The sequence below is a fragment of the Helianthus annuus genome, chromosome 9 (genome assembly GCF_002127325.2).
Source record: "Helianthus annuus cultivar XRQ/B chromosome 9, HanXRQr2.0-SUNRISE, whole genome shotgun sequence".
In the NCBI taxonomy this organism is placed as follows: Eukaryota; Viridiplantae; Streptophyta; class Magnoliopsida; order Asterales; family Asteraceae; genus Helianthus; species Helianthus annuus.
In genome coordinates this window covers 184,774,015-184,917,403 of record NC_035441.2, presented here as the reverse complement: position 1 = coordinate 184,917,403, position 143,389 = coordinate 184,774,015, and the positions used below count along the sequence as shown (strand labels likewise).

Sequence of the window (143,389 nt, the reverse complement as noted above, 5' to 3'; positions counted from 1 at the left end):
ACGAGAGAGGCTATACGCAAAATTCTCTAAATGTGCATTTTGGTTGCGAGAGGTACAATTTCTTGGCCATATTATAAGTGCCGACGGAGTACTGGTGGATCCGTCAAAGATAGAGGCTGTGTCAAAATGGAATCCCCCGAAGAACCCTTCAGAAATTAGAAGTTTCTTGGGGCTTGCGGGATATTACATGAGATTCATTCAAGATTTCTCCAAGATTGCGTCACCACTAACAAAGCTAACATGAAAGAAAGAGAGGTTCATTTGGGGTGTTGACCAAGAGAAAGCATTTCAAACGCTAAAAGAAAGGTTAACTCAAGCTCCGGTATTGACATTGCCGGACGGAGTCGAAGACATGGAGGTTTATTCGGATGCTTCACTATCGGGACTCGGTTGCGTGTTGATGCAACGGGGCAAGGTAATAGCCTATGCCTCGAGGCAATTGAAGATACACGAGAAGAAATATCCCACACACGATCTCGAGTTGGCGGCGGTAGTGTTTGCATTAAAAATATGGAGGCACTACTTGTATGGAGTAAAGTGCACCATATTCACCGACCACAAGAGTTTGAAATACTTCTTCGATTAGAAGGAGTTAAATATGCGACAAAGGAGATGGCTGGAAACAGTGAAAGACTACGATTGCGAAATACGTTATCACCCAGGGAAGGCTAATGCGGTGGCAGATGCTTTGAGCAGAAAAACGGATTATGTCCCGATACGAGTAAGATCGATGCAACTCGTGGTAACCTCGGGTATACTTGAACGTATTCGAGGGGCACAATTAGAAGCAGTAAAAGAAGAGAATTGGAAGAAAGAAAGAATAATTGGTCAGTTGAAAGATTTGTCGGATGGGAATCACGGGTTAAAGACTAGATCCGGAAGGATATGGGTCCCACATACCTGTGGAGTGAAGGCACTTCTACTTAATGAAGCTCATAAATCCCGTTATTCAATTCATCCGGGTGCGACCAAGATGTACAATGATTTGAAACAAAACTATTGGTGGCCCGGAATGAAGAGAGATGTGGCGAAGTACGTGGAAAAATGCTTGACATGTTTACAAGTCAAGGCGGAGCATCAGAAACCATACGGCAAATTCCAACCGTTAGAAATTCCGGTTTGGAAATGGGAACATATCACAATGGACCTACTAACCAAGTTGCCTAGAACGAGTCGTGGCTTCGATGCCATATGGGTAGTGGTAGATAGATTGACGAAAAGTGCTCACTTCATTCCAATACGTGAGACTTATACGTCAGAAAAGATGTCAGAGGTTTACACGAATGAAATAATAGCACGTCATGGGGTGCCGGTGTCTATCGTGTCTGACAGGGATACCCGGTTTACTTCAAATTTCTAGAGAGATTTCCAAGAGCAAATGGGGACCAAATTGTTCATTAGCACTGCGTACCATCCTCAAACGGATGGACAAAGTGAAAGAACGATACAAACATTGGGGGACATGCTACGGGCGTGTATAATCGACTTTGGAGGTAGTTGGGATGTTCACCTACCGTTAGTTGAGTTCTCGTATAACAACAGTTACCAATCTAGTATTAAGATGGCACCATACGAAATGCTTTACGGAAGGAAGTGTCGAACCCCGGTATGTTGGGGTGAAGTGGGTCCACGAGAACTCGCCCACCAAGATATAGTACGAGCCACGAATGAAAAGATCGATAAAGTTCGGGCGCACTTGAAAGCGGCTCAAGACAGGCAAAAGGCGTATGCCGATAAAAGGAAAAGGCCGATTGAATTCCAAGTTGATGACATGGTCATGCTAAAAGTCTCCCCATGGAAAGGTGTTATTAGATTCAGAAAAAGGGGGAAGCTAAGCCCGAGGTTTATTGGACCATTTAAAATTATTGAAAAGATCGGCAAAGTAGCTTACCGTCTCGAGCTACCGGCAGAACTAAGTGGAATCCATAGCACGTTTCACGTGTCACAATTAAGAAAGTGCCTAGCAGATGAAACAGCTTATATTCATTTCGATGATATTGAAGTAGATAATAGCCTGAATTATGCGGTGAGACCGGTGGAGATTTTAGATCGGAAAGTCAAATACTTAAGAAATAGACAAATCGATCAAGTCAAAATCAGATGGGAGCATAGAAAAGGCTCGGACACTACGTGGGAGTCCGAGGAAGAAATGCGCCGACTCTACCCTTCATTATTTGGTACGTATTTTGGTTTCGGGGACGAAACCCCTTTTAAGAGGGGTGGACTTGTAACACCCCGAAAATATAAAACAGTATATCATAATTATGAAGCATAAATAAATGGGGGTTTACTAACTAGTAATTCTAACCTAGTTAGTTAACTAGTCTAAAAATAGCTTAAAAGGTGATTAAAAGTTACCTAACTATATGTGGAACAAAATGGAGGGGGCCCTAGTTGTTAAAACCTCAAACTTAATTAGAAATAAACCAAACACTCCAAAATTGAAGTGTTGGTCGACCAGAAAGGAGCAGGGGGCGACATCCCCATTCCAAAAACCCTAACTTCACAAAACAATCAAATTGAAGGCCTAAATCTGGTCCAAACGAAAATCCGAGCATAGAATCATGACCCTCATCACAAGAGGATCTCAAGGTATGTAAAATTTAAGAATTTCTCTCAACTCAAAATTTTCATGAATTGGAAAAATTCTGAAATTAGGGATGCATGTGCATGTTATGATGATTGAGGAACAACTATAGTGTCTAAGGACAAACCCTAGATTGATAGAAGTTGAAATCATAAGAAATTTTGGGTGAATCCATAATCACCTTGGTAGGTGGTTAGTGGGTCATGTGTATTTGGATGAACACTAGAAAGTAGATTGTTAACCTAGTGTAATTTAGCAATCTGGAAGTGATTTCAGCAATTAGAAGCTAATATACATATAAATTGGTTGAATTATATGAAAATAGGATTTAATGATAAACTAGAGATGTGAAGTTTAATCATGTAAAAATCTGCCTATGAAGTGTTTGTTGAAATGCCTCTATGAAGGCTTAAAAACTGAAATTTCGAGTTTAAACGCATAATCATGATGTTCAGTGTATTATGCGAATTATGATTTGAAGAGAGTTCTAAACATATCTTGAATTGAACTCTATAGGACAAGATACCGGAACGTCGCGTGGACAAGCCGGTGGTGACTCACGGTTGAAGGGCGTGCGCTAAGGTATGTAACTTGACCCGTTACATTAAGTAAATTTGAATCATCATAATTTGCTTAGTTGAATTTTGGGAATAAAGGTTGCTATGAATTTTAGGCGATGGTATCGCTATATTGAATAATTGGTCAAAACTTGGCTAGAACTCGTTGGTAGTCGTCAAAAGGAAGAAATTCCGTAGATGAGCCAAACGGGTCGGATAAACAAGTAAGGCATGGTTAATGCTCCGGATTGAGATAGATTGATTTGTTGATATTGGATATTATATAACATATTAGAATTTCGAGATTTAACGTATTGGTATCCTAGAAAACTAAAATCCGAGAGTTTGGGTTTTTGGTGTAATAACCAAACCAAACAAAAACATAATTTCCAGGTGTTACCATAATTTACGGTGGTACCGTAAATTACGGTAGAGGTCAGAGTTTTATGGTGGTTCACTACTGTTTTACGGTGGCCCCAAAAATTTCCAGGACTCACCGTAACTTACGGTGACACCGTAAGTTACGGTGGAACCAGAAAACAAATCTTTTATTTTTTTTTATATTATTTGATGTTGGATCTCATGATTATGTGTTGTTCAAAAATGTCAAAACTAATATTTTAATGGTCTTGATTCTAGGTGTTTAGATGGATCGTACGGATGGTGGTCAAGCGATGTAGAAGAACCGAACACGATTTGTTGAAGCTTCCGCTATGTTTTGAACTTATTAAATAGTTGTTCTTGGGTTGTAAACTAATTCTTAAACGACTTAGTATGATCTACCTTAGTCATTAGTTGACTAAGGCGTATAATACTTCCGAAACTTATGTTAATTTATCATCTTTTGGTATAAATTAGTAATTAATTCTAATATAAATTTAAGGGTGTTACACATATGCATAACCATTTTTTCTTTGAAAACCCCCCAAAGCACACCCCGCGTTGCGACGGGGCATAAAACAGTGTCAAATAGTACTAATGTCATACAACCGTCATCGACCACCAACACTGACTTGACCTAGGATATTCGTGTTGCGAGAAACTTGTCAAACATGGAAAAATAAAGGTAAAAACGTTGAACCACACATGCAAGTTGCGTCGCATTAACTCGAAAAATTTAGAACTATACGTAAAACAAAAATTTGCGAAAGATGAAAAGTATAAGTGACAGAAGTTGTGAAGTTAAATTGCAAATAATGAAAAGTTTTGGGTTAAAGTTAAAAAAACAAATTATAAAAGTTAAAACATTTGGGTTAAAAGTGAAAATCAGTTTTTTTTTTTAAAAAATGCCCAAAGCACAATGTACAACTCATAATGCACATATAACTTGCTAATTTATATATGAAACTAGGATTCAGACCCGCCGCAATTGCGGCGGGGATTCTTTAGTTATAACTAAGTCGATCTAGGACCCGCACGTTATGTTAAACCTGTCAAACGAGGAAGAAATAGACGATGTAAAAACGTTCAACCACAGACGCACGTTGCGTCGTGTTAACTCGCAAAATTTAGAACGAAACGTAAAAACGTTAAACCAAAGACGCAGTCGATCTAGGACCCGCACGTTATCTTAAACCTATCAAATGGGGAAAAAATAGACGATGTAAAAACGTTTGCCCACACAGGCACGTTGCGTCGTGTTAAGTCGCAAAATTTAGAACGAAACGTAAAAACGTTAAACCAAAGACGCCCGTTGCGATGTATTAAGTCACAAAATTTAGAACCAAGCATAAAGCAAAAACTTTGCGAAAATGAAAACTATAAAGAACCAAAGTTGAAAGTAAAAAAAATTATGAGGATAGATTCCAAAAGATAAAAAGTTTTGGTTTAAAAGTAAAAGAAACAAATAGTTTTGGGTTAAAAGTAATTTGTGAAATACTTTTAGGTGAAAAGTAAAGAAAATATTTTTTTTGGAAAACCCCCAAAGCCAAGGTTACGACAACTATATGCATAACCATTTTTCTTTGGAAAACCCCCAAAGCACACCCTGTGTTGCAGCGGGGCGTAAAACGGTGTCAAATAGTACTAATGTCACACAACCGTTATCGACCACCAACGCTGACTCGACCTAGGATCTGCGTGTTGCGGCAAACCTGTCAAACATGAAAAAATATAGTTAAAAAAGTTGAACCACTCTCGTACGTTGCGTCGTATTAACTTGAAAAATTTAGAACTATACGTAAACCGAAAATTTGCCAAAAATGAAAAGTATAAGTGACAAAAGTTGTGAAGTTAAATTGCAAATAATGAAGAGTTTTAGGTTAAAGTTCAAAAACAAATTATGTAGGGTTAAAATTGGAAAAGGTAAAAATCTTTGGGTTAACAGTAATGAAAAGTTTTGGGTTAAAGTTAAAAAAACAAATTATGTAAGGTTAAAATTGCAAAAGATTTAAACCTTTGAATTAAAAATAAAAAATCAAGTTTTTTTTTGAAAAAACCACAAAGCATAATGTACAAGTTTTAATGCATATTTTTGCTGCTTATTTAGAGTAATAAAATAATACATATTAAAAGAAACAAGAAAAAGTTTTAATGCATATTTTTGCTGCTTATTTAGACATACACCACTACATGACATTCAATTATTGGATGTTTGAAAATAATATTCATTAATTTTTAATTCCTTTTCATTAATTTGTTAGTAAGTAGCAAATGCAACCACATTTGAAATACATATTAGATGTTTGAAAATAATTCATTAATTTTTAATTCCTTTTCATGAAAATGGAGTTTCGATTTTAGAATTTAGAAAATAATATTTTTCATCATATTATAACTTTGAATTATGATTTAAGAGACAGATAAATCAATACATTGGTTTCTTAATAGTTAAATCATGGTTCTTATACAAAATTCACATACCATACACGTATATAAGTTGAGCTTTTCGATATATGTATTACATAACTAGAATTAAGAGTAAATTGCGGTTTTGGTCTCTGTGGTTTATAGCCCATTGCAATATTTTACAAAATTCAAATGTCTTGCAATTTACATACCAATGTTTCTATTTTATTGCAATTTCACTCTACTAGACTAAATCCATCCACCTTTAGTTAAATCCTAGTCACATGATAAGTATATGATGGATAAATACGTAATTAGCCATCAAAATTGAAGGGAGCCAGGTCTTTTTAATCTTCATCTCCACATTTTTAATTGAAGAAAAAAAAAACATTCGTCTGAATTCCATAAGTATTTACCTATTACATGCCTCTCAAGTAACTTGGATTTAACTAAAGGTGGATGGAGTTAGTCTGGTAGAGTGAAATTGCAATAAAATAAAAACCTTGATATGTAAATTGCAAAACATTTGGATCCTATAAAATATTGCAATGGGCTATAAACTAGAGGACCAAAACCGCAATTTACTCTAAAATTAAATATAAAAGGTTAATTGAAGTACCATGAAAATCTCAAACAAGATTACATTACACTAATATTAAAAGGAAAATTAAAAGTTATTCTTTTTTCTAACAAGTTTAGAGATTTGTGGTTATACCCATATACACAAAAATAAGGGGAAAAGCACCCAAAAACCATTTTAACCTAACACAATATCATAAAGAAAGTCTATCCATGATTCTTTGGTATTAGGTGTGTGAATTTCTTTGCTATTGGGTTTAGTCTATACGGATTCAAATTAGTTTCAGGTTGAACTAGTAAATCCGTACCCAGTAGGTTGACCTGTTTAATCCATTTGTATTACATTTTTTATTTTAAAATGTACTTTATAAATTAAACCGGTTGGGTATTTTATGCCACAAGTATAAGTTGAAAGAGATATTGACATAGATTTTTATAATTATAATGTAATTGCTTTATATACATTTGCGTTTTTGTTGTAGAAATTAAATTTAAAAATATCATTATGCAAAAACCAATCAGATTAAATATATCATCTTCAAATCAATCCATGAATTAGGGGTGTGCACGCTTCGGTTCGGTTCGGTTTTTGGGTAAAATCAAAACCGAAACCGAAATGTCGGTTTTTGAGTTTTAAAAACCGTTCGGTTTCGGTTTTTTTCGGTTTCGGTTTTTCGGTTTTTACGTCGGTTCGGTTCGGTTTTTCGGTTATTTCGGTTTTTGGAACAAAATTATGTAAGATTTAAAAAATAAAAAGTATAATTTATCTTATAACAATCTTTTTATATGTTTATATTTAAGTTATTGTAGTTAACCTCTTTAATTAATATTGTTTACATAAACCTAACCTTTTAATCTATTCCAAAGTTTTTATTAAATTTAATTTTTATATTAAAGTTTTTTATATCTTATAGGTAATAATAAATCATTTCAGTTATAATGTTTTTTTTAATAAACACTTAACATTCAAAAATAAAATTAACATTTTCTACTAGCATTGGGTTAAACACTTAAACAATTTAAACTTAAACATAAAAATATATGGATTGTAACTTATCGGTTCGGTTCGGTTTTTTTCGGTTATTCAAAAAGTTTATCCGAAAACCGAACCGAAATTTTCGGTTATTAAAAATCCGAAAACCGAACCGTCGGTTTTTGTTTCGGTTCGGTTTTTTCGGTTCGGTTATTTCGGTTATTCGGTTACGGTTCGGTTATTTCGGTTTTCTTGCTCACCCCTACCATGAATATTCATGTCATGTTCAGTTTATGAGTTTGACAAATTATATGTTTAGCACCGCTACATGGCAAATGTCTTCGGATGTACTAATAATCAATACCTACACTTTTGTTTTCTTTTACTCATTTTAAAAAAATATTTTGTCAAGTCCCCTTTATAAAAAGAATACCATGAAGAAAATGTTTAGACTTATAAAATACATTGCTAGTCATTTGACTAGGTGCGACTTATGTTAACCACTGAAAATGAATACGATATGCGTTCAGATGACATGATTATATCTTTTGAGAATCACATAATCATGTAAATTGTGTGACACCGCCTTTTTATCATATTTCAATCTAGCCTCACAATTATCAAACAAACATATAAAAGAGTACGGTTATCCAAATTCAATGAACTTGTCTTTTTAAAAAACATGCGATATTTAGAGCATCTATTTCGCTAAGAAGTGAACTTAGATGTGGAGGGATGTGGCACGAGAGGGGATGGACGCCCCATTGGAGGGGTCATCCGCTTTGCATGGAAAGAAGTTCGTTTGGAATTCCGAATGGGTGGGGGACGAAGATAGTGGGACCCACACTCACACATGAAATATTAAAGAAAGAATGAATAAAAACATTATGTTTCAATTGATGCGACACATTTCCAGAAATTTAGAAAGGGATGCATTGAAAATGCTATTAGAAGATATCTGTAATTTGAACAAGTTTATGTTACATCAACCATACTAATAATGGTTCACTCATTCATTTGATATATAAGCTTGAAACTCCCAATTGTATTTTTAAAGATTTGATATATATAGAAATAGAAGGATAGAACTTATTTTAATTTCAGTTATATAAAAAAACCGAATCAAAATAGTCATTACATGAATTCGATATTTCATTTCATATAAGACTAGGGTATGGGTTCGGGGAAGCCTATGTGGCACCTTCCTCAAGGGGAACACCACTTCACAAATACATTTCGAGACAATCTTGGATGGATCTCGGTTCTCTCTGAGCTCACTTTTTGAAATTTGAGGATGTTGATCGGTTACAGAGGAAAGCGTACACCACCCCCTTGATGTGCAAGATGATAAAGTGAAGGTAAGATGATAATGTGGATATTAGGAAGGGTTACACCACACTCTATTGTCAAGACCATCAATAATAATAATAAAAAAGAATGACCATAATCTAATAAATTCCATCATCATGTGATAATCTTAGGGTGGGCGGGGCACCCACCGAAAACCCACGCGGGGACCCCGGTACCGATTAGGGGAGGTGGCGCCAACATATCGGTGAGGTAGAGAGAGGGAGTGAAATCGGTGGGGCTTCACCGAAGAGAGGGGGAGGAGAGAGGAGGAGTGGACCAATCAAAACTTTTTTTTTTTTTTTTTTTTTTAATAAAAACCAAGTCACCTAAGAGGGGAGTGCCGCCATCAATTTAGGGTGTTAGGGGAGTTTAAGAGGGGAGTTGACGTGGCACACGAGGATTGGTTGGGCGTAAGAGAGGGGACTCACCTCTTAGGTGAGCACCCCTTACACCCTTAGATCAATACAATATAATAATATTAAATGAGTCTGTCCCCTGTATCCCGACATAATGAATTTCGCCAATAGCTCATTCACAGGATTCGTTAAACGTTAAAAAAAAACAATAAAAAAATTGACACGGAATTGTTGGAGATTCGATTCCATCTTCAACCACACTGTTTTTTCTTGACTACAAATTTGTTCTTTTTTCACTTACTTTTTGTTAGGTGAGAACGAAGATAAACTCCCTTTTTTATGTTTACTGTTTACATTCATTCCACCAAGTGTTTCGTCTTATTGTCATTGCTTTTTGTTTTTTATTTCAACTTTTCATTAATTCTTCTCATCCATCTTCCAAAGCAGACTTCTTACCCATTAAGGATCTGTCTTTTAATTATTATATGAAAGTTAGGGATTTTGATTGAAAAAGTCATACCCTTTTCTCTCTTATATATATAGAGTAACATATACATAAAATAGGCACCGGAAGAAATGGGTTCGTATGGAAAGTTAGCAAGAAGGGCTGTGGATACCGTACCACCGGTCATGGTTCAGGTCAATTTCAATTTCAACTTCTTTTTTAGCCCTAAATTTGGTCACAATCGCAACTTGGGGTTCTTGATTGTGGGTGTTTTGATCCAAGATTGTGTTTTTTGATATGGGTTTGCTGTATTTTCTTGTTTTGTGTGTGCAAGATTGTGTTTTTTGATCTGGGTTTGCTGTATTTTCTTGTTTTGTGTGTGCAAGATTGTGTTTTTTGATCTGGGTTTGATGTATTTTCTTGTTTTGTATGTCCAAGATTGTGTTTTTTGATCTGGGTTTGATGTATTTTCTTGTTTTGTGTGTGCAAGATTGTGTTTTTTGATCTGGGTTTGCTGTATTTTCTTGTTTTGTGTGTGCAAGATTGTGTTTTTTGATCTGGGTTTGATGTATTTTCTTGTTTTGTATGTGCAAGATTGTGTTTTTTGATCTGGGTTTGATGTATTTTCTTGTTTTGTGTGTGCAAGATTGTGTTTTTTAGTGTTATAGGGATGTGTGTGATCATTTTAGTAAAAGTGAAAGTGATGTTTTTATGTTTTATGTTTTGCAGATACAAGAATTGCTTCGAGGTGTCAAGGGTGCTGTGTCTCTAGCTCAGGTTGCCATTTTCTCCTTTGTTTCTACTTAATTTTATGAAAATTTAAATTTAATTGCTCAAGAAACTTTTTAGGTTTAAGTCTAATTTTCAAAATTTACAAAGATCATTGATATATATATTTTTTTAAAAGGCAGATCATTTAAATATTTGGGCTGCTAGTTTTAGAATATGAACACTTCTCCCAAGAATTCTTGAATAAAAGTTTCAAAAAGATCATTATATTGAATAAAAGAAGTCGAAAATCGACGTCAAAATTAGAGCTTTTTTGGCTCAAATTAAAATTTTTTGTTGCCAGGATTGTTGTTTTCACACTTGAACTTAAGGAAAAGTTCTGCATTTTTGCAATTAGTTTTCCTGAAAATACAGGTTTATTTTCCCCTTTGTATTGAAATTATTGATGTTTGATTTCAAAAACTTTTTAGTTTTTCCAAAATTCATAAAATTCAATGACATAATTGAGCTCCTAGTTTTTTAGAACATTTTTAATTTGCCAAATGGATTCCATATTGGTGTAACAATCATGGACCCATCTACCAAGAATTCTTGAAGAATTAAATAAGTTTTTTAATAAAAAAAAAACTTGAATTGAAAAAGACTGCTAATTTTTCCATAAGAAAAGACAGATTCATCTGACTGTGGCATATGGTTTTTTTGTAAATACAGGGTGTTGTGTACTGGCAACCACCCCGGCCCGCTTTAGAGAAGGTGCAAAAACTTGTATGGGAGCCTTCAGTTAGTCGTTACGGTGCAGATGAAGGTCTTCCTGAGCTTAGGGAGGCATTGACTAAAAAGGTCAAATTTCAAATTATATGAAATACAATAATATGTTCTTTATATTTATTATTTTTATTATTGCAGTTGCGTGAAGAAAATAATATATGCAAATCTTCAGTGATGGTTACTGCTGGCGCGAATCAGGTATTTAAGGTTGATTTAATGTTAGTTAAATGCTTTCAAGGCGTTTCACAAAGTTTGTTTATACCGTTGTTGTAGGCGTTTGTGAATATTGTTCTCACTCTGTGTGATGCTGGGGATTCGGTTGTAATGTTCGCACCGTACTACTTCAATGCGTACATGTCGTTCCAGATGACAGGTGTCACTAACATTCTTGTGGGTCCCGGTGATCCAGATACGCTTCATCCGGATACAGGTTGAAGCTTTGTTAAACTGTTTTCCTGCACTTTCGATTTGTTAAAAACTTTGCAATTTTCATTTTGCAATAGTTTATTAGATTGGTGCATCACTTTATTAATTCCCGATTTCATGAAACTTTAGATTGGCTAGAAAAAACTTTGCGGGAAACCAAGCCAACACCAAAACTTGTTACGGTCGTTAATCCTGGAAACCCGTCTGGAACTTACATCCCGGAACCCCTTCTGAAGGTAATCTCTCTCGCTGTATATTTACACACACATACACATACAGGGAAAAAGTATATCGTACATTACGGCTTAACGTACTTCACGTACAACAACGTGCGTGATTAATGTTTTCAATATGCGTGATTATTGTGTTTCAACATGCGTGATTTTGGATTTTTGAGTTATAACGTGCGTGATTTTAAAATGAACGTGCGTAATTACCTGTCGTACGTGATGTACGTTAAGCCGTAATGTACGTTAACCTTCCTCCACATACAGGATTAGGTTCAAGAGTGAACACTAGTGTAGCTTGCGAACTGAGTGAACTAATCCTGGCCATACACGTGTGTAGATCAATGGCCAGGATTTGATGTTGAAATACACTAGTGTATTTTACGATTTGATGATGAGATCCTGGCCATACACGTGTGTAGATCAATGGCCAGGATTTGTTCACTCAGTTCGCAAATACACTAGTGTTCACTCTAGAACCCCACCCTACACATACATACATATGTACGTACATACAATGTATGAGGGTCCGGTATAAGGTGATTTTCAGGAAAAAATATATTATGCATCGTTTTTGGTGCTTTAAAAAGTGGTGCATCACTTGTCTACATTGTTGTGCCACTTTTATAACACCATGCGTAGTGGGGCGTTTTTTTTTTTAAATTGCCCATTCACGCCCAATAACGCCCCTTCCCCACTACACCTGGGCGTTATCTTGCAAAAAATGCTCCTTGGCGTGGTTTGAAAAACGCCGAGTGGGGAAAAGGTTGGCCAATCACATTAGAGATTCCATTTGCTTGGCCAATAAGATTTTTAGGTGTTCTTTTTTAATTTTATTTTACTACAAAACATATTGCCCAATAATGCCCCATCCCCACTACACCCATTTTAGAAAACGCCCAATAATGCCCCATTGCTGACGGGGCTGCCACATGGCGCAAAACGCCCAAGGGTGGGGGCATTATTCACCCTTACCACTACGCATGGTCTAACATTGTTGCATTGACCATTTTATAAAACTGATGCATTGATACGACAATTTCGGACGGATTTGCATCCGTTGTTTTGACACTTTTCATTTTTATTATATCCTACATACACATATTGTGTGTGCAACAACGATTCTAATAAAGTTTTTACACTGTTGTTTATGTTTTGCTAGAAAATATCAGATATCTGCAAAAAAGCTGGATGCTGGCTTGTTGTAGATAACACATATGAGTAAGTTACTTCATTTAAAAATTATTTATTTATATAATGATTCAATTTTCTTGAATAAAATCATCTAGGTTAAAAGTTCAAGCACCAATGTAGACAGACATAAGTGTAGTTTAGGCAGGCGTGTGAGCTTGCTGTTAAAAAACACGATTTAGGAGGTTATAAACACTTTTGAGTTATGAAAGTTTTTTTTATTGGAATTTAATAATATTATAATATAATAAATAGGTATTTTATGTATGACGGTTTGAAGCATTCTTGTATTGAGGGAAATCACATTGTCAACCTTTTCTCCTTCTCTAAAGCTTATGGAATGATGGGTTGGCGAGTTGGATATGTAAGTATCGCTTTATTCTTACTTAATACATGCTTATCAACCACATTCATTCTCTTTTGCTTGTGGGGTAGTAGTGGACAAACGGGTGGGTTTGGGTAACGGGCCAAAATGGTTTGCGTCAAATTGAGTGATTTTGTACCTTTTAGGTTTATATCTGAACATTTCTTGTCCAAAGATTTTTACCTTTTCATAAAACAATTAATGTTCTAAATAGAGTGAATTTCAAGGATTGTCCTATATCTTTATACCCATTTTCAGGCGTTGTCCTTTATGTTCAAAATTGACGAGTTTTGTCCTTTAGGCCTAAGCCAGTTAGTTTTTTTCAGTTAAATTTGGTCATGTGCTTTGCACATGAGGGCATTTTGTCAATTCAAAGGTAAGTTCAACGGCAGATTTACAGCTCAAAGCTTCTGCAACCTTTGAATTGACAAAAATGCCCTCATGTGCAAAGCACGTGACCAAATTTAACTGAAAAAACTAGCTGGGTTAGGCCTAAAGGACAAAACGTGTATGATATGAAAACATAAAGGACAAAACTCGTCAATTTTGAACATAAAGGACAACGCCTGAAAATGGGTATAAAGATAAAGGACAATCCTTGAAAATGTGTTTATAGTGTCAGTATCAAACACATCTTTGTCAACAGTTTTCAGTGACAATTTATACCAATTTGTAATTTCAGATAGCATTTCCTACAGAAGTTGAGGGTTTTGCTGCACAATTACTTAAAGTCCAAGACAACATACCGATATGTGCGTCAATAATCTCACAAAAACTAGCCCTTCACTCGATGGAAGTGGGGTCAAAATGGGTCACGGATCAGGTCAAAGATCTGGTCAAGAACCGCCAACTTCTCGTTGATGCATTATCACCGTTAGGTGAGGGTGCGGTCAAGGGCGGAGAAGGGGCCATTTACTTGTGGGCCAAGTTACCCGAGAGGTTTACTGACGACTTTGAAGTGGTTCGTTGGCTCGCTAACAAGCATGGCGTGGTTATAATCCCGGGAAGCTCTTCTGGCTGCCCGGGTCATGTTAGGATCTCGTTTGGTGGTCTGGTGGAGAGTGAATGTCGGGTTGCGTCTGAGAGGTTGAAGAAAGGGTTGGAAGAGTTGGTCAAAGACGGGATGGTTTGACTTTGATATCTAGTGATGTTCAAAATGTTGTGGTTGGATACTGAAACTTAAAATTTGCAAAAAGGTTGAATTTTTACAATAATTGAAAACTTTTTGATGATATTAAAGGTCTCTTTATTTTTCCCTTTTTTCGGGTTTCTTAGATGCTTATTGATATCTTGAAGATCAACTTGTACATTTTGACTTTTGAAGTCAACCAGGATAGTTCTAAACTTCAGTTCAATTGGTTTCATGGAAATTTTTGCGTCGGGTCATGACGCCTACACGAGTTTGTATAACAGTGATAAACTTCTTGTTAATGTTGTATTTAACTGTTAATGACTTCAAATTAGGTCATAAAAAAATTATTATGATTTGAAGATGTAATAATCAAAATTTATTCAACTCTGAAATGGATGAAGCAAGTATCTGGGCCCTCAATACCTGGTCGGGTTAGGCCCGGTTCTGTCTAGATAATAAAGCCCGGTTTGAGCCCAGCAGTCTTAACTTGTCAGTCTTTTAAGGCCTGGTCTGTCTTTCCTTATTAGATTAGAGGTTGACTACACATGAACTTCACATAATATATAATAGGGTTATTAGATTTTATCACCCCAACTATTGACTATTGGTCGCTGACACCCCCAACTATTACTTTGACACTCATCACCCCAAACATAACACTTAGTGTGTTCTATCACCACATCGTTAACTGGTCACTAACTTTTTATCCTGTTACTACACTTTTTGGGGTGTCATAGGGATCTTCGGAAGGTTTTAGGGATCTTAGGACACCCCTAAAAGTGTAGTAACAGGATAAAAAGTTAGTGACCAGTTGGTGACAGAACACACTAAGTGTTAAGTTGGGGGTGGTGGACGTCAAAGTGATAGTTGAGGGTGGCAACAGCCAATGACCAATAGTTAAGGGTGATAAAATCTAATAACCCTATATAATAAGTTAAAAACACATACTGTAATTGTATGTATCAAATTAAAATCTTACGAGAGACACTATAATCCTCTCTCATGTAGTTTGTTTAAGCCAACCCATGTAGACATACGACTATACGAGGCCTATTAGTTGTTGCGAACACTTTATGTCTTTATTACTATTGTAGACGACTTTATAACGTCAAATAGATTGGACTAGGGGGCTGACTTTGTCCACCTTCTACAAAAAGGCATCGCCAACTATAGCCATGGCAGAGCTTGTAAGAGTGTGTAAGGGAATGCTCAATACGAGGTAGTAATCACCACTACAAAAAGTGATAGGTGGGGAAATTTAAAACTCATCGCCACTTCAAATGGAGATGAGTTAAAATCTCTTACATTCTCTTACAAGCTCTCACGTGATTACAATTTTTAAAACTCGTGACCATTAATAGTGGCGATGACCCCCTTTGTAAAAGGCAGACAAAGCCAAACCGCTAGTGATGGAGAGTGCATTTTCATGCTCCATCATGCACAAAATTCTCTATTTACACATACAACCCGTTATAAGTTGAACTGAGCCGTGGCCCACAAACACTCCTATGGACATTTTCATCTACAATTGTGATTGGCTATTCACTACTTGCAGCTAACTTAAATAATCTACCACAACGATTCCCAACTGATCGCCACAATACCAAGTTTTCCACATCTTCCTTGTTTATTAGTTACTTCCAAGTAATAGGTAGTTTTCTAAGTCGTGGGTTTAGTTATTTTAGTAATAGCTATAAATATGATTCGTATGCTTTTGTTTAGATTATGAATGAAAAATATGAGTTAATCTTAATTCTCTTTAAATATTCTTCTAGTTTCCTTTGGCCAACTATATATTAACCGTCGGAACCACATCAGTTTACATATGACGCTACAAAAAAAACATAAAAAGAAACATGAATCTTTTTTCTTGTCTCATACCAAAAAAGACAAAACAGTGGATCCAAAACAAACCAACCGAGAATTCAAAACTTATTTTCTTGAACTTTGACAAAAGCAATGCATGACGTTTAATAAGTTCTGATTAACCTATGAACCAGCTGCGCATTAGTCTCATATTTTTATATAATTTAAGCATAACGAATCCAAGAAGCTGTGTGTTACATGAAACAAGCCAAACGGGTAAGTTAGATTCTGGATTTTTTCTCATGTCTTTAGCATTGATATCGAAACAAATCGGTCACGAGATCACTTTAAATTAGAGGGTAATGTAGCACAGTTTCAAACCAGAAACCTAAAAAAGATTGAAACCAAAATGGGTTCAGAAGCAGCATTTCAGCTTCCAGTAGTTGATTTCTCAGAACTAAACACACAATATCCAGATAATATTATCTGGGAATCTGCAAAAACCAAAGCCTTAGAAGCACTTCAAGAATACGGTTGCTTTGAAGCGACTTTTGATGAAATCTCACCCACCCTTCAAAACACTGTATTTGATGAGCTTGGTCATCTTTTTGATCTCCCATTAGAGACCAAGCAAAAGAACACTTCTGATCGTGAGTTTCATGGGTATATTGGTCAAATCCCGTTCATGCCACTCTATGAAAGCATGGGAATTGATGCACCTTACGTCCCAGAAAAAGTTGATAAGTTCACCAACCTCATGTGGCCTCAAGGAAACCCTAAGTTTTCGTACGTGCATGAATTCAAGTTTCGCTTATTGCTATTTTCGTCTTACAGGTGTAAGCGGGCCGAGTTGTTTGTGAGCTACTCGAGATCAACTCACTGATAACTTGAATCGAGCCGAGTTTACACGAGATCATGAGCCAGAGCTCGAGCTTTTATTAAGACTTATTTAATAACGAGCTTGAGCGAGCTCTTTATTTAAGTTTTATTTTTTTAGCTTTCTTTTTTTCATTCATACTTGCCAAGTTACATCAAATATGCCTGTATAATAATTAATATATATAAAGTTAAAGATAAAATGATTCTATAATATATAGTATATTGGATAGTTCAAATGAGAAGAAATTTTTTGTAAGAAGAAAAAAGAAGAAATTTTAACCAATAAGAATGCTTTATTTTACTTCATTTAATATAAGTATTTAATGTTACTATAAGGGTACATTGGTAAATCTACATAGGTCATTAATTTCTAGTCTTCCTTTTTAATAGCTAACTACATTAAATTTTTTATAACTTAACATCAAAATATATATTTTTTCAAAAAAATAAAATAAAATAATTTAAAGTGTATAATAAATCACGAGTTGTGTAGGATAAATTAAGAGTTGTGTAGGATAAATTTCAACGTGTAGGATGAATTTCGAAATATGTAAGATAACTTTTGATGTGTGTAGGAAAAAAAAAGTTAGTGTGGAGGATACTAGTCTTTATGACTAATTAATTAGTTAAAAATGACAATAAATGTGATAAGTGAAAAAACTATTTAATGTTTTACAAAATTACCCTTTGTTCTTTTTCTTCTCAATTAAATTTTCTTCTCCATTAAATTTTCTTCTCAAATGAACCTTCCCCATATAGTATATTATGTATATAGAAAGTATAGTTATAAATATATATATATGAAAATAATTATGAAAATATATTAATAAAGAATAAACTACTCGAGATTGGCTCATAGAAAACTCGAATCGAGTCGAATACAAATGATACTGAGCCAGACCTTAAACTTTTATTGAGGCTTGATTAATAAATGAGGTCAAGTTTTAGCTTGTGTCTGGAAAAGCTTTTTATTTAATTATATAGTTGTAATTTAATATATATTATGTATATGTTTATATAATATATAATGATTGATAAATATAAATTTTAGATGATATAATTCAACAACATATATTATATATAGAAATTACTTATATATATATTTAGAAATAATTATGAAAATATATGAATTAAATAATTCAATAATTAATAAATAATAAACAAGCCTAGCATGAGCCGAGCTCGCGATTGAAAAAACTAGTCACAAGCTGAGCTTGATTTTTAAAAATAGAGCTTTAAATGATCTGAGCACTTTTAGTTTATATGAGCTGAGGCTTGGCTCGTTTACACTTCTATCTAATATGCATGAGGTTTATTATCGAAATGCAAGAACAAAAACAAAAACAAAAACAAAAACATACATAAATTATTTAATTTTTTTAGCTATGGTTAATATCTGTCTAATGTTTTGTTTCTAACATACATTATTTTTTATTTTTAAATGTTTAATGTGTAGGCAAAGTAAACGAAAATTGTTTTTTTTTTCCCGAGAGAAATAATTATAAATTGTATTTCAAAATTATTTTCTAAAATTTTTTAAGATTTATTTTGCTTTAAATGTTCTTGCAAAAAGTGATGTTTCAAATCCCCTTATCTGATAAATGATAATTATACAAGGCATATATATATGATCAACTTTTAGGTCCTTAAAAGTGTTTCAAACTTGCCTATATATGCAGAAATAGCATCCAAACATACTCGAAGAAGTTGTGGGAATTGGATGGAATGGTGAAGAAGATGGTGTTTGAAGGGTTGAATTTGAGGAAATATCTGGAAGAACACCTGGAAGCAACGAATTATCACCTGAAAGTTATGAAATATCGAGTTGCAGAAGCAAGTGAGTCGACTATGGGATTAGATTCTCATGCTGATACAAGCATACTCACCATTTTACACCAAAATGGAGTTCAAGGCTTAGACATTCGAACTAAAGATGGAGACTGGATTACGGTAACTGTTTCACCAAATTCTTTTGTGGTCATGGTCGGTGAAAGCTTCAATGTAAGTTTCTTTTAATCCATTGAATATAAATATGATATGAGTGAGTGTTGAACATTATATATGATTCTTCTGTGAATGCATGCAGGTTTTGTCAAATGGGAGATTGCATGCACCATTTCATAGGGTGGTGATGAATGCGAACAAGACTAGGCTTTCGGTTGGTTTATTTTCAATGCCGAAAATCGGGACGATTGTGAAACCACCAAAAGAGATGGTGGATGAAGAACATCCGTTGCTATTTAAGCCTTTTGATTATGGGGAGTTCATGGACTACTTCTGTATGGCTGGTGTCAAGAAGGACACTTATGGCCTCAAGACTTATTGTGGTTTATCACTCTGAAAAATACCAAACCTTGAGGCGGAACAAGATTAAATAAATGATCAACTGCCATGATCATAATGCTTTTATTAATACATGTTAGTATGTGTATACATATATATGTTGAAATCAATAACAGAACCTCTTAATATTTGTCATTAAAGCGCATACGCATGTGTGTAATGTGTAATATATGTGTATATATGTACGGGCTTTTTATATTTATATATAAAGTGATTTGTTGTTAAAAAAAATGGGTATATATGTATGTGTGTGCAGGGGCGGACCTACCTCTTTGGTAGGGGTAACCCCCGCTACCCCTTGCAGTGGCGGAGCTTGACCAAAAGTTTCGAGGGGGCGTAAAGTGATGGGACCAAATTTTTTTTCCTATTGTTATGTTTCGGGCCGGGTCGGCTATCGATTCGGGCCAGGTCAAATAATAATAGGTCCATATAAAACTAAAAAAATTCATTCATTCAAAGGACCCGTTCTTACACGTAAAAACTTGCGATTAAGTTTATTGTGTGGTGGGAAATCTAGGGTTAAACAAATAAGAGTTAAAATATATTTACAAAACTATCAATCACTTATATACAAAGTGGTAACAATTTTACTTTAATTTATATATTGTATAAATATTTAGAATATACAAAGTGGTAACAAACTTTACTTTAATTTATTTATTGTATATATATTTAGGAAATATAATTGGGGGAGGCGATCCTATACAATTTTTAAAATTTCCGGACGAAAAATCGGAACCTATACACTTCTAACCGAAACATTGGGGTGGGCGGGTGCACCCCCGGGCACCAATTAACCTCCGCCCCTGACCCCTTGGTCGGAAAAAAATTGGAAAAATTAGTGTAAATTTTGGAAAAATTTGACGTTTTTTCGATTTCGTTACGGCTTATTTATAACACGTTACCCCTTGGTCGGAATCCTAGATCCGCCACTGTGTGTATGGTTGTATGTGTGTATGTATATGAGCCTTTTACATATATAATTCCTTCAATTAAAAAAACAAATATGATTCTTATACGTTTACATTTACGCAACTACTCTCATGTGTCACATCTTTATAATTTAACCGGTTATAAATAAACATTTATACAAAGAAAGACTTCAAAGGGTGTTTTACATTAAGTTTTGTTGGTGCACTTGTGTCTGTACTTTGTCTATATTCGGTCTGTATGTAACGATGTCCTGATTTGTGTTGTAAGTTGACCAAGTCAACCATCCTCCGGTTTGACTTGGACAACAGTTTGTACATTGAAAGATGTTCTGATCGAAGGATAGCTTCTCGAAGGATTCTGTTGATCCTTCGAGGTACATGAAAGATATGGTTCGACTGATTAGACCTCGAAGGATGATCCTTCGAGGTCAATGCTGATGATTCGAACAACTTATCCTCGATAGATGATCCTTCAGACCATCTATCGGATCCTTCGATCTGGCATCATGGGCTGGGTATATATATACCCATGCAGTGTATGTGTGAGTCAGTTCTGCCTTTTGCACATCCGAGAGATAGAGAGCTTTGAGAGCATTCTGTCCGGAACTCACACACACACTTTGAGAGTTTATAGAACATTTCTGTAAACATTGAGCTTGTAACCGAACCCTCATTGCATTAATACAAGTTGTGTTAATCGGTGAACTTGTGTGTTTGTTTCTCTACTTGCTACTAACTCGGTTTGCTTGCTAGCTTGGATTCCGCACTCGCTAGTGAGTTAGTATAACAAGGTTTGAGGTTCGTCATCCACCGGAAAGGGACCTACAAGTGGTATCAGAGCTTGGCTCTTTACCTTGTTTAAAACCGGGTTTTTACAAGTTTTGGTGTGTTGAAACACTTGGTTTTTGCACCTGTTTTTACTTAGTTTCTTGCATTTTCTTTGAGTAAAAACGTGTCTAAACTAACCGGGAGTGTTTAAAGTGGGGTTGGGTAACTTAAAAACTTGTTTTTGAGTAACTTGGTGATTTCCGGCATACTCCGGTAACTATTCCGGTCACCGGACTGTGTGGATAAGATTGTCTACATTTGGTAAACTTTCAGGTCATTTCAAAGTTGGTAGAAATCTGTGTCAGACCTTACCTCCTTTTGCCGAAAGTTGACTTACCAACCTGTCATCTTTTCACCAACCCATCACTTTGTGTCAGTGTGTCAGAACCTCTCGAAAGATATCTTTCGACATCGAAAGACCATCTTTCGATCAAGGAAGGCTCGAAAGATTACCATCCTTCGACCCATCCTTCGAAGTCTGAAACATATCCTTCGAGAAAGGAATCTTTTCGAAAGACAAGCGTCCGAAAGATAAGGATCTTTCGTATTGGTGAATCTTTCGAGATCTGTTGTTCGAAAGATAAGGATTTAACACGAAAGATAAGGATCTTTCAAAAGGGAATCTTTCGTGTTCTTGAATCTTTCGAAATCATTGTTCGAGATTCAACAGTGATCTTTCGAGCACTGTTGATCCTTCGAACAAGATTTGATCTTTCGAAGTGTGGTCTGTTTATTGCTAACAAGTTTCTGTTTTCTTTTAAGATCTTTCGAACTAGGGTCCTTCGACTGTGTGTGATCTTTCGGGTGCTCATCATCTTTCGTGACTTGGACATAGAATTTATTTTTCTTGTCAAAGATGAATCCGAGTTGGTGGGGAAATCCGGCTCCAGACAGTGGAAAATACATGAATACCAGTCAATCTCCATCATGGGCCGAATCTCCGGTATCTACATCCTCACAAACAAATGCCACTCCAGCTGGTCAATGGGCGTTTGTTTCAAATCAAACTCCTAGTATTCAAAGTCTTCTACTAAGCGAAAGTGAAACCGGAAGTTTGAACAGGCCTCCAAAGTTGATGCATCTTAATGAATATCCGGGATGGGTTGATCGTTTCCATACATACATTCTTGGTCAAAATACAGAGTTGTGGTTGCGGTTCACTACGGAATTCGATCAATCTATCGAGGTTGCTGCTTCTTCGACAGCTACATTTGCCGATCTTCCTGATGATCAAAAGAAGACGTATGACTTAGAAAAGAAAGCATACGCTATTCTCACTCAAGCACTGAGCAAGGATATTTATCATCAGTTCGTCAGTTTCAAGACTACGAAGAAGCTGTGGGATGCATTGAAGACAAGAGGAGTAGGTAATGAAGCCACACGTCAACTACGACGAGATCTACTGAAGAAAGAATTCGATGGCTTCACATGTATGGATAAGGAGTCCTTGGGAGATATGACAAGCCGTTTCTATCACCTACTTACTGAGCTGACCAACTTTGAAGTCACAACGACTCCAACAGAGGTGGTAAAGAAGTTTGCCGATGCATTGCCTCCTCAATGGAATAACTTCCTGGAAATCTTGAAGTACAACGGAACGTTGAAAACTACAAATATCAACGATTTCGTGCAGCTTCTGGAGAACAAGGATCAGGAAGAAACGTTGAAGGCAAAGAGAGTTGCAGTGCCACAGAATCCAGAGATGTATTATGGCACCTCCACTTCTTCATCTGCAAAAGCCGGTTCACATGCTCCACTTCAAACGGCGTTTGTCACAAGCACGGATATGTATGGCAATCCAGTGCAAGTTCCTGTAAAGCCGCCTCCAACCACAGATCTGTATGGAAATCCAATACAACCACCTCCTCCTCCTCCTGTTCAACAACCACAATATGCGTGTTATGGAGGAACATCATCTGCAGGTCAACAATCAAAGTCTAGTACCGTTCAGCTCGACACGTCAAGCTTCTCTAAAATCAGTGTAGAAGTAGCTAAGGAACACATGGAGCTGCTTAACACTGTAGTGAGCGCGTACTGTGGGTTAATAGAAGGTCAGATTGGCAACATTAATCTGACACAAGAAGACTACAGGCAGATTGATAAAGAGGAGATGGACTTGATGGACATCAAGTGGGCCTTTGCGAGTGCAGTGAGAAGAGCAAAGGATTGGATGGAAAGTACTGGCAGAACCAGCTTGGAAAGCAAGCGAGACACCAAGTATGGGTTCGATAAGCAAGCTGTAAAGTGCTTCAACTGTGGTGAACGGGGTCACTTCAAAAGGGAGTGCACAAAGCCAGCCCAGCACGGGAATCAAAACCCCTTCAGAAACCAAGGCAACCAGCAGAACAGAAACAATGATCGTACATTGGTGCCTGTCAACAACCAAACCAACCGAGCACTTGCAGTTCAGGTGGATGAAGGTTGTGACTGGTCAATCCAGTTGGGTGGTGATGCTCCTGATGGAACAGCATGTTTTGCTCAGATTGTGAAGGAGCTAGTTCACACCAGTGGTGGAGAATCTTCTGCCAGTGGTGGTGAATCGTCTGAAGATGAAGACTCTTCTGGATACAGTAGGAGCGTTGATGAAGAATCATCCAATTCTGATGATGATCATGTGGGTGAGACATCTAATGTTTCGGATGATATTGACATTGATGAACTCTTGGGGGAAGCCGTAGCAGAAACTCAAAGAAGATCTATTCTGGTGGATCAGGCTGCTTACTCTTCGTCTTCTCTCCATTCAGCCTTTATGGCTAATGTCGACGGTTCATCAAGTCAGGTATGTGTCGATGAACCCACTGCTATTAACTGTGATGAATGTGATAGATTGCATGCTAGGTGTGCTGATTTGGAAGGAAACATGTCTGAGTTGCAAGCCAAACATGATGCTTTACAAGCTAGTTTGTTTGACTTGCAAGACAAACATAGTTCCTTGAGTGCTGATTGGTGTGACTTGCAAAGCAAGCATGAGGCTTTGCAAGAGAAATATGATGTGACATTCATCCACAATCAGAAGTTGACTGTGGATCTCTCTAAATGCACAGAAGCCAACATGTTTTATGAAAACCATGAAAAGGAATTTAAGTCAGTAATTGAAACATTAAAGAAAGATAAAACTGAACTGACTAAAATGGTTTCAAGAAAACAAACTGATATTAATTTGTATATATCTCGCCTTGAGATTATGCAAAGGGAAATGGCTTGTGTGAAAACCGAAAGTGATGCGATCAAACTCAAGTTAGACAGTTATTTGAGCTCTAGCTATGTGTTAGATCACATCATTGATGTTCAGAAGGAAAAGAGAGATGTCACATGCATAGGCTACAAGAAGTGTCCACCACCAGTGAGACATAATTATGATGCCATGCCTGATGAAGAGGACAGGGTTTTCTTTGAACCTTCTGTGCCTCTAGATGTTAAGGAGTTTGCTGCAGGACTCGGATACCAAAAGGAAGTATCCTCAGATTCAGATGTGTCAGCAGATACATTTGTGAGTGCTGAACAGAATCAAGATCCTCCAGTTGTGATTGAGGATGCTGATTCGTCTGATGATGAATCTGATGATACTGTCCCAGCAAAGTCTGATGCGGTAGCCAAAAATGAGGACATACCTCTTGAGAATCACATTTTATGTGATCCCTCTGTACAAACCGCTAAGACTGTTGCGACTGAGTCCTCATCTGCAGAAGAGCCGGAGAGTGTGAATTTGTTGTACACTCTTGTTGGTGATGACAAAATTTACTCTGACAAAGATTTTCCTATTAAGAATGTTAATCAATCCTTAATCAGTAAAGTCTTTGAGAATTCGACGAGTAAGTTCTTGGGAAAGGCAGGACCTAAAGTTACAGTTACACAGTGTCCTCCTATCCCAAAAGCTGAAATCCGAAAGCAATTTGGAAACAAGAAATTACCAACAATGCCAAAACAGCAAAATCACACCAAACCCAAAGGTAAAGCACCGGCTCAAGTCCAAAAGAAGCCGAATCAAAAGAAGAAGAAAAATGTTAACTTTGTGAAATCGACGGGAACAGACAAAATTGAAAAGTTTGAAAATCAATCTAACTTAGATTTTGTCAAGAAAACTATTGTCGAGAAAAGAAATGAACCAAGCAGTTCAAAGCCTAGTACCTCGGGTTCACAAAGTTCAACATCATCGGCTAAGCGATCACATGATACTTCGGGGTTTGTAGAACGAAGATCATGTTTTGAATGTGGAACCATTGGACATATTATTCGTAATTGTCCATATCTTCATAAACAAAAAGGAAAGGTTGATGATCCCCGTGGCAAGACTGACCGTAAGCCAACTGTTTCCACAAAACAAGATCCCCGACTTGTAAAAGAAAGGGAAAAGAAACAGAAACGCCAACAGGTCAAGAAGATTGAAAAAGCAATTAAAACCGATGTGGTTCAAAAACAATCTGTTGTTGTAAAACCAGACAATTCTAAAACTTCAAATCATCAAGAAGTTAAAATTTTAAAGAAAAACACTGGTGAAACCAAACAGACTTGGAAACCAAAAACGGTTGTTGAATCAGGGGGACCATCACAATTCACCAACCATCAAAGACAAGAAGTTATTGTCATTGATGAAAATGGAAGACCCAAGACCACAATGGCTTGGGTCCCCATCTCCAACTAATTCATTTAAGTTCATGTGCAGGGTGCTTCAGGAGGAACTATCAGTAGTCATTGGATTGTTGATAGTGGGGCATCCAGGCACATGACAGGCGACATGAAGCTTCTCTACGACGTTAAATCTATTAGGGGAGGTTATGTTGCTTTTGCTGGAGATAAAGGTGGATACATTACGGGTGAAGGAATGATATCTAACGGGATTGTCAGCTTTGACAAGATCAATTTTGTGCAACAACTTGATCACAATCTTCTTAGTGTTTCTCAAATTTGTGACAAGAAATTTTCAGTACACTTTGATGCTAATGGATGTTATGTGCTGAAACCCGGCTTCAAAATTCCAAAAGAATGGATTCTCTTGTCGGCTCCAAGGATAAATGATTTGTACGTCCTTGACATGAGCCAGGCTATTACTACGTCTGCACAAGCAACTTGTTTCGTTTCCAAAGCCACAGAAAAAGACACTATCTCTTGGCACAGACGAATGGGTCACATTCACTTACGAAAAATGAATCATTTGGTTTCAAATGAATTGGTGAATGGTGTTCCCCTCAAAAATTTCCATCTTCAAGACATCTGTGTTTCGTGCCAGAAAGGAAAGCAAACAAAGAAGAAGCACCCTACAAAGAAGATCAACACGGTGGCAGTTCCTCTTGAACGCTTGCACATGGATTTGTTCGGTCCTGTCAAGCACAAGAGTATTCGGGGTGATCAATACTGCCTCGTGGTTACTGATGATTATTCAAGATTTTCTTGGGTTGCGTTCATGGCACACAAGAGTGAAACCTTTGGCATTATCAAAAACTTGATCATTCAGATTGAGAATTTGTATAAGTTGAAGGTTAGGCGGATACGTAGCGACAATGGTACTGAATTTAAAAATCATTCCATGGCGGAGTTCTGCACTTCAAAGGGTATTCTTCATGAGTTTAGTGCAGCTTATACTCCTCAACAGAATGGTGTCGCTGAACGTAAGAACCGCACATTGATCGAGACTGCTAGGACAATGTTGGTAGAGTCACAGTTGCCCATTCCATTCTGGACTGAAGCTGTGGCCTCTGCATGTTACACATTGAACAGAGTCCTTACAGTCAAAAGACACAACAAGACCTGCTTTGAGCTTCTTCAAAAACGGAAACCAGATTTGTCTTATCTAGAACCGTTTGGAGCTCCATGCACAATCATCGATCCTAATGGAAAGTTTGGGGCAAGAGCAATTGATGGATACTTTCTTGGGTATGCCACCCCTAACTTACGAGTCTGGAATCTAGAGACTAAAAGGGTCGAGGAATGGTCTGAGGTCAGAGTACAAAGGCACACTTTGCCAGTCAAAAATCCGGGTCAACCTTGGATGTTTGAGTATGATGACTTCTTCAATTCGATCAATGTTGAAGCCGTTGAAGAAAATGCTGCGGCTAGGATGTTTTTCGAGAGTGACAATGCAACAGTTTCACCGGTGGTTCGTCCAATTCTTGTTAATCAAGAACCATCTTCTTCGGTGAACAATACTACTCTCAACAATGAGGATTTTCATGATGCAAACGAATTGAACGAATCTTCAGAGGATGATGAATTTCTAGATGCAGATCAGGAAGCTCCTACAACAGCAGTTCATGGTACTTCAGAGGGTACTCCTCCAGTGGATGCCCATAGAACAGCTGAGACTACTGCATCATCCTCTTCGTCAATTCCGGGTCTTGAATTGGTTGTTGATCTTAATCTTAACAACCTGGGTATAAATGTTCCAGTTCCAGATAATCCAGAAACAAGGATTCATAATACCCATCCTCAACAAAACATCATTGGAAATGTGCAAAGTGGCGTACAAACAAGAAACATGTTGCGAAACAACAACAATGCAGGCTTGTATGCAGCTATTCGAGAATCCGGGCAACAAAACGATTGGTCCTTCGCGTGTTATGTCTCACAAGAAGAACCAAGAACGTGGAAAGAAGCCTTGAAAGATAGCGCTTGGGTTGAAGCAATGCAGGAAGAACTGCAACAATTCCAGAAGCTGGGTGTTTGGAAACTAGTAGAGAAACCTGCTGGATACAAGAAGATTGGTACCCGTTGGGTTTTCAAATGCAAAAAGGATGACCGCGGAGTTGTTATCCGAAACAAAGCTCGTTTAGTTGTTCAAGGTTTTCGTCAGATTGAAGGGATCGACTACAACGAAGTCTATGCACCAGTGGCACGTCTCGAAGCAATTCGAATCTTTCTAGCCTATGCATCCTTCAAAGGATTCAAGGTTTATCAGATGGACGTGAAAAGTGCATTCTTACACGGTGTGGTTGAAGAAGAGGTGTACGTCGAACAGCCTCCAGGTTTTGAAGATCCTATCCATCCCGATCGGGTTTGGCTGCTCAACAAAGCTCTTTATGGTCTTCATCAAGCACCACGAGCTTGGTATGCAACCTTATCACACTATCTGCTGGAGAACGGTTTTCGTAGAGGTCTTATCGACTGTACTCTTTTCATCAAGGAACAAGATGGAGATCTTCTTCTGGTACAGGTATACGTTGATGACATTATTTTTGGTTCTACTAATGATGTCTTGTGTAGGGAATTCGAGCGCATTATGCAGGATAAATTCGAGATGAGTGCTATGGGGGAAATGACCTTCTTCTTGGGCCTACAAGTACAACAAACGGAGTCTGGGATATTCATCCATCAGACTAAATATGTTGGTGACATCTTGAGCCGGTTCCAGATGTCTGATGCAACGCCCATTAGTACCCCATTGCCAACTAATCACGGAATTACTCCAGACTTGAAGGGAGAAGCTGTTAGCCCTTCTATCTATCGCGCCATGATCGGATCTCTCATGTACCTCACAGCATCAAGGCCAGACATAATGTACCCAACGTGCCTGCTTGCTAGATATCAAGTTAACCCGAAGGCCTCACATCTTGCTGCTGTTAAAAGGATTTTTCGTTATTTGAAGGCGTACCCTGACACCGGTCTGTGGTACCCTAGGGATAATAACTTTGAATTGGTAGCTTTCAGTGATTCTGATTTTGGCGGATGCAAAATCGACGGCAAATCCACAACGGCTGGATGTCAGTTCTTAGGAAATCGCCTAGTCACATGGCAGTGCAAGAAGCAGACGTGTGTAGCTACATCAACATGCGAAGCTGAATACATTGCTGCCTCAAGTTGTTGCTCCCAAGTTCTTTGGATCCAACAACAAATGCGGGACTACGGTTTTGAATTCCTAACTACTCCTATTTACGTTGATAATTCTGCTGCTTTAGATATCACTAGAAATCCTGAGCAGCATTCGAAGACCAAACACATCGAAATCAAATATCACTTCATACGTGATTGCTTTGAGAAAAGGCTAATCGATGTTGTTAAGGTCCACACCGATGACCAACGTGCCGACTTATTTACCAAAGCTTTTGACAAATCAAGATTTGACTTTTTATTATTGGTAAACGGCATTAAGGTCAAGCAAGAGTAAAACCAACATCGGAAAATCATTTTTGTAAATATCTTTGTGTGTTTTCAAATTTCTCTTAGTTTATTGATTTTAGGGGGAGTAAATTCCAAAAATCTGAAAATCCAAAAACATCGAAAAATTTCAAAAACACAAAAACAATAGAAAAACAAAAATGAGTTTCCTGGCGAGCAAAAGAGAAAATGATAGTACATCAGTGGTCTATCCAAACCTCTTTAAACCTTAAATGAAAAACGATAAGCAGCTCTATATAAGATGTATCGGTAGGCTCACAATCATTTTAAAGTGTGCAGGGTGATATAAATCTTAATCGACTGAAGACTAGGTGGGAACCATTCATTGGCATATGGTCTTAGTACCGAAATTTCGTTTGATAGATTGCCGAGGTTCTGAGATATTCGGTCTTTATGCTGCTTATCATCTGGGTATCATGGTTGTATCTTTTACCGAAAAATAACGGGGACGCAAGTCTAGATCTTCCATGATACTATACATACGTGTACATATTGCATACTGCATTCGACCTCAATAAGTGATAAACAATCACATGTCCAAATCAAATAAGTGATAAAAATATCACATCTATCCGGGTGTCAAGTTCGTCTCTCTGCTGTACGGAAGTACTGACCTGTTCACGGACTTGCACCTGTGCCCTCATGCATGCGAAAATCAAGTTCCTCATCAATAAGTGATTATATCACATAGGGCTTGTTTTCAATTCAAAATAAGTGAGTATCTCACATTTTATACGGTCAAACAGATGATAATCGGTATACTCACCGGTAAGATGAACTCTCGTGCATACCTTGATACGGGAATGTGTCGTGATGTGGATGAACACCGGTCGGTAAGTATAAATCATACCTTAACGTATCCCCTCGCCATGATTACATCTGATAAGTTGAGCTTAAGTGGACAACAATACCGATAATTGTTATAGGATGCTTATCTTAATGTTAACTAACTGAACAACAAGAGTGTTTTGGCATGACCGTACACTGATATGATTCTCTTACCCTCGAAACTCGCAAAAAGAATGTCTGTATATATTTATTTACTGCTTAACTTTTATTGTTTTTCTTTTAAACAGTTTCGTCGTTTGGTGCATATCAGCACGACATTAGCGGTGATGTCGTTTGATAACACTCAAAGGATTTTAAATTGTTGTCTTTCTTAATATTAAAACACACCTAAAATCTGTTTTAATATAAACTTTATAAAAGCCAAAAAGATTTTATTTCTGCCTTATTTTCGATCGTACGATGTTGGAGCTCAAGTCTTCGTTACCTGAAACCTGACTGAAAACCGAACTGACTAAATCTTCATAAACGGTCAAAATTTGCATGTTTGAAAGTTAAAGACTAAAATTGGCAAATTTATTAAACTTTCAAACTGTCGGACGGTGTTTGATTGTGACATGGTCATTCGTGTGTCATTTGTTTATACTATATTCCAAGCAGTTGTTCTCATTACGCGTTTAGATTTCTTGCATGTGCAGATTCTAAAGGCTAGGAGAACATGGTCGATGACAAGCATTGGAATGAAAGCACGACGAGAAGGCGCTCAAAGATGAAGATGATCGAGTTGCCGCTGGCCATCATCAACACCACAAGGATCTCACTTCATAAAGATAAAGTCTTTTCACGAGCATAACTCAAGGGGGAGCTTATGTTAAGGGGGAGTTTGTCAACACACTTCCTACATGATACGAGTAGTTTGTTGATACACTCTCTGCTTTCAAGACGTGAAGACTTTGAAGATCCTCCGACTTTGAAGACGTGAAAGGACATCAGAGTTTGAGAACTCGAAGACCAAAGACCGTCGAAGTTCGAGACGAGTCTACAACTATAGAAGATAAAGACAAAGCTACAGCCAAGGGGGAGTTTGTTGGTGCACTTGTGTCTGTACTTTGTCTGTATTCGGTCTGTATGTAACGATGTCCTGATTTGTGTTGTAAGTTGACCAAGTCAACCATCCTCCGGTTTGACTTGGACAACAGTTTGTACATTGAAAGATGTTCTGATCGAAGGATAGCTTCTCGAAGGATTCTGTTGATCCTTCGAGGTACATGAAAGATATGGTTCGACTGATTAGACCTCGAAGGATGATCCTTCGAGGTCAATGCTGATGATTCGAACAACTTATCCTCGATAGATGATCCTTCGGACCATCTATCGGATCCTTCGATCTGGCATCATGGGCTGGGTATATATATACCCATGCAGTGTATGTGTGAGTCAGTTCTGCCTTTTGCACATCCGAGAGATAGAGAGCTTTGAGAGCATTCTGTCCGGAACTCACACACACACTTTGAGAGTTTATAGAACATTTCTGTAAACATTGAGCTTGTAACCGAACCCTCATTGCATTAATACAAGTTGTGTTAATCGGTGAACTTGTGTGTTTGTTTCTCTACTTGCTACTAACTCGGTTTGCTTGCTAGCTTGGATTCCGCATTCGCTAGTGAGTTAGTATAACAAGGTTTGAGGTTCGTCATCCACCGGAAAGGGACCTACAAGTTTTGATAGTGAATGTCTAATCTATTGCTAAAAACAGGTTTTAATGTTAAATAAAGTATACTCAAATTTGGTTCTAGTTCTCTAACTATTTTTTGTTTTCGAAACAAAAACATTTCAAGATATTTAGTGGTTATTTTACTTGTAGTTAAGTCCTAAAATAAACATACTTCTAAAAAGTAAATACTCAAAAAAAAAATAATAATAATAATAATAAGAAGAAAAAGTGATTTGTTAGGCACTTGGGCATGTAGAACATCCAGCTGGGCCGGTAGTGTTGGCATCCAAGGTGCAACCCAAAATGATCCATGCGCCCAACTAGAGGTGAACAAATCGGTTAATTTCAATAATCGGTTTGGTTAACCAGTTATACCGGTTAATTAAGCTTTTTTATTTTAACTGGTTATTTTTTTAACTGGTCCGATTAATTACTTTAACCGGTTATTTTCGGTTAATTAACCGTTTTTTTTTGCCTTTTATTGGAGTTTTTTTGTTAACCGGTCTACCGGTTAGAAAACGGGTTAATAACCGGTTCCTATAATAAATATCCCTAAGCGGTTACTAATCTACGGCTAAAAAAACCACCAACCAATTATTCCTCAAGCGATTATTAACCGGTCTCGGTTAATAACCGATTACGGTTAATTAACCGGTTATTTTGTGCACCTCAATGCCCAATTGTGAGTCCACTATTGTGCATGAAGACCCGAAACCCAAACACCCAACTTAGAATTACCGTTTCTTCCAAAGCTAGGGTTTTCACTTGACATTAACTCTTTCAAAAAAAAAAAAAAAATCAGCGCCATGAAGTCTCAGAGATTGTGACCTGAGTCCATTACCATGTGAACAAGTAAGTTAATTAATTTATGTATCACACAGTGAGGTTCTATACCATGAAGAAAGATAAATACCAATGTCTATGTGGAAACATAGTATTGATAACTTTTTTTGTGATTCACAAATAGAACATGATGAAAATTAGTGCTCATTATGTCTATTCTACAATAGACGAATCTCGTTAATAAGTAATTTACATCGAGATAGTTGGTAAACGGGCAACAAGATAAAATGTAGAGAGAAATGTGTAATGTGATGACTTTTTGGTTGATGTTTTTGTTACTTTAGTTGTTTCTTTCTATCATTATTTGATGCATAATATATAATTCAACTATCTTTGATATTTTGAGTATAAAGTTAAACTAAGTTTAATATTTGTGAATGTATTTACTCTTTGCATTTTTATTGATATGCTGTGCATGTGGCCCGAACCTTGCGCCTAGGAACGAGGGACATCTTCGCGTCTTTTAGTCTTAAAACAACTTTGTATGTGACAAGAGATGGTGCAACTAATCTGGCCAAGTGTTCTTAAAAACCCCACACAACTTTTATGCATTAATTCATACTTGGTGGACAAAGGGAAATGAGAAACAAAAGCAAAATTAAAAGCATACATAGAAATAATAACTAAACAGTGGGCTGGGAAGAGTGTTTCAAATTCCACAGTAGGATTTGAGGGGGAACTTTGATCTCCTTCCTTCAGCTGAGGCATGGTAATGAAGATATTTGTAGTGATCAAATGCCTTAAATTGTAGAGGGTGGTTTTCATCAACAAGTTCTTGAGGTGCCTCTACTTTGAGATCACGGATAAATGTAAATAGCCCTAGCGAATATCTATCCGTGTTCCCTTGCATCATCACCCTGTGACACGATGGCTCGATCCTTCCATTTGTCCATGCCTAACAAAAGAAACAAACAAACTTCATAGTCTTTCAAATTTTAGCAACCAAACTTTTAGTTAGACACAATATACAAAGTAAGTTGCACTTTATTACCAACTGGCAACTGCAGCAACAAAATAACTTGTTCAAATAGTAGCAAACCATTTTTAGCTAGGCTCATCTTTCTAAACTTTTTTGTTTGAGATTTTACTTGTCATTTCAATGTTACAATCAGGGCCGGCTCAAAATTTTCTAAATTTTTCTAGGCCCAAAGCGGATAGCAAAATTGGGGCCCTTTTTGTAAATGAAAAAAATTGCTATGGATCCTATTATTCATATATCATCTTTGTATACGCATAATTATAGATTATAAACCTCAGTGTTAACAATTCAAAGCCAAAATTACCATCATATAATATATTTTCTTAGAATTTGAGGCCCTAGGAAAATGGAGACCTAAAGCTATTGCTTTATTTCACTCCCCTTGAGCCGGCCCTGGTTACAATTCATAATTATTTTAATATCAAATTTTATAGTTTTTAAACTTGTAAATTTCACAGGTGATGGCTCGCATGGCATCACCGAGTGTCCGAGTGCCACATCGTACTTGTTATATATAAGTTGGTTTCTATTTACGCGTAATATAAGTTGCCTGTTATTCGTTTTTTGGAATAAGTAACTTTTAATACCATGCAAGCATCCCCTGCCATGACTATAAAAGATGATGGTGAAGGATGAACTTCAATCCACTCCCCATCCTTTGTCTTGATCTCCAAACCCTTTACTTCATTTTGGTGAAGAATGGACATGAAAGTCTTATCTGTGTGTGGAACAATTCCCATATTTCTGTCATCCCCTTGAGGACTTATGTATTTTATGAGTTTTAGAAGATAAGTTGTTGACCCGAGGAGCGATTCATAGTGTTCCTCTATTCCATAGTTTGTAGCCACCATTCTCATCACTATCTGATCCAGTTCCGCTACAGCCTTTGTGTACTTTAACACACTTTCACTGAAACATGTAATTCACTGGAACATTATAGTTGTTGAATGTAAGTAATAAAAATGGTGCATTAGATTATTTTAGTCCAAGGTCTGTCTATAGACTATAGTGCTATTATTAGATTTTATGTATTAAAAATACACTTTATGCAACTTGTTTAAAAGTTGAATGTAAGTAATGAAATAGGTACATTCTCTAGAACACTTTTTGTCTAAAGTTTCTTATTTGTAGTTTCTAGTGTCAGCTATAAACTATATTCATTTTACTAATAATCTATCGAGTAAAATGCACGGATAGTTCCTGTGGTTTGGTAAAATTTCACCCTTAGTCCCCATCTTTTCGAAATTACGTGTATGCTTCCTGTGGTTTGCTCGTTTGTTACTCGGATAGTCCCTGAAGTGAATGATGGTTAATTTTCCCAGTTAAGTCTATGTGAAATGAAAAAATTACCCTTGTCATTAAAAACAATATTTTAAACATTAAAACACCCACCGCACACCCTCCCTCTCCTCCACTTCAGGGACTATCCGAGTAACAAACGAGCAAACCACAAACCACAAACCACAGGGAGCATACATATGTAATTTTGAAAAGGTGAGGACTACGAGTGAAATTTTACCAAACCACAGGGACTATCCGTGCATTTTACTCTAATCTATCTGTATTTTTTAGAAAGGGTTTTAAGCATTAAAATCTAATAACACAAATTTGAAGAACTTCAACATGTTTACATATATATTTCCTTTTAAGCTAATTCTTTAAGTACATGTTTGAACCAGGTATAATTGCAAGCTGAATAGCCACATAAATAATACCTGAAACTATCTTTTCCAGAGGGCCACATGAGTTTTGTGAATCTTTCAACTCCATGTGTAGTGGTTGAATCTTCAATGCCTAAGCCTTCATAAAGAGGAATAACAGGTATTTGCCCGACATAACCATGCGATGGTGTATCTGAAGTGTTCAAAACTTTAACTTCAGTAGGAAGATCAAATAACTCTTGTGATGCAAGGAAAATTGCATCATGTAGTTCTTGGGACACTCCTTCATATGTGGCTATGAAACACCCGTATTCTTCAAGTGCGCGTGTAACCTCAACGCGCTTTGTGAACCAAGAACTTGAAGCAGTGTCTAAATGTTTAACAGAGAATTCAATAACAGGAAGGTTTGGTTTCTTTAAGGAACCCATTATTTCACAAGATATCTTTTTTGTTCACCAGTATGCCTATCTTAATCATCACACATTTTGTTATACCTATTGGTTAGGGTGGTTATATAGCCTCCTTTTATGACTTGAATATATTATTTTTAACTGTATCATCATCATTATCGTACTCAGTAAATCCCACCAATAGCACAACTAAGGTAGGGTCTGAGGAGGGTAAGATATGTAGACAGCCTTACCTCTACCATGTAGGAATGGAAAGACTGCTTCCAATGAGACCCCCGGCTCGATAGTAGTTTTGCATCAAGCCTTGGACATAAGGCACATAACACTCAGCAATTAAGACAAAGGACGGTTAGTGCATGTACTCCCTTGTCTTTCAGCTATCAACGCCACCACATGATGCATGATTAACCACCCCCCTCTTTTAACGTTATTTTCACGAAATTATTTTTAACTGTATCATGATTTTATCAATTATGAAAGTACATATATGGTAGGAGATCAGCATCAACTCTGGCCCATTCTAGAAAGGACATCATGTGAATCATGCAAAACTGACTTGGTTGTACTTTTTTATTGCCTAGTTTTGATTGAAATCTTTGTTCCTTAGCTATATAGTGAATAATCATTTATGTGGATAGATTAATTAATGAGCTGATTCTACTAAATTATAATATATGCATATATCAGGATATCAATATCAACACTTGTCCATTAGAAAAAAATAAAAAATTACACGTTAGTACCACACGCGTGAGTCATTTAACAGCTAAAGAGTGTGTTAATTATTGTCTAGTTTGGAATGATCTTGTTGTTCATTCATTAGTCAAAGAGAATAACCTTTGGTGCAGATTAATAAGTTTATCTGTTCTTCAAATGATTGTCCTTTTTTCCATATGATTGATGCATGACCATGACATAAATCGATAATAATGGCAGAATGGCTTATAAATTTATTGTTAAGCTGATTATGATTCTGATTTCCGGGTTTGTTAATAATCGGTTGTCTTTCTCTTTAATAAATATGATTTCGTTTTGCCATTATTTGAGTGTATGATTGTATGATTTTTAACTTTATATGGTAGCTTTCATATTACTCTAATTAAGATGGTCCCTAAAAAATAATGCCCCCACCCTAGGGCATTTTACGCCATGTGGCGGTCCAGTCAGCAAAGGGGTATTATTGGGCGTTTTCTAAAATGGGGTGTAATGGGGATGGGGCATTATTGGGCATTATTGGGGCATTAAATAAAATAAAGAAAAAACCCCTAAAAAATCTCATTGGTCAGTCAACCCTCCCACAATCCCCTTTAGGCGTTTTATATATCACGCCAAAGCAATTTTTTTTTGAGCATAATGCCCCATAATGCCCTATGTAATGGGAGCGGGGGCGTTTTTTTTGAGCATAATGCCCCACTACGGGTGGTCTTAGCTGGTTACAATAATACTTGGTAAACAACATGTCTACATCAAAAAAATTGTTACTTGGATTATTATACAACTCTTTTGTCTTCATGGTGGTCTGAAAAATGACCTCTTTTCTTATTTAATTTTTTTAAGTCTTGTCTTTTACTTTTTGTCGTGTTACCGCCTATCTCATAGATAACATGTCTGACGTGAAATGGTTTTAATCTGTTACAAATATCATTTGTTATTTGAATCATGATACTGAAAAGCTAAGTTTTGCATATGGAAACTTTATTCTTATTTCATAGTGCATTTCATTGTAGTTCTAAATTCGCGGCTTTCAAATAGCATGAAAGAGGGTGAAAATGGACGGGTTGGATTGGGTCAAAACGGGCTAGGTTGGGGTTGCATAACTTTTTTGTCCAAATTTTAATATTTTCTTTATAACTAATAACTGTGGGTTCAAGTCAAACATGTTGGGTTGCATTGTGTTGACGCACAAACACTTTTTGGTCCATTTTATATATGATTCACGCGTTAACCGTGATGAATGATTATAGAAACAATATTATTACAAAGCAAATCGACATTGATACAAAGTAGCACATGCACACAATCCATACTTCATATATGATACATACAGTAGAAAGGTAACATAAAACTTATTAGACACACACTTAATAACATCAAGATCAACCCACTCAGATGAAAATCAAATCTCACACTCCACAATAGGCTTTTAAGGCACTTTCAAGTGTTCGGTTTTCCTCCCTGCTATAAAATTCAAGATATTTAAGATGATCAAATGGCTTAAACCGCAGCGGATTATCTTCGTCAACAAACTCTTTTGGTGTTTCTATTATCCCTTCTAGAAATGAAAATTGCGCAATGGAATATCTACTTTCATTTCCATTCATCGTAACACGATGAAAAGGCGAATACAATCTTTCATTACTCCATGCCTGATAAAAAAATGTGAAATCTTTAGTTGTTGAATATGATAATATAAATGTTGAATATGATAAATGCATAACCAACCATCGCTCCGTCGCCTGACATGACTATGTATGATGAAGGCTTAAGCTCAACTGTGAACCACTGGCCGTCCCTTGCTTTGACTTCTAAACCGTTGACTCCATTCTGATGCAAAACAGTGATGAAATCTTTGTCGGTATGAGGAACAAAGCCCATATTAGTTTCGTTTTTCTTTGGTGCTCGGTACTTCATGCCCCGACAAAGATACGTCACCATTTTCCTATGCGCCTCTAAATATTTCTCTACGCCGTATGTTTCAAACACCATTCTTGTCACCATTTCTTCCAACTCAGCCACCAGCCTATTGTAAGCTAGCACCGTTGCACTAGTTAACATGAAAGTAAAGGTCAGGTAATCGGTCAAAACAAGTTCATGCTCAAACGGGTTGACAATAAGGTAATTAAAGATGTTAGTTACCTGAAAGCTTCGTTTCCGTTGGGCCACATGACATCAACAAAACTTTTAACTCCATCATGGGTGTTGGAATAATCAAAGCCCATGCTTTCATAAAGAGGAATGAATGGTATTTGACCAACATATCCATACAAGGGCTTTGTTGACTTGTTTTGTACTTTAACTTCAGTAGGGAGATCAAACAAATCTTGTAAGCCCTTAAAAACTGCATCATTGAGGTCAGGAGTTACTTTATCAAACTCTGCTATAAAACAACCATATTGTTCAAGCGCACGCGTCGCTTCAATGGAAGTTGCTAGCCATGAGGTTGACCCGGGTTTCAAGGTTCTCTTGTTTGTGAAGTCGATCGTTGGAAGTTTATGCATGTTTACGGTTGTTTTAACTGATCTTTGGTTGATTTAGGCTGTGAATGATGAAATGTACATTATACAAATTGGCCTATTTATAACACATCATGGTTCAAATGTCACACACTATTATTTAATACAGATTATGTTTGAATAAACAACAGGAAAATTCCAAATTTGATAATAGATTAATTATTGGATAATCATAGCAATTGGTAGTATTGAAAGCCCATCATTAAAACAAAAGATCCATTGTTCTTTGATCTTATATATATTGAATAAAATTAACAGTATTACAAGTAGATAAACAAAATAATGTATGAAATGTGAAAAAAACAATATCTATCTTTTCTGGAAATTTAAGGATCGAATGCAGTAAGCAAAGATGAAGGCGAAGAGCAGAACCAAGCCAACATTGACACCCGTAACAGCCCCCAGAAAATCATGCTTGAAACCGAAATATCGATCCAAGTAATCTTTGATGCTTTCACCGTTGGCAAGTACATCCTCAAAGTCCCCGAACTGCGAAGCAACCAACCCGTAAATAGTCCATGCCAACGGGTTACCCCAGTAGTACCATCTCCACCACACAGGAATGCTCTGTTGATATAATCAATCACATTTTAGAACTAGAAAAAGTTTATAATTTAGTAAAAAAATTAAAATAAAAAAAGTCACTGGAACTTACAGGTCGTGGAATGATGAATCCCGAGAACAGATTGAAGATTCCGTAGAATGAGGCCACGATGATGGCAGCGATATTTGTTGGTATCATCGTCATCAGAAACCCAGGACCAGTCGGACACTACGTCAAAAAAGGCTTACAGCCACACAAAAAAAGTGTGACCATACGCCTTTCGCCACGCTTTTTTTTTCCATCTCAAGTGTGACCAAATGTCTAGTCATCGTAGGTATCATACAGTCACATTCACGTTTAGTGGCCGTAGCAACTTAAAAGTGTGGCTAAATGGTACCATTATTTCTTGCTAGAATCAGACATTTTGTACAATAAGTGGCTAAATGGTAGCAACAGCCACATAAATTTAATGTAAGTGTGGCCGTTTCTATTATATAGTCACATAAAAGTTTGTTTTAGCCACGTTGATTAAAAAATGAACATCCGGGAACTAAGTTGCTAGTACCAACACACTATATACCAAATATTAACCGCAGCCCAGTTAAACACACACCAAAACACACCCCTCCCACCCTTTTGGAACCTGTATGGACACCAAAACTCACACAACAATAGAATCACAACCCTTTGCCCCATCCCCTTCTGAAAGAATATGAAGCCGCGACCAACAGAACCTGAATAATCTTCTCTTTGGCTTCCTAGTAGTCTTGACCTCTATTATCCTCATAACAGCCTCAGTCAGCAAGGACATCCAACCTGCAACAGAATACCACAAACCATACCCACTAGGTTTAAATGTAGAATACTTAAAATCATAAACTTGATCATTTAGGTGAGTTCTAACATTTGTATTTTATATAATTCACTAGCAATAAGTAACTAAATAATTTTTGTTATGACAATCTAAATATAACAAACAGCCATAGAAAAACCATCTTTGGATGGGTGATAGTTGCAGGGATATATACACCAGCAAGAAAACCAAACACACAACTAATTTGGTAAAAAAACACAATGCAGTGCGAACCTCACTTGGTCCACCAATGATGGAAGTCCTTGGGTCGGTTGATCTTTTTCTGCAGCTAGAGAAGCCCATATAAGAGCGCGTTGGCTGTCGATGGGCAACCAGGGACATAGGTGCCAACCGGGACGATCCTATCCCAACCTCTTACCAACAGAGTATGAGTAGTGGTAGTATCACCACCTTGGCTCGGGCATCTGGTCATACACCCTGCAATTTAATTTACCATTTCAATCCAACACATAAATATTTCAAATATATCATGAGAATTTGGTACAATGAATGTCATGAAAAGTTGGTCAAAGCAGAGTCAGCTTAAAAACTCTTGTGCAGAGGCGGACCTAGAATGATAGAAGGGGTAACCTGTTAGGGGTATCGGATCAGAGTAGGCTCGAGCGGAAGCGGAACAAACACACACACACACACTAGCAGAAAATAAAGAACACGAGAATTTACGTGGTTCGGTCAAGGTGACCTACGTCCACGGGTTGCAACTAGGGTTTTACTTTTATTAGATGCTCACAACTGTTTTCAGAATGATACAGATTACAATTACATCATAGGTATTTATAGAACAAGATTAGGGTTTCCTACTTGGTCAACAAGTTAACTAAGTGGGCCTAATAACTAGGGCCGGCTAACCCTAACTAGGGCAGGCTAACCCTAATTAGGGCGGGCTACCCTAAAGCCTACGAACCCAACAATCTCCCACTCGGAGGCTTTGCATAGTCCACAAAGTGCATCCAAGAAACCCATCACCAGTAACTTCAGTAATTTTTACGTTCAAGTCTTCCCAGCCTCCAGTTCCAAGAACAAGCTAAGACTTCAGTCACAGCCAAGCCACCTAGTTGCAACCACACCTCTCATCAAGTAACTGAGAGACCAGTTGAAGCTCCCACAAGCTCCAACCCAACAGTCTTATCGGACCCATTCTCTATCTCAACCGGCTTGCACGATCCACCAGCTCCAGAGATACACCGAGAATTAATACCACTCTCCACATTTTGCAAACTATTTCCAGGAGAGCTTTTTTCTTCAGTCGGAATCTTCGTCTTCAAAACCCAACGGTTCTTTGTGATTGTACCCGGAACACGACCCGTGCTCCCACTATCACCAAATCCCCTGACTGGCTTAAACTTAGACCCCCGACCACATTCAACTGACATCCCCAAAGCACCAGGATTCAAGTTTGCAAATTGAACCCTCTTCCGCTTACTAGATTCAGTGAACCAGACTTTATGTTGTACAGGGACGGCTACTCCCTCAACAGGTATCTCAACTAGATACAACGATCCTCGTCTCCTCCCACAAGCAATAACAAGATTTCCATCAATCACCTTCCACTTCCCACCACCAAACTTAACATCTAGTCCCTGTTTATCCAGTTGACTAACAGAAATAAGTTTCTTCGTTAAACCTGGAATTACCCTGACGTTCTTTAAGTTCCATGTAGTGCCCAGTGGAGTCTTCAGGTTGACATCTCCCATACCCGTAACATTAAGAACATGACCGTTAGCTAATCGTACCTTTCCAAAGTCTCCTTTTTTCAGATTCACCATTGTCTCCCCGCTGTGCATGGCGTGAAACGAAGAACCAGAATCCATAGCCCAAGAATCTATAGACTCTTCACAGCAAACCAGTACGTCACCATCAGATTCATCTGACACAACACTGTTTACATGCTGGTTACCACCCTCTTTCTTAGGATCAGGACACTCGTTTTTAACATGCCCCTTTTCACCACAGTTCCAGCACCTCACATTCTTCCCAGCTTTAGACAAGCTTTTCCCACGACTCCCACTGCTTCTGTTTTTACCTCTTCCCCTGCTAACACTGAACATACCAGAAGTAGATCCTCCACTAGTGTTCCTCCGGCGAACGTCTTCACCCAAAACACTATCCCGGACCCGATCAAACTTCAAATTTCCAGTTCCAGCAGTTTCAGTGACCGTTGTCACAAATCCTGACCAACTATCAGGTAAGGAAGATAATAAAACCACAGCCTGAGTATCCTCATCCAACTTCATGCCCACAGTTGCTAACCTGGACAAAATTGAATTGACCTCGTTAATGTGATCAGCAACTGAACTGCCTTCGTTCATTCTCATATTAAACAGTTCCCTCATCAAGAACACCCTATTACCGGCAGACGGCTTCTCATACATATTTGACAGAGCTTCTAACATATCACGAGCAGTTGTTTCTTTCATGATATTAAATGCAACGCTCCTCGTCAAAGCCAATGTAATTTTACCTCTTGCCTTTTTGTCCTTTGAGTTCCAAATTGCCTCGGCAGCTTTATCCATTCCAGCAGGTTTTTCTTCCAGTACCACATCCAAATCGCATTCACCAAGCAACGCCTCTATTTGCATTCTCCACCAAGCAAAATCAGTACCGTTGAACTTCTCGATTCGGAACTTCCCGTCTTCAGCCATAGCAAACGAGAAAAACCAGAAAAAACCACAAGGAACCAAGCAGCCGAAACCCGAGCAACTTTCAATAAACCAGAAACCCGAAGTACCCGAACCAGCGACTTCTCCTGCAAACCCGAGCGTAAACCAACGAATAACCAGGGTTCAAGAACCGAAACCCTAATCGCCAAACACCCCAAAACCACCAGATCTGCAACAGCAAACCCTACGGCGCAAACCCTAGACCTTACGAGCCGAATAGGTACGGGCCGTAAACAAGTCAGCGGCGACGGCAGCAACATCAGATCAAGATCTCTCGTCCAGCTCTCTCCTTCTCCTGCGATAACCGTGTGAACCGTGTATTTTACTGAACCTTTGGCTCTGATACCACTTGTTAGGGGTATCGGATCAGAGTAGGCTCGAGCGGAAGCGGAACATACACACACACACACACTAGCAGAAAATAAAGAACACGAGAATTTACGTGGTTTGGTCAAGGAGACCTACGTCCACGGGTTGCAACTAGGGTTTTACTTTTATTAGATGCTCACAACTGTTTTCAGAATGACACAGATTACAATTACATCATAGGTATTTATAGAACAAGATTAAGGTTTCCTACTTGGTCAACAAGTTAACTAAGTGGGCCTAATAACTAGGGCCGGCTAACCCTAACTAGGGCAGGCTAACCCTAATTAGGGCCGGCTACCCTAAAGCCTACGAACCCAACATAACCTCCGTTCCCCCTTGACGCTCCGGTGACGCTCCGACCGTAGTGTAAATTTTGGAAAAATTTGACGTTTTTTTTTATTTCGTTACCCTTTTTTATTGAAACGTTACCCCTATGCGGATTTTCTAGATCCGCCACTGCTCTTGTGAAATGGTCAATTTGTTTGTGAACGATCAAAATGTGACACTAACTCTTTACTATATATATTCTATCACCTATTTCAGTTTACATGTGTTGTAGATACAAGATAAATATGCAGAGAAGCACGTAACCTAAGTACACAATACTATTAATCAAACCACTTCAGGTGTTAATTCTGTACTGAACCGGTTCCAAGCTGAAACTACACCAGTTTCATTTTGTTGGTTTTGGTTTCATTCGCCAAGGAAACTTGCATAGCTGATTCTAGAAGCTACTTAGATTTGTGGCAATTTGGTATCCGTTTATCGACATCCGGATCACCATGTAAACAAATGCTAATTTTAATATTTATTTATATAAAATTAGAATTTAAAGGTGCAAATGGGCCGAGCTACTCGAGCTCAGCTCAAAATAAAACTCGAACAAACCAAGCTTAAACGAGCTTGAGCCAAAGCCTAAAAACAAACTCGTTTAGTAAACGAGCCCGAGCTTCACTTATCAAGCTCGAGCCGGCTCGCAAGCCTAAACGATTAATAATGTTTGATCAATATATTGAATATATATTTAAATAATATATACTGATAATTATATATAATATAAAGTAGTTAATAAAATAATAAACGAGTCAAGATCGAGCTTGAAAAATTACCTACAAGCCGAGTTCGAGCTCAAGCTCGAACCTAGTTGAGCTTGGGCTGGGCTTGACTCGTTTACACCCCTAGATTAGATTATGTATATAGTATTAAATAAACTTGCTTTAGTAGTATAATATACTTATGCATAAAGTATACAGTATTAACACCCAACATACAACAATAAATAGAACTTTTACACAGTAAAATAGCATGTTTGATACATGGGTTTTGAAAAGAACCATACTCCATATGATCCTACTCTTTTCACACATGTTCATAAGAAAATAGAAGGCTTGCAAACACCAAGAAATAATAAAAATGCCATAAGACAATTGTATTAGTGAAAGAACTCACTATCTTGTTGCAACCATGAATAACTTTCGCAATGTTACTAGATTCAAGTGCAGGCTTACAATCCGACAAAAGAACTTTCCATCCTCAATGGCAGGGGTGGACCTACATATATTGGTCTAGGTTCACCCGAACCCACTGAGTTTCGAAATTTGAATTGAGCGATTATATATAAAACTTGAAATGAACCCATTAATAAAATCTGGAGTAAACCAGTACAATAAAATGAAAAAAAGGGTCTAATGGTTAGATGGTGGAATTTTAAGCACAGGTTTCGGGATCGAGCTTGTTTGCTAACAAAGTTTTTGCTTACTTTAAAAGCACAGCTTGCCGTTTCCTTCTATGTGGCTCTGCTTGTGCAAGGTCAGCTTGTCTTATTGACCATCTTCCAAATTATACTCCAAACATAACATTATTTTTTTTGTAACTTTAGTCAAAAGTTGTGGTTATATATTGTATGATACATAAAAAAAACAGCAAGCATGTATCTTGTTTACTGCAAAACTAACTCCAAATCATACAGAATGCAAAAAAACAACAAATTACCTTATATTTGTGGCTGGATAGGAATGCACCAACAACTATTAACAGCAAGATAATGTATATATGTTCATTTAGGCCAACTAGCAAACAATTAGAATATAAAAAGAGAATGAAAACTCTTGTTTGAGAAGTCTTTGCTAAAAAACATAAAAAACTGTGATACCAACAAAGAGCGTCTAAGGCGGTGTAAGTAGCTTGGTCTTGTGTAAGAGGAAGTAGAGACCAGTTGCTGCATTGAAGTTCCCGAAAAAAGAAAGAACATCACTCATAATTTAACCTAATTAACCTCCAAACAACCAAAACTGGTGTAAATAACCACAACCAAGGGCTCACTAACCTCCAATTCAAACTCACAATCCATATATGACCAGCAAATATCACAAATATCAAGTCCAATTAACATCTTAGGGCTTTAATCATGACAAAATCACACATGTTTAACCTAATTTACATCAAACTGTAAACTAAAACTACAATACTCCTTCTAAGTAAAAAAAAAATTACCATTTGAGTTTAGATCTCTTAGAGTCTCCACAGAAGATGTTTTCGAATTAGCCCGCCTGCATCCGAAGGAGGAGGAAAGTGAAAATTGATCTGAGTAATCCCATTCTAGCTTGCTTCAAACTGAATCATACGCTTAATTTGGGATGCGGAGGAGAGTAGATCAGAGGAGAGCGTTAATGATAAGTGGTAACTAAAATTAGTTAGGGTTTGTGGAAGTTGGAATTGGCGGTGGTCGTGGCGAACACACGCCGGAGATATGGTGGAGATCTCCTGAACTTGGTGGGGTTTGATTTAGGTTTTGTGTACGTATAGAATTTTGTTGGGGGGGGGGGGGGGGGTGTTTGAAGAAGAAGGAAATTATTAGTCACAAGTAAATTTTCCTCTGTCCATTTACTAACTTTAGTCACACAAACATGTTTTATCATGAAATACCATGATAGTTGGTCATATTTAGTCACACGAATGCGACTATATGTATTATCTTTTAGTCTCAACATTAAAAACCAGTTATGACACATAAGATGGCCACACTTTTCTACTGTGGCTAGTGATTGTCACACTTTTTATTAAACGTGTGACTAAAGGTTTCAAAAAGATGTGTTTTCGTCACATGAATCAAGAAATCAAACAAATAAAGTGGCAATAGGTTACATTTGGATACACTTTTCTAGTTGTGTCTAGTAAATGTCACAGTTTTTTCTAAAAGTGTGGCTAAAGGTTTTGATCTGTTATACAATGGTCACATTAGTAATAAAATGTGTGGCTAAATGTTTTGAGTTGTTATACAATGGCCATGTTAATAATAAAATGTGTGGCTAAAAGTGTATTAAAATATTATAAATCACTTTTAGCCACACATTTAATCAAAATTGTGGCAAGCCGGTTTAGGAAAAAGTGTGGCTAAAGCCCAGTTTTGACGTAGTGGGAACGGATCGAGTTATGACCGCATTCACAATCACATTCAAACGAACAACAAACTTGACAATACTTCATCACGAATCAAACGAACAGTAACTATACTGAATGATAATAAAACTAACCGAATAAACTTCTGAATATGTATATATGAAACAGAATTTAGCATGTACATAAACGAATAACTAACAGCCCTATTTATACTTGATGAAGCGTTGTGTCTCTTTGATCGAACAGGTACGAGTTGTATAACTTCCTTATGAACCGTCGCGTCCTTTTCTTCATAACCGTTGCATCCGGATTGTTAAACACACCGTTTCTTGCTGCTGGGCTTCTACTATTGGATTGATCCAAATTGTTGTCATGCTGGGCTGGGCTGAACGAGTTAATAAAGACACGGACTAAGCTTGACACAATTTGTGGCCTACGGCCCAAATTCGAAACTGAACAAACTAGACACTATTTAACGTTTTGACCCGTAACATAATAAAACGAAAAACATAAATGAAACGCGGCAGATTAATCTTCGGATGATCTTGATTATGATCTTCATTCACCTCCCTAAGCGAGAACATCCGAAGCCCGCATCTTGATCACTTCTTGCAATTGTTGGTGACCTCTATCTTGACCACCACTTCGTCATCACTTGTTTCTTCGAGCCAACCGTTGTTGTTTGATTTTTCAGCCATGACGTTTGTATTCTTCCCACGCTTGCCCTTCATGAAGTCGAAATACCATTCAACTAGTTCCAAGTAGTAAATGTAGGCAACCTTGACTTCGTGTGCATCGTCCGGCTCATAACCATACTTAGCCGCGATCACGTCCCATAAATTCTTTTCCATCACTTCCTTGAATCCACTGTTGAGCCTCACGATTCGATGTAACAAGATTAGACTAACTTCACGACCATCGATTAATTCGGGTGGCATTGCTTTTTCACATACGATTCCAAGAAAATTTTGAATAAACTAAATTATAACATCCTCGAATGGTGCATCGTAGAACCTTTGATGATTCTCTAGTTCCTCGTGTAACGTGATGAGATCTTTCGCTTCTAGGCAACTTTCAATGATCACGTTATTTTCGATAACATCTTCCTCGAGTTGTGAAAGAATTAACGCTCGTTCCCGAAGCGTTTCTTTTGATTCATACGGATTATCTTTTTCACCCTCGAAGTATATCATGAACGCCCTCTTTGCTTTCTTGGAATAAACAATTTCTTTCTTTCTTGCCCTTGAACTTTCACTATACGCCTTTTTCTTGTTCCTTTCCTTTTCGAATTCCTTCTCGTAGTAATCTTCCAAACACTCTTGAAACTCCTCCTTTTCTTTCTTGTACCCATTGTCAACATCAAGATTATCATAAAACGTGTTGAGATAATCTTGTTCTAAGTCCACTTCCGACTTATCTTCATAAATATCAAACCCCTTCGAACGACTTCCGAACATCTTCTTTAGTAAACATGTATCCCCCATTGTAACCGTTTCAATTCCTTGAAACAAGAGTTGTTCTAGACTTAACACGTTCTTGTCTAGACTAGGAGCGTAACTCACACATGGGATTGTTTTGTCCCTACCATCCACCGGGACTCTAACTTCTCCAATACCATGCACAAACGAGAAATCCTTCCTATTTTCGTTTGTCACTAACCCAAAGTGCCTTTTGAAATACTTGAACACATTCCGGTTTCCCGTCATGTGTGTTCTGTATGTAGGATCAACAACCCAAATCGAATCCCATTTACCGCCACACGTATCCTTAACCAAATAATCACTTTCAACCGTAATGGCGATAGATTAACATACTTACTTGGACAAATCGATGCGATATGACCAAATTGCTTGCACTTGAAACAACGAATTCCCGATTTCCTTGGTCTTCCAACCTGTGCACTTCCCTTCATTCTGGATTTCTTCACGAACCCTTTTGGAACCATTCTCTTTGGAAACTTCTTTACCGGTGACTTCCCGGTTCGTATGGTTGGCTTCCCCTGCGCGTACTCATTCATCCCTTCCGCTGCCCGGCCGCACTTTCCACTACGAACAACATCTACACCGTAGTCGGTCTCAACCGATTTTCCCTTGTCTTCCATAGAACGGTTTCCATCATTGTCACAACCCTTTCCTGTTCCTGTCAAACCTTTGGCTCTGATACCAATGTTGGTATCATCGTCATCGGAAACCCAGGACCAGTCGGAACGGATCGAGTTATGACCGCATTCACAATCACATTCAAACGAACAACAAAGTTGACAATACTTCATCACGAATCAAACGAACAGTAACTATATTGAATGATAATAAAACTAACAGAATAAACTTCTGAATATGTATATATGAAACAGAATTCAGCATGTACATAAACGAATAACTAACAGCCCTATTTATACTTGATGAAGCGTTGTCTCTCTTTGATCGAACAGGTACGAGTTGTATAACTTCCTTATGAACCGTCGCGTCCTTTTCTTCATAACCGCTGCATCTGGATTGTTGAACACACCGTTTCTTGCTGCTGGGCTTCTACTATTGGATTGATCCAAATTGTTGTCATACTGGGCTGGGCTGAACGAGTTAATAAAGACACGGACTAAGCTTGACACAGTTTATGGCCTACGGCCCAAATTCGAAACTAAACAAACTAGACACTATTTAACGTTTTGACCTGTAACATAATAAAACGAAAAACATAAATGAAACGCGGCAAATTAATCTTCGGATGATCTTGATTATGATCTTCAATATTGGCGTTGGGGGTGATGGCGACGGTCATCATACGTAATAGGTCATGTAGAGGAAGCAGCACAGTTGGAAAAACAAGTACCAAAAGAATTTAGCAGCGCTCCACTCGAAACCGATCATGGAGTAGACGATGACACTGTACACCACTGTTTGCGCCAACACGTATGGGATTTCGACCAAAACCTGAGCAAAAGCATACGGCAAAGCAGAATACATTCCGGCGGCTCTTTCTCTGTAGAAGACAGTTCGTTCAACATCTACAACAGGTTGAACCGCTGACGCGTTCTGGATTCCTAAGAAGAGACACGCTGCATACATTGAACCCATTGCGTTCATCAGATCTTGTTGGGTACTCCTGAAAAACAAAACTCGGTTAATCATCTGTTACTTTTAGACAAACCACATGTTTTCTGCCGCTACTTTGACAAACCACAAGAGTGGCTTCACACTTGACAATCTCCCACTTGAAGCCACGGAACAATCTTCACCTGTGCTTCAACTGTGCATCTGTATTTCTGTAAGAAACTTTAACTCATTCCTAGTTACCCTGCCTTCTCTTCAATTATCCTGAAGGCCAGTTGAAGCTATGCAAAGCTTCAACTTCTCTAAGGTGACAACCTTAGTCAACATATCAGCTGGATTCTCAGTTCCTTTGATCTTCTTTAACTTCAGAGTGCCATCACTGACTTGATCTCTGATAAAGTGATATCTCAACTGTATATGTTTCGTCTTCGAATGGAAGACAGGGTTCTTTGCAAGGTGTATTGGACTTTGATTGTCATAGAACAGTGCACAATCAACTTGTTCCTTGCCAAGCTCTTTGAGAAAATTCTTCAACCAAATAAGCTCTTTGCTTGCTTCATAAACTGCCATATACTCCGCTTCTGTGGTTGATAGGGCAACACTTTTCTGAAGTTTGGACATCCAACTTACAGCAGTGCCTCCCACTGTGAAGACATACCCTGTGGTGCTTTTGAATGAGTCTTTACACCCACCAAGGTCAGTATCTGCAAAACCTTTCAGAATAACCTCTTTCCCTTTAAACTGCAATGCAACTTTTGAAGTTCCCTTTAAATATCTTAGCAACCATTTAACTGCTTCCCAATGTTCTCTTCCTGGGTTGGACATAAACCGACTAACAACTCCCACTGCATGAGCAATGTCTGGTCTCGTGCATACCATTGCATACATGAGGCTACCAACTGTAGATGCATACGGAACTTTAGCCATTTCTGCTTTGTCTTCATCTGATTTGGGTGACTGAACTTTAGAAAGCTTAAAGTGACTTCCCAAAGGTGTGCTTCTGATCTTGGCATCTTTAAGGCTGAATCTCTCTAACACTTTCTCAATGTACTTCTCTTGAGATAGTGTCAAAGAACCATTATTTGGTTTGCAGCTCCTAAGTCTTTCATCTCAAATTCTTCAGACATTTGTTTCTTCAACTTTTTGATCTCTGACATGTCTGAACCGGCAATTAACATATCATCCACATAGAGTAGTAGAATGATATAAGAACCCTTAAACTTCTTAATGTAACAACAATGGTCATTGTCACATCTCTTGTAACCAACTCTTCCCATGAAGTTATCAAACTTCAAGTACCATTGTCTGGGCGCTTGTTTCAGACCATACAAACTCTTCTTCAATTTACACACCAAGTTTTCTTTGCCTTTAACCCGAAAACCTTCTGGTTGCGTCATGTAGATGTCTTCTTCTAGGTCACCATGTAGAAAACCTGTCTTGACATCTAGTTGCTCTAGATGCAAGCCCTCTGCTGCTACAATACCGAGAACAAGTCTGATGGTAGTCATCTTCACCACTGGAGAAAATATTTCATTGAAATCAATTCGCTCTTTCTGTTGAAATCCCTTGACTACTAATCTTGCTTTGTACCGTTTGGTACCATCATGTTCATCCTTGACCCTGAAAACCCATTTGTTCTGAAGAGCCTTCTTCCCAGATGGAAGCTTTATCAAGTGCCAGGTCTTGTTCTTCTCAAGCGACTTCATTTCATCTTTCATTGCAAGCTCCCACTGCAATGAATCTTTCAACACCATAGCTTCAGAGTAACACTGGGGTTCACCATTTTCTGTCAAAAGTATGTAGTTGACTGATGGTGAATACCTGTCTGGCGGTCTAGTGGCTCTAGACGACCTTCTTGGTTGAACTTGAGGTGTTTCTGGGGAGTTTGGAGTTGAAGGAATAGCTTCTTCTTCCTCCGAATCATTACTAGAATCATCCCCTAAGCTCCCACTGTCGCTTGACTCATTCCCATTTTCTGGAATGTCGACTAAAGCTTCTTTTCTTGTTTCACCACTTTCATTTAGAGTTCTATTCATTCTCTCAGCTACACCATTCTGCTGAGGAGTTCCAGGAACTGTCCTGATCATCTTTATCCCTTCCTTGGCACAATAGTCAGTGAACTGCTTGCTTATGTATTCACCACCATTGTCCGACTTTAAGCACTTTACCTTCAAATTAGTTTCATTTTCAACAGCAGATTTCCATATCTTAAAAGCATCAAATACACCAGATTTATGTTTAAGAAAATATACCCATACCTTGCGTGTTGAATCGTCGATGAAGGTAACATAGTATCTCGAGCCTCCTAGAGATGTAACTGAAGTTGGTCCATATACATCCGAGTGAACAAGCTCCAACTTCTGAGCTTTCGGTGTCCTCCCTGTCTTCACAAAAGTAACCCTCTTTTGTTTTCCAAGAACACAAGGTTCACAAAATTCAGTTTCCACTTTCTTCAAGTCTGGAAACTTTCCTTTCTGAGCCAACATCTTCAATCCCTTCTCGCTCATGTGTCCGAGTCGGTTGTGCCATAAATTTGATGGACTCGGACCGGTAGTCATTGCATGAACACCTTCAACAGAAACTTTTGCCATGTATAGAGTGCCTTTCTTCTTTCCTTTGGCAATCACTAAATTGCCTTTGATCACTTTCCATTGTCCACCCCTAAAGTGAACATTAAACCCTTCATCATCCAATTTACCAACTGAAATCAACTTTCTTCTCAAGTTAGGAATAACTCTGACATTTTTCAATGTCCATATAGTTCCTAATGAGGTCTTCAAGTCTACATCTCCAATACCTGTAATATCAAGCATTTGATCATCTGCTAAACGAACTTTACCAAAGTTACCTCTTCGTAGATTCTTGACCATATCTGGGCATGAGATAGCATGGAAAGAAGCACCCGAATCCATAATCCAAGATTCAACTGAATCTTCAACAGAACAGATGAGAGCATCACCTAATTCTTCCAAGCATACACTGTTTACTTCTTTCTTTGCAGCTGGTTTTGTACATTGGCTTCTAAAGTGACCTTTTTCTTTGCAGTTCCAACATTCAATGTCTTTTCTGTTCTTTGACTGTCCCCTTCTTCTAGACTTTGACCTACCTCGATTATGCCCTCTGTCATTCCTTCTTCCTCTATTTTCTGTGTGCAACAGAGAACTAGAACTGGAAGATTTTCCATTACTTCTCCTTCTAATGTCTTCATTCAAAATCAAGTCATGAATGTTATCAAACGTTAGCTTAGTAGCACCGGATGCGCTACTAACGGTTGTGACTGTGCCTGACCAACTGTCGGGCAAAGATGATAAAAGGAGCAAAGCTTGTACTTCATCTTCAAACTTTATTTCAACAGAGGCTAAACGAGAGATAATCGAATTGAACTCGTTTATGTGAGCGGTAACCGGCATGCCTTCCTTCATCTTGGTGTAAACCAATTGACGGATGAGAAACACCTTGTTTGAAGCAGATGGTTTCTCGTACATGTTGGACAAAGCTTTTAATATACTGTATGTAGTTGTTTCATTGACAACGTTATACGCAACGCTCTTTGCTAAAGAAAGCCTAACCACACCCAAAGCTTGCCTATCCAACAACTTCCATTCTTCATCGTACATGTCATCTGGTTGTTCGCCCAACATAGGCAAATGCAAACTTTTCTGATACAACAAGTCTTCAATTTGCATTTTCCAAAACCCATAATCACTACCATCAAACTTATCAATCTTGATTTTACTATCTTCTGCCATTTAAACAAATAATTACTAATTGCTACAAACCAAACCAAGTTCGTACCAAAAAATAATTATGCAAGCGGAAGCAATTAATAGAAACAAATACCTATCTGTTTCGTGCTTTAAAATGACAATGAACAAGTAGTAGTGAGTTATGACAACCTTTGTCAAGTTAAGGGGTTCTCTTTGCAGATAAGAGAAACTTGATTCTCTTAAAAGAAAAAAACTTGCTTTGAAGAATTGTTGGTTAAAAGTTGAAGGCGCGTGACTTTCTTCTTTATTCTTTCCCACACAAAGAATCTTTTCTTCAAAAAAAAAAAAAGAAATTCTTTTATAATCCCTATTTACTGAACTTCACGTTCATATCCACCCTTCACCTCCAAGAATGCCCTAGTCCCTTCTCCTCAAACCTTTCTGTCGTTTAAAAAAAACGATCAGCCCTTTGTCTTCGAACAAATTTCGGCAATAATCAGAAACGACGGGTCGCGATCTCCGGTGACTGATTTCGCGTTTGAACAGCCGGCAGTGGCTTCGGAATCGCAACGGCGATTCACCTGAGTGGGGCGGTGACGGCCTCTGATCGGAATCGTAGCGGCGGCCGGTGGCAGGTTACAAATGAAATCAGAGCCCTAGTTCCGATTACACTTCTGTCAGGTATCTTCTTCTTCACCTCGGTTGGTTCGTGTGAAACGATCAAGAGCCTGAGCTCTGATACCAGTTGTTAGGATCGGAGCACACACACGAACACGAGTCACACGCACGCTCAGCTCACAATCAAGAACACAAAGATTTATAATGGTTCGGTCCGGCTCTAACCTACGTCCACTCTCGGTAACTAGGAGGTTTTTAGTTATTTTGTGATACAATGATTACAATACAGATGGATCACTTATATAGAGATTGGATAAGAATTTGTCAAACAAGGAAATTAATGCTATAAAATTCAAATCAAATCTCACACTCCACAATAGGCTTTTAAGGCGCTTTCAAGTGTTCGGTTTTCCTCCCTGCTATAAAATTCAAGATATTTAAGATGATCAAATGGCTTAAACCGCAGCGGATTATCTTCATCAACAAACTCTTTTGGTGTTTCTATTATCCCTTCTAGAAATGAAAACTGCGCAATGGAATATCTACTTTCATTTCCATTCATCGTAACACGATGAAAAGGCGAATACAATCTTTCGTTACTCCATGCCTGATAAAAAAAAATGTGAAATCTTTAGATGTAGAATATGATAATATACATGTTGAATATGATAAATGCATAACCAACCATCGCTCCATCGCCTGACATGACTATGTATGATGACGGCTTAAGCTCAACTGTGAACCACTGGCCGTCCCTTGCTTTGACTTCTAAACCGTTGACTCCATTCTGATGCAAAACAGTGATGAAATCTTTGTCGGTATGAGGAACAAAGCCCATATTAGTTTCGTTTTTTTCTGGTGCTCGGTACTTCATGCCCCGACAAAGATACGTCACCATTTTCCTATGCGCATCTAAATATTTCTCTACGCCGTATGTTTCAAACACCATTCTTGTCACCATTTCTTCCAACTCAGCCACCAGCCTATTGTAAGCTAGCACCGTTGCACTAGTTAACATGAAAGTAAAGGTCAGGTAATGGGTCAAAACAAGTTCATGCTCAAACGGGTCAAAACGGGTTGATAATAAGGTAATTAAAGATGTTAGTTACCTGAAAGCTTCGTTTCCGTTGGGCCACATGACATCAACAAAACTTTTAACTCCATCATGGGTGTTAGAATAATCAAAGCCCATGCTTTCATAAAGAGGAATGAATGGTATTTGACCAACATATCCATACAAGGGCTTTGTTGACTTGTTTTGTACTTTAACTTCAGTAGGGAGATCAAACAAATCTTGTAAGCCCTTAAAAACTGCATCATTGAGGTCAGGAGTTACTTTATCAAACTCTGCTATAAAACAACCATATTGTTCAAGCGCACGAGTCGCTTCAATGGAAGTTGCTAGCCATGAGGTTGACCCGGGTTTCAAGTTTCTCTTGTTTGTGAAGTCGGTCGTTGGAAGTTTATGCATGTTTACGGTTGTTTTTACTGATCTTTGGTTGATTTAGGCTGTGAATGATGAAATGTACATTATACAAATTGGCCTATTTATAACACATCATGGTTCAAATGTCACACACTATTATTTAATACAGATTATGTTTGAATAAACAACAGGAAAATTCCAAATTTGATAATAGATTAATTATTGAAAGCCCATTTAGACCCACTAAAACAAAAGATCCGTTGTTCTTTGATCTTATATATATTGAATAAAATTAACAGTATTACAAGTAGATAAACAAAATAATGTATGAAATGAGAAAAACAATATCTATCTTTTCTGGAAATTGAAGGATCGAATGCAGTAAGCAAAGATGAAGGCGAAGAGCAGAACCAAGCCAACGTGGACACCCGCAACAGCCCCCAGAAAATCATGCTTGAAACCGAAATATCGATCCAAGTAATCTTTGATGCTTTCACTGTTGGCAAGTACATCCTCAAAGTCCCCGAACTGCGAAGCAATCAACCCGTAAATAGTCCATGCCAACGGGTTTCCCCACTAGTACCATCTCCACCACACAGAAATGCTCTATTTGATATAACCAATCACATTTTAGAACTAGAAAAAGTTTATAATTAAGTAAAAAAAATTAAAAATAAAAAAAGTCACTGAAACTTACGGGTCGTGGAATGATGAATCCCGAGAGGAGATTAAAGATTCCGTAGAACGAGGCAGCGATGATGGCAGCGATATTATTTAATATTTTTAAGTCTTGTCTTTTTCTTTTTGTCATGTTACCGCCTATCTCATAGATAAAAAGTCTGACGTGAAATGGTTTTAATCTGTTACAAATATCATTTGTTATCTGAATCGTGATACTAAAAAGCTAAGTTTTGCATATGGAAACTTTGTTCTTATTTCATAGTGCATTTCATTGTAGTTCTGAATTCGCGGCTTTCAAATAGCATGCAAGAGGTGTGAAAATGGACGGGTTGGATATGGGTCAAAACGGGCTAGGTTGGGTTTGCATAACTTTTTTGTCCAAATTTTAATATTTCCTTTATAGCTAATAACTGTGGGTTCAAGTCAAACATGTTAGGTTGCATTGTGTTGACGCACAAACACTTTTTGGTCCATTTTATATATGATTCACGCGTTAACTGTGATGAATGATTATAGAAACAATTGTTAGGATCGGAGCACACACACGAACACGAGTCACACGCACGCTCAACTCACAATCAAGCACACAAAGATTTATAGTGGTTCGGTCCGGCTCTGACCTACGTCCACTCTCGGTAACTAGGAGGTTTTTATTTCTTTTGTGATACAATGATTACAATACAGATGGATCACTTATATAGAGATTGGATAAGAATTTGTCAAACAAGGAAATTAATGTAGAAGAAGAAATAGATCAAGCACAGTTGTCTTCCGCCACTTCTTTTGACAGGCCACAAAACATGTTGCAGGTTTCCCACATGTTTTCTGTCGCTACTTTGACAAACCACAAGAGTGGCTTCACACTCAACAATCTCCCACTTGAAGCCACGGAACAATATTCACTTGTGCTTCAACTGTGCATCTGTATTTCTGTAAGAAACTTTAACTCATTCCAAGTTACCCGGCCTTCTCTTCAATTATCCTGAAGGCCAGTTGAAGCTATGCAAAGCTTCAACTTCTCTAAGGTGACAACCTTAGTCAACATATCAGCTGGATTCTCAGTTCCTTTGATCTTCTTTAACTTCAGAGTGCCATCACTGACTTGATCTCTGATAAAGTGATATCTCAATTGTATATGTTTCGTCTTTGAATGGAAGACAGGGTTCTTTGCAAGGTGTATTGCACTTTGATTGTCACAGAACAGTGCACAATCAACTTGTTCCTTGCCAGGCTCTTTGAGAAAATTCTTCAACCAAATAAGCTCTTTGCTTGCTTCAGCAACTGCCATATACTCCGCTTCTGTGGTTGATAGGGCAACACTTTTCTGAAGTTTGGACATCCAACTTACAGCAGTGCCTCCCACTGTGAAGACATACCCTGTGGTACTTTTGAATGACTCTTTACACCCACCAAGGTCAGCATCTGCAAAACCTTTCAGAATAACCTCTTTCCCTTTAAACTGCAATGCAACTTTTGAAGTTTCCTTTAAATATCTTAGCAGCCATTTAACTGCTTCCCAATGTTCTCTTCCCGGGTTGGACATAAACCGACTAACAACTCCCACTGCATGAGCAATGTATGGTCTCGTGCATACATGAGGCTACCAACTGCAGATGCATACGGAACTTTAGCCATTTCTGCTTTGTCTTCATCTGATTTGGGTGACTGAACTTTAGAAAGCTTAAAGTAACTTCCCAAAGGTGTGCTTCTGATCTTGGCATCTTTAAGGCTTGATGAAACAATGGTTAACCGGGCAGGGTTAACTCACTGGTCTCGTCAAGAAGGGTTAATCCCTTCCTCTCGAGGATCGCTGGCTGGTCACCGGTGGGTTGATCTCCTGCATAAGGAAACAAGCCGTGACTCGTAACAAGGAGGATGGGGTGGGGGGTGCTCCTTGTTACCACTCTCCAGCGTGAGAATCAGTAGTCTGCTTGGGAAGCAAAGTATGATAGTAGTAGTAGTGAGAGAGTTGTGAAGAGATACCTCAAACCTGGTTTGGGGTTGGTATTTATAGCCGAGGAGTGAAGGAGGAGGTGGATGGATAGACTGACGGCATGCTGCACCTTTGCAGGTGTGTCAGACATGTTGGTCGGGGAGGCGACGCCACGTCAGTCTGTCGCTTACGTAGTCCTGGCAGGCGGCTGCCATTGGTGCTACTTGCTCTGTGGTGTCAGGTCCACTTGATGAGTAGACATGGTGCGGTGCAAGCCGCATCGCTGTCTGCGGTAACTGTAGATGTTCCCGCGTCCTACTCCTCTGATCAAGAAATACGCGAGATGCGGTGCCAGGCCGCATCGTCGGCTGTGGTGACTGTTGCTGTTATCCAGCTTCTCTGTATTGATAGAAGTGTTCACCGGATGTGGTGCGGGGCCGCATCGCTGTGAATACTTCCGTTTTCATACACCAGATGCGGTGCCAGCCGCATCGCTATACCGTTCTCATATTCCAGGTAAGTCCTCCTCCATCACTGGACAGATTGGATTCAACCACTGTGTCGATGCGTTCCCGCACGGACATAAGTAGGTTGTTAGCTAGTGGGGGTTGATAAGGGTAATGGTCACTCGCGGTCGATGTTGACGCGAGATCTGGGACCATACCCCTTCAAGTCCCCCCAGTCTAGTGTTGCTGCCATATGCAAGTTGCATGTGGGAGTAGTACTGGACTATGGTGTTTAGAAGGTAGTTTGGAGTCTGGAGAAGATCCTAGGCCATGTGGATGGTCTTTGCTCTTTGTAAATCAAGCTGGAGATCTGGAAGGGTCATTTGATGCCTCTTCCGTACCGGTGAGAATGTTTCGTCTGATGCGAAATTCTCAGCCTCGGGTTGGGTGCCACCTGTTGGTGTGTCGAACCAACCTTGAGACCTTGCTGGGCGTATGCACAAACTTCGAACCAATCTCTGAGATGGTGGTTGAAGGTGTGCACAAACTTCGAACCAACCTTTGAGGTGGTGAATGAAGAAGAGAGTTTTCTGATGTTATGATTGGACATCAAATGATGATCCCTTTTGTGGGGTGTTCATGTTCTTCCAATTAGCTCTCTAGTAACCGCACGTCCTTTGCGGTTACCTCGTTTCTTGACATTGTTGGCCACGGTTGTGGGAACAATGTTGAGTACTTGCGTCATTGTTGGCCATGTTTGGTCGAACAATGTGATTCTGGATAATGGTCAAGTAAACATGGTCATAGGCATGGTAATGCCCACCATGGTTTATTCTATCCGTCTTACAAGTAGGGTAACAAAGTCATAAGCAGACTTGTTACCGCTTGTTCGACCGCTTGTTGTTCGACGAGATCTCGTATGATCATTGGGGATCTCGTCCGCATCTCTTCCTTAGCTACCTTCCTTCACGCTCCAATACCGAGGAGTTTTCCTTGAAGTAGTTTCGTTCCTCGATGTGAAGACTTAGTTGTGGCTCTTCCGTAGCAACCGTTTGCAGAAGCTATGGTTGTGTCCGCAGCGACTCATGAGTGTCTGCGGTTTTGTCACCCCATATTCGCTTGAAACGGGTGTGTTGCTCGGATGTGGCTCTTGAAAGATCAGGAGTCAGGGTTGCTGATGTGCGTACGCGTACATTCCCTTCCTTCTTCTCGTTAAAGAAGTTGTTTATGCACCCTCTGTGGTTGTGAACCGGACAGGAGGGATTTGAAGCTTGAAGAGAATGAAGGCAATGCGGTTTACCTGTTTCTGAGATGCGGTTCAGTACAAAGAACAACGCTGGTTCTGAGTATCTGACACACCTGTACGGGCTCGTGTGTGTCATCTCCGCATATTCCACGTGTACTCGTGGGTATGTGCGGACATGTTTATACCCCTTAACCATGGAAAGATATAATTTTTTGGCTATTTTATGGGGTATGTAAAAAAACGATATGCGGTATGGGTTATGGTGCGGTATACCAGAGAAACCGCATGCCGCTTGTGTTTGGATAATATTGTCGCTTTTTGTTGTACACGTGGCTGAGCGCACGTGTGAGTTGGTGGAAGTTGGTGAGATTTTCTGGCATGTGCTGAAATGAAAGGACAGTTGCACTGCCCGAGGTCATTAAATGCACTGTAGCAGGAGTGTAAACGTCTCCTTTGTCAGGCGCGTGGGCGGCCACGCGCGCGTGGTAACCGTCAGCGAAAAGGTCGCTTGACACGTGGTGCCGCGTAATTCGCTCTTTTTTGTACGTGATGATTCAGTTTCCATGCTGCATTTATTGCGGTGGGTATATAAGGGGAAACCGTTCGTGGTTTCCCCTCACTTGTTCAAAATTTAAAAAATTTTCGGTGAGAGAAACAATTTCCTCTTGTCTTCTCCGATAAGATTTTCTGAAATTCCGGTGAGGTAGTTTGAGTTTTGCCTTTAACCCGAAAACCTTCTGGTTGCATCATGTAGATGTCTTCTTCTAGGTCACCATGTAGAAAAGTTGTCTTGACATCTAGTTGCTCTAGATGCAAGCCTTCTGCTGCTACAATACTAAGAACAAGTCTGATGGTAGTCATCTTCACTACTGGAAAGAATATTTCATTGAAATCAATTCCCTCTTTCTGTTGAAATCCCTTGACTACTAATCTTGCTTTGTACCGTTTGGTACCATCATGTTCATCCTTGACCCTGAAAACTCATTTGTTCTGAAGAGCCTTCTTCCCAGATGGAAGCTTTATCAAGTGTCAGGTCTTGTTCTTCTCAAGCGACTTCATTTCATCTTTCATTGCAAGCTCCCACTGCAATGAATCTTTCAACCCCATAGCTTCAGAGTAACACTAGGGTTCACCATTTTCTGTCAAAAGGATGTAGTTGACTGATGGTGAGTACCTGTTTGGCGGTCTAGTGGCTCTAGACGACCTTCTTGGTTGAACTTGAGGTGTTTCTGGGGAGTTTGGAGTTGAAGGAGTAGCTTCTTCTTCCTCCGAATCATTACTAGAATCATCCCCTAAACTCCCACTGTCCCTTAACTCATTCCCATTTTCTGGAATGTCGACTAAAGCTTCTTTTCTTGTTTCACCACTTTCAAATTCAACATATTCTTTCTGAACTTCTGGTCCTTTGGTGTTTCTGTCTTTGTACAATTCGTTTTCCTTGAAGACGACATTCTTGCTTCTAATTACTTTTCTGCCTTCATTATCCCAAAGCCTGTAACCCATTTTTTCTGACCCATAACCAATGAATGTGCACTTCTTGGACTTTGAGTCTAGCTTATCCCTGTCACCAACTTCTAACAAATCGTAAGCACTGCAACCAAAGACTCTTAAGTGTTCGAGACTTACCTCATTTCCTTGCCACATTTCTTCTGGCAATTTGAAACCCAAGGGAACAGATGGTGAACGGTTAATCAAGTAGGCTGCAGTGTTAACTGCATCGGCCCATAATGTCTTGGGCATTCCGGCATTTAACCTCATGCTTCTAGCCCTCTCATTTAGAGTTCTATTCATTCTCTCAGCTACACCATTCTGCTGAGGAGTTCCAGGAACTGTCCTAATCATCTTTATCCCTTCCTTGGCACAATAGTCAGTGAACTGCTTGCTTATGTATTCACCACCATTGTCCGACTTTAAGCACTTTACCTTCAAATTAGTTTCATTTTCAACAGCAGATTTCCATATCTTAAAAGCATCAAATACACCAGATTTATGTTTAAGAAAATATAACCATACCTTGTGTGTTGAATCATCGATGAAGGTAACATTGTATCTCGAGCCTCCTAGAGATGTAACTGAAGTTGGTCTATATACATCCGAGTGAACAAGCTCCAACTTCTGAGCTTTCGGTGTCCTCCCTGTCTTCACAAAAGTAACCCTCTTATGTTTTCCAAGAACACAAGGTTCACAAAATTCAGTTTCCACTTTCTTCAAGTCTCGAAACTTTCCTTTCTGAGCCAACATCTTCAATCCCTTCTCGCTCATGTGTCCGAGTCGGTTGTGCCATAAATTTGATGGACTCGGACCGGTGGTCATTGCATGAACACCTTTAGCAGAAACTTCTGCCATGTATAGAGTGTCTTTCTTCTTTCCTTTGGCAATCACTAAATTGCCTTTGATCACTTTCCATTGTCCACCCCCAAAGTGAACATTAAACCCTTCATCATCCAATTTACCAACTGAAATCAACTTTCTTCTCAAGTTAGGAATAACCCTGACATTTTTCAATGTCCATATAGTTCCTAATGAGGTCTTCAAGTCTACATCTCCAATACCTGTAATATCAAGCATTTGATCATCTGCTAAACGAACTTTACCAAAGTTACCTGTTCGTAGATTCTTGACCATATCTGGGCATGAGATAGCATGGAAAGAAGCACCCGAATCCATAATCCAAGATTCAACTGAATCTTCAACAGAGCAGATGAGAGCATCACCTAATTCTTCCGAGGATACACTGTTTACTTCTTTCTTTGCAGCTGGTTTTGTACATTGGCTTTTAAAGTGACCTTTTTCTTTGCAATTCCAACATTCAACGTCTTTTCTATTCTTTGACTGACCCCTTCTTCTAGACTTTGACCTACCTCGATTATGCTCTCTGTCATTCCTTCTTCCTCTATTTTCTGTGTGCAACAGAGAACTAGAACTGGAAGATTCTCCATTACTTCTCCTTCTAATGTCTTCATTCAAAATCAAGTCACGAATGTTATCAAACGTTAGCTTAGTAGTACCGGATGCGTTACTAACGGCTGTGACTGTGCTTGACCAACTGTCGGGCAAAGATGATAAAAGGAGAAAAGCTTGTACTTCATCTTCAAACTTTATTTCAACGGAGGCTAAACGAGAGATAATCGAATTGAATTCGTTTATGTGAGCGGCAACCGGCATGCCTTCCTTCATCTTGGTGTTAACCAATTGACGGATGAGGAACACCTTGTTTGAAGCAGATGGTTTCTCGTACATGTTGGACAAAGCTTTTAATACACCGTATGTAGTTGTTTCATTGACAACGTTATACGCAACGCTCTTTGCCAAAGAAAGCCTAACCACACCCAAAGCTTGTCTATCCAACAACTTCCATTCTTCATCGTACATGTCATCTGGTTGTTCACCCAACATAGGCAAATGTAAACTTTTCTGATACAACAAGTCTTCAATTTGCATTTTCCAAAACCTATAATCACTACCATCAAACTTATCAATCTTGATTTTACTATCTTCTGCCATTTAAACAAATAATTACTAATTGCTACAAACAAAACCAAGTTCGTACCAAAAAATAATTATGCAAGCGGAAGCAATTAATAGAAACAAATACTTATCTGTTTCGTGCTTTAAAATGGCAATGAACAAGTAGTAGTGAGTTATGACAACCTTTGTCAAGTTGAGGGGTTCTCTTTGCAGATAAGAGAAACTTGATTCTCTTAAAAGAAAAAAACTTGCTTTGAAGAATTGTTGGTTAAAAGTTGAAGGCGCGTGACTTTCTTCTTTATTCTTTCCCACACAAAGAATCTTTTCTTCAAAAAAAAAAAAAAAAAAGAATTCTTTTATAATCCCTATTTACTGAACTTCACGTTCATATCCACCCTTCACCTCCAAGAATGCCCTGGTCCCTTCTCCTCAAACCTTTCTGTCGTTTAAAAAAAACGATCAGCCCATTGTCTTCGAACAAATTCCGGCGATAATCAGAAACGACGGGTCGCGATCTCCGGTGACTGATTTCGCGTTTGAACAGCCGGCAGTGGCTTCGGAATCGCAACGGCGATTCACCTGAGCGGGGCGGCGACGGCCTCTGATCGGAATCGTAGCGGCGGCGGTGGCAGGTTACAAATGAAATCAGAGCCCTAGTTCCGATTACACTTCTGTCAGGTATCTTCTTCTTCACCTCTGTTGGTTCGTGTGAAACGATCAAGAGCCTGAGCTCTGATACCAGTTGTTAGGATCGGAGCACACACACGAACACGAGTCACATGCACGCTCAGCTCACAATCAAGAACACAAAGATTTATAGTGGTTCGGTCCGGCTCTGACCTACGTCCACTTTTCACACTCAACACATACTTCATATATGATACATACAGTACAAAGGTAACATAAAACTTATTAGACACACCTTAATAACATCAAGATCAAACCACTCAGATGAAAATCAAATCTCACACTCCACAATAGGCTTTTAAGGCACTTTCAAGTGTTCGGTTTTCCTCCCTGCTATAAAATTCAAGATATTTAAGATGATCAAATGGCTTAAACCGCAGCGGATTATCTTCATCAACAAACTCTTTTGGTGTTTCTATTATCCCTTCTAGAAATGAAAATTGCGCAATGGAATATCTACTTTCATTTCCATTCATCGTAACACGATGAAAAGGCGAATACAATCTTTCGTTACTCCATGCCTGATAAAAAAAAATGTGAAATCTTTAGATGTAGAATATGATAATATACATGTTGAATATGATAAATGCATAACCAACCATCGCTCCATCGCCTGACATGACTATGTATGATGAAGGCTTAAGCTCAACTGTGAACCACTGGCCGTCCCTTGCTTTGACTTCTAAACCGTTGACTCCATTCTGATGCAAAACAGTGATGAAATCTTTGTCGGTATGAGGAACAAAGCCCATATTAGTTTCGTTTTTCTCTGGTGCTCGGTACTTCATGCCCCGACAAAGATACGTCACCATTTTCCTATGCGCGTCTAAATATTTCTCTACGCCGTATGTTTCAAACACCATTCTTGTCACCATTTCTTCCAACTCAGCCACCAGCCTATTGTAAGCTAGCACCGTTGCACTAGTTAACATGAAAGTAAAGGTCAGGTAATCGGTCAAAACAAGTTCATGCTCAAACGGGTTGATAATAAGGTAATTAAGGATGTTAGTTACCTGAAAGCTTCGTTTCCGTTGGGCCACATGACATCAACAAAACCTTTAACTCCATCATGGGTGTTAGAATAATCAAAGCCCATGCTTTCATAAAGAGGAATGAATGGTATTTGACCAACATATCCATACAAGGGCTTTGTTGACTTGTTTTGTACTTTAACTTCAGTAGGGAGATCAAACAAATCTTGTAAGCCCTTAAAAACTGCATCATTGAGGTCAGGAGTTACTTTATCAAACTCTGCTATAAAACAACCATATTGTTCAAGCGCACGCGTCGCTTCAATGGAAGTTGCTAGCCATGAGGTTGATCCAGGTTTCAAGTTTCTCTTCTTTGTGAAGTCGATCGTCGGAAGTTTATGCATGTTTACGGTTGTTTTTACTGATCTTTGGTTGATTTAGGCTATGAATGATGAAATGTACATTATACAAATTGGCCTATTTATAACACATCATGGTTCAAATGTCACACACTATTATTTAATTTAATACAGATTATGTTTGAATAAACAACAGGAATATTCCAAATTTGATAATAGATTAATTATTGGATAAGCATAACATATATATTGAATAAAATTAACAGTATTACAAGTAGATAAACAAAATAATGTATGAAATGTGAAAAAACAATATCTATCTTTTCTGGAAATTGAAGGATCGAATGCAGTAAGCAAAGATGAAGGCGAAGAGCAGAACCAAGCCAACGTGGACACCCGCAACAGCCCCCAGAAAATCATGCTTGAAACCGAAATATCGATCCAAGTAATCTTTGATGCTTTCACCGTTGGCAAGTACATCCTCAAAGTCCCCGAACTGCGAAGCAACCAACCCGTAAATAGTCCATGCCAACGGGTTACCCCAGTAGTACCATCTCCACCACACAGGAATGCTCTGTTGATATAATCAATCACATTTTAGAACTAGAAAAAGTTTATAATTTAGTAAAAAAATAAAAATTAAAAAAGTCAGTGAAACTTACGGGTCGTGGAATGATGAATCCCGAGAAGAGATTGAAGATTCCGTAGAACGAGGCTGCGATGATGGCAGCGATATTGGCGTTGGGGGTGATGGCGACGGTCATCATACCGTAATAGGTCATGTAGAGGAAGCAGCACAGTTGGAAAAACAAGTACCAAAAGAATTTAGCAGCGGTCCACTCGAACCCGATCATGGAGTAGACGATGACACTGTACACCACTGTTTGCGCCAACACGTATGGGATTTCGACCAAAACCTGAGCAAAAGCATACGGCAAAGCAGAATACATTCCGGCGGCTCTTTCTCTGTAGAAGACAGTTCGTTCAACATCTACAACGGGTTGAACCGCTGACGCGTTCTGGATTCCTAAGAAGAGACACGCTGCATACATTGAACCCATCGCGTTCATCAGATCTTGTTGGGTACTCCTGAAAAAACAAAACTCGGTTAATCATCTGTTACTTTTAGAATAGTCGAAGGGTTATACAACGGTGCTTACTTTTTGCCGCCGAGATCCCAAAACATGGTACCGAACACAGCTGCAATGAAGGTGGTGAACACGAAACGTACGGCAGTGTATGGCGGGTTACGCCAGTACGACCACCGTTGTTTCCAGAGACACGCTACACACTGGACGAGGAAAGACTGTGAGTATTGAGTTGGGTAGAACAGATCTTTGGTTCCGGGGCGTGGTACGCTTAATTCAGCAATCATGGCTTTGTTTCTCCTGCAAAATCGATAAAAATACAAAAATAAGATAACTTTTCAAGAAAAAGATTGTCAAATTCGCAGTGATGGATCGTGCACTCACTTGTAAAGTTCAGAGTTCCTGTAGATTTCAGTGAAGTCAACTCCAAGTGCGAGTTCTTGTGCTGTAGTGCTGACTTCCAACATCCATGTTGCAGGGTTGTATCCGTCTTTAATCTTACTTACACCATCGATGGCCTCAAAGTACTCAATCAATTCGCAAGAATGCCGACCTACGGGTCCCACATACAGCTCTTGTCCACCTCTTTTCATCAAGAACAACTCATCAAAAGCTTCAAAAATGTCGATGCTTGGTTGATGAATGGTGCAAACAACTGTTCTTCCTGTGTCCACCGTGTTCCTAACCGTCCTCATAACAATAGCAGCAGCCCTAGCATCTAGCCCAGAGGTTGGCTCATCCATAAAGATTATGGACGGGTTTGCCACGAGCTCAACCGCTATCGTTAACCTTTTTCTCTGTTCCGTTGAGAGTCCGTTAACACCCGGTAGCCCCACTAGTGCATCCTTTATTGGGTTTAGTTCCACAAGGTCCATAACCTCATCAACAAACATCTGTATAACAAAAGCATTCAGGCTTAAAAAAACCCGCAAATAATAGCTTTTCTTAAACGGTCTTGTTGAGCACGGGTATATAACTAAAACTAACCTTTCTCTTGTGCTCATCGACATCTGATGCTAACCTGAGCCATGCTGAGTAAAGCAAAGACTCGTAGACAGTTACATGAGGCGAATGGATGTCGTTTTGCTCACAATAACCAGAAATCCGGGCAAATGTTTCTTGTTTTTTCGGATACCCGGAAATCCTGACATCACCCTCGATATAGCCGCCTGTTTTTCGACCCGCTAACACGTCCATAAGAGTAGTTTTCCCAGCACCACTTACACCCATTAGAGCTGTGAGAACACCTGGCCTGAAAGCCCCACTAACGCCCTTAAGTAGCAGTAATCGGTCTTCAGTCACCCCTTGATCTTTCATTTCCTAAATATTATTCATAAGTCGATCAGTAAAAGTAGATGCGAAATTATTGACCCCGTTGCTACTAAATGAATTGGCTTTGTGGTCCGTTTCATTTTATTAAATAACGTTACCTGTGGCATATCGACAGAGTATTTGACGTCATCAAAAGTGATTGAATGTGGCTCAAATGGAAGGATCATTCCTTTCTTGTTTTGACTTCCCTCATTATTCCTAGACGTTAATTCAACGGCTGCATCACTTTCATCCTCTTCTGATACATTGGCTTGAGCTTTTCCATAAGCTATAGAAGCAGAAAACCAATGTTACAAAATGACATCTAGATAAGATTCGATATTAAAAAAAAAAGATTAAAAAGAAAACTCACGATTGAGGAAGGCGAGAGACAAAGCAAAACAGACATTGAAGACGAGAATAAATCCAAGTAAGGCGGCGAGTGCGATCCAATACCAATAAGCTTCTGCAAAGAACCCTCTTCCTGTGATAGAAAACTTCCCAACCGTTGAACCGTTCAAAGGCTACATACGACACAAGAAAACATTTTAAAACGTTAACCCAAAGAAAAGTACTTGCCATCTGTAAATATAACAAAGCTTCATGTGACTTACTGTTCTCCAAGTATGGCCAAGAAACTCGTTAACGGCTATTCCATTCAATGCATACATCATGGGAGATGACCAATATCCCCATATCCACCAACCCTTGACATCATCTGCAATGAGAAAAACCGTACGTTTGTTGGTTGACAAAAACAAACCAAAGTATTCAAGTTTGTATGTTTCTGAACTATAGTATAATACCTCGTGTAAGGATAAAACCACTCAAAGCGAACACTAAGAGAATTGCAAATGAACCAAACGTGTTTGCAATGATCATGTTCCTACCCATTGCTCCAATGAACCGAAACAATCCAGAAGCCATTTGGTTAACAAGCAACAGTATAAGGTAATGTTTTAAGAATCTGCAAGATTTTGAAAAAAAAAAAAATGAATTAGTAAATAAAAAATTAAAAAGACAGATGTTTCTTTTCAATTAGTATTGAAATGTAGGTGGTACCGTGTGACATTAGGATCAAATCCCATGACATAGTAAGTGATAAATGTCCAAACAGCAGCTTCAAGAAACGAAATGGGAATCTTTATGATCCATGATGGAAGAGCATACGCCCACGAGGGGTAAAAAAGGAAATTCCGTTGCTTGTAGAAAACAGGAAGTTTTGCGATGGTCATTGAAATCTCAGACATCCCGTTAAACATAATCATGGTAACTCCAAAAAATAAAGCACCCATATACAACCCTCCATCGTCTAGATCCCTTTTATGCATCTCGGTTCTGAAAAACACCGTCATAGCAATGAACGCCATGACGGATAGCTGAAAACAACCAAGGAAAAGAGCAGTAATTTGTCAGAAAGATTACGGAAAAATAAAAAATTTAGAGCAAGATTACAATAATATAATACTTACTTGGAACAATTTGAATATATAAACAAAGGAGTTTCTTTTCATGAGCAGTATTTCTCTGTCTGTGCAAGCTTTCAAGAGTTCTGTACTGTTCAAGCCATATTTTTCGGTTGTGAGAGCAGCAGGGTGGCTTTTACTTTTGTCAAACGGGGTCGAGATATCGTTTGCTATTTTTCTTCCGACGTGAAATGATTGGAACGCTTCTGCAAATTCCTTTGATGTCACGAATCTATAAGGCTCGTCTCTTCTCATCCAGTATTGTTCTTGATCTTTCTTTGATGTCACCTGTAACACCATTCCAACATCACAAGGTTAAAATGGTCATTTACAGTCATTCAGTTATCAGACAGCACAAATAAAAAGTAAAAACAATACTTACTTCTTGCAAGAAATCAGCAACGCCTTTTCTTTCCGGGCATTTGAATCCCATTGATTCGAAAAACTCGAGAACATTTTCACGTGGGCCTTGATATACAATCTTGCCATCAGTCAAGAGTATAATGTCATCAAACAAATCGTACGTTTCTGGTGCGGGCTGAAGGAGTGAAATGACAGCAGTACCCTCAAGGATGTGAAGAAACTGTTTAAGTGAATTCACAATCTGATAAGTTGTAGAACTATCCAACCCTGTGGATATCTCATCCATAAGAAGAACCTTTGACGGTCCCACTATCATTTCACCGGTTGTCACACGTTTCTTTTGTCCACCCGATATTCCCCTTATCATTTGATCTCCTACCATGGTGTCTGCACAGATGTCCAACCCTAACAGCTGCAAGAAAAACCTTTTTTTTTTAACTGGAGTTTTTAATACTAGAGGTGTCAAACGGGTCAAAAATCATACTACTAAACATGTCTTAAAATATATAGCCTGCTAAATCATTCTGTTCAAAATATTAGATTATTACTGAAATTATATAAATTTTATTTTTGACACAGATAATTTTCATCAATCGTACCTTGAGAGTATAATCTGTGACCACACTAGCTTCTTGACCTTTGGTAGCAGCAGCCTGAATAACAGCAAAACAACGATTATGATTTGGAATTCCATTTATGAAGGGCTCAAAATGCATGTAAATGATTTCTTTCTTACCTTCATGAAGACATCGATATCGGGATCGGGCTTTATGTTTGCATCTCTTTCTCTTCTAGATAACTCTGCTAACATATCTGCAAATTTCTAGTGTTAAACAAAACTCTAGAACTTCAATAAGAAGTATGAAATCTAAACAATCACAAACTAACCATAACGCGATCCAACGCCTTGACATCTAGCAGAAAAAGCCAGTGTTTCTCTAACAGTCATTTCTCCAATATGGACATCGTTTTGACTGATATAAGCAGAAGTTCTTTCTGGTACAAACTCATGTAACTCATGCCCGTTGTATGTTACCTTACCCGTACTCTACATTTACAAACACAAGCTATTTAAAATTCTATAAACTGGAGATGACAAAGTAGCGAAATGTATTGATTTCTGTATTTTTTTTTTCAAGGTTAATAAATTTCTAAGATTTTTAGTATCTCTAATTTACCGTAAGTTCCTTTGCGAGTGTTCCAGCCAAAGCCAACAAGAGGGTTGTCTTCCCAGAGCTTGGAGGACCCAAAAGTAATGTCATTCTACAAATATTTTATACGCGGATTAGAACTAGTATTTGGAAATTAGCCATATTCATGGGGCATAATGTTACTACCTTCTAGGCTTAATGACACCGCTGACATCATCAAGGATAGTTATATGCTTTTTCGAATTCGGAAGTAAGTGAAATAAGCTCAATAGCCCCTACAAGAAGACATAATAAACATATTAGAAATTTTGAATCTCTTAAGAATATGGAAACATACATACATGTCTATTGAAGTTGGTTTCTTTTACTTAATTACCTCAAAAATATCAATATGAAAGTTTATAAAACTCGGTAAGGCTCGGCTTCCTGTATTAACATCAGCCTCCACAGTCACATGCTCAAATTTCACTTCAATTGTTGGCAACTCAATCCCAACTCTACAAACATTTCAGATCAAACCCATTAATTAACCAATGATCAATACTTTAAAAACCAAACTATAATAAAACGAAAAACGAAAAATGAATTACCTATCGAGCCTGCGCCTGAGCTTCAACAAGAACTTCTCATTATCTTCATCAGCAACTTTAACAAGTCTGTCAAGTAAATGCTTCCTATCTTCTACTCCAAGATTATCTATATCAACTTCATTAGACGGTCCAGTTGATCCAAAGAGTAAACCCTTTCTCAACCGATCGAAAGTCGGCAGCTTTTCAAGAGAAGCCCATTTCAGAGCCTCTTCATCATCTTCCTCACGTGAAGACTTTGAGAAAACATCCATACCAGAACTCCTCCATACAGAAGTACTTCCAGATCTTAAACTTGTGTTACTAACTGCTCTTAAACTTCCTAATCTTATACTATTAGCAGCTTTATATATGTCACTTCCATCCATTATTATTGCAATCAAAACTCACCAAACCAAATATTGGTAGTAAATAATAATCAAAAAAAATCTTTGTGGGTCTTGTTGTTTAATCCAAGAAACCCTTGAATTCGCCAAAAAGAATCCAACTTTAATCTTGAATTTTGCGAAAATCTTTGTTTGTGGGTATTGTTCTTTAGGCAAAGAAAACCTTGAGTTCGTCTAAAAGAATCGAAATTTGTTGTTGGGTGGGTATTCACCGAATGATTGTAAAACGAAATGGGTTTTTTTTTTTTTTTTTTTTTTTGTGCTCTCTTTTCTTGTAGATGAAAGAGAGGTAGAAATGTGTGTTTTGCAGATACTTTTTCTTTGTGCAGAGTTATGATATTTATAGTAAGAAGAAGGTAGAGAAGTATCTGTTTGAAAAGTTGACAAGTTTGATTTTTTAAAAGATTGGTCAAAGTAGAGAGAGGAAGTGGGGAAGAAAGAGCACTACACCAACCGCTTTGAAACTGTTTTCTCTAATTGCAATAGTGTTCTGATTTATACCGGTTAATTGACATTTTGATCTTAACCATTTAATGTTTTAACCGATTATTTTTTTTAACTAGCCTGATTAATTGTTTTAACTGATTTGGTTAATTAACCAGTTATTTTAGGTTAATAGCCAGTTTTTTTTTTTTTTTTTTTTTTTGAATTTTTTTTCAGTTAACTGGTCTACCGCTTAAAGAACCGGTTAATGACCTTTTCAGTTAACTGGTCTATCGCTTAAAGAACCGGTTAATGACCAGTTACTAAACTAAATATTTATAACCGGTTACTAACATACGGTTAAAAATAACCACTAACTGGTTATTCCTCGAGCAGTTATTAACCGGTTATGATTTTGGTTAATAACCAGTTACGGTTAATTAACCGGTTATTTTATGCACCTCTAAGCCTAGTGGTATCTTTGGGATGTGACAAGGTTTAGGAACTATTAGGTCTTGTGTTTGATTCTTACAAGAGGGTTTTTCTTAGATTTATTTGGTTTCCTTCTGAATTGATGTATAGACATTACTGCCTAGTGGAATGGATATGATCAAGTGGTTCTGCTGGCATCTTGGGGGTGAGATAAGGGTTAGAAACTATTAACATATTAGGTCATGGGTTCGATTCTCAAAGTTTTTTTCAAATTTATTATGTTTTCTCCGAAATTGATGTGTCATGTATTCAAATTTGCCGTTCAAAAAAAAAAAAAAAAAAAAAGTGTAGATACAGTCCTTAGACTATTATTGCTGGAATCTTATTCAAAATCTAAAAAGTAGTTTATATGATTGGTGTTTCTAGACGTAAGTTATGGATTTGATCTTTTAAGTGTTTAAAAACCCTCAATCCCTCATAATCACTCAAATAATTATTCGTTAAAATTGCCGTTAAGATCATATGTTACCGTTTTACAAAGTTTCACTTTCACATCAATGATGGGTAGAAATGAGCCCTCATTTGTTTTTGTTTTTTTTTCACCTTTAGTCTGTACTGATTTCATAAGTTTTCACTGTCTATTATATATTAAAATAATATTTAGAGTTAAATGCTTGGTTGGTCCCTGTGGTTTTCAAAAATTGCAGAATTGGTCCCAGTGTTTTACTAATTACACGTGTGGTCCCAAAACTTGTCAAAAATGCACTCGGTTGGTCCCCAGCTCTAACATCAGTTGATTTTTCAGTTAAGTCCATGTTAAATGACCAAAATACCCTTGCTTATTAACTCTCTTTATAATTTGTGTTTAGTTTTACTTCCATCATCATCTTCATCATTAGGACCAAGTCATCTTCATCACCATCACCATGATCATCTTCATCACAAACCCACACCCCGTCCTAAACCAAAACCCTAGTCTATTTAAAGCCCCTTATAACCCCGGCCCCTCATTTCCTTGAACATAAAACCCTAAATTGCACCAAAAGCAGTCGTCAAACACCCCTCTTTTGCCCTCTGATTCTCGATCAAGTCCTCCGGCGATCGGAGCCGTTTTCCGGCGACTCCACCGGCCATTCATCCTCCTTCGACAACCGCTCACACACGCACATTCCCTCCTTCCTCTGTTACACACACTCCTTTTCATCTCTCAAATGCATCCGGCAACGAGGAAGCTCCGGTCGTCGTGGTTTGAATCTCGGTTTTCACTTGCAGGTTTGGGGAAGATGAAACCCTAAATTCCTTAAACATAAAACCCTAAATTGCACCAAATGCAGCCATCAAACACCCCTCTTTTGCCCTCTAATTCTCGATCAAGTCCTCCGGCGATCGGAGCCGTTTTCCGGCGACTCCACTGGCCATTTCATCCTCCTTCGACAACCACTCACATACACACATTCAATTGCAGGTTTGGGGAAGATGACGTGGTCAAAGGGATTATTTAATTATAACGACCATTTTGCCCATGGTTTAGGATGGGGTGTAGGTTTGTGATGAAGATGGTGATGAAGATGACTTGGTTTTACTGATGATGATGGAAGTAAAACTAAACAAAAATTATAAAGAGAGTTAATAAGCAAGGGTATTTTGGTCATTTAACATGGACTTAACTGAGAAATTTAACTGATGTTAGGGATGGGGACCAACCGAGTGCATTTTTGACAAGTTTTAGGACCATGCATGTAATTAGTAAACCATTGGGACCAAGTCTTCAATTTTTAAAAACCACAGGAACCAACCAAGCATTTAACTCTAATATTTATATTAAATATTTAAAAGAAATAAAAAGTGTTAAATGCTTGGTTGGTCCCTGTGGTTTTCAAAAATTTCAGACTTGGTCCTAGTGGTTTACTAATTACACGCTTGGTCCCAAAAGTTGTCAAAAATGCACTCGGTTGGTCCCCAGCCCTAACATCAGTTAAATATCTCAGTTAAGTCCATGGTAAATGACCAAAATACCCTTGCTTATTAACAAAACCCACTGCATCATCTTCATCACCATCATCATCTTCATCTCCATCATCATCTGCATCATCTTCATCATCTGCATCCATCCACTGCATCATCTTCATCACAAACCCACACCATCATCATCTTCATCAGCTAGAGTCAAAAGATGTCAACGAAGCATTTAACTCATAAATAAATAAAAACCACATGACAGTTCCAATCAAAAATTCAGCCTAAATCAACTGAATGACAGTTCTAAGACGCAATTCCGTGAATAAATAAAAGCAATTTCGTTGAATAGAATGAGGCTCAGATCTGTAAAAAACAATCGGTACAGATTGGATAAAACCTCCATGGCTGCAAAACTAACGGTGGCATCAAATATATATACCGCCGGAGAATTGCCCTGCCAAGACTTGGTATATCTCAACCACCGATTCACTCAGACAATTAGAAACTCATCATCATCGCCCCTTTTATTCCAGTTAAGTAGTTGACCACAACACCCATTTCTTCTTCAACCTCTGATCTCCACCCACAACAACCCAACCCCATAACCACCGCATCAGCATCATCATCGTTTGAGGGATGCAACAGGTGGGTATGTTGCAAAGGGTATAAAATGGTGTGGGGGTTGGGTGTTCGATTGGTAAGACAATCGACCGGCAACCGGCCAGAGGTGCACCGGTCACCAGCTCAAAGGAAACAAGGGGGGATGGCAGGTGGTTGTTGGGGGTTTGTCGGAGGTGGGTGTGGTGCTACCGGAGAACGGAGACGCCGGAAAACCGGCCGGTCACCGGTGTGAGATCAAGAGAGAACAGAGAGAAACGGGTATGATGTTGGTGATGAAGATGATGCAGAGGGTAATATAGTTTTAGGTTTTTAATTGTTAAAGGGTAATATAGTCATTTCACACATAGTTAACTGAGAAATTTAACTGATGTTAGGGCTGGGGACCAACCGAGTGCATTTTTGACAACTTTTGGGACCAAGCGTGTAATTAAAAAACCACTAGGACCAAGTCTGAAATTTTTGAAAACCACAGGGACCAACCAAGCATTTAACTCAAATAAAAAAGAGAAGGATGGATTTCATTGGTTGAGAGTCTTGAGGTTCATCAAAGTATCAAACCATCTCCTTTACCAACGTGAACTGCTTCACACCCCAATCTTTCACGGCAGGTAACATTGAGGTAATCTATTGGGAATAGCTTAATGGTGTTGGTGAATTAATTAAGGAGTAGAATAGGTGGAGGTCATGAATTCAATCCCTATGGCATGCAAATTTAGCCATTCAAAAAAAAAAAAAAATTGAGGTAGGGCCGGTGTTTAACGCTATTGGTCAAACATGCTAGATTAGACAATAGTATATAACTACAAGTCTACAATCAACACAATGACAATAGTTAAAGGACGAGGTTTGTAATTAACTCCAAAAATATCTAACTAAAATTTGTTTTGGCATGTGATCAATATTGGAGGGCGTACATCCTTAATCCTCACTCCCAAAACCCAACACGTTGCTTCGTATCTTAATTTAAACTAGTTTTAGCTCCCCACGTTGCGATGAGGGGCGTAAAACCGTACTACTAGTATTACAGGGAGATATAAAACCATGTTAACTAGCAACCAAACGACGATCAAAACCAAGAAAAACATAAAATAAAAACACGAGTTTCTAGTACCAAGTGACTCACATGACATAAAATGTAGTCAAAATAGAATTTATACCGATACGTATTAGAAAGTCGAGGGGGTAAAAAACGTAAGGGACCAAATGTGACCACCAAACACAGTGCTAGATACCAACCGAACTTCGACCAAATCTGGGAAAAACGTAAACCAAAAGAAACAAAAAAATAAACTCATTTAATTTTGTGGTAAAATTATAAAAAAATCAAGTTTTATTACAAACACACACACACAAAAGACAAAACCATAAAAAGACAAAAATCACTATTCCTCCCAGTGTTATGAATTAATATATATAGATAACGAGTATTTATAATTCGTTAATTTAAATGAGTATTTATAATTTGTGCATTGCCGTGACACCGTTAAAACGCACAAAAAAATAAATAGACGTAAAAGACTAAAAGCATTGTAATAAAACACCCATTGTGGCATGTTAACTTGCAAAATATTGACCGATTAAACCGAAAAAATAGATGTAAAATCAATATATATAAATGTTATGATTAATAGTAAATATGACATTTTGTTTTAGTTTTGATATATAGCGGTTAATATTATCAAAACAGTAATACATTTTGTTTTAGTTTTGATACATATAGGTTAATATTATTAAAACTTGTGAAAGCAAATCAGGCATTCATTAATATGTTTTATGATGATAGTACACAAAAAAAGAAGGCCAATGAGGTGGTGGTGGAATGGTAATGAAGAGACTTGATGTTTTAAGGGACCCAAGTTTTATTCCTATCATCCCCATGGACCCTATTATTTTTTTCGTACTATGAGACCTGCTACTGATATTTGTTTTATGATTTTCGATCGATTTAAAAGACGTGTCGACATCTTTTTGGATGTCACAACATTTTTTATTGGGTTTTTTTTTTAATTCTATACCTAGTGACGATACCGTAATAAACCGGATCGATACAGACCAAATTTCCACCACAACACACGGGAAAAAATTAATAGTTTATAATGATTTATAAATGCAATGAGTTAGGTAAGTAATTACGCTTTTCTTGTATGGGTTAGGTTCATCTGTGAACAACTCCCTTATAGTGAACTAATTATAGCCCTTGATTATCAACACACAAGTAGGGGTATGAATTTCTGACACAAACCTAACACGAAATTCGCCGGTTTAGTTTTAGTGTAAACGGGTTCGGGTCAGTTTCAGGTTGAACCCACGAACCCGTTTAGGTTAAAGGGTTGGGTTCGGGTCAACCCGGTCGGGTTGGCGGGTTGAACCATTTAATACATTTATATTATATTATATTATTTTTTACAATATATTTTATTTTATAAATTAAATGGAGTGTGTATTTTATGCCATAATTATAACTTAAAAAGAGAAACTAACATAAGATTTTATAATTTAAATATAATTGTGTTATATGCATTTGTGTTTTTTAAGTAATTTAATTTTAATATATTAATTTCAGAAAAAAATTGAAAAATTCGGATTGAACGGGTCATTTTCCAACCCACAAAACTTCGGGTCGTGTTCAGGTTCTTTTGTATTATACGATTTTCGGGTTCAGGTCGGGTTCGGGTTAATTTTTCGGGTTTGGGTTGAACCCGCCAACCCATGAACACAACCCGTTTAGCACCCTTATACACAAGTGTAAATCAATGGCCATGATTTCATGATGAAATAATTTTCCAATTTGTTCACTCAGTTCATAAATACACCAGTATTTACTTTAGAATCTCACTCTTTCTTGTATCACCACCGTTAGTACAAAATATATAAAAATATTATATGCTTGTTTCACAATAATATACTTAAAAGTTAAAATTGATTATACTTCCTTTGAAAACGCAAGAAACACTCTCATTAACGTACAACAGTATATATATTTTTTTTAAACTGCAAAGGTTACATGATCCCTGCTTCTAAATTACACAAGATATACATCATGTTAGGAATTGAACCTTGGTCTTTCCTCAAGAGAGATAAAGGGTATGTTTGGCATGGAGCTTTTAAGAGCTTTTAGGAGCTTCTAGCTTTAAGCTTTTAAGAAAAAGCTTCTACTCAATAAAAAATCTTGTTTGGTTGAAGGAGCTTTAAGCTTTTAGGTTAGGAGCTTGAAGCTTTTGGTTGAACGCTACTACTAGTAGCGTTTAGAAGGAGCTACAAGCTTTTAGCGAAAAAATTACTATTTTAACCTCTAAAAATAAGGAACTTTTTAATGCACCAACTTTCTAAATTTTTAGTTATGTCAATTTTTGTCATTTTATACATTTTATTAAAAGCTTCAGCTACTCTATCAAACACCAAATATACCTAAAAAGCTACAGCTACTAGCTACTAGCTTCCGGCCAACAGCTACCAGCTTCTAGCCTCCAGCTACCAGCTACTTTTACCAAACATACCCAAAGCCTCTATCACCCGACCAAGTGGTGATGGCTACAATCGACTTTTGACTCTTCATCTCAATTTGGCATTTAAAAGTAAGTGTATAAAATAACAAAGCAACCTCGTGGATAAAGAATTTAAGGATGTAGGTCCTCCATAAACATTTCTTTTTCAACTTAGTTACAAAACTCATCCTTCAACTTTTGACTGTATGCTAACTTTAGTCCTATACCAATAGTCGGTCATTAGGGTGAACGGGGCGCATTCGGGGAGGCCATCGGTGAACGATTTCCCCGATCGGGAACACCGCCGCCGTCCCCGCGGTATCCCGAATCGGGGCTGGAAATGGGTGGGGGTTTACCGCTTGGAAATGCACGATGTTCGAGATTTGACCGTTTACAAACGGTCGAAATTTTAAAAAAAAAAAAATCAATTTTTTTTTTAAAACAATATATATACTAACCAATCTTAATCCATTTTTTACCACATTCACAACAAACCATCACCAAAACTCTAAAACTTTTATATCTTTTAAACACAAAATGGATTCCAAGTTCCCGTTTCTTTCTCCCATACCCGACTTTCCCGACGATGACGATACCGGGTCAAGCGATAGTAGCTTAGTTTTCTTCCAAAATCTCATCCAACAAGCGGAGCTACTAGACACGGCATCGTCTAGTAAAAAAAAATATGTCCGTCGGGATCGTGTGGGGGGCCACGAGACACTCATGGCCGATTATTTCGATGAAAATCCAAAATTTAGTGAAGATACTTTTCGTCACAGGTTTCGTATGTCCAAGTCGTTGTTCCTAAAAATTGTTAGTGACGTGCAAGCGTATGACGAGTGGTTTCAAGAAGGCTTAGACGGGAGAATGAAGAAAAGCTTTACACCGTTGCAAAAGGTTACTTCGGCAATTAAACAACTTGCAACCGGTAACCCACCAGACGAGGGGGACGAGTATTTAAATATGTCTGAAAGGACCTCTCGTGAGTGCCTTGAATATTTCTGCGAGACGGTTTGTAAAAGGTATGGCGGTGAATTTATTTTTTTTTCTAGTTCGAATGTTTTTTTTTTAATTTAATGAAATGTCTTTTTTTTTAATTTAATGAAATGTCTTTTATTTAATTTAAGGTATGGCGGTGAATTCCTACGTAGACCAACGAGCCACGACATCGCGCTATTGTATCAGGCTCATGAGGATAGGCATCACCTACCTGGCATGTTAGGGAGTCTCGATTGTACACACTTTGTCTGGAGAATGTGCCCCACAGAATTGCGTGGACAATACATGAGAGGCGATCATCAATACCCGACGGTTATGTTAGAAGCGGTAGCGTCTCAAGATTTGTGGATTTGGCATGCTTTTTGTGGGCCAGCGGGTTCACAAAACGATATCAACGTGCTGCAACAATCTCCGTTATTTCTTGCTCAACGAAATGGAACGGCGCCAAATTGTCCATTTCAAGTGAACAACCATTTATACAAACGCGGGTATTATCTTACTGATGGGATCTACCCTACTTGGTCCGTGTTTGTGAAGTCTTTTCCATATCCACACGACCCGAACGAAAAAAAATTCAAGAGGCAACACGAGGCCGCAAGAAAAGATGTGGAACGGGCGTTTGGTGTGTTAAAGTCGAAGTGGGGAATACTAAATCGTCCAATGCGTTCGAAAACGGTGAAAAAAATAAGGTCCATCGTGTATACGTGCCTTATTTTACACAACATGATTATAAAAGACGACGGAAGGGCGATAGCACCGGTTCATATTCAAGATCCTCCAGTCGAACCCGTCTTCGATGATACAGCCTATACGGAGCTCATTGACGAAGACACGCATTGGAGGCTAAAACACGATCTCGTTGAGCATCTCGGAAGTTTAGATTTGCCTCACCTTGAAGTTGATTCGGACGAGGAGTAGTTTGTTTTTATATTTTTTTAGGTTGAATGTATCTTTTTTTCTAGTTCGAATGTTTTTTTTTAATTTAATGAAATGTCTTTTATTTAATTTTTATTTTTACTAATCTTTTTTTAATTTATAAAACATGCATTATTTTAGAGAATAAAAAAAAAAAAAAAAAAACAACTCACCTAATAGGTGAGTGCCGCCATCAAAACAAGGTATTAGGGGAGTGTATTAGGTGAGTTGACGTGGCACCATGTGATTGGCTATGTGTAAGATGGGGGACTCACCTATTAGGTGAGCACCCCTTACACCCTTAGAGTTAACCTTTTATCGCTTTTTCTGATAATGCAAATCAGTCGATGCACATGATTGGACGTCCAATTTTGATTACTTAAATTTCTTCTAAAATTTTAACAAAATCAAATTGACTTAATGCATCATAATTTTTGTATATACACGTTAAGAATTGAATGAAATCATGAAAACAAACAATAAGTTGGACGTGATGTTCCCAGCAACACTGCTTGTCCGAATTAGTATGAGTGGGGTTGCGAGACGAGTATGTCTGATGGTCTTATTATGTGTTAAGACTCGATTACTACGTCAAATTCTAATCCAAAACCCTTATTATTCCAGTTTCTTTCTATGATGCACATCATTTTCTACTGTGTAACCATGGATAGTTGTAAAAAAATAATTATGAAACTCGAACCATAGTCTAAACTAATAAATACTTTTAGAACTCATATAAAAATACAAAACCAAATAAAAACAAATCCCGAATAATATAAAAATCAATATCGAAATCTCGATTTAGTTCCTTCACTTTACAACAGATCCATACAGCCACGATGACAATGATGTTTCCTTACATCAACAACTTTAACTTATTTTAAGTGATTGTTTATAAGATATATAATAGCCAATTTAGTGGATATGTTTTTTTAACAATTATGAGTATTATCGTTGTTCAAATAGGGAAGATATTAATATTATAAATATCTAATCCAGAAGCTCCATCTATAGAGGAGCCAATTAGGCAATTATATGATTAAAATTTTGAATTTTAATTCAAGCAATATTAGTCAATGGTCTCTTTATGCAACTTTACTATGCACTGTGATGTTCTAGAACAGAGAAGACAAAATAAGGCCGCCAGTTGATATGCTTTTTCTTTCTCATTGCCTCAAGTTTGACCAATCTTTTAAAAAAATCAAACTTGTCAACTTTTCAAACAGATACTTCTGTACCTTCCTCTTACTATAAATATCATAACTCTGCGCAAAGAAAAAGTATCTGCAAAACACACATTTTACCTCACTTTCATCTACAAGTAAAGAGAGCAAAAAAAAAAAAAAAAAAAAAAAAAAAAAAAAAAAAAAAAAAAAAAAAAACATTTCGTTTTACAATCATTCGGTGAATACCCACCCAACAACAAATTTCGATTCTTTTAGACGAACTAAAGGTTTTTTTGGCCTAAAGAACAATACCCACAAAGATTTTCGCAAAATTCAAGATTAAAGTTGGATTCTTTTTGGCGAATTCAAGGGTTTGTTGGATTAAACAACAAGACCCACAAAGATTTTTTTTGATTATTATTTACTACCAATATTTGGTTTGGTGAGTTTTGATTGCAATAATAATGGATGGAAGTGACATATACAAAGCTGCTAATAGTATAAGATTAGGAAGTTTAAGAGCAGTTAGTAACACAAGTTTAAGATCTGGAAGTACTTCTGTATGGAGGAATTCTGGTATGGATGTTTTCTCAAAATCTTCACGTGAGGAAGATGATGAAGAGGCTCTGAAATGGGCTTCTCTTGAAAAGCTGCCGACTTTCGATCGGTTGAGAAAGGGTTTACTCTTTGGATCAACTGGACCATCTAATGAAGTTGATATAGATAATCTTGGAGTAGAAGATAGGAAGCATTTACTTGACAGACTTGTTAAAGTCGCTGATGAAGATAATGAGAAGTTCTTGTTGAAGCTCAGGCGCAGGCTCGATAGGTAATTCATTTTTATCTCGTTTTATTTATTATAATTTGTTTTTTAAAGTTTTGATCATTGGTTAATTAAGGGGTTTGATTTGAAATGTTTGTAGAGTTGGGATTGATCTGCCAACAATTGAAGTGAAATTTGAGCATGTGACTGTGGAGGCTGATGTTAATACAGGAAGCCGGGCCTTACCGAGTTTTATAAACTTTCATATTGATATTTTTGAGGTAACAAAAAGAAACCAACTTCAATAGACATGTATGCTTCCATATTCTTAAATGATTTCTAATATGTTTATTATGTCTTGTAGGGGCTATTGAGCTTATTTCACTTACTTCCGAATTCGAAAAAGCATATAACTATCCTTGATGATGTCAGCGGTGTCATTAAGCCTAGAAGGTAGTAACATTATGCCCCATGAATATGGCTAATTTCCAAATACTAGTGTTCTAATTCGCGTATAAAATGTTTGTAGAATGACATTACTTTTGGGTCCTCCAAGCTCTGGGAAGACAACCCTCTTGTTGGCTTTGGCTGGAACACTCGCAAAGGAACTTACGGTAAATTAGAGATACTAAAAATCTTATAAATTTATTTACCTTGAAACAAAAAAAATACAGAAATCAATACATTTCGCTACTTTATCATCTCCAGTTTATAGAATTTTAAATAGCTTGTGTCTGTAAATGTAGAGTACGGGTAAGGTAACATACAACGGGCATGAGTTACATGAGTTTGTACCAGAAAGAACTTCTGCTTATATCAGTCAAAACGATGTCCATATTGGAGAAATGACTGTTAGAGAAACACTGGCTTTTTCTGCTAGATGTCAAGGCGTTGGATCGCGTTATGGTTAGTTTGTGATTTCATACTTCTTATTAAAGTTCTAGAGTTTTATTTAACACTGTTATTTTATTGTCCATAAATTTGCAGATATGTTAGCAGAGTTATCTAGAAGAGAAAGAGATGCAAACATAAAGCCCGATCCCGATATTGATGTCTTCATGAAGGTAAGAAAGAAATCATTTACATGCATTTTGAGTCCTTCATAAATGGAATTCCAAATCATAGTCGTTGTTTTGCTGTTATTCAGGCTGCGGCTACCAAAGGTCAAGAAGCTAGTGTGGTCACAGATTATACTCTCAAGGTACGATTGATGAAAATTATCTGTGTCAAAAATAAAATTTATATAATTTCAGTAATAATCTAATATTTTGAACAGAATGATTTAGCAGGCTATGTATTTTAAGACATGTTTAGTAGTATGATTTTTGACCCGTTTGACACCTCTAGTATTAAAAACTCCAGTTAAAAAAAAAAAGGTTTTTCTTGCAGCTGTTAGGGTTGGACATCTGTGCAGACACCATGGTAGGAGATCAAATGATAAGGGGAATATCGGGTGGACAAAAGAAACGTGTGACAACCGGTGAAATGATAGTGGGACCGTCAAAGGTTCTTCTTATGGATGAGATATCAACAGGGTTGGATAGTTCTACAACTTATCAGATTGTGAATTCACTCAAACAGTTTCTTCACATCCTTGAGGGTACTGCTGTCATTTCACTCCTTCAGCCCGCACCAGAAACGTACGATTTGTTTGATGACATTATACTCTTGACTGATGGCAAGATTGTATATCAAGGCCCACGTGAAAATGTTCTCGAGTTTTTCGAATCAATGGGATTCAAATGCCCGGAAAGAAAAGGCGTTGCTGATTTCTTGCAAGAAGTAAGTATTGTTTTTACTTTTTATTTGTGCTGAATGACTGTAAATGACTATTTTAACCTTGTGATGTTGGAATGGTGTTACAGGTGACATCAAAGAAAGATCAAGAACAATACTGGATGAGAAGAGACGAGCCTTATAGATTCGTGACATCAAAGGAATTTGCAGAAGCGTTCCAATCATTTCACGTCGGAAGAAAAATAGCAAACGATATCGCGACCCCGTTTGACAAAAGTAAAAGCCACCCTGCTGCTCTCACAACCGAAAAATATGGCTTGAACAGTACAGAACTCTTGAAAGCTTGCACAGATAGAGAAATACTGCTAATGAAAAGAAACTCCTTTGTTTATATATTCAAATTGTTCCAAGTAAGTATTATATTATTGTAATCTTGCTCTAAATTTTTTATTTTTCCGTAATCTTTCTGACAAATTACTGCTCTTTTCGTTGGTTGTTTTCAGCTATCTGTCATGGCGTTCATTGCTATGACGGTGTTTTTCAGAACCGAGATGCATAAAAGGGATCTAGACGATGGAGGGTTGTATATGGGTGCTTTATTTTTTGGAGTGACTATGATTATGTTTAACGGCCTGTCTGAGATTTCAATGACCATCGCAAAACTTCCGGTTTTCTACAAGCAACGGAATTTCCTTTTTTACCCCTCGTGGGCGTATGCTCTTCCATCATGGATCATAAAGATTCCCGTTTCGTTTCTTGAAGCTGCTGTTTGGACATTTCTCAGTTACTATGTCATGGGATTTGATCCTAATGTCACACGGTACCACCTACATTTCAATACTAATTGAAAAGAAACATCTGTCTTTTTAATTTTTTATTTACTAATTCAATTTTTTTTTTTCAAAATCTTGCAGATTCTTAAAACATTACCTTATACTGTTGCTTGTTAACCAAATGGCTTCTGGATTGTTTCGGTTCATTGGAGCAATGGGTAGGAACATGATCATTGCAAACACGTTTGGTTCATTTGCACTTCTCTTAGTGTTCGCTTTGAGTGGTTTTATCCTTACACGAGGTATTATACTATAGTTCAGAAACATACAAACTTGAATACTTTGGTTTGTTTTTGTCAACCAACAAACGTACGGTTTTTCTCATTGCAGATGATGTCAAGGGTTGGTGGATATGGGGATATTGGTCATCTCCCATGATGTATGCATTGAATGGAATAGCCGTTAACGAATTTCTTGGCCATACTTGGAGAACAGTAAGTCGCATGAAGCTTTGTTATATTTACAGATGGCAAGTACTTTTATTTGGATAACATTTTAAAATGTTTTCTTGTGTCGTATGTAGCCTTTGAACGGTTCAACGGTTGGGAAGTTTTCTATCACAGGAAGAGGGTTCTTTGCTGAAGCTTATTGGTATTGGATCGCACTCGCCGCCTTACTTGGATTTATTCTCGTCTTCAATGTCTGTTTTGCTTTGTCTCTCGCCTTCCTCAATCGTGAGTTTTTTTTTATCTTTTTTTTTTTTAATATCGAGTCTTATCATAAATTTAGATGTCATTTTGTAACATTGGTTTTCTGCTTCTATAGCTTATGGAAAAGCTCAAGCCAATGTATCGGAAGAGGATGAAAGTGATGCAGCCGTTGAATTAACGTCTAGGAATAATGAGGGAAGTCAAAACAAGAAAGGAATGATCCTTCCATTTGAGCCACATTCAATCACCTTTGATGATGTCAAATACTCTGTCGATATGCCACAGGTAACGTTATTCATATATATAATTGATACGGGTCGCTTTCTAGTACGGTTCAAATTGGGTCAGGCCAGATTGACTTTTACTAATTGACTTATGAATAATATATAGGAAATGAAAGATCAAGGGGTGACTGAAGACCGATTGCTGCTACTTAAGGGCGTTAGTGGGGCTTTCAGGCCAGGTGTTCTCACAGCACTAATGGGTGTAAGTGGTGCTGGGAAAACTACTCTTATGGACGTGTTAGCCGGTCGAAAAACAGGCGGCTATATCGAGGGTGATGTCAGGATTTCCGGGTATCCGAAAAAGCAAGAAACATTTGCCCGGATTTCTGGTTATTGTGAGCAAAACGACATCCATTCGCCTCATGTAACCGTCTACGAGTCTTTGCTTTACTCAGCATGGCTCAGGTTAGCATCAGATGTTGATGAACACAAGAGAAAGGTTAGTTATATACCCGTGCTCAACAAGACCGTTTAAGAAAAGCTATTTTTTTGCGGTTTTTAAGACTGAATGAGTGAATGGTTTTGTTATACAGATGTTTGTTGATGAGGTTATGGACCTTGTGGAACTAAACCCGATAAAGGATGCGCTAGTGGGGCTACCTGGTGTTAACGGACTATCAACAGAACAAAGAAAAAGGTTAACCATAGCGGTTGAGCTCGTGGCAAACCCGTCCATAATCTTTATGGATGAGCCAACCTCTGGGCTAGATGCTAGGGCTGCTGCCATTGTAATGAGAACGGTTAGGAACACGGTGGACACTGGAAGAACAGTTGTTTGCACCATTCATCAACCAAGCATTGACATTTTTGAAGCTTTTGATGAGTTGTTCTTGATGAAAAGAGGTGGACAAGAGCTGTATGTGGGACCCGTAGGTCGGCATTCTTGCGAATTGATTGAGTACTTTGAGGCCATCGATGGTGTAAGTAAGATTAAAGACGGATACAACCCTGCAACATGGATGTTGGAAGTCAGCACTACAGCACAAGAACTCGCTCTTGGAGTTGACTTCACTGAAATCTACAGAAACTCTGAACTTTACAAGTGAGCGCACGATCCATCACTGCGAATTTGACAATCTTTTTCTTGAAAAGTTATCTTATTTTTGTATTTTTATCGATTTTGCAGGAGAAACAAAGCCATGATTGCTGAATTAAGCGTACCACGCCCCGGAACCAAAGATCTGTTCTACCCAACTCAATACTCGCAGTCTTTCCTCGTTCAGTGTGTAGCGTGTCTATGGAAACAACGATGGTCGTACTGGCGAAACCCGCCATACACTGCCGTACGTTTCGTGTTCACCACCTTCATTGCAGCTGTGTTCGGTACCATGTTTTGGGATCTCGGCGGCAAAAAGTAAGCACCGTTGTATAACCCTTCGACTATTCTAAAAGTAACAGATGATTAACCGAGTTTTGTTTTTCAGGAGTACCCAACAAGATCTGATGAACGCGATGGGTTCAATGTATGCAGCGTGCCTCTTCTTAGGAATCCAGAACGCGTCAGCGGTTCAACCCGTAGTAGATGTTGAACGAACTGTCTTCTACAGAGAAAGAGCCGCCGGAATGTATTCTGCTTTGCCGTATGCTTTTGCTCAGGTTTTGGTCGAAATCCCATACGTGTTGGCGCAAACAGTGGTGTACAGTGTCATCGTCTACTCCATGATCGGGTTCGAGTGGACCGCTGCTAAATTCTTTTGGTACTTGTTTTTCCAACTGTGCTGCTTCCTCTACATGACCTATTACGGTATGATGACCGTCGCCATCACCCCCAACGCCAATATCGCTGCCATCATCGCAGCCTCGTTCTACGGAATCTTCAATCTCTTCTCGGGATTCATCATTCCACGACCCGTAAGTTTCACTGACTTTTTTTTTATTTTTATTTTTTTTTACTAAATTATAAACTTTTTCTAGTTCTAAAATGTGTTTGATTATATCAACAGAGCATTCCTGTGTGGTGGAGATGGTACTACTGGGGTAACCCGTTGGCATGGACTATTTACGGGTTGGTTGCTTCGCAGTTCGGGGACTTTGAGGATGTACTTGCCAACGGTGAAAGCATCAAAGAGTACTTGGATCGATTTTTCGGTTTCAAGCATGATTTTCTGGGGGCTGTTGCGGGTGTCCACGTTGGCTTGGTTCTGCTCTTCGCCTTCATCTTTGCTTACTGCATTCGATCCTTCAATTTCCAGAAAAGATAGATATTGTTTTTTCACATTTCATACATTATTTTGTTTATCTACTTGTAATACTGTTAATTTTATTCAATATATATGTTATGCTTATCCAATAATTAATCTATTATCAAATTTGGAATTTTCCTGTTGTTTATTCAAACATAATCTGTATTAAATAATAGTGTGTGACATATGAACCATGATGTGTTATAAATAGGCCAATTTGTATAATGTACATTTCATCATTCACAGCCTAAATCAACCAAAGATCAGTAAAAACAACCGTAAACATGCATAAACTTCCAACGATCGACTTCACAAACAAGAGAAACTTGAAACCCGGGTCAACCTCATGGCTAGCAACTTCCATTGAAGCGACGCGTGCGCTTGAACAATATGGTTGTTTTATAGCAGAGTTTGATAAAGTAACTCCAGACCTCAATGATGCAGTTTTTAAGGGCTTACAAGATTTGTTTGATCTCCCTACTGAGGTTAAAGTACAAAACAAGTCAACAAAGCCCTTGTATGGATATGTTGGTCAAATACCATTCATTCCTCTTTATGAAAGCATGGGCTTTGATTATTCCAACACCCTTGATGGAGTTAAAAGTTTTGTTGATGTCATGTGGCCCAACGGAAACGAAGCTTTCAGGTAACTAACATCCTTAATTACCTTATTATCAACCCGTTTTGACCCGTTTGAGCATGAACTTGATTTGACCGATTACCTGACCTTTACTTTCATGTTAACTAGTGCAACGGTGCTAGCTTACAATAGGCTGGTGGCTGAGTTGGAAGAAATGGTGACAAGAATGGTGTTTGAAACATACGGCGTAGAGAAATATTTAGACGCACATAGGAAAATGGTGACGTATCTTTGTCGGGGCATGAAGTACCGAGCACCAGAGAAAAACGAAACTAATATGGGCTTTGTTCCTCATACCGACAAAGATTTCATCACTGTTTTGCATCAGAATGGAGTCAACGGTTTAGAAGTCAAAGCAAGGGACGGCCAGTGGTTCACAGTTGAGCTTAAGCCGTCATCATACATAGTCATGTCAGGCGATGGAGCGATGGTTGGTTATGCATTTATCATATTCAACATGTATATTATCATATTCTACAACTAAAGATTTCACATTTTTTTTATCAGGCATGGAGTAACGAAAGATTGTATTCGCCTTTTCATCGAGTTACGATGAATGGAAATGAAAGTAGATATTCCATTGCGCAATTTTCATTTCTAGAAGGGATAATAGAAACACCAAAAGAGTTTATTGATGAAGATAATCCGCTGCGGTTTAAGCCATTTGATCATCTTAAATATCTTGAATTTTATAGCAGGGAGGAAAACCGAACACTTGAAAGCGCCTTAAAAGCCTATTGTGGAGTGTGAGATTTGATTTTGATCTAAGTGGGTTGATCTTGATGTTATTAAGTGTGTGTCTAATAAGTTTTATGTTACCTTTGTACTGTATGTATCATATATGAAGTATGGATTGTGTGAAGGGCATTAAGGCCTTAAGTCCTAATGTTTCCTTAGTGCATATGCTACTTTGTATCAATGTCGATTTGCTTTGTAATAATATTGTTTCTATCATCATTCATCACAGTTAACGCGTGAATCATATATAAAATGGACCAAAAAGTGTTTGTGCGTCAACACAATGCAACCTAACATGTTTGACTTGAACCCACAGTTATTAGTTATAAAGAAAATATTAAAATTTGGACAAAAAAGTTACGCAAACCCAACCTAGCCCGTTTTGACCCATATCCAACCCGTCTATTTTCACACCTCTTGCATGCTATTTGAAAGCCGCGAATTCAGAACTACAATGAAATGCACTATGAAATAAGAATAAAGTTTCCATATGTAAAACTTAGCTTTTCAGTATCATGATTAAAATTACAAATGATATTTGTAACAGATTAATACTAGAAGGGATAATTAAACTTAATTATATTCGTGATATGTAATTGTATTTAGTTATATAACTTAGATTTCGGTATATTTGATAAGTGTGAATGAGGGTGATAAGCGGGTAATTCGAAAACTGCCCGGTGACAGTTTCTCCCGCCAAAACTCAACCGTCATGTTCACACATATAAATAAGATTGGTCCTGCAACATATTCCGGTACCAAGACATTCAAGATTTCCGTTTTGTCTGTCCATTCATTCACTCTTGTTGTTTTCGCATATTCTCAATTATGTCTGTTAATTCAATCAACAATCTTAATTCCTCTATCAAACCTCCCGAAACCCACCAAGATGATGATGATAACCATCGGCTTCCGCCAACAACTAAAACCATTTCACGTCAGACATTTTATCTATGAGATAGGCGGTAACACGACAAAAATAAAAAGACAAGATTTAAAAAAATTAAATAAGAAAAGAGGTCATTTTTCAGACCACCATGTAGACATGTTGTTTACCAAGTATTAGTGTAACCAGCTAATTAGGGACCATCTTAATTAGAGTAATATGAAAGCTACCATATAAAGTTAAAAATCATACAATCATACACTCAAATAATGGCAAAAAGAAATCATATTTATTTAAGAAAAAGACCGTAATAGACAACCGAATATTAACAAACCCGGAAATCAGAATCATGATCAGCTTAACAATAAATTTATAAGCCAGTCTGCAATTATTATCGATTTATATCACGGTCATGCATCAATCATATGGAAAAAAGGACAATCATTTGAAGAACAGATAAACTTATTAATCTGTACCAAAGGTTATTCTCTTTGACTAATGAATGAACAACAACATCATTCCAAACTAGACAATAATTAACACACTCTTTAGCTGTTAAATGACTCACGCGTGTGGTACTAACGTATAATTTTTTATTTTTTTCAAATGGACAAGTGTTGATATTGATATCCTGATATATGCATATATTATAATTTAGTAGAATCAGCTCATTAATTAATCTATCCACATAAATGATTATTCACTGTATAACTAAGGAACAAAGATTTCAATCAAAATTAGGCAATAAAAAAGTACAACCTAGTCAGTTTTGTATGACTCACATGATGTCCTGTTGATGCTGATCTCCTACCATTTATGTACTTTCATAATTGATAAAATCATGATACAGTTAAAAATAATATATTCAAGTCATAAAAGGAGGCTATATAACCACCCTAACCAATAGGTATAACAAAATGTGTGATGATTAAGATAGGCATACTGGTGAACAAAAAAGAAATCTTGTGAAATAATGGGTTCCTTAAAGAAACCAAACCTTCCTGTTATTGAATTCTCTGTTAAACATTTAGACACTGCTTCAAGTTCTTGGGTCACAAAGCGCGTTGAAGTTACACGCGCACTTGAAGAATACGGGTGTTTCATAGCCACATATGATGGAGTGTCCCAAGAACTACATGATGCAATTTTCCTTGCATCACAAGAGTTATTTGATCTTCCTACTGAAGTTAAAGTTTTGAACACTTCAGATACACCGTCGCATGGTTATGTCGGGCAAATACCTGTTATTCCTCTTTATGAAGGCTTAGGCATTGAAGATGCAACCACTACACATGGAGTTGAAAGATTCACAAAACTCATGTGGCCCTCTGGAAAAGATAGTTTCAGGTATTATTTATATGGCTATTCAGCTTGCATTATACCTGGTTCAAACATGTAGCACTTAAAGAATTAGCTTAAAAGGAAATATATGTAAAACATGTTGAAGTTCTTCAAATTTGTGTTATTAGATTTTAATGCTTAAAACCCTTTCTAAAAACTACAAATAAGAAACCTTAGACAAAAAGTGTTCTAGAGAATGTACCTATTTCATTACTTACATTTAACTTTTAAACAAGTTGTACAAAGTGAATTTTAATACATATAATCTACTAAATAGTTACACTATAGACAGATCTTGGACTAAAATAATCCAATGCACCATTTTTATTACTTACATTCAACAACTATAATGTTCCAGTGAATTACATGTTTCAGTGAAAGTGTGTTGCAGAACTGGATCAAATGGTGATGAGAATGGTAGCTAAAAGCTATGGAATAGAGGAACACTATGAACCGCTCCTCGGGTCAACAACTTATCTTCTAAGACTCTTAAAATACATAAGTCCTCAAGGGGATGACAGAAATATGGGAATTATTCCACACACAGATAAGACTTTCACGTCCATTCTTCACCAAAATGAAGTAAAGGGTTTGGAGATCAAGACAAAGGATGGGGAATGGATTGAAGTTCATCCTTCACCATCATCTTTTATAGTCATGGCAGGGGATGCTTGCATGGTAGTAAAAGTTACTTATTCCAAAAAAACGAATAACAGCCAACTTATATTACGCGTAAATAGAAACCAACTTATATATAACAAGTACGATGTGGCACTCGGTGATGCCATGCGAGCCATCACCTGTGAAATTTACAAGTTTAAAAACTATAAAATTTGATATTAAAATAATTATGAATTGTAACATTGAAATGACAAGTAAAATCTCAAACAAAAAAGTTTAGAAAGATGAGCCTAAAAATGGTTTGCTACTATTTGAACAAGTTATTTTGTTGCTGCAGTTGGTAATAAAGTGCAACTTACTTTCTATATTGTGTCTAACTAAAAGTTTGGTTGCTAAAATTTGAAAGACTATGAAGTTTGTTTCTTTTGTTAGGCATGGACAAATGGAAGGATCGAGCCATCGTGTCACAGGGTGATGATGCAAGGGAACACGGATAGATATTCGCTAGGGCTATTTACATTTATCCGTGATCTCAAAGTAGAGGTACCTCAAGAACTTGTTGATGAAAACCACCCTCTACAATTTAAGGCATTTGATCACTACAAATTTCTTCATTACCATGCCTCAGCTGAAGGAAAGAGATCAAAGTTCCCCCTCAAATCCTACTGTGGAATTTGAAACACTCTTCCCAGCCCACTGTTTAGTTATTTCTATGTATGCTTTAAAAGAGGGTTTTTGTCATGAAACTTTTGGTCACAAAACAGTAGCAATTTCCCTGTTGTCACCATTTCGCCACCGAAAATGCGGTGACAAAAACACCCGTGTCAATTGCCCTAATGCCACCAAATAGCCACCATTTTTTTATTTTGCCACCTTATTTTTGCCACCGCAAAATTTGTCAAAATTATTTGCCACCGCTTCTTGTTTGCTACGGTCCACCTTGTTTGCTACCAATTTGCCACCATTTAACCACCATGTTTGCTACCGATTTGCCACCATTTAATCACCATTTTCATTTTGTTTGCTACCGATTTGCCACCATTTAACCACCATGTTTGCCACCGATTTGCCACCATTTAACCACCATTTTCATTGAAAAGTTTGCTACGGTCCACCTTGTTTGCTACCGATTTACCACCATTTAACCACCATGTTTGCTACCGATTTGCCACCATTTAACCACCATTTTCATTGAAAACCGGTGGTTTTTTATTCAGCTTGATTTTTCATTTTTCTTTGCCTTTTTCGTAAAAATTACATAATCAATAAAATTACAAAATTATATAAGATCACGAAAACCCAAAATTATATAAAACATATGTGCATCAAAAGCATATAGAACATTCTAATAGAAATACCAGCTAAAACATCAAATAACTAAAAAATCCTAACACGATAAACATCGAAACATTCAAAACCAAGTGTTTGTCGCTTATCTTCAAATTGTACTTGTTAACATTGCTTCAATTTGTGACATCGTATCCAGCATAGCATCTTTATCCACCTTATCTTTTTCTTTTTCAACCAACAACCCGACAATAATTCCATTTAGCCTTTCTTTTTCTTCATCAGTTTCCTTAACGAGCTCCTTGATAACTAAGTTCAACTTTTCAATCTACAAAACAACCAATGATAACTAAGTTCAACTTTTCAATCTGAAAAAAAAATATCCCTTTATTGTTGTTTCCGGTTTCCAGTTTTACTACTATTTCCAGTTTTAGAAAATTACGATATTCAACCTGACACTATCTTGACCCCATCAACCAACACGCTCGTCTTGCATTGTCTAACATAGACTAGGGATTTCAATTCTAAAATCTAGTGTTTGATTCGATATAGTAGACATTTAGACATTAGAAGTCGAGGTGACAAACCTCAGACATGAAATCGGTATCATAACGAAGAATTTACCTATGCAAAAAAATCTGGTTAGACATTTGCTTCCTTGGTAGCACCTACATGCGAGAAAACAAAGAGCTATTAGCAACGAAATAGGAAAAAAAATAAGTCTACTGTCAAAAATATTACCTCAAACGTGAAAATTTAGTGAGACATCGCTTCCCGCGTTCGCAATTGCTCAAGTAGAAGCTGCCGTTAAAAAATAACAATGAAAATATAAGATGCTCACTTAAGCCGTCATTAAGTGAAAATATAAAATGTTATGACAATGAAAAAATTTTGGTGAGTAGAATCTTCACCACTGATATGACAATGAAAATATAAAATGTTACCATAATACATCCTTGAACCCTTTCATCTAACATGTGACAGCATGAGCAACAAAGCAAGCCCTTTATCTTGAAAAGTCTGCAAAAAAGGACAGTCTTGAAACATAAGATGCTCACTTAAACTGTCATTAATTAATGTAAAAAGAAAAAAAAAAAACAGAGCAGCATATGGAAAATGCATGAGTGTGTTGAGAACATATTTACAAGACCTTGAAGAGAGACAAACAGAATGCAAACCTGTTAGCATACTAAATGTCATTGGCCAGTAGTCCACTTGGCATGAAACATTGTTGCAGCATAAATACCTTTTTGAACTTCTGCTCCACTCCACTCGTAGCACCTACATGCAAGAAAACAAAAGCCTATTAGCAACAAAAAGTCTAAAACACAACAAGTTTAACAATGAAGATATTACCTGAACATGATAATTCAGTAAGGTTGTCGCTTCCTCAAGTACGCATCAAGTTCATGTAGCTATGTCATATAGACACCATATGTATACCTGGACCTAGCTACACACAAAAGATTACAATAGCTGCAATTACGAAATTTCATGTTAACTTTAACTTAGACTATGGGGTGTGGAGGGGCTTGGGTTGGGGGGTATTGCTCGACACTTGGCAAGCATGGGATCCACAAGCTAATACTAAAAAACTAGGGGTGTGGTGGGGTGTCGCTTAGCTGGGCGTGGCCAACCATGTGGAATTTTTTTTTGTTGTTAAAACTCTTTACTTTGAACCAGCCAACCACAGTCCGCCACGTCACCCAGCCCCCTCGCCCCACGCCAGGCAGAATATCCACGCCAAGCGGGCAACGCCAAGCCCAACACCGAGCCGGGGTGGTGTAGCCGGCGTTAAACCCCCTTCAACGCCACAACCCACGCCCCATACCCACCGGTCTTAAAAAATAAAGACAAAGGAAACAAAGAATTTGACATTGTACTAACGACCATATAGAAATATTAATATGATTCAATTTACATTTAATTATTTAAATTAAGTAACATCAGAGATTACAGCGTCTTTAAACATATTAGACAAGATCATTCATGGATACTTTTATATGTATGCTGAGTTTTTCATACTTAAAAAGTTTTCACCTTTCTTGCAGCATACGTACATGATATGGAGGCTCACATAACATTTGATGGCAAGTTTGTGATACATGTTGGTCATTATCATCAAGTCATTTTAGTGTAACTAAATTTACCTAAAATCAAAATACACATTGATATTAGTTAGGAGGTGTGAAGATGTATATAACCAAAGATTTATACTTGAAACAGAATAAACACAAAATGTTAAATAGGGCATATTTGACCCATTATGGCGTTACCCATCTAGTGGAATGGGAGGGAAGCAACATGTCATCAGACACCAGTTTGACTTGAGAACGCGTCCGGTAAGACTTAAAACAACGGCACCTGGACCACCGACCCATGCGAGGTACAGTGACAGAAAATTATATATAACCCAGGCTTCATACCTGTAACGATATATAAATAGATTATTATATATCACCTGCTTAAAAGCCAGCACACGAAAGTGTTTACTGACAAGTTTGTAATTACTTAATGTTTGTTAAACCCTACAAAGAAGCTCGCATAATGGTAATGTATCCTTTACTTTTCATCCTTAAATATCAGACTAATTAAAAAGAAATATATTACAAAAAAAGGAATGCCACAAACATTCTATCATGTATAATTAAGTATAGCATGCTCACACTTCTCGGATAGAATTGAAGTAGATTGGGCTCTTATTGAATACAAGCGACATAAAAGACATCAAGGCATAAACCTGTGAATAAGAATGAATCATTAGTAAGTGTAATTTTAGATAACGTGTTTTGAGGAGCCTTGCCCAACCAAATCATATTACTTTCCCACTTATTGATGAAAGAAAGATTCATAAAGCAAAATACACTATCACATACATGAACTTCAACCCTAATGCATCATCACATACATGAATTCCAACCCTAATACACTATCACATACATGAATTCCAACCCTAATACGCCAGTAACCAAATAACAAGGCACGTAGGGGATCGATGATCAGACCTAAAGACGATATATAGACAGATTTCTACAACCTCCGATCAAATCAAAGAAAAAAATTGGGCATTCGTAACCCCTAAAGATATTATCATCGCAAATATAACCATAAATATGCTCATTACCTGAATCCACAGGGACCTCAAGAAACAACCACCACGATACGCCTTCACCAAAACCAATGGTTGAATTTGAATACGGCCACTAAAACCATCTTGCTTTATCTACGATCTGGACCGTTGATCGTCTCCTTCATCGGTCTCCTTAGACCAATCAAAACTTATCTCAATGTCGTCAACGCTGTCACAAACCTGAAACAAACATGTTCGACCACTCATGTAAATTAATGTTTGACTTTGACCAACGGCTCAGTTTGTAATTTGCTAGAACTTACCTCAGACTCAGCTGAACTGGTTTCTTCACCATGAGATGGAGAATTAACCTGCAGGCAGAGTCTTCTAGAAGCAGTGCCTTCCCCATAACATCTTCTGAGCTTGGGTAAGTTCGGTCAGTTCGAGGTGAACGGGAGTCACGGGACCGAAACTTGAATTCGGGTTGACCAATTGCAAAACTGCCAGTAGCATGAATATTTGTCTTGCTTGTTGGTTGTTCCAGATCATTACCCGCGCTATAATGTGAACCGATATTGGGTCCTGTAGATACGGGTGTTTCACTTCCCATTGTTGTTGTTATTTTACTAGCCGACTTGTTAATCGAGCACTCTTTGCCGTTTTGTAAAAGTGACAACAATTCGGAGAGACAAACATCCTGTTCACATGTTCCGTCCTGAAAGTTTAACCGAGTCTCACTACCAAAATCATTCGCAAATCTTGAATCCAGATACGCTCCAAGTTCTGGATAACTCTGTAACATTATTTTCGTAACAATAATTAACTATTTACACCAAAAAAAATCAAAAGTACAAAATGTGTAAACAGATTGACCCACAACTAGGGCTGCAAACGAACCGAACGAACACGTTGTTCGTGTTCGTTTGTTAAGGAAATACATGTGTTCATGAACAGAACACAAACAAACGTTAATGAGGCCTCTGTTCATGTTCGTTCATTTAACTAAATGAACAAAAGTTATTGTTCATGTCCTTTCACTTGTTAAACGAACGAACACAAACAAACTTCCCACCGAACGGTTCATGAACTATTCGCTGAAAGTTCGGTTCGTTTACAGCCCTACCCACAACCTGTCCAGACCTGTTTTGGCTCATACTATGTTTATTAAAAACAAATCTCACCTTTTCAACCGGTTCCTTTTCAGAGGATTTGAGTGGATCAGAAACCCAATTTTCAAAAGAATCAGCAGAGCTATGAGCCAAATTATGAGCCGTGTCGGTCAACCACATCTTCGTTCCATTCGTTGACACATTATGCAGCGATGCATCATCAGGTGATGATTTCTGTGCGGTAGGAGATAAACTCGCTGGTTCTGCATCATCATACTTTAAAGCATCGATATTTTCTTCCGATTTCTTAAACAAACGACAAAGAACATGCGCTGCCTGCATCACACGAACCAACATAAATTATGTTTTTATTCTGATGCAGGGGATATAAGAGATGAGGGACCAATAGGAGCCTCTTCTACTGCACCTTCCTTCTAATTTTGGGCATTCATCTATGTTTAAACTCAAAAGTGAAGGCAGCAGATTTTCTGGTAGATGCTTCATCTTTGGGCAATACCCTAAAAAGAGATGTTGGAGGGACTGAAACTGATTTCAGTTTCTTAAATCCAATTAACCCAAGAGAAGTAAGAGATGAAGAAAGAAGATACGACAACTGACTACACCTACTCACATCATCTTCTTCTGACTCTCCACACCTTAACCCTAGGTAGACAAGTGAGGTTGGGAAATTCTGTTGTCCCCATTCCAACATGGGCTTCTTCAAACCCCCTATGATAAGGGTTTGCAATTTGGGAGGCCAAAACCCAAGAGGAAAGGAACTGTCTGTACCTGAACAATTGTATACAAGTCAATCATAAAAACCTGAACACATTCAAAACAAAAATGAAGAAAAAAAACACCTTTCACATAATCACTAATCAGAGAGTACTAAGATACATGGTAAATCTAATCTAGCCATTCAACCTCAAATATCAATATGATACCAAGATCTGATTCCCAGATACAATCAAGAGCATCAATTTGCTTAAGAAATGCAAATTGACACAAATTAAAAACCCTAAGACGAAGGAGAAGGGGAACTCAAAATACCAAGATCTAATTCTGATATACAAACACACAATTTCAATTATGAATAAAACTCATGATTCCAGCTTCAATTTCACAAATCGAAATAAAAAAAAATTGAATAAAAGGCAACTGAAAAGATTACCTGAAAGGTGAAATTGCTTGTGTTTGTTCTGCACGAAGCTGAGTTCTTCAATCAAATCAGACGTAAGGGAGCAGCAATTTAGAATCTTGGTAGAGGAGTTCTTTGATTAAAACCCTAATTAATCAATTTTTGAAATGCGCGGATCCATTAAAAAATTATCCCGCCTAATTAAATTTTCATGTTGCCACCGCTAATATTGTCGCAATTAAAAGATATAGGATGATTTAGAGACATTTTTATAATACTTATTAAAATTATTTGATATTTTCCACAAATTTGCTACCTAAAGTAAACGGTAGCAAAATTTCCTATCATTTTGCTACCGTATCATACTAAATACACTATTTGCAATTTTGTGGCAAATCAATCACTAAATTTGCTACCATTTTCTTTTCAGTAGCAAATTTGGTCACAATTGCCCATTTTTCTAGTAGTGTTTAATTTTGTTTTTGTTTCTCATTTCCCTTTGTCCACCTAGTCATATTAATGCATAAAAGTTGTGTGGGGTTCTTAAGAACACTTGGCCAGATTAGTTGCACCATCTCTTGTCACATACAAAGTTGTTTTAAGACTAAAAGACGCGAAGATGTCCCTCGTTCCTAGGCGCAAGGTTCGGGCCACATGAACATCATATCAATAAAAATGCAAAAAGTAAATATATCCACAAATATAAATTTAGTTTAACTTTATACTCAAAATATCAAAGATAGTTGAATTATATATTATGCATCAAATAAAAATAGAAGGAAACAATTAAAGTAACAAAAACATCAACCAAAAATTCATTAAACACATCACATCACATTACACATTTCTCTCTGCATTTAATCTTTCTTCATGGTATAGAACCTCACTGTGTGATACATAAATTAATTAACTTACTTGATCACATGGTAATGGACTCAGGTCAAAATCTCTGAGACTTCATGGCGTTGATTTTTTTTTTTTTTTTTTTTGAAGAGTTAATGTCAAGTGAAAACCCTAGCTTTGGAAGAAACAGTAATTCTAAGTTGGGTGTTTGGGTTTCGGGTCTTCATGCACAATAGTGGACTCAGACAATTGGGCATAGATGTGCACAAAATAATCGGTTAATTAATTTGTAACCGGTTATTAATCGAGACCGGTTAATAATCGTTTGAGGAATAATTGGTTGGTGGTTATTTTTAACCGTAGATTAGTAACCACTTAGGGATATTTAGTATAGGAACCCGTTATTAACCCGTTTTTAACCGGTAGACCGGTTAACCAAAAAACTCCAATAAAAGGCAAAAAAACGGTTAATTAACCGAAAATAACAGGTTAAAGTAATTAACCGGATCAGTTAAAAAAATAACCAGTTAAAATCAAAAAATCTAATTAACCGGTATAACTAGTTAACCGAACCGGTTATTGAAATTAACTGATTTGTTCACCTCAAGTTGAGCGCAGGATCATTTTGGGTTGCACACCTTGGATGCCAACACTAGCGGCCCAGCTGGATGTTCTACATGCCCAAGTACCTAACAAATCACTTTTTTTCTTATTGGGCCAACAAATCATTAGCAACCCAATTCATCAATTCTTAAAAGGAAAATTGTGATTTTGTTTCTTTTTATGTATTTTTGTTACTAAGTCGATTGGGCATCTTCATCGAGTTCTCCAGTGCAGTCGGCTCAGGCAGGTAACCAGAACATGGTAGGTTCGTCAGGCGAAGCAGCAGATTGCCAGGATCTTGGCCCCTCAAGGCCTTTACCGGTGTCGGTTGAGAAGGAGGTTGAAGCTACTGTCGACTTGGGTAATTTGGTTGGAGTCCAACTTGGTCAGTTTAGTGAGATGGTCGTAAGCTCGGTTCTAGATGAAGGTAACAATGGGGTTCATCCATGAAGCTGCTCTCTCTTAATGTTCGAGGTTTGGGGGGAGGGGGGGAGAAATTTCCCTGGGTTAGGGAATTAAAGAAGAAAAATAATTTTGACTTACTGGCTTTACAGGAAACTAAAATGGGGGATTTCTCTTTTTCGATGTGTCTAAACTTTGGGGTAGTAAGGATTTCGGTTTTGAGTTCGTTCCGTCTGTTGGTCAGTCTAGGGGCCTAATTTGGATTTGGGACTCCCATGTGTTTGAGTTGGACCGATCGGTGAAAAAGCAAAATTTCATTGTGGTGAAAGGCAGAATGCTTGGCAGTGGGGAAGTGATCAACTTGTGTAATGTTTATGCTCCTCAAAGAGTGGTTGATAAAAGAAGATTATGGGGTGAAATCGAGCAGGAAATCACTAGATCTCCTGGTTTATGGTTGGTGGCTGGGGATTTCAACGCTGTTAGATCCGCCGACGAAAGAAAAAATCAAAGTTTAAACCGGCTTGTGCTAATGCTTTTAACGAATTCATCAATAATGCAGGGCTTTTGGAGTACCAGATGCAAGGTAGGAAATTCACCTGTGTGCGCGACAATGGGAGAAGACTAAGTAAACTTGACCGTGTGCTCGTTAATTTAGACCTATTCAATTTATGGCCTCAAGCTTGCCTTCGGGCCCTTAATAGTCTGCACTCAGACCATTGCCCTCTGTCTTAGACCATTGCTCTCTGTCTTTCTGCTCTTCATCGGCAAATTTTGGTCCTAGACCCTTTCGGGTGTATAACTCGTGGTTTGAGCTTAAAGGTTTTGATTCGGCAGTTTTGTCCGCTATGGAGTCTTTTCAAGATTTCGGGCCTGCTGCTTCTATTCTCTTAAAGAAATTGAATCTCATTCGTAGTTCGATCAAAAATTGGCGCGATGATATGTTAGCTAATGAAGGGGAAGAGGAGGCTCTTGCTAGAGCGGATAAGGATTCTTTAGAAGAGATTATGGACTCAGAGATCTTTCTGAGGAGGAAGAGTGGGTTTATTGCAAAAGCAAACAAACTCTGTTGGGTATTGAGGCTCGTAAGGTTGCCGACCTTAGACAAAGGTCCAGGTTAAGATGGGCTAAGGATGGAGATGAAAACTCGAGGTATTTCCACTCTATGATTAACTTCCGAAAGGCGAAAAATCAGATATCCGGCTTGACAAGTAATGGAACGTGGGTGTCTAAACCATCTGGTGCAAGTGGGTGCCGAAAAAATGCTCCATATTTGCTTGGAGAGCGGAAATGGACTGTATTCCGACTTTGGTTGCGCTTCAAAAAAGGAATGTCCCGATCGCTAATATCGAGTGCGTGTTGTGCTCGGAAGGGGAGGACTCTACAGAGCATCTGTTCAGGAACCCTTGTTGTGGCAGCACATCAGTATATGGTGCAAAGTTCGGAGTATCTTCGCGTTCAGAGTTCGTGATCTCCTTGAGCTGCACAACGGGGTCGGCCTAAACCAAAACGCTAAAGATACTTTCCAAGGTATCATTATTGTTGGATGCTAGTGCATTTGGAGAGCGAGGAATGAAGCCAGGTTTTCAAACAAGTCTGTTCGGGTCGAAGAGGTAATTAGTAATGTTAAAGCTTTGGGGTTTCTTTGGTTTAAAACCAGATTCAAATGTATAGATTTGTCTTGGGATAGGTGGCGTGATTTTGTAATTATGTAAGTGCCTTTTGTGACGGCCCGGTTTGGGGTCGGTGTCGTTTCTAATGAAGTTTTCTTTTCAAGAAAAAACTTGAATTCAAATAAATCGAATTTCAGGGTGAATTCGAATCAAATTCGAATAAATATTTTAAAACTTCAAATTTGAATAACCCAAAATTTAACTTATTTCCATAATATAAATTAGCAAGATATTGTTGCATTGTGTTATTGTACCTCAAGCATAGGGGGTTTTTCAAAAAAAATTTGTGATTTTTCACTTTTAACCCAAAAGTTTTCATCTTTTATATTTCAACACTTTTAATTTGTTTACTTTTAACCAAAAACTTTTCATCTTTTATAATTAAACCCAAAATTTTTTTATTTACAACTTTGCCCCCCCCCCCCCCAATACTTTTTATCTTTCACAAGTTTTTCGTTTTACGTTTCGTTCTAAATTTTGCGAGTTAATACGTCGAAACGTGCGTGTGTGGTTCAACGTTTTTCGTCTATTTTTTCACATTTGACAGGTATGTCGCAACGTGTCTATTTTCCCTCTTTGGAAACTTCGCAGCAACGGGCAAATCCTACATTGATTTAGTTATTCTTTTCTACGTTATTTTGCGAGTTAACCCGGCGCCACGTGCGTGTGTGGTTCAATGTTTTTACGTCTATTTTTTCCATTTAACAAGTTCGTCGCAACACTTGTGTCCTAAATCTACATAGCTATTTTTTATGTTATATGTTTCAGTCTTATTTCTTCGTATTAACACGACATAACTTCAGTGTTGATGGTCGCTACTAGCGGTGTGACATTGATGTTATTTGGTATAGTTTTAGGCCCCCGCCGCAACGCGAGGGTGCTTAATTCTACTTCAATTCAATTCAATTCAATTAACACCCCATTTTTATATCAAATATTCAAAAGAAGCTATCATGAAACTTTCACAATTCAGAAGATGTTTTTTTTTTTTTTTTTTTTTTTTTTTTTTTGTAATTGACTTAATATTAATAAGCGAAAGAACATTAAATCATTTAATGAATCACTATACCTCTCTTTTAAATATCATTTTGATGTACGGAATTTTTCTAAACTTGCCTTTTAATGATGAACTATATGTGAAAACCATGTACTTAACTTTTTTTCAATGAGGTAATGGTGGAGTGATTGGGAAAAAAATTGGTGTTCTTTGTGACCCAGGTTCGTCTCCCACTCTTTCCATTATATTCTGCGGCATCTAGGTGAAGGTCGAATACGGGTGGCGCCATTTCGTCTTGGATGGGAGGCGAGGTTTTACCGATTATTCCACTGTCGTGCCTTCGGGCGGGTGGAGGTCGGGTTTCCGTGCATATGGGAGAGCCAAGGGGCTGGCGGCTAGGGATGAGCAAATGGTACCCGGTACCAAATTTACCGAACCGGGTACATTTTCGGTACCGATTAAGTACCGACTTTTGACATTTTCGGTACCGGTCCGGTACGGTACCAGTATTTACCGGTTTTTACCCTCAAATAACGGTACCGAACCGGGTATATTCGGTACTGGTACCTACTTTTGGGGATTTTCTGTACCGGTACTTTTGGTACCGGTCGGTACCGAGCTCATCCCTGCTTGTGGCGGTCAAGTAGTCAACTTTGGCCACAGCACCCGGTGTCACGGTGGTTGATGTATTGCAAAATACATATTTTATTCGTGTACAGTTTGTATAGTTTTCGTTATATTTAGTTTTGTTTTTCGTTAGAATAAGCATACTATTGATCAAATCGTGTTTCGCAGGTCTTGATGTTTAAATATGCGAGAAACCGAGTGGAACGAGCCAAAATATTGAAGTGTCAAGTCTTGAAGTATGTTGTAAAGGTCGGGGAGTTGAAATAGAGTTAAAGAGCTGAAAAATCACTCTCTAGCACCCCGTGAGAAGCTTCTGGCACCCGGCAAGAGACTGGAGATGTTACATGAGAAAAAAAAACAAGGTGGCACCCCGCCACCCATTCCTTCAGTAGGTGGCGCCCCGCCAGAAGGCTGTAGCTGGCAATTTGTGCGAATTTTGTAAGGGTTTGTTATGGAAAGTCATATATAATCATCTTAAACTTGGAAAAAACCCTAGTGTCGAATTGGGACTTCTTGGGCGAATTATTGAGCATTCTTGGAGAACTTTCGGAGATTTTGAAGCCTAGGAATCATCGGTACGAGTTCGGGGAAGAAGACTTGAAGATCTAATCGGGTTTTCTAGTTATTTGTTCTTGACTTTTCTTACGAAACTTGTTATGATGAATTCATGTTTAGGCATCTTTGAATTGTTTTCACGTTTTAACATGCTTGGCTAAATTTATTAACCACCTAGACTTGATGAATGGATTAATATAAAGTTTTTACCGTTTTTGTTAATTGCATGATTATTATGGATTAATTGTGATTCGTAACGAGTTTGTCTTAATGATTTGATGTATATGCATGCTTTGAGTTGGTTTATTATTATTATTTGCTTCATATGATGCTTAGTGACAGTCTATATCACAACATAGAGTCATATTAGGGTTTAGGATTTCGGTGAGTGTCTATATCACGTTAGAAAACCTTAACTCTTTAGGGAGAATTGCGCAATAACCCCTAGAAGTAACTGATAATAATTTGCTAAGTCTTAGTGTTCTACTAGTCCTAATACCTGGAAAGTGAGGGGCTATTGGTAGGTCTTACCCGGCAAATTGCTTTAGATAGTCCTTGGAAAAGGTCGTGTCTTGGTTTACCTGTCGGTTTTATTAGTCTATCAAGTCAAATTGATTACTTCAAACTACCCTAGATCTGTGATTGGAAAAGAGTAGGTCATCATTAGGGTACTTACACAATAATTAGACAACTGGAAAGGCGTCTAATAACCGGTAGGATTAACGGCCTAGGTAGTTCCACAGGTTTCTCCTTAAGAAGGGTCGAGGGGCTTAGTTGGTTCTTAATAGGTTTAGTATCATATGATCCCGGTTCCATAATTCATGCATTTAACTTAATCGGTAATCTCTTAAAAATGATCCAGGATTCTTGTCTAGGTGGTTTCGTTCTCATATAAGGAAAGTCCTCAGTCTTCATTCGTCTTTAGTCTAGTTTTAGTTAATTTAGTAGTTTAATATAGATTTCCTAGATTTTTCCGTAAACCCCCCCCCCATAATAAATAAACAAGTTAAGTCGTGTCTGTCAGCGTCTATTAGAGTCTAGTTTACGTGATTTATAGAGTCTCGTGGTTCGATATCCAGACTTCCTAGGGTTATACTACATTGATCGGTACACTTGCCGATTGTGTGGTTTAGGTCGAGTCTAGAATTTAAAGCTTTGTAGTGTCTAGCTTAGAGAGTCTAACTTAGTTAATTTTTATAGTCTGTTTAGCACACGTCAGTGGGTTGGCACATCATTCCTTGCCGTTCAAAAAAATGTAATTAGCTTTTTGGGTATTTGCTAATGATGCCATGGTGACATGGTTGACGCATCCTGGTTTATCCTCTTAAGCCTGGGTTTGAGTCCCACCCATTGCACTTTGGGTGGGGGCACTCAACTGGCTTGGTGGTCTTTGTGGGATTTTCTCCAGTTAAACAAACGTCATGTCACTCTCTATGCCAACGTAGGCCCTGTCGTATTGAACAATCGTCTGGCCTTAGTGGGGCTGAGCCTCCAATGGGGAGGTGGAACGAGTCATTAATTTTTTTTTTTTTTTGAGTAATTACTTTTTAGAAGTATGTTTATCTTAGGACTTAACTACAAGTAAATAACCACTAAATATCTAGATTAGACATTAAAACCTGTTTTTAGCAATAGATTAGACATTCACTATCAAAACTTAATGTAAAACACCATTTGAAGTCTTTCTTTGTATAAATGTTTATTTATAATCGGTTAGTTATAAAGATGTGACACATGTGTTGGTTCAAGTCCCTCACTAAAGACTCACACAAGACACACAATCATATGGCCCAACGGAAACGAAGCTTTCAGGTAACTAACATCTTTAATTACCTTATTATAAACCCGTTTTGACCCGTTTGAGCATGAACTTGTTTTGACCCATTACCTGACCTTTACTTTCATGTTAACTAGTGCAACGGTGCTAGCTTACAATAGGCCGGTGGCTGAGTTGGAAGAAATGGTGACAAGAATGGTGTTTGAAACATACGGCGTAGAGAAATTGTCACGGCCCCCGACCTGGTTTGACCCGTTTCAGGAGCCGCGGGACAGAAATCCTGCGGTATTTAATTTAGGCGATAGCGGAAGTCTTTTTAAAACAGGATCTTTCAATATTTAAAACTGCCCGTTTATATAATCTAGGGATAAAACCCAATAATTTACAATAAGATGATTTCACTGGGAAATCTTTATTTTACAAAGCATGTTTCTTTATTTATTTACATTGAGCCCACTTTTCTAAGCTTGTAGTGCTTCATGGCACTTTTCTTTGCTCACAACAGATTACCTGAAACATGTTTGAAAAAGGTTTTGTCAGCGGGGAAATACTGAGTGAATCATTCTATTTACATAAAATAATGCGTAGTTATTAATTACAGCATAAGAGCGATTACAATGGTTTATATCTTTTATTTATCTGGCTTTCTGTCACAATGGTGACGATTGTCATATCACTATTAGGTCAATGAACCTAAATAGTGATGATTATCCCTAGTAGGTCAATGAACCTAACTGAGAGAAAATTAGTAATGTGCACAATACCCCACTAACCAATAAATCAAGATATCCACGACTTAGTCCCTGTAATTATAACTTTTGAAAATAATTTGGAGTATTGTAAAACATTTGATAAAAAGAGAATGACTCACATTGCAGATTTAACGAGCAGAGTATAAGCCTACTGATTAGCCTTGTTAATCTAATTTAAATAACCATGCACACAAAACCGGGTTAATAATCAATACAGCATTTACGATAACTCACGAGATCAAATTCTCACAACGAACGACAAAGTGCGATACTTAAATATCCATCGAATTAACGACGAACAACAGAGTATCACCCTAATGTGGGCGGCACTTAAACATCCATTGGATATATTGATCGGTCGGAAAATGAATCGTAATAGCGATCGAGTTATTACCCTGTTTTGCGGCAGCGATTCGAGATCTGTGTGTGTTTTAATATTATACAGGCGATATCTCCGTGTGTATTTGGAGTTTTATCGTCGTTTCAGTGCCCAAAATCAAGTCCCAGACACCCCTATTTATACCCAGAAAATTGCCTCCCTCGCGCCACGCGAAAGAAACATGTGTACCCGTCGCGTGGAGCGACGGGTCTACTTTCTAGCCTAGGTTGCTTCGTGTCCAATATAGCCTAGATGAGTCAACAATCGACGAAATTTACATTCTACAGCAAATTTTGAAGATAATTATCAGCTAGGGTTTACCCCCCTGAGTTTTAGGGGCCCTGATCCTGATTCTGATTGTTATGAAAATTTTAGGGTTTATGCGGAATTACTTGGGTTCCTCAATTAGAGTTTCCTTAATAGATAACTAACACACTAAGTATTAATTTTATTGAGAGTTGTTACAAAAATATTTAGATGCGCATAGGAAAATGGTGACGTATCTTTGTCGGGGCATGAAGTACCGAGCACCAGAGAAGAACGAAACTAATATGGGCTTTGTTCCTCATACCGACAAAGATTTCATCACTGTTTTGCATCAGAATGGAGTCAACGGTTTAGAAGTCAAAGCAAGGGACGGCCAGTGGTTCACAGTTAAGCTTAAGCCTTCATCATACATAGTCATGCCAGGCGATGGAGCGAAGGCGATGGAGCGATGGTTGGTTATGCATTTATCATATTCAACATGTATATTATCATATTCTACAACTAAAGATTTCACATTTTTTTTATCAGGCATGGAGTAATGAAAGTATGACAACCGTAAAAAATCCAGGTATCCGTACAATTTAATTAACCATGATTAGTGCTTAATGACTGTGCTGAATTACAATTAATTACAATCTGATTACTGCATCATACTTACATGTGCATCACAGATTGCATACTGCCACATCATTTTTACATACAAACTTTGGTGACATAAACGATGCACAACGCACAGCTAGCACAGTTAGCGGATAACTCAGAAAAATGCTGACGAGGTTCAGTACATAGACAGACAGTGTTTTGAGACCCAGTATGAGCCAGAGACTAAGTACTACACTAGTATGGTGTGTAGGGAAGTAAGGACCACAAAACTGCTTCACTAGGTGATAGTTTAAGTGCCGGAAAGTGCCTAAAACCCACTTAAAGTGCTGAATCAGCATATTTCAGCAAAAATCAGCATTTTAACAAGTTTGTATCATGTAAAAATATGACTAAATGGTCCTGAATGCTTCCTAAGTGTCGGAAATTAAAAGTGTCACAAAAGGGTACATAAAGATCACTAAACAGAATAGTTTGACACTTTAACGAACCGGTATCTAATCGAACAGCCGGACACTACCCGAAACACCAAAATTATACTAGAAGCATTGTTTTAATGTTTCTGAGCTAGTTATGATCCCTGAACACCCTAACGCACTGTATAACTGTAACAACCCGCACCTTCGTGCGTTGTTACTACTCGATACACTCGTTACGCCTAGCACCGGAGATTCGGATCATAATGTAACTATACCAATTATATCGCTAAATCGAAGTACAATCGAACAATTATGCATATTCTATCGCTATTACAAACCTATTTTTGCATAACACTCGCGACGATGTCGAATAAGGGCCTAAGCTACCCTTCTCGATGAGCGTGAGGTGTCAAAATGTGAGTAATCAACGCTAACGAGGGTTATCGGGTGAGTACTATGACTCTAACCGTCATGACGATGATGGCAATATGAGTAAGTGGTGCCCCGATAATCATTGAGGCACATCACATCGAAGAACGCACTCAAAGGCACGCGTAACTCGATCACCGCACTGAGAATTGGATGCATAAATACGTATATACGGCCCTTTTGTGATTAATAATAATAAATAATTTAATAATTATATAAATATATGAAAATATGGCTCAAACCGTCGAAATCGCACCAAAAACGGGATCAAACGGCTTCCGAACGGACCAATTCGATCAGACTAGTCCAATTGGTCAGACCGGCCCAATCAGATAGGCCAGTCCGATCGACTGGGCCAGCCGATCGACTGGGCCAGCCGATCGACTGGGCCAGCCGATCCAACTGCAGTTTTGCCTTCCTTTCTCCTTCCTTGCCTATAAATACCCCTCCATTCACTCCCAAACACTTGTGTTGCTGCTCCTAACCGACCAAAACGTTCCAGCCCTCAAATCTCTCGATTTCTTCCGATTCTTGTAAGTTTTCAACCCGAATCTTGTACTTTCTTGATCCAAATGCAATTCTCCATCTTTCTATCTTTCAAAATCTGAATTCCAACCGTGAAATCAACGGATTTGGGCTGTTCTAAGGTGATGTCACCATAAAGTTCTTCAAAGGTGATGTCATCCCATGAAGAACAACTCAGATTCGGATGATTTACATACGATTTTTCATGAATCTCAACCAAATCAGTGTTTTCCTATCAAGATAGTCATGGATCTGAGATGTTCTGACTGATTTCATCACAAGTTCTTATGAACTTCAAGGTGTTGACCTCATATCATCAAGAACAACTTAGATCTAGGGCATTTCCTAAGTAAAATCAAGGTTTTTACATCAGATCTATACATAAAAATGGTAGAACCAGAACTTAGACCAATCTCCTACACATTCCTAGTGATAAAATGATCGATTTCGAGTTAAACACTGAAAAACCGACAAAAACGACCAGTTCCGACGAACGGGGTGATTCCCGGCCGATGAAACAGGTTGGAATTGACGGGGTTTCAGTTGCTTAACACCTCATTGTAACGTCTCGACCCAAAACGCCGAAAAACGCTCGAAAAATCATCGAAAACAGCCGAACAGGATGGCCAATCGAACAGCTGGTCGATCGAACAGGCCCATTCGATCGAACAGCTGGTCGATCGAACAGGCCCATTCGATCGAACAGGCCCATTCGATCGAACAGGCCCAATCGATCGAACAGGCCCATTCGATCGAACAGGCCCATTCGATCGAACAGGCCCATTCGATCGAACAGGCCCATTCGATCGAACAGGCCCAATCGATCGAACAGGCCCATTCGATCGAGTGGCCTGTTCGACTGGGCCAGCCCAATTTCAGCATTTCGTCCAATTTTGACCCAATTTCGCCCGATTTCACGCAAATCGATGCCGTTTCACGCATAGTAATCTATCACTCACGTAAATTATCTGAAATCAGGATATTCTCCGGCACCGGTTCCGCAAACCTAACCGAAAACGCGCTGTGAGTATACTTGACCCCTTTTATCGAATTTTGGGTGTAACATACGTTCCATAAAAACCAAACTTATCAAACGAATGATTTAATTGGATTATTTTTCACTTGCGAATAACTGTTTGCATAGATATACGTGATGCTAGTACATGTATGCTAGGACTTATACTCGTGACGTCCCACCAAGACTAGTATAGTACTATTTCACCCGACGGGGTCTAGTTATGCCATCAAGAGTCGAGCATCGAGGACTTAGCTGGTAGTATCAGTTTTGTGAGTATATATGACGTGTATTACGTTTATGCATGTGGAAATTCGCAGCACTTTTAATCTATCATACTACACATATCAAACCTGTATACTCGCCAATACTTTTGTATTGACAAAGTTTTAACGTATGTTGCAGGTTTAGCCGAAGTTTACATCAAATCAAGCTAGGAAGTCTAGAAACTCATCTAAATTATAGGTTGTCGGATTTGAATTGTTCGAGAGGACAAGAAATCTGTGATAACTGATGTGATTGTATTGTTTGTTAGTATGGGATGACAAATGTAATAAATATTATCGCAATATAGTTGTTATGGATTCTCTTGAGCAATCTGATTCGCCTAGTGCCGTGCCCCGATGATTCCGCCATCGGTTGGGGTGTGACAGATTGGTATCAGAGCCATAACTATAGGGAATTAGGCAAAGTTTGAGACTTGACCTAGTCCGGGTCGATGTCTTAGAAAAAAATTGACCTAGTCTATAGTCTAAGTACCCATAGGCCGACTCTTACGAACTCGTTAGGGTTTGTTTGGGCCAACTGCTACTCTCAATCGAATTTGTTGAAAGTTACAACCATCGTGTGAACGCCGCATACTACAGCTTCACACAAAGAGCCTTTCTTAAGGCTAGAATGTTACTTAGCCTTTCCTAAGGCCGACACAATACACATGTTTTCAAAACTACTCGTATAATAAAGCCGAGTGATCTAGTCGAGACCAGGTGTGAAAACCAAGAACTCTCGATAAAGATCACTCACTCAGCGTATTTTTCTAGCACGAGAACTCTTCGTTGAGCTAGGAGTGACATCCACATCTCGACAAAAGGTCTCCACTTCGAAATTCTGGTGGAACTCTCAGATTTATTCGATGAGCACAACCACAAATGGGAACGAAGTTGTTAAGCCAGGGGTGAAACCCATACCTTAATCAACTGTTCCACTCCATAAAATGGTTTACAAAAGCTCTCACCAAGGTCACGACCATAACAACGACTCAGGCTACGCAAAGACTAGAGAGGCGAATGTCAGGAGCTGCATCCCAGTGGAAGCATGAGTCCCCTAGGTCAACGCGTATGCCCGAACTTGTTGGGTATAGTCGGGTTACTTGGGTAGTCAACGCCTAAACACCCAAGGCATTCTATCTAAACTATTACGTTTATGGTATCAAATACGTTCATGTGTTTTCAAATTTAAGCTTTACGATTTACCGATTTCTCGATCTATCGAACCTCGATTTACAAAGCGCACAACTTGCACAGCCATCGCAATCTAAAACAAAGACCGAATGATCGCAACAAAACAAACGCCTAAGTACTCGAATTCGCTTACGCTATTTCTCTTGTCATGTCCTCACAAATTCTGGATCAATATCTATGTGTAACCTACAGCTATACCTATACGTACTATATACAAAACGAATCAATTATGTGAGAATTTAGGAATCTAGAATTTTCCTATGTGGCTCCTATGTGTTAAATTAAATTCTATACCGAGTTTTGATCGAATCAAATCGCATCAAAAGTTCAGAAATCATTATGATCGAATCTCATTCCGAATCCTTCTGTCTAGATGCCTTCCAACAACTCGATCTCGAGACGAGTAGCTAGGAGAAGAGCCCAACGACGCGCCGATAAGAGGATTGCCTCAATTGTGACCAAGGAAGTGGTCAAGCTCATTCCTCAAATTGTCGCGCAAGTGCACTCTCAAAGCCACTCTCGAGCCCCGGAAGACGTCAAGACGGAATCTGCATTCCTCTACAAACACTTCAAAGCCTGTGATCCGATGCCTTTTACGGGTGAAGGAGATGTTTCTCAATTACTCCAGTGGTTCGATGCCATCGAGGTTACCCTTCGTCAGAGTGGGTGCCCCGAGGACCTTCAAACTACTTGCGCCACCGGAGTATTTCAATCCCGAGCACTCGATTGGTGGACCGCCGAACGCAACAAACGTGGGATCTCCGCAGCTTACGCCCTCTCATGGGGCGAGCTGAAGGAACTCATGAAGGAAGAATATTGTCCCCCTCACGAAGTCCAGAAACTAGAGAACGAATTTTGGGAAATCAAGCAAGCCGAAAGTGACAATGCGAGCTATACAGCAAGGTTCAAACAGCTTAGCGTAATCTGCCCAAGTCAAGTCGATACTCCAAAGAAAGCTATCGCGAAGTATATTCGTGGCTTACCGGAGTGTGTGGGTGATTTTGTCGAAGCTGCAAAACCTACTACCATCGAAGAAGCCTACCGTCTAGCCGCAGAGCTCAACAGCAAACGAGTCGTGGACGGATTCTTCTCCAAGAAGCCTGTCAAACGAGCTCATCAAGCAATCATCATCCACTCATCCGACGATTCCTCTGGAGAATCGGTCGGTGGTTCATCTGACAGCTCCTCGGAGGATTCTTCTAAGGATTGCTCCGACAATGCCTCCGCCAAATCGTCAGACGAATCCGAAGACGACGCTACATCAACTCAAGAAGCCCAACCGAGCCGCAAACGAAAGACAGTGAGCCCAGACTCTTCAACAACTGGACTGCCGCAACCCGAACCTCTCCGATCAGTTCCAGTTCAGTCAAAGCGAGCTTACAATGGATCTCATCCCCTGTGTTTCACATGCACGTATCATCACCCGCTAGAAGCAAAATGTCGCTATTGCGCAAATTGCAACTGGTATGGGCATTATACGTCGCAGTGCCGTACAAGACCGTGACCTGGAAGGAAGTCATCAGCAACCGCCGTCTCCGCAAGTATCCACAACAACGTTATTTTGATCCTAATGTTGTTGTAATAATCCGACTTATCGCTATCATTTCTGGAACTTATTTCATATATCATCGTGTGTGGATTCTATTTCACTTACAATCAAGCACTATCTAAACGCTAGCACTATGTACTATATTATGTATTTTATCCCAATAACACTCTTAGAATGAGCTACGGTATACGTGCAAGGGACAACTAATCACGGGTGCACATGGGATTACCTTGGTCAGTGCACGGAGATCGTAGTGAAGTTCTAATGGTGCCATAACGTTTAAAAGCACGGTCAAGGGTCTTGGTCGTGTCAACAACGTGTGACACCAAAGCACGGGGCATAAGTAGTAGGGGTGACGCGGGGGTACGCTTTACCATACTACCGAAACTTCGTGAAGAAAGTGCCATAACGTTTAAGAGCACGGTCAAGGGTCTTGGTCGTGTCAACAAAGTGTGACACCAAAGCACGTGGCATAAGTAGTAGGGGTGACGCGGGGGTACGCTTTACCATACTACCGAAACTTCGTGAAGAAAGTGCCATGTGGAGTTGGACGTTATTAGACCTATTATACTATTATGGTTAATTTGACACTCTACCATCAATCACAAGGCGTAACAAAACTAAACCGCATCACTGCGAGGCTTCTCGTAAGTCCGCGTACACAAATTGCCACATCGATGAACTTAGGTAAGTTCACCCCGAAGAGCAATTGGAGCAACGCGAGACTGGTCGTAAAGTCTAGAACGCAACTCAATCGCAGTTTTGCCGAATCAATCTCGCAATCAAATCAATCGATATATGGCTCGGAATCGCAATCGTATCATGTGTTTGTTTAAGAAATCTCTAACGCTAGTTGTTGTCAATTGTGTGAACTTCTATCAGCTGGTGTGGATCGTCTATTGTGGATTCGCTAGACGAGTATCGAGAATCACTCGCCGCCTTCCACTCTTAACGCGCCTCGCACCTAACCCACCAACTCGATACCCTTATCATGGATTCGCTATTACTTATCAATGCACGCATTCTACGTGTCATGTTAGCGCACAAGACCTCGCTTCACGAGACGAAACTAACAAGGTTGAAACATGGTGATGTTTTGACCATATTAGTTGACTTTGTGGAAAAAGGCCGTGTGGGCTAGCCTTAGTACTATTCGTGGTGTAATCAGTTCAATCAATCGTCTATCACTCGCAACTCAACAATCGTCGCTTATCAATCTGTTGAAATCTATTGTCTATCGATGTTCGAATGCTACTTGGAAGTCATCGCAGGTGGTGTAATGTTAGGGTGCATGACATCGCTTCACAAGATAAAACTAATATGGAAACATGGTGTTTGTCATATTAGCAAGTTTTGTGGAAACGTGCCATGCGAACTTTGTATAGAATCGAATCGAAATCTCATTTACCCGAATCAAAATCGTGTCATTCGTTGCCCAACCAAGCATACCATATCAGCGTTATGCGACCGGACTACTCGCACCCGCTGCCTACGCTTGGTTTGCATCCAACTTATTTCTATTCAAAACTAGGTCTAGCACCTCATCGCTAGGATCAAGGGAATCGAAATTCTATCTGTGTCCTATCGGCACGCATGACACTGCCTCATGAAACAGAGTTAATATGGGTAAAACATGGTGGATACGCCGCTGGTACTTCCTATATATAAATGTTTTAACCATATTAACGAACTTTTGTGGGAAGGTGCCACGTGGGGCCCGATGTAAGTTATTTTTCCATAGTATTAAGGAAAACCTATTTTTATAAAATTCTTACTAAAACCGTTGGACAAATGAAATTCCTTACAACACGGGGAAAACATTGAATCAGTTTGGCTCCGTGCCCAATGAAAATTTCATAAGTCCAATTCTTTTCTTAAAAAAAAAAAAAAAAAAAAAAAAACCTTTGCAATGACCGACAGGAACCTTCCCGAGAACGAGGGTTCGGCAGTCGAGTCCCGCTCGAACCCACGTTGTAGGAAAGTTTTCTTAAAACTTATTTTGCCACCTGATTCTTTTAAAATGTAAAACTCAAAACCTGTTATCAAATAACAAAACCCTCCACATAGCGCTGGTGTGGACATCAAAACGGTCGACACCGCGCCATGAGGAGATTTTTCTTAATTAACTTCGGAAATTAATCGAGTATTGGTAAGTTTAAAACGCTATAAAATTTCTTTTTGTGTAATCGAATCGTATGCTCTCTCTATTTTCACCCGCCAAATCTTAATCGATCGCTCGTTGTCTAGACGCTATTAATCTCTACTCTCAATCGCATCAACTCTTACGACCCTACTATTGGATTAATTTCGGGACGAAATTTCCTAAAGGAGGGGATACTGTAACAACCCGCACCTTCGTGCGTTGTTACTACTCGATACACTCGTTACGCCTAGCACCGGAGATTCGGATCATAATGTAACTATACCAATTATATCGCTAAATCGAAGTACAATCGAACAATTATGCATATTCTATCGCTATTACAAACCTATTTTTGCATAACACTCGCGACGATGTCGAATAAGGGCCTAAGCTACCCTTCTCGATGAGCGTGAGGTGTCAAAATGTGAGTAATCAACGCTAACGAGGGTTATCGGGTGAGTACTATGACTCTAACCGTCATGACGATGATGGCAATATGAGTAAGTGGTGCCCCGATAATCATTGAGGCACATCACATCGAAGAACGCACTCAAAGGCACGCGTAACTCGATCACCGCACTGAGAATTGGATGCATAAATACGTATATACGGCCCTTTTGTGATTAATAATAATAAATAATTTAATAATTATATAAATATATGAAAATATGGCTCAAACCGTCGAAATCGCACCAAAAACGGGATCAAACGGCTTCCGAACGGACCAATTCGATCAGACTAGTCCAATTGGTCAGACCGGCCCAATCAGATAGGCCAGTCCGATCGACTGGGCCAGCCGATCGACTGGGCCAGCCGATCGACTGGGCCAGCCGATCGACTGGGCCAGCCGATCGACTGGGCCAGCCGATCGACTGGGCCAGCCGATCGACTGGGCCAGCCGATCGACTGGGCCAGCCGATCGACTGGGCCAGCCGATCGACTGGGCCAGCCGATCGACTGGGCCAGCCGATCCAACTGCAGTTTTGCCTTCCTTTCTCCTTCCTTGCCTATAAATACCCCTCCATTCACTCCCAAACACTTGTGTTGCTGCTCCTAACCGACCAAAACGTTCCAGCCCTCAAATCTCTCGATTTCTTCCGATTCTTGTAAGTTTTCAACCCGAATCTTGTACTTTCTTGATCCAAATGCAATTCTCCATCTTTCTATCTTTCAAAATCTGAATTCCAACCGTGAAATCAACGGATTTGGGCTGTTCTAAGGTGATGTCACCATAAAGTTCTTCAAAGGTGATGTCATCCCATGAAGAACAACTCAGATTCGGATGATTTACATACGATTTTTCATGAATCTCAACCAAATCAGTGTTTTCCTATCAAGATAGTCATGGATCTGAGATGTTCTGACTGATTTCATCACAAGTTCTTATGAACTTCAAGGTGTTGACCTCATATCATCAAGAACAACTTAGATCTAGGGCATTTCCTAAGTAAAATCAAGGTTTTTACATCAGATCTATACATAAAAATGGTAGAACCAGAACTTAGACCAATCTCCTACACATTCCTAGTGATAAAATGATCGATTTCGAGTTAAACACTGAAAAACCGACAAAAACGACCAGTTCCGACGAACGGGGTGATTCCCGGCCGATGAAACAGGTTGGAATTGACGGGGTTTCAGTTGCTTAACACCTCATTGTAACGTCTCGACCCAAAACGCCGAAAAACGCTCGAAAAATCATCGAAAACAGCCGAACAGGATGGCCAATCGAACAGCTGGTCGATCGAACAGGCCCATTCGATCGAACAGGCCCATTCGATCGAACAGGCCCATTCGATCGAACAGGCCCATTCGATCGAACAGGCCCAATCGATCGAACAGGCCCATTCGATCGAACAGGCCCATTCGATCGAACAGGCCCATTCGATCGAACAGGCCCATTCGATCGAACAGGCCCATTCGATCGAACAGGCCCAATCGATCGAACAGGCCCATTCGATCGAGTGGCCTGTTCGACTGGGCCAGCCCAATTTCAGCATTTCGTCCAATTTTGACCCAATTTCGCCCGATTTCACGCAAATCGATGCCGTTTCACGCATAGTAATCTATCACTCACGTAAATTATCTGAAATCAGGATATTCTCCGGCACCGGTTCCGCAAACCTAACCGAAAACGCGCTGTGAGTATACTTGACCCCTTTTATCGAATTTTGGGTGTAACATACGTTCCATAAAAACCAAACTTATCAAACGAATGATTTAATTGGATTATTTTTCACTTGCGAATAACTGTTTGCATAGATATACGTGATGCTAGTACATGTATGCTAGGACTTATACTCGTGACGTCCCACCAAGACTAGTATAGTACTATTTCACCCGACGGGGTCTAGTTATGCCATCAAGAGTCGAGCATCGAGGACTTAGCTGGTAGTATCAGTTTTGTGAGTATATATGACGTGTATTACGTTTATGCATGTGGAAATTCGCAGCACTTTTAATCTATCATACTACACATATCAAACCTGTATACTCGCCAATACTTTTGTATTGACAAAGTTTTAACGTATGTTGCAGGTTTAGCCGAAGTTTACATCAAATCAAGCTAGGAAGTCTAGAAACTCATCTAAATTATAGGTTGTCGGATTTGAATTGTTCGAGAGGACAAGAAATCTGTGATAACTGATGTGATTGTATTGTTTGTTAGTATGGGATGACAAATGTAATAAATATTATCGCAATATAGTTGTTATGGATTCTCTTGAGCAATCTGATTCGCCTAGTGCCGTGCCCCGATGATTCCGCCATCGGTTGGGGTGTGACAATAACACCTAAAACACATAAACACTAATCATCACACTTAAGATCTAACTAGATTATCTAACTTATCATTAAAACACAACTAATACCCCCCCCCCCTTTATGTGGACGGTCACTAGGTGGCCCCACCCCCTTGATTTCCTTAATCTTGTGAGATTTGATTAGAGATCTTGTGTGTACTTAGGGAGCACATTGTCCATTGGGTAAACTCTTAATATGTGTATAAGTATTGGATGGAAGATCATTAGCTCATTATCTCTCACACATCAACACACACTACTCTCTCTCCCTCTCATCCTCTCCTCTCGGCCGTGAACAAGCAACCACACCACCACCATCTTCATCCATTGATCATCCATTCCAAGTTCATCCTAAGGTGCAAGAAGGTGTCTAAGGAAGTTTGGAGCTCTTGGAGATTGAAGGACCTTTCCCATTTGCTTTTATCCAACACATTTGTCACCTCCAACTTCTTGTGTTCATCCCTAGCCATAGAGCTAGTAGTAAGGCCCTTATAATCTCTTGTTACTTCATATTTTGATGGTTAAAAAATGATGAACATTGTTAATCTTGATGAACACTAAAGAACATAATCATGAATCTTTAACATAAGCTTATTAACATATGAATACATGTTGACTAGTATTGATTTGCCTCTTGATGATTGATGATTTGTGTTAGTGATGTTAGACATCATAAGAAACCTACTAGATTGTGATTAAACACATGATCTAGTAAGTTAAGGTGGTGATTTTGTGAAAGACCAAAATCATCATGCTTTATGTTTTCATGAACTTGAAGTATGAAAATGATTTTATGAATAATGAAGCATATAACATGATTACTAGACATAAACTTGGATGATTTCAAAAATAGATTTCCAAAGAAACCAAGTTAAATGACAAGATTTACATAGATTTGGTTCTTACTTAAATATACACTATTTTTTGTGGTAAAACAAGTGTATAAACACTTATGAAACAAGAAGATGCCATAAAGAAATGTTTTTGTAAAACATGTTTACAAGTTGTAAACACCTAAATCTTCCAAGAATGAGATTTTTAAAGAAGTACCCAACAAGATCTGATGAACGCGATGGGTTCAATGTATGCAGCATGTATCTTCTTAGGAATCCAGAATGCGTCAGCGGTTCAACCCGTTGTAGATGTTGAACGAACTGTCTTCTACAGAGAAAGAGCCACCGGAATGTATTCTGCTTTGCCGTATGCTTTTGCTCAGGTTTTGGTCGAAATCCCATACGTGTTGGCGCAAACAGTGGTGTACTGTGTCATCGTCTACTCCATGATCGGGTTCGAGTGGACCGCTGCTAAATTCTTTTGGTACTTGTTTTTCCAACTGTGCTGCTTCCTCTACATGACCTATTACGATGACCGTCGCCATCACCCCCAACGCCAATATCGCTGCCATCATCGCAGCCTCGTTCTACAGAATCTTCAATCTCTTCTCGGGATTCATCATTCCACGACCCGTAAGTTTCAGTGACTTTTTTTTAATTTTTATTTTTTTTACTAAATTATAAACTTTTTCTAGTTCTAAAATGTGTTTGATTATATCAACAGAGCATTCCTGTGTGGTGGAGATGGTACTACTACTGGGGTAACCCGTTGGCATGGACTATTTACGGGTTGGTTGCTTCGCAGTTCGGGGACTTTGAGGATGTACTTGCCAACGGTGAAAGCATCAAAGATTACTTGGATCGATATTTCGGTTTCAAGCATGATTTTCTGGGGGTTGTTGCGGGTGTCCACGTTGGCTTGGTTCTGCTCTTCGCCTTCATCTTTGCTTACTGCATTCGATCCTTCAATTTCCAGAAAAGATAGATATTGTTTTTTTCACATTTCATACATTAGTTTGAACACCATTTATGTAACTAGTACATTGGTTGATGGACTTATGTGCTAGTAATCGATGTTTACCATTAATTTTTTATTTATTTAATGATTTAATCAGAAGTTCAATGTTTCAATTTCAAATTATGTAATAGACTTTCTTAAATAACAATAGGGTCAATAGCTGTAATAATTATTTACAAAATCAAAATGTCTTGCAATTTTAATACTACGGTTTCTATTTTATTGCGGTTTTGGTCCGCCACACTAACTCCATCAAACTTATAGTTAAATCCTTGTCACATGAGAGGTATGTGTTAGAAGTTTTGATCAGTTAACAAAAGAGATATGGATAAGTGAATAGAAGTCAACTAGGTAATCAGTTATTAACACTAGTCAAGTAATCAGTTAACAACAACAGATAACGATGTGGCGCGAAGTGTTAAAACAGCAACAGCCGTATTTGAACTGTTAAAACAACAACTATTTTAAAAGCTCAACTACTGCTGTTGTTTTAACACTTCGTGGCTCGTCGTTTTATTACCAACATTTTGTTGACAACTACAGGTCATCGTTTTATAACAAAACACAGCAACACAGTTTGTATGCACAATAATGGACCAAAGCCAGCCATGTCACCCCAGCCCCGCCCCACCCCAGCGGGGCAACGCCATGGCCAACACTAGCCGGGTGGTGTGGTCTAGCCAGTATTAAATGTATTTCCGCCGCCCCAACCCACGCCACGCACCCCGTTTATCTCAGGGTGGGCGGGCGCACCCCTTGAAAAAAAAAACTTTAAGGCTTACACGTAAGTGAAAATCCCGAGCGCACCCCATGAAATTTTGACACCGCACCCCATGAAATTAAAGTGAGAATGGAAGAGTGTAGAGAAAAGTGAACATATAAGAATAAAACCTTTTTTTCAGCAGCTATCGGGTACTGATTTTTCTCCGGCCGGCAACTAAAGACAGGTATGTGAACTGATTGTGAGAAGGCGAAGAAAGGGAATAACAATTAGGTTTTTTATTTTATGTAGGTATTGGCCCAATGAGTGTGCAATAGCCCACCAAAGGCCTAATATTTTTATCCACTAATTATTTTCTCATTTAATTATTATTTTATTATTTTCGTTGGTTCACTAAGGAGAGTGTTACGTTTTTTATTTATCTATTTTTATTGTAAACTTTCTAAGTAAACTTTCAAATAAAAGAGTAAAGCCTTTTTATTTACTTTATTATTTCTATTAAATTTTTACTTATCTATTTTTTCATATTTTTATAGTAAACTTTCTAATTAAAGAGTAAAGCCTCAAAAAGTTTTTATTTACTTTAGTATATCAGATGATTTAGTTAATTGGTTTTAACTCAAGATATCTAGATTTATTATTTTATTTGATGGTTTTGTTATTATTTATGTAATTTAGGGTTTAATCATCTATCTAAACCTTGATTCCGTTGAAGAAAACTAATGTTATTCCATCGTTATTAGGTTTATACAAATAGTAATTGTAACATGTTAGAGAGTATAAACTTTTTTATTCTGATCCTTATATCGTAAAGTTCTAGTTCTATAACTATTTGTTAAAACTACTTTTTAATAATAGCACGTTACGTTAAAATGGAAGAAAATGTTTGTTTGAGATTATTGGTTAATAGCTTGGGATATTCTTTAAGATTTTCATACATTTTATTTAGCTTTTTTACCTTATGTAATATCATTCAAAATATTTGTTTATAGCGTTTTCTAGTTTTATTAATTTTATAACCTTATGGATTTCAAAAATTAAAAAATCCAAAAAGAGCAATTGTAAATATATTGTAACTAGGGTTAAAGATCCGCCCGCGTTGCGGCGCGGGTGCATCGTAAACATTGAATAGATTAGTCCAAACATTATATGATGCATTAACCATATGAAAACACACATTTCGACGTATCTAGTTGAACTCAGTGTAACCTGTATAAGCATTGTCATTGGATCAAACGTAAAGTAAATGAAATTCATATCGAACAATAACTTGAATTTATACGAAAATGTACATAAAAATATGCACGTAAAAATTGTTTCTTTAAACGAAAACGTATTATATTTGACCTGACTCGTCTATAAAAAAAGTTTACGTCGGAATGTAAAAGAAATCATATTTATACATACCCGTACATAAAATATGCACGTAAAAATAGTTTTTAAGTGAAGGAAGTATAGGGGTAAACCGAAACAAAATATTAGTAAAAAAATTAATAGGTTAAAACCGTTCGTAAAACCGTGCCAAGTAGCACCAATGCAACAACGGCATCGACTCTCAACATCGTAAAAATAAAATAGATAAAATGGTAAAAATTACACTGAACGAAAAGGAGACTAAAATTATTGAACCATACACACCCGTTACAGTGTGTTAATGCGAAGAAATTAACCGGAAACGTAAAACGTAGAAAATAACAACTTAGTTGATCTAGGACCCGCCCATTGCGGCGAAGTTTTCAAAAGGGAAAAAATGGACGCGTTGCGACGGGTCTGTCAAATATGGGAAAATAGAGCAAAAACGTTGAAACTCACATGAACGTCACTACATGTTAACTCGCAAAATTTAGAACGAAACGTAAAACGAAAAACTTGCGAAAGATAAAAAGTATGAGGACCAAAGTTGTAAATAATAAAGTGTTGTGTTAAATTCAAAAGATGAAAAGTTTGAGTTAAAAGTAAAAATTCAAATGGGTTAAAATGAAAAAGATAAAACTTTAAGGTTGAAAGTGGAAATCAAGTAATGGGTTAAAATTTAAAAGATAAAAGTTTAAGGTAGAAAGTGGAAAATCAAATTTTTTTTTTGAAAAAACCCCAAAGCATAGGGTACAAGTGATGATGCATAAGAAAGTTGTAAATTTATATATGGGATAATTCCATTATGTATTTCTAGTGAAGATTGATGAATTTTTGTTATGTATTTAGAAATTAATCAGGTTTAATCTTTTTAGTAGAGTAAATTACAAGTTTTGTCCTTTATGTTTATATCAAATTGCAGGTGCTGTCCTTTAGCGCAAAAGTTGACAAGTTATGTCCTTAATGTTTCAAAATCTTGCACGTTATGTACTTTGAGCCTAACATAGTTAAATTTTTCTGTTAAATCAGGGTATTTTTGTAATTTTAGTAGGTACATGAGGGTACTATTGTAATTTTATCCGTTTAATTAAAATATATGCTAATTAAAAAACAAAAATTAAAAAAATATATAAACTCAAACCCCATCTCTATCTTCACATCTCTCTTCAATTCAATATAGGCCCAAATCCATTATCATCTTCTTGATTGGTTACAAGATTTGAAGAAAGTGTATTATTTAAAGCTTCCATAACCTTCTTCATTTGTTAACTTATGCTTAACCTAAAGCTGTAATTAACAACACCTACTGTAAACCAAATAACCAAACAAACACAAATCTACAACAAATTAACAAAACCTATTGTTGTTAACTTATGCTTAACCTAAAACTGTAATTATGAGGTCAAATTTGAGTTGTTAAACAGTTTATACACAAATTAAACAGCTGATCAACAACACCTACCAAAAGCCTTAAGAAGTCAAACAATCTGATCGCAAAACCGAGAGCAGTCAACGCGGATACATTGAAAAGCGTGCAAACGGAAGAATCTAAAAATCGTAAGAATCGTAAGTACTTCACAGCCTCACCAGACGTCATCATCATTCTTCTTCGCCGGCCGGAGTTATCGCATCTCGCCGGCGCCGCCGTTTGACTTCTGGACATAGAAGCAGACCGTAAATTTAACCAAATCGCAACAACCATGAACTATTCGGAGAGGGTTTGTAGCTGCAATCGATCTCAATAAATTCAGAAAATCTACAGCTACGATTCATGGGCCCGTTTGGAGTAATCTGTTCTTGAATCTTCAGTTATGTCTTAGATGAGGGATGAAGAAAACCCTAATTTGATTTGCCAATTGAAGACATGATTTTGGTCTGAATTAAGGGTTGGTGTGGGATAAAAATAGAGAATTAAATGACTTGAGAGGGAATGATCATTTTACCCTTATGCGCCTTGTACATTACATATTTAACTGAGATTTCTAACCAGGTTTAGCCTAAAGGACAAAACGTGCAAGATTTTGAAAGGTAAAGGACACCGCCTGTCAACTTTTGGCCTAAAGGACAGCACCTGAAATTTGATGTAAACATAAAGGACAAAACTTGTAATTTACTCTTTTTAATAGATAAAAAATTTTAAAACATAATACTTCTGGCCTTTGGAAACGTGTGTATATATAATACTAGGTTAGTTCCCCGTGTGTTACACAGGTTGAACAATCTAAACTATATAATAAATTGATATAAATAAGTTAATATATTTGAGTGTGTTCCCTTTTCGTCAAACGAAATTTAAAATTTATGGTTAGATAATTTATTAAAGAGTAAATTGCCATTTTAGTCCCTGAGTTTTTGTCCAATTTGCCATTTTAGTCCAAATAGTTTTTTTTTCTCCTATAGGTCCCTAACTTTTCCTTTTACTTATCATTTTGATCACATTGTCTAACTTAGTCTAAAAAACAGGTTATAATTAGGGGTATTTTTGGCATTAAATTATTATGAGGTTTATAAATTATGTTGTAAACTACCACTGGTTATCACTACACAATAGTTATGCCAAAAATACCCCTGGTTATAACCAGATTTTTAGACTGAGTTAGTCAATGTGATCAAAATGACAAGAAAATGGAAAAGTCAGGGATCCAGAGGAGAAAAAAACTATTTGGACTAAAATAGCAATTTTGACCAAACCTCAGGGACTAAAATGGCAATTTACTCTTTATTAAAAAAAAATATGTTTCGTTAATAAAAAATTATGAATTTTTTTCTAGAAGAGATTAAATTAAAATTAAACTAAATAATAATTATCTATAAAAGATTAAACTAAATAATATTTAATATGAGAGTTATCTATAATTAATTAAAAGAGATTAATTAAACTAAATAATAATTATCCATAAGATATAGCCTAATATAATGACAAGTGTCCCAAAATTGGTTTCTTTTATTATATAGTATAGATATTTTTTTATTTTTATTTTATCTACTATTTTCTTTCCATCGCGATTTTTATAACATTTTAAGTTTTAGATTTCTCTTTTGTCAACGATATATTAATCATTGTTTGTTTTATAGCATGTGTAGTGCATCACGTCCCCACGGCAACGTGCGGTTAGAGTAGTTATTATTACATAATCAATGCGTGCTCAAAAGGTTAATACTTTTTAATGGTGTTTGTGATTTTTTTATTATATTGTTTATCTTTTAGCCAACGGACAAAAAATCGGGTACGTTCCTTTTATAATCGCATTCAATGAATGGTCTAGGATTCCAAAGAAATTATCAAATTAGATTTGGTTTTATAAAAAAAAAGAGTTAAAAAAATCTCATATTTTTTCTTATAATTTACTTTTTACGTACTATAATATGTTATAAGTATAGTTATATTCTTTTGAGTACATTTCTTCTAGGTCTTGTCTTCTATTCGCTATAATAGTTTTTGAGTTATTGAATTTTATTAAAAAAGTTACAATTTTCTATACCTTTCTTCTTGGTCTTGTCTTCTATTTGCTATAATAATTTTTGAGTTATTGAATTTTATTAAAAAAAGTTACAATTTTCTATATTATTAGAAAAAGGTAAATTAAAGATGTAGTTGCATGTAAGTTGTCTTTTGAATATAAACTATGAACATTATCATATGTATTGAGTTACACAATTAGATCGAAGACCTGACATTCATGATTCCTGGTTATGAAATAATGACCACATGAAAAAGCTTTAGAATTCTACAAGAATATGAAACCACAATTGCTAGTGTTATCTCCGTGTGTGCTTATCATATGTCATAATCACTTACACATTAAACGCTATACATATTCTAAGTGTAAACTTATTGATCGAGCATTAGGAGTCTTCAGACTCATTCCCAACAAGATATCATAGACTTCACTCATAAACGGTAAACCCGCCGTCGACCCTAACAAAAGGGGCGCAGCTTTCTTGCGGCCCAGTATAAGACCCATTCTCATAATTTTTTGTAGTCCCGTAATGATTCATGAAATTTAACTGACTTACATAATTCACTAAACAATTTTGTTATAATGTGCCGTAATAGTAATAGTTTGAATTACAAAATTCAAGTCATCATTTTAAAATCTCAAGGAAACATAAACAAATGGCGGGAATTAGTAAGCTTTCCGGGGTGTTCGGTTCTTCACGTAGCTTGATCTTCCATCCGGTGACTCATTTCTAATTTACCTATCAAAAAATTTCATTCACCAATTCTCATATTTCTACACTTAGTCAAACTTTTCAGTTTTTCACCATATTTACCCAACTTGGCCCAAACTCAAGTTGTCATATTTTGGACTTTTCTTTTCAAACTTTAAATCCGAAATCCACAATCCCAACTCGGATTCTTTAGCATCTAATTCATTCTTTCGGTTAGGCGTTTTACCCAAACCGACCAGTCAAGGGGCATTGAGCTTTCTAACTCAAGTCTCCCATATTCCTTTACCATTTTCCATTTCCTCAAACCATAACCACGATTGTGATTGGTAATAATGGACAATACCTTAGCTTCTACGCCCCCGTGGGTTATCTATACTCGGTTTTACATGTCCAATACATTGTTTGTGGCCCTATAGACCGCAAACGACCCGTTTAGTTCGCCATTCATAGTCCTTTTCAGAACCATGAGTGGTGACTGTCGTTTATTCAATTCTCACCATAGTCTATAACCAAGGTTGTCCTTGCTAGGTAATAACTCTATCTCTATGACTCAGTGGGTCATTTATACTTCGATTTTACATGCCCTTTACACAGTTTTACTTAAAAATCAATTACCACTTGACACAAAAAGGTCTTTCATTCTACTTCTTGATAATGTTCTACTTAGCATGGTTTTAACATGTTAAATCATAACAAATGTAGCTACATACATTAGAGGTTCCCTTTTTTGACGAGCTTCCTTCCCGGCTTGGCTTCCCGAAGCTTCGCTTAAGTTCCCTATAGTTTTAATCCAAGTGATCAATAACACACATAATCATTCTTGGCCCCTTTTATCAAAGGTCATTAAAAATCATTCATGAAACTTTCATCAATGTTTCAAGGGTTGGTAACAATTAAATTTTACATAGACATTTTTATCAAACACGTTATAGGCATTAATTTAAGGGAAATGGATTTTATCAACCTAAACTAAGCAAAATTGGCCAATACCACTCCCAACTTTCATTTTGGCTCCCACCACCCTCTACTTAACATTTAGGTGTCAGTGTCACCCCTTCGTTAAATAATCACTAACTGAGTTTGTTTTTTAATCATACGTGGCATGGGGATGATGAGGTGGACAGCCTACGTGAACTCACCCTTTATCATCTCTATCTCTGGAAACATTATTCGAACCCTAATTCAACACAAACACATATTCTCCCAAATTGCAGATTATTTCTTCTGACGACGATCGGAAACTGGGCGAACATTCGAGAACCACAACGGAGATGACGTCACTGACGTCGGCTTACCAGCGGCACCGCTCGGCTCGCCGGAAGTGGAAACGGAAGCTCTGGGAATCGAATCGGAGTCTCCGTCACGTCCGTTAGATCTGAACAGGTTTGAAAACAATGAAAACCTAATTAAACTCTTCTTCTTCTTATTGTTCGATGAAGTAGCAGTAGCAGTAGCACCGTCGATGCAACCGCCGGAAGGTGAGTTGTAGAACCCTTGATCTGAGCGGCTGTGGTTCAGTTGAGGTTTGTTAGAAGGTTGTTGGACAGTTGTAACAGAATTCTGTTGCTGTACGGGTTTCCGGTGGATGTACGGAGAAACAGAACGAGGTAACGGTGGATTGGTGTTTGAATTACAATGGTTCTGTGATTGGGCCTGGGCTTCGGCTTGTTTCTGAGCGAGGATTAGTTTGAATAAGCATTCACGGAGACAAGAAGCGCAGACGCCGTTGATGCTGCTGAGATCGGTGTTGTGTTTCTTACACCTCATCTATAGATATATGACATATGAGGTTGTGTTTGTATATTGATGCGAATTATTATGTACATATATCTGTGAGTGTTTTGAGAGATAGAGATGATAAAGGGTGAGTCCACGTAGGTTGTCCACCTCTTCATCCGCATGCCACGTAGGATTAAAAAATAAACTCAGTTAGTGATTATTTAATGAAGGGGTGACACTGACACGTAAATTTTAAGTAGAGGGTGGTGGGAGCCAAAATGAAAGTTGGGAGTGGTATTGGCCAATTTTGTTTAGTTTAGGGTGATACAATCCATTTCCCCTTAATTTAATAATTATCAAATTAGCTTGATTTGCCAACAAAATCACCATGTTAATGCTAGTCATCAGTCTCAAATTTTTCTTAGCATCTAGTTAACACAAATTTTAGTTATTAATACTGATAGTTAACACAAATTTTAGTTATTAATACCAATACATTGAAATAAGAGTAAAATGCAATTTGTGTCCCTGTGCTTTAAGGGTGTTGTCAGGTTGAGTCACTAAAATGAAAATTTCAACGTCTGAGTCCCCATCTTTGAAAAGGCGCTACAACTTGAGTCCTTGCCACTAACTCCGTTAACTAAACTAACTAACTAAATGTCCATTCCATATGGTTTAAAACCTGTCATCCACTTGAGTCCCTGATCGAATATCAATTGTATTTAATTAAATAGTCTATTCTGCGAATCTAGTTTTATAAAGTATTTAAATTACGTAATTTTGAGATTATTTTACCTTTGTATGTTAATTAAAATTAAATTTACATAGCAAACTATAAAAATCGCATAATCACATCATCTAATGTTTTTATCATAAAACATAACATTAGTATATAATAACTGTCTCATTTTCTTTTTAACCATATATGGTTTATGCTATGTACAAGTGATGTGCGATTTTTACGTTCTTTTGTTTACAAATTGTCATGTATTTTATGATCTTGTAGTCTAGTCATGTAAATGTAATGTAGATTAAATCTCCTAAGTACAGATTAATTAGGTGATAATTAAGAGTATAAAGTATTATTAAGAAAAAAAATAGTAAAATACACATCCCTTATTTGATATGTTTTTAGTATAAAGTAAAAAAGATGGATCTTTAATGTACAGAAATACATATATCCTAATGTTAGATATTAACCTCAATATACCAAATAAATTATAGATATAAAAGTCAAGATCAAGTCTTTATACTCGAAGCAAAAAAACTTTTTATTATTTTTAATTTTAAATACCATTAACATTTTATCCCTCTTAAAATCATACTTTAACTTCTAACGTCGTTTACAATTAGCCACAAAACTAGTATAATCTTTTTATTAAACTTTATTATATGAAAAAGGTATTTCGCAGGTGCTTATATTAATCTTACACTAATATTCTCGAAATACACAATTTAAATACTTTATAAAACCATATTCACAAAATACTTTATTAAATACAATTAATATTCGACCAGGGGCTCAAATGTATAACGGGTTTTAAAACACAGGGACTCAATGAAACAGGATAAATGGACATTCGATTAGTTTAGTTAACTAAGTTAGCAGGAGGGGCTCAAGTTGTGATGCTGTTTCAAAGACGGGGACTCGGACATCGAAATTTTCATTTTAGGGACTCAAGCTAATACCACTCCTAAAGCACATAGACGCAATTTGCATTTTACTCTCAAAATAACCATACTAGAATGGGGCTTTATTCCCACTTCATAACATATATGAACATTCACCCAAATCCCCTAATTTACTTAAATATTTCTCACATATTAGCTAAGATGATGATTATAAGCACTACTACTACATCAATTTACATTTAATTGCTATAATTCACACTAGACCTTCATCATTCAAGGATCCTCTATCAAAGAAAACCCACTAAATGAGAATTCACAACATACCTTAGGTTTGTAGTGACTAGATGACGAGAATTTCGTGAACATGCAAGGATTTCATCCTAGTTCTCCTTATGATTTGCAGAATTTTTGTGTTCTTGTGAAATAGAGACTTCTCTCAATCTCGACACATACACACCTGCACTCTTCTTCTTTTTTTATTTATCTATCTTTCCAAAATTGTCATTTTCAATCCTAATGTTTTGTTAGTTATCTTCATTGGTCATAACCCACTTATTTCTACTGATATATAACTAATAATAACTAGATTAAATGTTTCTAGTTACAATACTTTATGTTAAAATATCATAAGAAATATGATAATGAAATTTAATATTTTGGGATGTTAGACCCGGGCAGTGACGGATTCAGGAATTTTTCTCATCAGGTTCCTTTTGGTAGATTTTCACTAATTCTTACTATTTCTTTTTTAAATCATACAAAATTTCCACTATTTTTTTTCATTTTTTTCCAAACTAAGGGGGTTCCCAGGAACCCCCCAAACACCTCTGGATCCGCCACTGGACCCGGGGTGCCCCGACCCGTATTGAATTTTCGCTCTTAGTGTTAATTATACTGAAAACTTTTGATTTTTTTAGTGTAAAATATTGGATTTTTTAAGAGTTTGACCCTCACTTATTTGGATTTTGAGAGTCCGGTCCCCGTTAATTTTTCGTTCAAGGTCCACCAATACCCACCGGTCAAATTATTTCATTGTTATGTGCTTGTGGAAGATGGGGATGGTAGAACATGGATTATAGTTTTTTCAAGATCATTTAACTGAAAGAGTTACCATGGCGAAAGTCAACAAGTAGAAGGCAACTAGAAAGTTTGTTGGTAAATTATGAAAGTTTTGAATTCTTATCATTGTCACATGTGATGTTACAATGTTATAAGGGTGGAAGGGGTGCTCTTTAAATGGGGAGAGGTAAACTTTTTCCCTAGTAATAATCTCATTTCATGTCAACTTCTATTCATTTTCCATTTTATACTCAAACACTAGAGGTGCTCCTCATATGGAGAGTGGTAAATAACTTAAAAAAAGAAGATAAATGTGTGATTGATTGGAAGAGAGTAGCGCCACCATTAACCCTCTCTCTCTTCTCTTCCCACATCAGTGAGTGTAACCCGAATCCATTCAATCACCCACTCAAAGTCAAAAAAGAGGGGGGGGGGGGTATACCCCGATCAGCAAACCCCTTCCTCGCATCATTCACCGAAAGCGCCCCTACTACCCTAAGCAAGCCAAGCACATGGGTTTTGTTTGTATTCATACATCAGATGAGCATCTATTTCTATTTTTTAAAGTGCTGCTAATGGCTTGTTTACTAGTTTGTTTTCACTATATGAGGTAAATGATTGTTAGGTAGTTGTAAAAATTCAATACTGATACGGGTTAACATTTAGGTAGTTGTAAAAATTCAATACTCATACGGGTTAAAAATGAATAAATTTGTGGTACAAGTTGGGTTGTTTCATGAAAGCCTTGTTTGTCTCTATTTTTTTTTAACGGCAAGAAACGACGTGCCAACCATCGTGACACCGGACGTTGTGGCCAAGGTCGACTACTCGATCGCCGCCAACCCCTTGGCTCTCCCAGATGCGCGGAAACCCGACCTCCACCCGCCCGAAGGCACGACAGTGGAGTAATCGGTAAAACCTCGCCTCCCATCCAAGACGAACCGGCGCCACCCGTATTCGCCTTTCACCTGGATGCCACAGAAAATAATAGAGAGAGTGGGAGTCAAACATGGGTCACAAGAAACAACAAATCTTTCCCTAACCACTCAACCATTACCTTTTTTAGGAGAAGATCAACTAAAAAGTGGGTTTTGCTTAAGTAGGTTAGACCAACCGTACTGGGGCGTGTTCCCCCCTTAATACCGCCGGAACACCCATTACACCCGGCATGATGTGGCGTTTTTTTACAAAAAAAATTGCCCCAACGTTTTTTTAATAACGCTGCAAATGGGTTTGACTGGGTTTGACTGGCCAATGAGAAAATAGTTTGCTTTTTTTTTGTTTAATGATTGGAAGGGGCATTATTAGGCATTATTCCCACTATGCCACTTTTGCAATAACGCCCCATGCTAACTGGACTGCCACGTGTCGAATAATGCCCCATGATGGGGGCATTATTTTGTTTAACCACTACACATGGTGTTAGTAAGGATTATGGAAATGATATGTGACTAAGTAGGATGAAAGGATATTTTGATCCAAAAACACAAATTTCACCATTTTTGTTTTTTCGAAACACAATACAAAAAATCTAGTATAAAAAATATAATAAAAAATGTAACACGGAAATCTAGTACAAAAAGTACAGTACAAAAAAATCTAGTACAAAAAATTCAGCACAAAAATATTATACAATATAGAAATATAACATATTTTTTAAGTTTTTTTAGTTCTTATATTTTATATAATAATATGGTGCTCAAATTAAAATAAAAAATGCTCGATTTTATAGCGCATTTTTTTTTATAAACAATGTCGTATAAAAATGAGAGAAATATGAATGTGTCTTACATGTGAGGAGGTTCATCTTAGTCATTATTAATTTAAAAAATGAAAGTTCAAGATTATCCTACTTAATCAAAATCAATTTTTTTATTTGATCATATACCCTTTTTAGTATGATTATAACAATTATGATTAACAGTGGTCCGATTAGTTGTGTAAGCTTAAGCTCTACTTGTCTGTTTCAAAGTGCTATGTAGAAATGAATTTCTTTATAGCCTAGTGGTATCATGCGGGTGAGATAAGATTTTAGGATCAATAAGTTTTGGGTTCGATTCTTAAGCCACACCCATTGTTGACTTTTGAGAAAGGTTGGTTGCGAAAAAGTGAAAAAAAAAAAAAAACACAATTTAAGCTGCGACCAAGTTGTGCCAACAACCTTGGTTGTTGATTTTTTTATTATTTTAACAATGCCACATGTTTGCTTATGATTGGTTCTTTTATAATTATGTTTTTCATTTTTGTTTTATAACAATTAATTCTAGCTAAAACATGATTTTCTTTAATAAGTTTTTAGTATTTAATTATTAAAAAAATCTGAAAACATAGTGTTGTTTAACCTTTTTTTGTGAATACATCGATATAAATTTTATCAAAAACCGAGTTCATTCAAAAATACATATATATATATATATATATATAGGATAAGGATCATGTGAGAAGTGATAGGCTAGTTGAGAAACTTGAGAAGCATTCTGGACCACACATTTTTCTAAGCCTTTCGTAATATACACATATGTATAGTTTAAAATTGACTATATACATATATGTATATTGAGTTATACACATATGTATATAGTCAATTTTAAACTATACATATGTGTATATTACGAAAGGCTTAGAAAAATGTGTGGTCCAGAATGCTTCTCAAGTTTCTCATATAGGGTGGACTTCTCTTAGGATCCCTACCATATATATATATATATATATATATATATATATATATATATATATTTATAAAAAATGCATATATCTTTTGTTTTCCACATGTTCTGATCTTACTGGTTCGTTAGATTTTTTCGATAACTTTATCATCTAAAAAATGCATATATTTTTTTAATTATTTTTTTTTTAAAAAAATGCATAAAAATTTCTTATATTGTTGTTATTTATTTTTCTTTTAAAACAAACTGGTTTCAAATGAAATATTAATTGTAATTATTTTTAAAACATTTATGGATAAATAATAAGCATAAAAATATATATTTAATAAAAAAATGTTTTAAAGGTTAGGTTGTGAATGTGAGTAAAAAGTTGAGGTATGTTAGGTTGTGTAGCACTGTTTTAGCTGGAAGAGAGAGAAATTAGTTTTTTTATTAAGATGTAGACTTTGTTCTATAATCCGTTGCTCTAGTGATATCATTGCGTATCTTGGAAAGAATACAAAAGCAACGAATAGTTTTGGATTTCTGTTATGCGTACGTATTAATGTTTAATTCCATAATTATTTTTTATGAAATACGGCATGTAAGATATTATCCATGTGCAATTGTGCATCTTTTCTATTATGCTCACATGATGATGAAAGTTTCCAACTTTTGTTTTTGCACTGATTCGACATCCTAAAATATCTATGTCACTTTCAATTATATTATAGCTGTTTAAAAAATAAAGACATGAACCACACAAATCTCGACGTCTTGTATATCATTTTGATGTCTGTCGAAAAAAATTATTAAAACGTTTTCACAAATTCTATGTATAATTAAATTTAATAGTTTTTTTTTAATGACAACGCTTAGTACTACCTTATTACACCAATAATTCTAAACAATTTATGTTTGTTTGTCGGAAAAAAAAAATACTAAAACAAAAGATATGTATAATTAAATTTAATAGTTTTTTTTAATCACAATGCTTGCTCATACTATATTACTCTAATAATTCTAAACTATTCACATTTTGTCCAAAATTGAACCTGTGATCTTTCTTCTAAGAGGCATATGCATTTACAAATAGGCTAGTCCTGCATTGGCTTAAATTTAATAGTTGATTTTTATACTTTAAAAGAAAAACTTTCTTCTTCTGTTAAAAGCCACAAAAAAAAAAAAAAACGACAATCAAGGATTAATTGGAGTTTATTTGACTTGTTTTATTTTCAAATAATACAAGTAAGGTAGAGGATCATGTAAAAAAGGCCCAAAGTATGAGAAAGGTAAAAAAGAATCTTAACCATTAGATCTTTTGATCTAATGGTTGAGATCAATAGGGACCAAAATGGTTAATATTTTTCTTAATTTGGACTGAATTGAAAATTATAGGGGTAATAAAGTCTTTATATCCATTCAAAATAGGAAACTGTAAATCAAAATTCCTATAATTCCGATCTCTCTCTCCAATTGATCGTACAGTTTCTCTCTCTCTCTACAACTTCAAAACCCTAATGCCGATAAACCTCCATATCGATCGAACAGCGGCGACGACGAGCGGCAGCGACGAGCGGCGACGGCGAGCGGGCAGCGGCAGTGGTTGTGCGGATCGGCAGCGGTGGTGCAGCAGTGGTGGTGCCGGAAGTGCCAGTGGTGGTGTCGGAAGTGGAGAAGATGATACAGAGGTGTTTTTTGTACTGAATGGTGTTTTTTTTTATTTACTGCTGAATGGTGTTATTTTTGTGCTGAATGGTGTTATTTTTGTACTGAATGGTGTTGTTTTTGTACTGAATGGTTTTTTTATCTAATGCTGAATGGTGTTATTTTTGTGCTGAATGGTGTTATTTTTGTGCTGAATGGTGTTATTTTTGTACTTAATGGTGTTATTTTTGTACTGAATGGTGTTTTTTTTATTTACTGCTGAATGGTGTTATTTTTGTGCTGAATGCTGTTATTTTTGTACAGAATTGTGTTATATTCTTGTACTGAATGGTGTTTTTTTTTATTTACTGCTGAATGGTGTTATTTTTGTGCTGAATGGTGTTATATTTTCTGAATTGTGTTATATTTAAAACACCATGTATGAACATGCTCTGAATGGTGTTATATTTATGGACGGTTATAAATCCTAAATTCCACGTTTTTCTCTCTTCAAATCCTTAAATCAAGGATTACCATATTTGAATTTGTTAATGCATTTATAATCATACTTTTTCAATTAATTTAGATCTAATGGTTGAGATTCTTTCTTACCTTTCTCACACTTTTGGTCTTTTTTACAATAACTCCACCCATACAAGTAATATTGTTTTTATACATCTACTTAACAGACATATATTAAAAAAATGAGTATGCTTAATTTTGTAAAATATACAAGGATTATTCGTGAAAGCTTTACAAGTGTGCTTATTTGAAAAAAAGAAACCTAATACAGATCGAGAGATCTTGGATATAAAACTATAACATAAATAAGACTTTTGGGTTTTAGTGAACGTTACAAATTAAATAATAAGAAAATGTGTAGTTGAAGGGTGAAGATAATGCTCAACTCTTGGGCATTATATGTTATATGCCAGTCTTGAAGTATTATGAGATATTTGTTTAAAATGAGTGTAGTGGTATAATGCCTCATAATACCCCATCCAATAATTACCTAATTATTTTTTTAATTAAAACTAATGATATTTTATTAAATAAAAAAAATTACATAAAAAATAAAACACAAACACATTACACTACTCGTCTTAATTTTCGTCTTTGGTTTCGCCATTCTTGTCATCCGATTCTTCTTCACCCTTGTTTGGTATATACCGAACTGACCATGCGTGTTGAACGAAATCAACCGTTAACGCAATATGTGCGGCTTCAGACCGCATTTCATGTACATTCTTCACCTTGTCTTCCATTGTTGCTTGTAGATAATCCTTAACAGCTTCCGGTACATAGTTTTGCTATATTTATTTCCCTTCATCTTCCAATATCATATTATGCATGATTATACAAGCGTGCATAGCATCTCTTATTTTTTCTTTGGTCCATGCACGACAAGGATTTCTCAAATAATGTTGCCGTTGTTGAAGAACCCCAAAGCATCTCTCAATGTCCTTCCGCGAAGACTTTTTAACTTTTTTAAAGTGAGTTGTTTTTTCATCGTACGGGTCCCTAAAACGTCTTCATAACAATCGAACACCTAGGATAAATTTCATCGCACAAATAGTATCCGTGCGGGTAGAGTTTCCGTTTGCATGAAATGATGCTTTGCAGCTTTATCAGAAATATAGTCCTTTGCCAATGGATATTGTTCGAAAACATTTATATCATTGCATGACCCTGCGACACTAAAGTAAGCCGTCAAAACCCAAAGGTCATGTGAGGCAACCACTTGAAGAATAACAGATGGTCCGTCTTGGTCACCTCATGTGTGTTGACCTCGCCATACGGTCGGACAATTATACCACTACCAGTGGTGACAATCCAAGCTCCCGATCATGCCCAGTAAACCATGGAGATTAGAATGGACCTCGTAAATTTGTTGAAGGTCGTACCATATGGGCTTTCTCAAATAACGAACACTGTACAAATTTATGATACCTTTAACAAACATATATAACTTTAAGCTAACTAAAAAAATATGAATGCATGTAATGTTTATAGAATAGTAATGTACCGTGACAAAAATGCTCCAAGGTATCTCGCGTTATTTTCTCGGCCATTTTTAAATACTCGTCGTTGATGTCGGTCGTGTTTCCATAGGCAAGGACTCATAGCGCTGAAGTGCACTTTTGAATACCGGTGAATCCAAGCGTCCCTCTAGCATCCGGTTCTTGTTTAAAATAATCAAAGCTGTTTTCCAAGTCTCCAACGATGCGTAGAAATAAACGTTTACTCATCAGGAACCGACGCCTAAAAACGTCTGGGTTTGGGTAAGTAGGCGCTTCGTCGAAGTAATCTTTCATCAACTGATCGTTTGCCGACGGTCTCGTTCAATGTATTCTCTTGGTAAAATTTCACATTGAGGCCGACTACAATGCTTCATATACCGCGCCGCGAGTTCGCACGCAATCGTAAACGCCTCTTGCTCGACCTCCTCATCGGTCGACTCACCCTCATCGGCTAAAAACTATTTGTAATAAAAATTGGCCACGGACGACGAGGACATGGGGGAATCCATTTTTTATAGAAAATGGTTTGTAGTTTGAGGTTGTATGTGTAGGTTTTGATTTATGGTTTGTATAAAATGGGGTGTGAGGGTTGGTATATATATAAACTAGGTTATAACCCGTGTATTACACGGGTTGAATAAATGAATTTTATATACTAAATAGAGTTAATTACATAGTTAGTCCTTCTGGTTTGCATAAAATAACTTAGGTACTAATAGTTTAAAATCACATTCTAGGGTATTAACTTTTCATTTTGTAACGTTTGGAGGTATTAACTTATAGGGTATTTAACATAGTTAGTCCATGTGGTTTGCACAAAATAACATACTTAGGTACTAATAGAATGTGATTTTAAACCTAAAAATAACGTTAATACCTCGTTACAAAATGAAAAGTTAATACCCTGGATTGTGATTTTAAACTATTAGTATCTAAGTATGTTACTTTGTGCAAACCACATGGACTAACTATGTAATTAACTCTACCAAATAATAAAACATTATCTTTTTAAAAGTCTCATTTATTGCACAGGTTGAATAAATGTAATTTTATATATTAAATAATAAAATAAGTTATATCTATAAGAAGCATATGTATTGTACGGGTTGAATAAATGTAATATTATATACCAAATAATAAAAAAATTACATCTTTTAAACCATTGTATTGCATGGGTTGAATAAATGTAACATTATAATAAAAAAAAGTTATATATATAAATATAATAACTTTGTTTAGCCTCATGTGCTTATTCAAACTTGATAAATGAATGCGTAATTTTTATGACATAATGGGTTTTAATAACGTGGACTGTGAACCTGGCTAATAATAATTTATTCTAATGAAAAATCAAACTCGTTTGTCTTTAACTAACAAATGACTGATATTTATCTCAAACCATATTATCTGAAATAAAAATTTGTATTAGATTAGATTTTAGATTTGATTAAATATTATTAATAATAAGAATTTGTATTAATTTAGATTAAATATTATTATTTTTAGTATTATTAATAATTTTAATCAATTAAATGAGAGAATGACAAGGATCCCAAAATAGGTTTCTTTTATTATATAGTATAGATGTGAAATAAAAAAACAAATAGATCCGTTATTCGGTCTAATTGGGCCAAGAAATCACGATCCAACGTTTAAAATAGGACGCCCCAACCCATTTTTGCCAAAAAAAACCCCACTACGGGCAGGGGCGGACCCACATTGTTGCCACCGGGGTCCCCGGACTCCAATCTTTTTTAAAAAAATAGTAGATTCGGTATATTAAATTGTATATGAACCCCATAAATACAATTAGGTGGACACTATAGAAATAAAATGAAAGTTGGTGTAGTGGTAAATTTCTCTCTTTTCTACCAAGAGGTCATGGGTTCAATCCTTGATAAGCCCATTTTTCTTATTTTTTTAAAAATCTAGTTCAAACCTCACTTTAACTTGACCCGAACAAGGAAATGAGGACCGACCCGAAAATGGACCCCATTGAAATAAAATCCTGGGTCCGCCACTGACTACGGATGGTCGAAATGTATATCGTGATTGAACATCTTGGTTAATGAAGGTATCCCCACACGATTCAAAAGTCAACATGTTTAAAGCTTGCATATATTTATGCATTTCAAATGGGCGGTGAAAGATGATGAGAATTTGAGGTTGTTAGCTTGAAGTTAGGGTCAACTCTTGATGCGTTCATAATTCAACGAATTTAGTTATACATAATATTAAACTAGACATATAAGTTGAATAACATTAAAATGTAATAAGTCATATAATCACACTAAAAGGAGTAAATTATTAAATCGTTCTCTGGACATTTTTCCTCATAAAAAACTATGAATATTATATTATTATTATTATTATTTTTGTTAATGACAGGGAGCATAATCACATATCTATATGACTATATCTATACTACTATAAAATACATCTTTTTAAGACAATATATTAATTTTCTTTCAATTTTAAAACGCTTTAAGACGTCTTATAAAAGCTTTATTTTCTAACAATACAGGCAATATTATTTTTATACGTACTTAACAGACATATGTTTAACCTTCAATGGTATTAGAGACCAAATATGCTTAAAATTTAATAAAGAATTAAGATCATATCCGGGTTAGTTAAAAAAGAGGATGTTTAAATTCGTAAACATTCTTATTGCAAGTATCATTCATGTAATTAACTTTACAAATGTGTTTATTTGAAAGAAAAAAAAAAACATAATATCGAGAGATCATACAATGGATATAAAGCTATAACATAAATACGAACTTCTGGTTTTAGTGAATGTTACAAATTAAATAATAAAGCTTCTAGAAATGCATAGTGTGATTGAACGTTTTGGTTTGCCATTAAAGCACTTTCCTACGATCAGTCATCAATGAGGTGTCTCCACACGATTCAAAAGTCAAAATGTTTAAAAATAGCATATATTTATGTATTTTTAAGTAGGCGGTGGAGGACGATGAAAATTTGAGCTTGTTAGTTTAGAGTTGGAGTCGACTCTTTTTCATTCTATTTTTTTTGGCAATTTGGATTTAAATAATCCAAACTTTCTTAATTTGGCCGATAATAATTCTAACTCAGTTATTTGCCGATAATAATCCGAATTGGTCCACTTTTGGCCGATAATAATCTGCGTTAAAAATAGCTTAACGGAGTAAGTTTTTTTCTGAATTACAAACCGATATTTGAGGGCTTTTGATATGAACGAGGATATGAATTGATTGATGTAAAAATTTACCTTGATATACCGCCCCAAACGACGAAAACGATGCTTCAATTCGGGTGTTAAAACTTACAATTAACAAAAATCAAGCCGTTTGAAGCATCGTTTCGAGGTAAGTCTTACATAAATCGACTCGTATCCTCGTTCTGATCAAAATCCCTAAAACATCGATTTGTAATTCGAAAAAAAACTTAACTCCGTTAAGCTGTTTTTAACGGCAGACTATTATCGGCGAAAGTGGATCAGTTCGGATTCTTATCGGCAAATAACTGAGTTGGGATTATTATCCATCCTACGCCCGGCTGACGTGCTAGTTTTTGGTTGGGAGGGTGGGAAACATGCTTGTGTCGATCTCACAGGTGTTTCCCCCCTAGCTGGGTTTCGAGAAAATGGGTTTGTGGCGGGGCAAACGGTACTGAAAGCAGAGTCGAAGAAGGTGGAAAAGCACGCGAAAGCTTGTGAGGATAATCAACATGCCTTTGTCCCCCTGGCATTTGACACGTTCGGCTCCTTGGCGCCGGAGGCAATTCTTGTCTAGAGTTCAGTGTGTGGTCCGCAGCAACTTTTCGACCCCTCAGGGGCGAGGTTTTGTTTTTAGTAGATTAGGGTTTTCTATTCAGAAAGAGATGGCGGCGCAGTTTGTTGCTCGTCTACCTGTTATCCTTATGTAATTTGCCCTGATAATTGAAATGAAATATTGGTATTACTTAAAAAAATATCAGTCAAATTAAAAAAGTTGGTATTATTTAAATCCATTTATCTATTTTTTTTAAACACTATAGAAACATGTTTTCTTTAAGGTACATCAATGTATTTTACTAGAAAACGCGGAAGCATCAAAGATTTGGATGAGAGTGTCAAAATTGCTAAAATTAAATGCTGAGGCATCTTGTTGGGGGCCTGCTGGGCCTGTCCTTCACTCTTTTGTCACATGCCAAATTAATCGTGTTAGGTTGTTTTTCAAAATCATCCACTATTGCCATCATGCTGATTTAGGTCCTATATTATTATCTAATCCTAATAGAGGTTACAGTTTCACTTCTTTTGATATATCACTACGTTGATATAGATGATCAGACTAGAACTGTAAACGAGTCCAGTCATATATAACTTATTCTAAGACTAGAAGCACGGGCGGACCTACGTCTTCTTGAGGGTGGGTGGGCACACTCTTGGAAAAAATTAGGATTTTAGGCAAAAAAAAAAAAAAAAAAACCAACCACACCCCTTGAAAATATGATTGAACTCCTCATTTACACCCCTAATAAATAATTTATGAGACTGCCACTGACTACAAGTGTAAACGAGTCGAGCCATATATAATCTATTCTAGATTGGCTCGTTAAAAGCTCAAATCGAGCTGAATTTAAATTAACTCGAGCCCTCATTTAAAAAGTGATATTGAGATTCAGATACCAACTTTAACTAGACTCGTATGTTTAAACAAGTTCAATTTTATTATATGTATAAGTATATTATTTTCATTTTATATTACAAATATATATGATTACATAATAAATGTCAATACATAAAAAATAACGATAAAAATTAACTAAATAATGTGTATTTTGTTGTATATATACACACAACTAACTAAACATGTAACAAACCGCAATTGTTTATACATAAAGGCATAAAGCTTTAAAGTTTATTTTTCTTAATGTTTGTTTCTAACTTATTTGTGTCATTATTGTATAATTACTTTTTCCCTCAAAAAGGAACTTGTATATCTAATTTTGGAGTAAACTATAGCGTGTGAGAGAAGGATGGAGATTATAAATCAAACTAGTAATTGAAATTCCTAGAAGATGGGCATAGATAGTCAAGAAAGAAGCCTTTATTAGAAGGATAATATATATTATTGTTGTCTCTTTTACAATTGTTGTATAGATACATATGATGCATGTGCTTTATTAGTTCTATTGTTATAATTGTATCTTAGAAATGAAGTTAGTAAACGGTCCATGTGTTTTGTACCTCACTATGAATTCAACTAAAATTATTTAAAGAGAAACTAAATTTTAATAATCACAGTCTTAACTTATAGTTCGAAACTAATCTTAACATAGGAAATGTTTATCGGCAATCAAACTTTGAACATATTCTTCTTCAGCGATCCCATAATAACCGAAAGCTAACACAAATTAGTTTTTGCTAACATGGATTGCCACATAAACAGTTCACGTCATCAAAACTTTGATTTAATTGTCACATAAGTAGTACAAGTCATCAAAACTTTGAGTTTTCTATCACATATATACAATTTATGTCAACAAAAACTAATTGGATTAACTTTCAGTTAGTATGTGATCACTGAAAGAAAATATCTTCAAGGTTACGACTGTCTGTAAATATTTTCTGAGTTAGGATTAATCCTAATTAGTAGGTCAAAGTTAAGATTAATTAACAATTCCCTTATTTATAATGAAAAACAATTCGGAAGAAAAAAA

At 37.5% G+C, this 143,389-nt stretch overlaps 10 protein-coding genes, 2 long non-coding RNA genes and 1 pseudogene across 25 annotated transcripts; 5 read left to right on the top strand and 8 right to left on the bottom strand.

Annotated features, from left to right (window-relative positions):
- Positions 1–9,489: 9,489 nt before the first annotated feature.
- LOC110940487 (aromatic aminotransferase ISS1) lies at positions 9,490–14,599 on the top strand. The gene is made up of 9 exons (XM_035978009.1): positions 9,490–9,828; positions 10,364–10,411; positions 11,075–11,203; positions 11,270–11,329; positions 11,405–11,561; positions 11,687–11,793; positions 12,947–13,005; positions 13,231–13,339; positions 14,022–14,599. Exons 1-9 carry the CDS (start codon positions 9,766–9,768, stop codon positions 14,469–14,471), a joined length of 1,182 nt encoding a protein of 393 aa, XP_035833902.1. The 5' UTR covers positions 9,490–9,765; the 3' UTR covers positions 14,472–14,599.
- A 2,087-nt stretch (positions 14,600–16,686) lies between these two features.
- LOC110943067 (probable 2-oxoglutarate-dependent dioxygenase AOP1) lies at positions 16,687–19,644 on the top strand. Its single transcript, XM_022184825.2, has 3 exons — positions 16,687–17,063; positions 18,836–19,157; positions 19,243–19,644. Exons 1-3 carry the CDS (start codon positions 16,687–16,689, stop codon positions 19,495–19,497), a joined length of 954 nt encoding a protein of 317 aa, XP_022040517.1. The 3' UTR covers positions 19,498–19,644.
- Positions 19,645–33,230: 13,586 nt separating this feature from the next.
- On the bottom strand, positions 33,231–35,802 carry LOC110880085 (probable 2-oxoglutarate-dependent dioxygenase AOP1). Its single transcript, XM_022128649.2, has 3 exons — positions 35,406–35,802; positions 34,278–34,599; positions 33,231–33,606 (listed from the first exon to the last, which is right to left on the bottom strand). Exons 1-3 carry the CDS (start codon positions 35,777–35,779, stop codon positions 33,361–33,363), a joined length of 942 nt encoding a protein of 313 aa, XP_021984341.1. The 5' UTR covers positions 35,780–35,802; the 3' UTR covers positions 33,231–33,360.
- Positions 35,803–37,702: 1,900 nt separating this feature from the next.
- LOC110880088 (probable 2-oxoglutarate-dependent dioxygenase AOP1.2) lies at positions 37,703–39,008 on the bottom strand. Its single transcript, XM_022128651.2, has 3 exons — positions 38,618–39,008; positions 38,204–38,525; positions 37,703–38,127 (listed from the first exon to the last, which is right to left on the bottom strand). The coding sequence occupies exons 1-3, from the start codon at positions 38,977–38,979 to the stop codon at positions 37,885–37,887; spliced, it is 927 nt and encodes a 308-aa protein (XP_021984343.1). The 5' UTR covers positions 38,980–39,008; the 3' UTR covers positions 37,703–37,884.
- A 188-nt stretch (positions 39,009–39,196) lies between these two features.
- Positions 39,197–46,352, bottom strand: LOC110880091. 4 transcript variants are annotated; one of them, XR_004868210.1, is made up of 5 exons: positions 45,935–46,278; positions 45,434–45,659; positions 40,626–40,829; positions 39,650–40,354; positions 39,197–39,561 (listed from the first exon to the last, which is right to left on the bottom strand). It is a non-coding gene; the product is annotated as an uncharacterized LOC110880091 (long non-coding RNA). The 4 variants fall into 4 exon arrangements; XR_004868208.1 differs by lacking the exon at positions 45,434–45,659 and having other exon boundaries at positions 45,935–46,352; XR_004868209.1 differs by lacking the exon at positions 45,935–46,278 and having other exon boundaries at positions 45,434–45,921.
- Positions 46,353–54,549: 8,197 nt separating this feature from the next.
- On the bottom strand, positions 54,550–55,701 carry LOC110880090 (probable 2-oxoglutarate-dependent dioxygenase AOP1.2). The gene is made up of 3 exons (XM_022128654.2): positions 55,325–55,701; positions 54,901–55,222; positions 54,550–54,822 (listed from the first exon to the last, which is right to left on the bottom strand). Exons 1-3 carry the CDS (start codon positions 55,684–55,686, stop codon positions 54,580–54,582), a joined length of 927 nt encoding a protein of 308 aa, XP_021984346.1. The 5' UTR covers positions 55,687–55,701; the 3' UTR covers positions 54,550–54,579.
- An 8,427-nt stretch (positions 55,702–64,128) lies between these two features.
- Positions 64,129–65,492, bottom strand: LOC110880089 (probable 2-oxoglutarate-dependent dioxygenase AOP1.2). Its single transcript, XM_022128652.2, has 3 exons — positions 65,116–65,492; positions 64,702–65,023; positions 64,129–64,623 (listed from the first exon to the last, which is right to left on the bottom strand). Exons 1-3 carry the CDS (start codon positions 65,475–65,477, stop codon positions 64,381–64,383), a joined length of 927 nt encoding a protein of 308 aa, XP_021984344.1. The 5' UTR covers positions 65,478–65,492; the 3' UTR covers positions 64,129–64,380.
- A 164-nt stretch (positions 65,493–65,656) lies between these two features.
- LOC110880086 (pleiotropic drug resistance protein 1) lies at positions 65,657–72,088 on the bottom strand. The gene is made up of 19 exons (XM_022128650.2): positions 71,402–72,088; positions 71,188–71,308; positions 70,998–71,086; positions 70,839–70,923; positions 70,549–70,708; positions 70,397–70,473; positions 70,260–70,313; positions 69,680–70,072; positions 69,304–69,585; positions 68,894–69,210; positions 68,638–68,798; positions 68,446–68,549; positions 68,205–68,355; positions 67,951–68,120; positions 67,508–67,840; positions 66,905–67,413; positions 66,593–66,820; positions 66,095–66,521; positions 65,657–66,006 (listed from the first exon to the last, which is right to left on the bottom strand). Exons 1-19 carry the CDS (start codon positions 71,764–71,766, stop codon positions 65,749–65,751), a joined length of 4,284 nt encoding a protein of 1,427 aa, XP_021984342.1. The 5' UTR covers positions 71,767–72,088; the 3' UTR covers positions 65,657–65,748.
- Positions 72,089–81,946: 9,858 nt separating this feature from the next.
- LOC110880093 (pleiotropic drug resistance protein 1) lies at positions 81,947–88,344 on the top strand. Its single transcript, XM_022128656.2, has 19 exons — positions 81,947–82,613; positions 82,708–82,828; positions 82,912–83,000; positions 83,077–83,161; positions 83,294–83,453; positions 83,535–83,611; positions 83,695–83,748; positions 83,937–84,329; positions 84,413–84,694; positions 84,788–85,104; positions 85,199–85,359; positions 85,448–85,551; positions 85,641–85,791; positions 85,883–86,052; positions 86,158–86,490; positions 86,585–87,093; positions 87,178–87,405; positions 87,476–87,902; positions 87,995–88,344. The coding sequence occupies exons 1-19, from the start codon at positions 82,249–82,251 to the stop codon at positions 88,250–88,252; spliced, it is 4,284 nt and encodes a 1,427-aa protein (XP_021984348.1). The 5' UTR covers positions 81,947–82,248; the 3' UTR covers positions 88,253–88,344.
- A 119-nt stretch (positions 88,345–88,463) lies between these two features.
- LOC110880094 (probable 2-oxoglutarate-dependent dioxygenase AOP1.2) lies at positions 88,464–89,840 on the top strand. Its single transcript, XM_022128657.2, has 3 exons — positions 88,464–88,880; positions 88,983–89,304; positions 89,382–89,840. The coding sequence occupies exons 1-3, from the start codon at positions 88,519–88,521 to the stop codon at positions 89,622–89,624; spliced, it is 927 nt and encodes a 308-aa protein (XP_021984349.1). The 5' UTR covers positions 88,464–88,518; the 3' UTR covers positions 89,625–89,840.
- A 1,433-nt stretch (positions 89,841–91,273) lies between these two features.
- Positions 91,274–93,244, top strand: LOC110876944 (annotated as a pseudogene).
- Positions 93,245–93,744: 500 nt separating this feature from the next.
- On the bottom strand, positions 93,745–99,579 carry LOC110880095. Of its 11 annotated transcripts, XR_004868206.1 has the most exons (14): positions 99,098–99,280; positions 98,354–98,715; positions 97,999–98,262; positions 97,141–97,610; positions 96,872–97,057; positions 96,414–96,487; positions 96,024–96,173; positions 95,788–95,897; positions 95,104–95,200; positions 94,926–95,028; positions 94,692–94,767; positions 94,489–94,548; positions 94,372–94,415; positions 93,745–94,075 (listed from the first exon to the last, which is right to left on the bottom strand). XR_004868206.1 is itself a non-coding variant. In XM_035978008.1 (7 exons), exons 2-5 carry the CDS (start codon positions 98,636–98,638, stop codon positions 97,027–97,029), a joined length of 846 nt encoding a protein of 281 aa, XP_035833901.1. In that variant the 5' UTR covers positions 98,639–98,715; positions 99,098–99,280; the 3' UTR covers positions 95,905–96,173; positions 96,414–96,487; positions 96,872–97,026. The 11 variants fall into 11 exon arrangements, 1 of the variants encoding a protein (XP_035833901.1); XR_002559189.2 differs by having other exon boundaries at positions 97,999–98,715; positions 99,098–99,579; XR_002559190.2 differs by having other exon boundaries at positions 95,104–95,196; positions 97,999–98,715; positions 99,098–99,579.
- Positions 99,580–126,823: 27,244 nt separating this feature from the next.
- On the bottom strand, positions 126,824–130,790 carry LOC110880097. Its single transcript, XR_002559195.2, has 3 exons — positions 130,651–130,790; positions 127,686–127,752; positions 126,824–127,002 (listed from the first exon to the last, which is right to left on the bottom strand). It is a non-coding gene; the product is annotated as an uncharacterized LOC110880097 (long non-coding RNA).
- Positions 130,791–143,389: the final 12,599 nt, after the last annotated feature.

Coding starts and splice junctions, on each gene's coding strand:
- LOC110940487 (XM_035978009.1), top strand. CDS start 9,766: ATGGGTTCGTATGGAAAGTTAGCAAGAAGGGCTGTGGATACCGTACCA. Junction 10,412..11,074: donor GTGCTGTGTCTCTAGCTCAG/GTTGCCATTTTC, acceptor TTGTAAATACAG/GGTGTTGTGTACTGGCAACC. Junction 11,204..11,269: donor GGGAGGCATTGACTAAAAAG/GTCAAATTTCAA, acceptor TTATTATTGCAG/TTGCGTGAAGAAAATAATAT.
- LOC110943067 (XM_022184825.2), top strand. CDS start 16,687: ATGGGTTCAGAAGCAGCATTTCAGCTTCCAGTAGTTGATTTCTCAGAA. Junction 17,064..18,835: donor CAAGGAAACCCTAAGTTTTC/GTACGTGCATGA, acceptor CTATATATGCAG/AAATAGCATCCAAACATACT. Junction 19,158..19,242: donor TGGTCGGTGAAAGCTTCAAT/GTAAGTTTCTTT, acceptor GAATGCATGCAG/GTTTTGTCAAATGGGAGATT.
- LOC110880085 (XM_022128649.2), bottom strand. CDS start 35,779: ATGGGTTCCTTAAAGAAACCAAACCTTCCTGTTATTGAATTCTCTGTT. Junction 34,600..35,405: donor TCTGGAAAAGATAGTTTCAG/GTATTATTTATG, acceptor TACATGTTTCAG/TGAAAGTGTGTTAAAGTACA. Junction 33,607..34,277: donor TGGCAGGGGATGCTTGCATG/GTATTAAAAGTT, acceptor TTCTTTTGTTAG/GCATGGACAAATGGAAGGAT.
- LOC110880088 (XM_022128651.2), bottom strand. CDS start 38,979: ATGCATAAACTTCCAACGATCGACTTCACAAACAAGAGAACCTTGAAA. Junction 38,526..38,617: donor AACGGAAACGAAGCTTTCAG/GTAACTAACATC, acceptor CATGTTAACTAG/TGCAACGGTGCTAGCTTACA. Junction 38,128..38,203: donor TGTCAGGCGACGGAGCGATG/GTTGGTTATGCA, acceptor TTTTTTTATCAG/GCATGGAGTAATGAAAGATT.
- LOC110880090 (XM_022128654.2), bottom strand. CDS start 55,686: ATGCATAAACTTCCAACGACCGACTTCACAAACAAGAGAAACTTGAAA. Junction 55,223..55,324: donor AACGGAAACGAAGCTTTCAG/GTAACTAACATC, acceptor CATGTTAACTAG/TGCAACGGTGCTAGCTTACA. Junction 54,823..54,900: donor TGTCAGGCGATGGAGCGATG/GTTGGTTATGCA, acceptor TTTTTTTATCAG/GCATGGAGTAACGAAAGATT.
- LOC110880089 (XM_022128652.2), bottom strand. CDS start 65,477: ATGCATAAACTTCCGACGATCGACTTCACAAAGAAGAGAAACTTGAAA. Junction 65,024..65,115: donor AACGGAAACGAAGCTTTCAG/GTAACTAACATC, acceptor CATGTTAACTAG/TGCAACGGTGCTAGCTTACA. Junction 64,624..64,701: donor TGTCAGGCGATGGAGCGATG/GTTGGTTATGCA, acceptor TTTTTTTATCAG/GCATGGAGTAACGAAAGATT.
- LOC110880086 (XM_022128650.2), bottom strand. CDS start 71,766: ATGGATGGAAGTGACATATATAAAGCTGCTAATAGTATAAGATTAGGA. Junction 67,841..67,950: donor ACTCTGTCGATATGCCACAG/GTAACGTTATTT, acceptor AATAATATTTAG/GAAATGAAAGATCAAGGGGT. Junction 66,821..66,904: donor AGGAACTCTGAACTTTACAA/GTGAGTGCACGA, acceptor TCGATTTTGCAG/GAGAAACAAAGCCATGATTG.
- LOC110880093 (XM_022128656.2), top strand. CDS start 82,249: ATGGATGGAAGTGACATATACAAAGCTGCTAATAGTATAAGATTAGGA. Junction 82,614..82,707: donor CTCAGGCGCAGGCTCGATAG/GTAATTCATTTT, acceptor AAATGTTTGTAG/AGTTGGGATTGATCTGCCAA. Junction 87,406..87,475: donor TGGGATCTCGGCGGCAAAAA/GTAAGCACCGTT, acceptor TTTGTTTTTCAG/GAGTACCCAACAAGATCTGA.
- LOC110880094 (XM_022128657.2), top strand. CDS start 88,519: ATGCATAAACTTCCAACGATCGACTTCACAAACAAGAGAAACTTGAAA. Junction 88,881..88,982: donor AACGGAAACGAAGCTTTCAG/GTAACTAACATC, acceptor CATGTTAACTAG/TGCAACGGTGCTAGCTTACA. Junction 89,305..89,381: donor TGTCAGGCGATGGAGCGATG/GTTGGTTATGCA, acceptor TTTTTTTATCAG/GCATGGAGTAACGAAAGATT.
- LOC110880095 (XM_035978008.1), bottom strand. CDS start 98,638: ATGTTGGAATGGGGACAACAGAATTTCCCAACCTCACTTGTCTACCTA. Junction 97,611..97,998: donor AAAAGGAACCGGTTGAAAAG/GTGAGATTTGTT, acceptor ATAATGTTACAG/AGTTATCCAGAACTTGGAGC. Junction 97,058..97,140: donor CCAGTTCAGCTGAGTCTGAG/GTAAGTTCTAGC, acceptor TGTTTGTTTCAG/GTTTGTGACAGCGTTGACGA.